At 37.8% G+C, this 144,179-nt stretch overlaps 1 pseudogene; it reads left to right on the top strand.

Annotated features, from left to right (window-relative positions):
* The first annotated feature begins 125,686 nt into the window (after positions 1–125,686).
* Positions 125,687–125,781, top strand: LOC111894076 (U6 spliceosomal RNA; annotated as a pseudogene).
* The last annotated feature ends 18,398 nt before the right edge of the window (positions 125,782–144,179 follow it).

The following is a 144,179-nucleotide window of genomic DNA, read 5'->3' as shown; positions in this document are numbered from 1 at the left end:
AGGCCCAACTTACTTCAAGGCCCATGATTGGCCCAATTTTCCAAATTAGGCCCAAACCCCTTATTGGGTCTCATCTAAAGGTCTAATCCTCTGAGTAGCCCAAAACACACTTATTCAGATGGTCCATTAGGGCCTAAGTATAAAAGCCCAAAAGATGGCCCAATACCCGAAGCCCAAAGTCTGAAACCCACATAAAAAGGCATACGCGGGGCGTACCCCTTCGGTACGCTAGGCGTACTTCGCCTCGTATTGACCACCATCGGGGTGGTTGACTAAGGGCGTACATAACTTACATGAGGCGTACCCTCGCAAGTCGTAAAATCCTTATAAGTGCTTAATGGATTAAGCACCTAAGCTCAAACTTCAGATCCATGACTCAAAAGTACTCTAGAACCATAAAGTTTCAAACTTTAAGACTTTGTTCGTCCAAAAAGGGCTTAATGCATTGTATTAATCCGTTAAGACTTCCTTCAAGAACAAGGGACCAAACTATCTCAAGGGACCTCATGTTATGCCTTAGGACCCATCCTAGGGTCTAAAAGGACAGCCCAACACGACCAAAATAAAGCATGCATAATCTTGGGACTCTTGGGACAAGAAGGATACCAAAAAATAACCAAAGCAAGATCTAAACAATCCAAGCATAAAGGTAGAATCTCTATACCTTTTGAAGCTTCCCAAGAAGTTGATAATCCCATATCTACAAGCTTGCTTCCTTCCGTGGCTCCTTTGATGCACTATCTTCTCCTTTTGGCACACAAAAAATCACACTATAAGCTCAAGATGCTCACTATGGGGGTTAGGGTTCTCTCAAAATGGCTAAGGGACTTGGAGGCTGAAAGAGTGAGTTAAAATGACCTATACTGGTGCTTAAATACTCCAGAAACCCTAAAAATTAGGGTTTCACCCGGACATGCGTATGCTAGGCGTACATATGTGTACACCCAACGTACTATGACATGCCCTAGTACGCTTAGCGTACCCACATGTACGCCCAACGTACAACTTAAGCTCCTAAGAATTACCAATTTTCTACTAGGGCTTCTTATGGCTAAATCCATCCAACATCAAGGACCAAAAATGACATATTAAAATACCAAGGGAAGGATTTGAAGATACCTGAAAATTCGGGATGTTACATAGAAATTATTAGAATGGTAAGACATATGGTGAGCTTAAATTCGTACATAATGTGATAGATTCAATACAAGCAATGTTGATGGATCGATAAGAAGAGAAAACGACATAGAGGTTTCAAGAGATGGTTAAAGGGCAAGAGATTAGCATAAAAATGAACTAAGAAAATGATCAATGAGAATCCTACTGCAACCATTATTTTCTAGAATGGATTAGTAGGTGACATAAAGGAGTCAAAAATATGGTTTTGGGGGAAAACCATAAGCCATGACGCGGTAGGCTGGTGACTACCACATGGCATGAGACTTAGTTGATTGCGTGTCTTGATGAATGCCACGACATGGCAAGTATTTTGTGAAATCTATGTAGCATAGTTTTGAATGTTAACTGTGTCATTATGTTTTGTTGTTGGTCATAGCCAATGCAAACCCAATAAGTAAACAAGACCTAAATGTGCCTATTACTTTGGTGTTGATAATCGACTTAGATATTAATACTTGATAGGATTTATTGTTATCCTTTAATTACTAATTAGCGCATATAGATACCTCTACTAAATTTCTCATTTCAGGGTCTACCTTACTCTTATTATTATGGGGTTGAAACACCTACAAGAACTAATTTCTCGACATGGAAATAGTTTATTAAACTAAGATTATACATGATAGACCTCTATTTTTCACTTAGACTCGATGCAATGGCTCCTAAAAAGATTAAACTAAGATTATAACGATAACACCATGAAGCATAAACGACTCTATGACAAAGGGTACACCATGAAGCATAAACGACTCTATGATAATAAATAATTAGCGATTCATGATGTTCTTCTTCATTATTATTATGTAAAGACCCACCTAAGCTATGTCGAATAGTAGTTTAAAAGTACTTATAAGTAGGGATGTAAATACGTCAAGTCGAGCTTGATACTAATCAAAACATGGTCCTTTAAAGTTATAGAAGCTTGAGATCAAGCTCATTAAAAGTATGTAGCCTTGATCTTGAGCTCACCTCGTGAAACATCTATGAAGCTTAGGATTGGTTCGTTATTGATCATTTGTCCATGAAGCTAGTTAAAGATCGGAATTGGCTCATTATTTTTTCACATTTAATTAATATATAAGTAATAAAGAATAATATATAAAATAAAATATATTATACAAATGCTTTTTTAAGATACGAGCTTCAACAAGCCTACATGTAAATTAGAGATCAGGGTTGTTTATTAAATGTGCTTTATTCTAGGGTTAAGTTTGGGCTCGATCTCGTTAAGGCTTGAATGATTTGAGTTTTTACCGATCCTAGCTTGCGTTAATTGCGGGTATCTCAGCTCATTTACGTTTATCAAATAAATATGACAGAATAAGCGGTGTCCGCATGCATATCATGATGATATCTTATATGTCAAATAATCTCAGAGGACTGGACATGGAAACAAAAGAAGGATTTCTCATGTATTTCATTATGATTTATCTACTTGCATATTATGGTCCCTTCAAAATTGATTACAACACATATAAAGAGAAGTGGACAATAAGTGAGTGATTGTAATGTGTGTTGTAACATTCGCAAAATGGGCCTATAAGTTTTTGTCTTTTGTATCAAACAAAATAATAATAAAATTAAAAAATTTGGGAAAATAAATAAATATAATATAAAAATAAATATATGAAATTTAATAAAAAGAACTTTGTATGATAAAAATAAACTAGTAGTTAAATATACTAAAATAGAAGAAGTTATGTTATAGGGACCAAAGTTGCCAATTAGTGAAACTTTAGATTTGAATCTTGTTGATCATATAAAACTTAAATGTCATAAATTATAGTAGGAAGGGATATTTGAGAAAATGTAAAAGTACTAATTAGTTTCCAAGTCAAATGGTGGTCAAAAGAAGAAAACTAAGTGTAGAGGGAACATTCTTGCCATTTCCGAGAGCTCTAGCTTAAGATGAGAGACTTTTATCCCCTTCTTCATTCATGATGTTTTTTAATCCATGGGAGTCCTAGGGTATATTTTCCTATAAATATCCATTATATTTAAAGGTTTCACATTAATTTGTTGACCCCATGGTCAAATCCCTTCGTATCCTAACTTAAAGGTAGTTTTTCATTCCATTATCTTCTCAATTTCGATTCTAGGGTTTGTAGGGTATCAATTTTGAGTTTCATGTTATTCTTGTGACTTCAATCTTAATGTTATTCTTTTGATTTTATTTCTAGTTCTAAATTCTATTTCAATTACACTTCATGAATTAACCAACAACGTCCATTATAATTGCGAGACTTGAGATTTCATAGAGGTTTGAGGAAGATATCCAACCCTAGTTTTATGGATTTTTAATCTAATGGTTATATTTGTTAATCTATGATATTTTTATGATCATTTCATGTATCTATATCATCATCCAAGGTTAGGTTTGCAAATCATGCTTCCATTTGTGTCTAATTAAGCTGTGGTGATATTTTTAGGGGTTTCCTTAATCCTAGCTTGTCAATTTCGGGATTCACGATCCTTGTGGAGTTATGAATTTGTTTCCAAGTTAAATTCATGTATTCTAGTCCAAATCTAAGGTCTTATTAGTAGACAATTTGTATCTAATCTCATATTAAGTTGTAGATTGGCAATGATGAGTTGTGGTCTAGCATCTAGTTATGGAATTAGATTCTAATACATATTAAAGTTAGAGTCTTTGATTTAATTATTCATTTACGAGGTAAATTATGATGATTCCATTGTCCAATGCATGATTTTTGAAGTAATTAGTGGTTTTAATGGTGATCTACCATTTGGAATGGAATAAAAATGTTTTCTACGATCAATATTAACCTCAAAAACCTTGTTTCACATTTGAAAGTGATAAATAATTTCAAAACATGAAGTATTTAAAGTGATAAAAGTTTTTTATAAGATATAATAAATTCATATTTTATAAGAAATGAAGCCTCATAACTTCACAATTGGAATCAAAATCATGTATGGAGGATGGAATCATGAACTGAATGGTTTAATAAGAAATCTAGGAGCTTATTAACATGTATAAAAGTCTATTAAAAGTTTATTAAGCGATTTGGATGATGGCTGATGAATTTTAGTATCCATTAAGAGCATTATGGACCATTATTAATGGTCGAATATCTACATGAGCTTCCCTTAAGCTCTTGTGATGTCTGAATGTCTTAACCATTAATTGAAGGGTAAAATAGGACTTAAAAGAGATGAAATATTGCTATTACAATGTTTTCGGTCATTAAGAATCATTGGTAAAGTTTGGGAGAATTGGAGCCAAAGTACAATGTCTATAGTGACGAAAAATCTCAAAAATGATGGTACTGAACAAAACACGTTCGTTCTTTTTGCAAAACGCGGTTGTGTAATAGTCTGTCTCACACGGAAACTTAAAAATGTCATAACTTTTGCATATAGACTCCATATTAGTACATGTTTCGCATATGTTCATATTTTAACATGAAGACCACACTGAAATAATAAAAATTTAAATTTAGTCTTAATATATATTAGTAAGTGACTTGATGGATCACTTAATAGGATTTATATACATCTTTTGGTCCTTATAGTGACATTTAAGCTCCTAAATTGTAACATCCATAAAATTTTAGCCAATTTAAAACATTTTAATCCATTCAAAAACCATTAAGTTAATACAACTTGTTTTCAATACAGTTTCAAACATTAGAGTATCCCCATGACCAAATCACAAAAATCATGAAATATGAGGAGCGGTACGATCACGCCTTTGCCTTGCCACGATCAGCTGATGTACCTGAAACAATAAACTGAAACTGTAAGCTTGAAAGCTTAGTGAGTTCCCCCAAAATACCCATAGACACATAACCATACACATACAACAATAAACAACATACAATGGGTCCGGTCAACCATCAGGTTGGAATACCCCTGGACCTCAACCGTCAGGTAAGAATACCAACATACCACGAGTCCAATCATCCTACCAGGATGGAATACTCTCGGCCCACAACCATCGGGCTGGAATGCCCATGCTCCTACACCTACAACAACCACTACTATAGGTCCAATCATCCCTTAGGATGGAATACCCCGGGCCCTGAACCGTCGGGTTAGAATGCCAACCTACTACGAGTCCAATCATCCTACTAGGATGGAATACTCCCGGACCACAACCATCGGGGTGGAATGACAACATACTATGAGTCCAATCATCCTACCTGGATGGAATACTCCTGGCTGACAACCATCGGGTTGGAATGACAACATACGAACTAACAGGTGCACTTAGCAGATAGTCACATAATAGTCCACATAAACTACGTACTAGGGCCCTATCATCCTACCGGGATGGAATACCCTCTACAACTGCTCAAACATGCGCACATATCACAGGTAATCTCCTACCAGCATACAGACAGTCTGACCAACTACAGGTCACTAAGCATAGCCACATCCAGTCTACAAGGATGCCGATCTAACCAGCCATAATAGCATATAATCATCCATTCTAGCAGAATACCAAACTAACATATCACAACATCCATTACTCAAATAACAATTCAAAGGGCCGGCCTTGGTGCCATAGACCCTTGGTATAGTGAGGATAACTCACCTTGCAACTGCCGAAATCCTGCGAATCACTGACCGCTGACCCTCGGAAATCCCAACTATCATATGATAATCACCAAGTTAGAATCCAACATGACTTTCTAGGCCAAGTGCCCACACCACTCCTTAAATCATTTTCCTTTTATTGAGCCAAGTCCCAAAACCAAGTCCTTATGCAAATCCTAATTTACTAAATTGGGCCCATCCTTCTAATCGGGCCTAGATCCAAGGTCCATAATAATTATTGGGCCCAAATTACTCCATTTATACTGTTCAGTCATGGCCTAAGCCCAGCTAGCCCATAAACAGCCCAATACTTCACGACCCAAATTCGAAAAACCAAAAGAGGGCGTACGTGGGCGTACGCATGTCTATACCAAAAATCCTTCCATGTGCTTAATGGCTTAAGAACTTAAGTCCATATGCCAGATCTAGTGACAAAAAGGGCCTAGGACTCATAAAGTCTCAAACTTTATCGTGTTTGACGTCCATAAAGCTCTTAACTCAAGGTCTTAATGTAACACCGTAAATTCTCAAAATAATTTTTCGTTATCAAAAAACACATAATGTATCACATCACAATTCCAAATCCATAATCAATAGTGTTTTCAAAACAAATCCCAAGATCTCTACACATAATAAACTCCATCGGTGTGTGTACGAGTCAAGCCGTCGCCTTCCCACGGTCCTCGCTGGTACCTGAGACATCAAACACAACAACTGTAAGCATAATTGCTTAGTGAGTTCCCCAAAATACCACATACCACAAATATGCAACTCGAGGCTAAACCCGACCCTCCAGTCAAGATGTCTCAGCGGGACCCTCCAGTCCCGCAGCTCGTCGGACCCTCCGGTCCAGTCATAGCTCATTGGGCCCTCTGGCCCGGTCTGAATCGTTGGACCCTCCGGTCCGGTCTATGTAGTCATACAACATACAAATAACACATAGCATGAAATCTCTAATATAACACATAATCTCATACATGACACATAAGACCCTCTGGTCAACTCATAATACCACTCAAGGTAACGTATAGTGAGAAGACTCACCTGGCGCGAAGAATCAACCTCCAATCATTTTGGTTGCCAAACACCGACCTCTAACTCTGTGTCAAATCCCACAATTAACCCAATCAGGAACTAAGTCAAATTTCTCAATTACCAGGTCTAAAGATAGACCATCTACCAGTCCACTACGGTCCTAACCCATTGGGCCCACTAAGGCCCAATGATAAATGGACTTTCCCCAAGGCCCAACCTCACCCTACAATACAAGCCCAACATGAGGCCCAAGACATCAATTTAATTCTCTATTCACAGGGTCCACTAAGCAGGCCCAAGGATTCCGGCCCAATACTTAAAGCCCAGAAGATCACCTAGCCCAAAAACCCACAGAGGGGTTACGCGGGGCGTACCTCTCTTGGTACGCGGGGCGTACTAGGATTATGCTGGGCGTACTCTTAGTTTTGCTTAAATCAATTTCTGGGTCTTAACCCGTTAAGACCTTAACTTATCTCTTGGATCTGGACTTCCTAACATCTCTTACTCCAAAAAGTTATCGACTTTAAGCCTTTGCATGGATGATGAGGTCACAACACATAAAAACTCTTACTTTCTTAACCCAAAATGCTCATAACTCATGCATGGGTAGATTCACACGATCAAGATCTCATTTTTATGGTTCTTCATCACTAGATACACTTAAAAGGACAGGTTATTAAGCTTTGGAGTGCATCAACTCATAAAGTATCAAGCTTGGGACCAAAAACCCTAAAATAAACCCTAAAATGCACAAAACACAAAAAGAGAGGGAAAGCTTGGAGCTTTATACCTTCAAATGGTGCTCTAGCCCCAAGGAAGCTCAGATCCACAACTTGCTCTTCGACTTCACTCCCTTCCATGCTCCTTCTTAACTCTCAAAAGTCCACAAGAACACCAACAAGCTCATCATGGCCACCACAAGCTTCAAGAACGGATATTAGGGCTTGAGAGGGTTTAATAACTAAGGAAGGTGGCCAGAAATGAGACCATCTCTTTCTTTTTATAGGGACACTTCACATAATTAGGGTTTTCCTTCTGTTCCTAGTACGCCCAGCGTACCCCCTGGTACGACCAGCGTACTAGGTGGAACTTGCTTAAGAAACACGCGCATCTGTACGCTAAGCGAACGCATACGTACGCCCAGCGTACTTCACTGCCAACTTCTTGACTTTAAGGACTTAACTTGTCAACCCTCCAAACTTTCATAGCTTCAAGGATAAAACTTTGATTCCACAATCCTCATACATATCAAAAGGTAATGAGATCCGTTACGTTTCTAGCAACTCGCCCCAACCCGAAACCTTCTCGCGCCTGACTCGTGGCCCACCAACTCTAATCACGGACAATCTGAAACAGGATGTTACCATTCTCCCCCACTTGAATTAGATTTTGCCCCCGAAATCGCCCCTTAGCCATATATGAATTTACACTATCTCTGAAGGGTACCACCGAATGATTTTCATACCATACCGAAATCTTCTTCCATGGACAACTGAACGCACACAGAACTCCCAAAATCAAAACTATTCCAACCACTCTGACGCTGATACGCTTAATCCCAAAATCTGGAAACTCTAGTGGCCTGACCCGCCGCCAGACTGCCTACTTAAAGATCACCATGATATTCGCTCCTCGAATGACAAACCCCGATAACTCACTGATCCTCTGATCCACCATTGCGAATGGTCTTTTGACACAATACAGACTCACATCCACTTGGATATCCTCCATTGGAACCATTGCCGACTCATCGGCTATACACTCTCTCAGCTGTGACGCGTGGAAGGTATCATGAATCAGATCCAACTCTGCAGGTAGCTCCAAGCGATATGCTACTCTGCCCACCCTCGCGATCACTCTAAACGGTCTGATATACAGGGGCCCCAACTTGCCCCTCTTCCTGAATCGAATCACTCCTTTCCAAGGAGATACCTTCAGGAATACAAAATCACCGACTTGGAATTCGAGCTCAGATCGTCTCCTATCCGCATAACTCTTCTGGCGACTATGAACGGTCAACAACCTCTGTCTGACCTGTTGAATCTGCTCTGTTGTCTGAAGCACTATCTCCGCACTACCCATCAACCAGTGCCTACCTCTCCCCAACGAATGGGGGTACGACACTTCCTTCTGCACAACAGCTCAAAGGGTGGCATACCAATGCTCGAGTGATGGCTGTTGTTGTAAGAAAACTCACTCAAGGGCACAAACGTGTCCCAACTCCTCATGAAATCTCTTCCAGAACCTGGAAGAGAAACACACATCTCGATCTGAAACAATCGGATCTGGTACTCCATGCCACGATACCACCTCTCTCTCGCACAATTCCGCCAGTCTCTCAGCAGAAAAACTCTCCCTGAATTCCCTCTCGTATCAGCTCTCTTTGCCCAGGGATACATAATTCTCAAGGTTCTCTTTACTCCAACCGGATACTATACTCCCGATAAAATCGTCTCATGTTCCCCATGGCATTTCCCGTACCCGCGGACCGACCCTACCTAGGTCTAAGATATCGGGTGATAGCAATAATCCATCCTCTTAGCACGAGATTCGTCTTAGAATTCTAGAATCTCACTTCGTGTACCCACACACCATTAATGCCAAACTCAACTCAAGAGTTTGGTCCGTACCAATGTTGGAACCTCATGTCCCAATGAAACGTTTATCCCATGACTCAACCTGCGCACAGCGCAAATACCACCTTTCCAATTCCCTTATGATGTGACAATCACCACTCAACTCAAATATAGTGATTCTCGTCAAGGACGGAGACCCCAGTCTCGCCCCTGTTTTAACCACCAGACTCCCAAAAACTCAATACTAGAGCTACTCAAGCCTAAAATCCTCATGTATCGTGCTCTAATAAAAGAGTATTCCCTCATAACCACCTCTCGCTGACTAGAGAGTACTACGGCTCCTCGTAGCATCACAACATCCTCTGACTAGTGAGTACTACGGCTCCCCGTAGCATCATAACATCCTCTGACTAGTGAGTACCACGGCTCCCCGTAGCATCACCACAACCTCCTCTGAATAATGAGTACTACGGCTCCCCGTAGCATCATAACATCCTATGACTAGTGAGTACCACGGCTCCCCGTAGCATCACCACACCCTCCTCTGAATAATGAGTACTATGGCTCCCCGTAGCATCATAACATCCCCTCTTCTAAATAATCCCTCTTGATGACACTACCCGAAGGCTCTCAATGGAGTCATAGATACTCGATACACCACCTGCCGTCACAAACCCAAGACTTCTTAAAATTAATTCGGAAATCAAGGCATTATACTCAAATCCCTGGAAACACCATTAAAAAACAAAGTCCTGCCTCAACCACTGTCTCCGATTTTCAGCATCCTATAGGTACAATAATACATTCTCTCCGAATCTCGCAAATAATCCTTCATTTTACCCAACGCGCATCCTCGGTGTATCCATACACTCCAATGGAACACGAAGGAATCGCTAACGCTTCAGAACGCGTTGATGACCATCCGAAGTTCTTTCCTTTACTGCTCAAAACCCATACAAGAATTCACATACCGACCTGGGAGTTGGCCGCCCGATTATCTCCTAAATACCTTAAAAAGACATATAACAATCCATACATCGAACCATAAGTCCTCAGTTGCCAATATCCTCCCTACGAGGTTACCACCTTTAACATCCCTAACCACCACCAGATTCCTGACCAATGGCCACCTGCCGTGCAGACACACGTCCGTTCTCATAACGTACCTCATGCATAATCTCGCTCTGCACTTCGCCTTGACCACTAATATGATGGGTTTTGAGCATTCTAACACTTCCTAAGTGTACATGCAACCCTAATAAACCTTGGATCTATGTTTGTCTAAGATACATGCAAATAATTATTTTTCCAAGGCTTATATCCTAACTAGCATGGCATGGGGAACTTGAATCAAATAAAGCTAGTAGAAACACTTACCTTGTAGTTGTAGTTGATTCCTTGAAGTTTTAGAGCCTAGCACCAATAATGTGGATGCCTCAAATGAAAGTCACAAATCACCACAAACTTGGAACTTTGAGAGAATAGTCTCACTTCTCTTGAAATCGGCCCTCACCTCAACATGTGTCAACTAGTGTGATTTCAAGAGCCAAAGCCTCCTTTATATAGTGTGGTGGATTAGGGTTACATCCATGTAAACCCTAATACCCATGTCTCTTCATTTCCATGAGATCCATGGGTTAAAGTTCCATGGAGTATCCATGGACTTCTCCATCCAAGCCTAGTCCATTCCAAATAAGCATAAGCCCACACTATATAAATATAGAAGCCCATATTTAATTAGTAATATCTTTGATCACTAAATTAATCCTAGATTAATTATAGATCACTACTAATTAAATAATATGATCTTATATTAATATATTAGAACTTATAATATATTAATAAATCATAACTTGTACTATTCTCAAATATTATCCATAAATTGTTCGGGTGAAGTGCAACCCAAATGGACCATGCCGGGTCGGGTCAAGTACATACCAAATATAGTTATGGACTTAGACACTATATCCAATAGTCTCCCACTTGGATAAGTCTAGTAACTATATTTGCAAGTATAACTTCAGGAACCGATCAGCAATCGTAGCTCTTTAAACTCTGTTGAACTAGAACGCGCCATTTAGATAAGTGATCATATAATCCTCTGTTCTAGATATCAGCCGGACAAATACATGGAACATTGTCTTGCTTATTGTCCAACATTTGTTTCCCGATTTCCGATTTGTTTGACATAGAACTCAACTGAACACATCAATTTAGTTCTGACCGGGCCCGGTACATAGGTCAAAACAAAATCATCGAGGGGCCCAGATATCAGCTTCTAATCCAAGAAGGAACAGATAAACTTAGACTCATATGTTTGTTCTACCACTCATTGAATTACACACAAAAGCACGTTTTATAACATCGAGTTACCAATGTGTTTACGTACAATCAATGCATAACCAACTCGTAAGTAACAAATCATATCTCTAGGTTTGAAGACTTATATGATATTACCGTCTCACGATCACTCGAGATAAAATTCCATGAAGTGATTCCAGTGAGCGTGGGTTGAGTCCAATGCTCAGAACTTATGATCACTCATGATTGTTGTAGCCATGTCCAACGCCTTAGACCTCTGCAACCAATCATGACAGTCTTGATTCATACCTACTTCCGACATATGACCGACTGTGGAGGTTTGAATAATATGATATACCAAACATAATTATTCTGGAAGTCAAAACATGCAAAAGAAATATAGTAAAAGATCGACAAGAGATAGCAACACTTTACTCATAAATAAAACACCTTTTATTCATCATCAATTGTCAATTACACTTTACAAATTTCTTGGTTATCTAACTACTAAAACTTATATCATCCTTCAGCCCTATGCTCCGAGCATGCTGGAGATGCTTAACCCTACTCAGTCCCTTCGTGAGGGGATCTGCCGGGTTCTCATCCGATGATACCCTCTTCGCCATGAGGAGTCCTTCTTCAATTCGATGTCTGATAAAATGGTATTTTCTGTCGATGTGTCTGGATCTCCCGTGATCCCTTGGTTCCTTGGCTAAGGAAACCGCACTATTGCTGTCATAGAAAATCTCCATTGGCTCTTTTATAGCTGGTACAACTCCAAGGTCTCCGATGAAGTTCTTTAGCCATATCGCCTCCTTTGCTGCCTCGCTCGCTGCTATATACTCTGATTCATAAGTGGAATCAGCCACTGTCTCCTGCTTGGAACTCTTCCAAGAAATTGCTCCTCCGTTTAGGGTAAAGACCCAGCCTGACTGAGAGCGGAAATTATCCCTATCAGTCTGGAAGCTAGCATCACTATACCCTACAACTCTCAAGTCATCACTCCCACCGAAGGTAAGGACCCAGTCCTTAGTCCTTCGCAGGTACTTGAGGATATTCTTTACTGCGGTCCAGTGTTCCTTGCCAGGGTTCGCCTAATACCTGCTAACCATGCTTAAAGCAAAGGCTACATCAGGTCGAGTACACGTCATGGCATACATGATCGATCCTACAGCTGAAGCATAAGGAAATCGACTCATTTCTGCTATCTCAGCCTCACTACTAGGGCTTTGTGTCTTACTCAATCTGGCGTTACACTGAATGGGTAACTCACCTTTCTTGGAGTTATGCATGTTGAATCTTTTCAACACTTTGTCCAAGTAGGTACTTTGACTAAGTCCAATTAGTCTTTTACTCCTGTTTCTCAAAATCTTTATCCCTAGGATATAGGCAGCTTCACCAAGGTCCTTCATAGCGAAACACTTCCCAAGCCAGGACTTTACTTCCTGCAGGGTTGGGATGTCATTTCCTATGAGTAGTATGTCATCCACATACAGTACCAAAAAACTGACTATGCTCCCACTAGCCTTGATATAGACGCAAGATTCATCTTCACTCCTCGAAAAGCCAAATTCCTTGACTTTCTCATCAAAGCAAAGATTCCACCTGCAAGGTGCCTGTTTCAATCCATAAATGGATTTCTCGAGCTTACACACTCTATTAGGGTACTTGTTGCTGACAAAACCCTCTGGCTGACTCATGTAAACATCTTCAGCCAACTTTCCATTAAGGAAAGCGGTTTTGACATCCATTTGCCATATTTCATAGTCATGAAATGCAGCTATGGCTAACAGAACCCGAATAGACTTAATCTTGGCTACTGGAGAAAAGGTCTCATCATAGTCCACTCCAGGAATTTGAGAGAAGCCCTTTGCAACTAGTCTAGCCTTATAAGTGTGTACTTTACCATCCATGTCAGTCTTCTTCTTGAAGACCCATTTGCACCCTACAGTCTTACGACCAGGTACATTCTCAACCAAGTTCCAAACTTGATTGTCATACATGGATTGTATCTCGCTATCCATGGCCTCTTTCCATTTAGCAGCCTCAGGGCCTGCCATGGCTTCCATGTAGCTGTTAGGTTCATCCAGACCTACTAGTGTCTCATCACTAATAAGTGTCTCACCTTCCGTAGTAATATGGAAACCATAGTAATGCTCAGGTGCATTCCTAACTCTCGTGGAACGCCTCAGAGGTACAAGCTCATCAACTGGCTCAACAGGAGTTTCCTCCTCAAGTTGAGGGCTAGTGTTTGAAGTTCCTTCACCGCTTGATTCTTGAATTTCTTCAAGATCAATTTGCCTCCCACTGTCTCCTTGGCTTATAAATTCTCTCTCTCGAAAGACTCCTCTTCTTGCTACAAAGACCATATTGTCACTAGGTCTGTAGAAGAGGTAACCAAAGGATTGCTGTGGGTAGCCGATGAAAATACACCTCTCGCTTCGAGGTTCGAGCTTATCATGAGTCTCGCGTCTCACGAAAGCCTCACAACCCCAAATCTTGATGTGGTCTAGCTTAGGTACTTTGCCAGTCCACATCTCGTGAGGAGTTTTGGCAACTTTCTTTGTAGGGACAAGATTAAGAATATGGGCGACAGTCTCTAAGGCATACCCCCAGAATGAGATTGGTAGCGTAGCTCGACTCATCATGGAACGAACCATATCCAACAAGGTTCGATTACGCCTCTCAGCCACACCATTCAACTGTGGTGTCCTGGGAGGTGTCAATTGTGAGACAATCCCACATTCCCTAAGATAGTCGAGGAACTCTGAACTAAGATACTCACCTCCTCGATCGGATCGAAGCATCTTAATGTTCTTGCCCAATTGATTCTCGACTTCCTGTTTAAATTCCTTAAACCTCTCGAAAGTCTCTGACTTATGCTTGATTAAGTAGACATATCCATATCTACTGTAATCATCAGTAAAAGTCAAATAATAACGATTAGCATCCCTTGTGGCATGTTTGAATGGTCCACACACATCCGTGTGTATAAGGTCCAACAAACCTTCACCCCTCTCACACGAGCCTGTGAAGGGTGACTTTGTCATTTTTCCAAGTAAGCATGATTCGCAACTATCATCTGACTTTAGGTCAAACGACTCCAAGACTCCATCCTTTTGGAGTTGGCCTATGCGTTTCTTGCTTATATGTCCAAGACGACAACGCCATAATGATGCTTTATCCAAGTTATTATTATTAGTAGAATCAATACACAAAACATTATTTCCTAAGTTATCTACAACAGATACAGCTTCATACACACCATCACAAGGTAATGCTTTAAAATAAAAAACATTATTATAGAAAACATCTATAGAACCAACTTCATTATTAAATGAAAAGGTAAACCCTTGTTTGTACAAAGCATGAAAGGAAATAATATTTCTTGCCATTCATGGCGAATAACAACATTTATTCAAATCTATATTAAACCCACTGCTTAGCGATAAAGTATAAACTCCAATCTTGGTAACAGGTAAAGCTTTCCTATTCCCCATGATCAAGTTTATTCTTCCTTGCTCCACATTCTCACTTCTTCTTAGTCCCTGCAAGTCACAACAAATATGAATACCACAACCGGTATCAAGGACCCAAGATTTAGAATGGGGTGAGTTATTAGAAATGATAGTGTAAGTACCTGCATGGTTGGGTTTGATTTTCCCATCCTTCACATCCTGCTGGTACTTTGGGCAGTTCCGCTTCCAATGAGATTTTTCATGACAATAGAAGCATTCAGCCTCTTTTGGGTCAGAAGAAGGAGTGACGAAACCTTTCTTGGTTCCACTTGAAGAAGAGCCATCAAGGGTCCGAGCCTTGGTACCCTTCGAGGATCTCTTTCTCTTCCTCCATCGACTTTTCCCAATTGCCAAAACCGGAGTTGAGTTTGGAGTAGGAGTAATAGCAACCGACTTCCCCTTAAGACCTAATTCTGCGGTCTTGAGAAGTCCCTGAAGTTTGCTGAGTGTGACCTCTTCCTTATTCATGTGATATGTCATGCGGAATTGATCATAGCATGATGGTAAGGAGTGCAAAATGATATCTATTGCAAGATCCTCAGGGAAGTTCACATTAAGCTTCAGCAAACGATCCACATACCTTTGAATTTTCTGCATGTGGCTCGTGACGGATTCCCCGTCCTTCATCATGGTTGTTATCATGGAGCAGATGATTTCATACCTCTCTTGTCTTGCACTCTGATGGTATCTTTCCATCAAATCTTGGTGCATTTCATAAGGGTAGAAATCCTCATAAGACTTTTGGAGTTCCGCTGTCATCGTGGCCATCATGATGCAAGCCACTTTCGTAGCATCCCTTTCATGTGCCCGAAATTCAGCGATCTCCTGAGGAGTTGTAGTGGTCTCATCAATCTCCTTAAGCTCCTTGTCAAGGACATATTCTTTGTCCTCGTAGAGGGTAATCATCCTGATGTTTCTGATCCACTCATTGAAGTTGGATCCATCAAAGGTGACTTTCCCACACAAGTTCATAAGGGTAATGGAGCCATTAGGATTAGAGCCAGAAGCAGCATTATTTGAAGACATCTAAAAAGAAGAGAACAAGATTAGTTTAGATATAAGAGAGTCCTTAATAAAACACCCAAATGTAATATTAAGGCTAGGATCCAATCACAATATAATATAACTTAGAAGAGGTATGCCGTAATCTAAGCTATACCATATTTGAAAGGTAGGTGAATGACGATTCACCAATTTCCACCACGAAAACCGAAATATTTAAGTATTAGGTTTTTGATTGGTTCTTAGAAATTCCTAGATTCTTTGAGATTCAATGAACTTTTCAAAGGCATGTTTCAATCTCGAGTGTGCCCTCCAAGTTTTGTGACTGGGATGCCGAGGATCACAAAACGAGGTGTGAAGTAACCATGCAAATCACTTGGTACCCTTTAAAGTTTATCACTCAATCGATGTGCCGGTAAACCACACACGCTCCATCGATACTATAATAAACCTTTAAGTCACCCTTTACCTACCTTGTTAAGTCCAAGTTAGTGTGCCGGTTAACCACACATGCTCCACCAACGACTTAAACAAAGTGTAAAGTGTAATTTCATGGATTAGCACCTTATTCACATTTTTCCTAAAGTAACTAAGATTGGGAATTTAATAAAACATTTAGTTACTTTATAATATTCATCATACTTTGAATGAGAATTTATAAGTCCTTGTCTTACCCGTTCGGCTAACGACCCTCCACCAGTCAAGCAAGCGGTGGGTGAGAGTGGACACCCATTAAGTCACCATTTTATAGGCAACAACCTTATACCCACCTTATAGACCGGCTTCGTGAATGAGGCGTACTAGCGGTAAGACGACTTTGTTCTTATACATATATATATATATATATATATATATATATATATATATATATATATATATATATATATATATATAATTATTAAATCATAATAATATAAGTATAAGAGTTGAATTTTAACTTTTAAAATTCTAAGGGTTGGAACTAAAGTTTTAACTTGACTTTACTTGTTCCAAAACTTGAGGGCAAGTTTTGTAAACTTTCAAAACTTTTCATATCTTGTAACTTATGAGTTTAATAGAGTAATAAAATGAAGACTCTTCACTTTTCTAACTCTTGTGTTCTTTTAATGGTTTTCAATCCAAGAGACTTTTGGTTTTCCATAACTTGAGGACAAGTTATGGACTTCATTAAATAACATTATGATCAAGAATTAATCTACCACATAGGTTACAAATAATTCCTATGATCATCTAAACATCATAAGAACAAGATCATGAACACTTTCATATATCAAAATCACACTTTAATCTTTGTAATTTTGATAACTAGTTGTTGTAAATGAATTAGAAAAGACATTACACCATCTAAAACAAGTTTTCAAGTACCAAACAGTTAAGGGTAATGTTTCTAATCCATTTCCAGCAACTAAAGTCGAAAAACTGCACTCTGTCGACCCTACTCGTCGAGTGCATGAACCTACTCGGCGAGTAGGTTGAAGATACAAGTGGACTCGACGAGTCCCCCCTTGGACTCGGCGAGTCCATCAGTCAGACAACAAGATTTCGACTTTTTCAAGCATATTGCAACAAGTATCAAACAAACAAGCCTAGGCTCTGATACGACTGATGGGTTTTGAGCATTCTAACACTTCCTAAGTGTACATGCAACCCTAATAAACCTTGGATCTATGTTTGTCTAAGATACATGCAAATAATTATTTTTCCAAGGCTTATATCCTAACTAGAATGGCAAGGGGAACTTGAATCAAATAAAGCTAGTAGAAACACTTACCTTGTAGTTGTAGTTGATTCCTTGAAGTTTTAGAGCCTAGCACCAATAATGTGGATGCCTCAAATGAAAGTCACAAATCACCACAAACTTGGAACTTTGAGAGAATAGTCTCACTTCTCTTGAAATCGGCCCTCACCTCAACATGTGTCAACTAGTGTGATTTCAAGAGCCAAAGCCTCCTTTATATAGTGTGGTGGATTAGGGTTACATCCATGTAAACCCTAATACCCATGTCTCTTCATTTCCATGAGATCCATGGGTTAAAGTTCCATGAAGTATCCATGGACTTCTCCATCCAAGCCTAGCCCATTCCAAATAAGCATAAGCCCACACTATATAAATATAGAAGCCCATATTTAATTAGTAATATCTTTGATCACTAAATTAATCCTAGATTAATTATAGATCACTACTAATTAAATAATATGATCTTATATTAATATATTAGAACTTATAATATATTAATAAATCATAACTTGTACTATTCTCAAATATTATCCATAAATTGTTCGGGTGAAGTGCAACCCAAATGGACCATGCCGGGTCGGGTCAAGTACATACCAAATATAGTTATGGACTTAGACACTATATCCAACATAATAACCCTGGTCCCATGATTCCGAACCGTAGGTATCTATATCCAGATTTCTAACCGCCCTTGAGCAAATCTCTGATCCCCTCCAAAAATTCCGGTTCTCCCCCACTTAGGATTCGAACCATCACCAATTGACACACTAACAACTATTCCACAGACAGTTTCTACAAGAACATTGCACCTACTCTTGGAAGGCACTACATGACGCCCCATGATCTCCCCACATAGAGATCAAGCAACCCCAAAATTCCCTGAATCTCCAATGAAGTCCTCAAGAACTTCTCTTCACGACGGACTCTAGTCCCTCCAAAATCTCATACCATCCACTACCGAACATCTCAATTGTCCAGTAATAATCCTGACTATCAAACTGGAAATTCTGAATCATCATACTCCTCATCCTCGTATTCCCAACCAACGTGTGAATCATCACAGGAACAGGGACTCCACTCCCATACTCAATACCCAACATAGACATAAGGGTCACCGCCCCGATATACTCTTCTGGATCACCCATTGCTACAGTTAGCATACGTCCTACTATACTCAAGTAGGGTTCATCCTGGTCCCTGACCATCTCAGTCCCAACTAACAACCTACTCATGGTATATCATTTCTCGCGGCAGACACGCTGCCAAAAACTCTGGTGGAAGATCGCCATCAATGTCAACCTGCAGGGTTTACTCCTAACCCCAAAACCGAAGTCTCACACCTCTTATGTTTCCCATAGGAAGCGGAAATAGCACTACTCAGGTCACAAAAAGTTTCCCCTTTCTCTCGGCTGATTGCTCCTCTCAAGTCATAATCCTCCATAAAACCATCTCTGCTCATCCTTGAGTCTTGCGACTACATCTGACATCTTACCAAAAATATTTGAAATGCTCTCGACCTCCCTCTCAAGGGATGCCTCTTCTAACTCAATCATGGCCCTCAGTCCTAAAACCTCATCTCACCTAATCTCCGCATACTCAATCATGACTGGATAACCGGAGAACCACAAGCGTCATTCCCTACGAACCATGGTACTCAGCCCATGACGTCTATTCTCAATCTGCTACGACGCATGGTATTTGAACCATGACATCCCCCTCAATCTGCTGCGATGCATGGTACCTAAACCATGACATCACTCCTCAATCTGCTCCGATGTATGGTACCCGAACCATGACATCACTTCTCAATCTACTCCTGTTGGATAAGGTGTCTAAGTCCATAACTATTTCGGGCTTGTACTTGACCCGACCCGGCATGGTCCATTTGGGTTGCATGGCACCATGTAATTGGATAGACTAAATGAGAGAAATAACACTTGGAGATTATTAATATATTATAAGTTCTAATATATTAATAATATTATTTGATTAGTTTGATCAAAGAATTAATTTGGAATTAATTAAGTGATCAAAGGATAACTAATTAAATATATGGGTTGATTATGTAAATCATTCATATCTTGTATAGTGGGATAAGAGGCTCCATGGATTATCAAGTTGGGTTCTACCCATAGGATACTCCATGGATGCTCCATGGGAGTTACAAACCCATGGGTCATGGAAATGAAGAGTCATGACACATTAGGGTTTACATGGTGTAACCCTAGATGTGTCAACACTATATAAGAGTCCCATTCTCCACAAAATTGGCTACACAAGTTACACACTTAGAAACAAGAGGGCTTGGCTGATTTTGAGAAGTGAGTGTTATCTCAAGAGTCTTTCCAAGAGCATTTGGTGTTGTGTGAAGCATTTGAGGCATCACACTTGGGGTGCTAGGCTCACAAGGTTTCAAGGAACACAAGCAACAACAAGGTAAGTTATTCTATCTATGATTCAAGTTAAAATTGTTCCCCATGTATGCTAGATAGGAATATAACCTTGGAATTCAACTTTGCATGATAATTAGACAAACATAGATCCAAGGTTATTAGGGTTGCATGTACACTTAGGAAGTGTTAGAATGCTCAAAACCCATCAGTGGTATCAGAGACTAGGCTTGTTTGTTGTTATTTGTGCTTAAGAGTTGAAGAAAGTCGAAAATTCTGCTGTCTGACTGATGGACTCGGCGAGTCCATGGGGAGGACTCGTCGAGTTCATGTGTATCCTCAACCTACTCGGCGAGTAGGTTTATGCACTCGGCGAGTAGGGTCGACAGAGTGCAGAATTTCGACTTGAGTTGCTGGAAATGGATTAGAATCATTACCCTAAAATGTTTTGGTACTTGAAAACTTATTTTAGAAGGTGTAATGTCTTTTCTAACTCATTTACAACAACAAGTTATCAAAATTACAAAGATTAAATGTGATTTTGATTCTTGAAAGTGTTCATATTCGTATTCTTGTTCTTATGATGTTTAGATGATCATAGGAATTATTTGTAACCTATGTGGTAGATTAATTCATGATCATAATGTGTTTTAATGGAGTCCATAACTTGTCATCAAGTTATGGAAAACCAAAAGTCTCTTGGATTAAAAACCATTAAAAGAACACAAGAGTTAGGAAAAATGAAAAGTCCTCATTTTATTACTCTTCTAAACTCATAAGTTACAATAAATGAAAAGTTTTGAAAGTTTACAAAACTTGCCCTCAAGTTTTGGAACAAGTAAAGTTAAGTTAAAACTTTAGTTCCAACCCCTAGAATTTTAAAAGTTAAAATTCAACCCTTATACTTATATTATTATGATTTAATAATTATATATATATGTATAAGAACAAAGTCGTCTTACCGCTAGTACGCCTCATTCACGAAGCCGGTCTATAAGGTGGGTATAAGGTTGTTGCCTATAAAATGGTGACTTAATGGGTGTCCACTCTCACCCACCGCTTGCTTGATCGGTGGAGGGTCGTTAGCCGAACGGGTAAGACAAGGACTTATTAATTCTCATTCAAAGTATGATGAATATTATAAAGTAACTAAATGTTTTATTAAATTCCCAATCTTAGTTACTTTAGGAAAAATGTGAATAAGGTGCTATTCCATGAAATTACACTTTACACTTTGATTAAGTCGTTGGTGGAGCGTGTGTGGTTAACCGGCACACTAACTTGGACTTAACAAGGTAGGTAAAGGGTGACTTAGGGTTTATTATAGTATCGAAGGAGCGTGTGTGGTTAACCGGCACATCGATTGAGTGATAAACTTTAAGGGTACCAAGTGATTTGCATGGTTACTTCACACCTCGTTTTGTGATCCTCGGTATCCCAGTCGCAAAACCTGGAGGGCACACTCGAGATTGAAACATGCCTTTGAAAAGTTCATTGAATCTCAAAGAATCTAGGAATTTCTAAGAACCATTCAAAAACCTAATACTAAAATATTGCGGTTTTCGTGGTGGAAATTGGTGAATCGTCATTCACCTACCTTTCAAATATGATATAGCTTAGATTACGGCATACCTCTTCTAAGTTATATTATATTGTGATTGGATCCTAGCCTTAATATTACATTTGGGTGTTTTATTAAGGACTCTCTTATCTAAACTAATCTTGTCCTCTTTTCTTCAGATGTCTTTCAACAATGCTTCTGGCTCTAATCCTAATGGCTCCTTTTCCCTTATGAACTTGTGTGGGAAAGTCACCTTTGATGGATCCAACTTCAATGAGTGTATCAGAAACATCAGGATGATTACCCGCTACGAGGACAAAGAATATGTCCTTGACAAGGAGCTTAAGGAGATTGATGAGTCCACTGCAACTCCTCAGGAGATCGCTGAATTTCGGGCACATGAAAGGGATGCTACGAAAGTGGCTTGCATCATGATGGCCACGATGACAGCGGAACTCCAAAAGTCTTATGAGGATTTCTACCCTTATGACATGCACCAAGATTTGATGGAAAGATACCATCAAAGTGCACGACAAGAGAGGTATGAAATCATCTGCTCCATGATAACAACCATGATGAAGGACGGAGAATCCGTCACGAGCCACATGCAGAAAATGCAAAGGTATGTGGATCGTTTGCTGAAGCTTAATGTGAACTTCCCGGAGGATCTTGCAATAGATATTACTTTGCATTCCTTACCATCGTGCTATGATCAATTCCGCATGACATATCACATGAACAAGGAAGAAGTCACCCTCAGCAAACTTCAGGGACTTCTCAAGACCGCAGAATCAGGTCTTAAGGGGAAGTCGGTTGCTATCACTCCTACTCAAAACTCTACTCCGGTTTTGGCAATCGGGAAAAGTCGAGGGAGGAAGAGAAAGAGCTCTTCTAAGGGTACCAAGGTTCGGACCCTTGATGGCTCTTCTTCAAGTGGAACCAAGAAAGGTTTCATTACTCCTTCTTCTGACCCAAAAGAGGCTGAATGCTTCTATTGCCATGAAAAGGCTCATTGGAAGCAGAACTGCCCAAAATACCAGCAAGATGTAAAGGATGGGAAAGTTAAACCCAACCATGCAGGTATTTACACTATCATTTCTAATAACTCACCCCATTCTAATTCTTGCGTCCTTGATACCGGGTGTGGTATTCATATTTGTTGTGACTTGCAGGGACTAAGAAGAAGTGAGGATGTGGAGCAAGGAAGGATGAACTTGATCATGGGGAATAGGAAAGCTATACCTGTTACCAAGATTGGAGTTTATACTTTATCGCTAAGTAGTGGGTTTAGTTTAGATTTGAATAAGTGTTGTTATTCGCCAGGAATGGCAAGAAATATTATTTCCTTTCATGCTTTGTACAAACAAGGGTTTACCTTTTCATTTAATAATGAAGTTGGTTCTATTGATGCTTTCTTTAATAATGTTCTTTATTTTAAAGCATTACCTTGTGATGGTGTGTATGAAGCTGTATCTGTTGTAGATAACTTAGGAAATAATGTTTTGTGTATTGATTCTACTAATAATAACTTGGATAAAGCATCTTTATGGCATTGTCGTCTTGGACATATAAGCAAGAAACGCATAGGCCAACTCCAAAAGGATGGAGTCTTGGAGTCGTTTGACCTAAAGTCAGATGATAGTTGCGAATCATGCTGACTTGGAAAAATGACAAAGTCACCCTTCACAGGTTCGTGTGAGAGGGGTGAAGGTTTGCTGGACCTTATACACACGGATGTGTGTGGACCATTCAAACATGCCACAAGGGATGCTAATCGTTATTATTTGACTTTTACTGATGATTATAGTAGATATGGATATGTCTACTTGATCAAGCACAAGTCAGAGACTTTCGAGAGGTTTAAGGAATTTAAACAGGAAGTCGAGAATCAATTGGGCAGGAACATTAAGATGCTTCGATCCGATCGTGGTGGTGAGTATCTTAGTTCAGAGTTCCTCGACTATCTAAGGGAATGTGGGATAGTCTCACAATTGACACCTCCCAGGACACCACAGTTGAATGGTGTGGCTGAGAGGCGTAATCGAACCTTGTTGGATATGGTTCGTTCCATGATGAGTCGAGCTACGCTACCAATCTCATTCTGGGGGTATGCCTTAGAGACTGCCGCCCATATTCTTAATCTAGTCCCTACAAAGAAAGTTGCCAAAACTCCTCACGAGATGTGGACTGGTAAAGTACCTAAACTAGACCACATCAAGATTTGGGGTTGCGAGGCTTTCGTGAGACGCGAGACTCATGATAAGCTCGAACCTCGAAGCGAGAGGTGTATTTTCATCGGTTACCCACAGCGATCCTTTGGTTACCTCTTCTACAGACCTAGTGACAATGTGGTCTTTGTAGCAAGGAGAGGAGTCTTTCGAGAAAGAGAGTTTATAAGCCAAGGAGACAGTGGGAGGCAAATTGATCTTGAAGAAATTCAAGAATCAAGCGGTGAAGGAACTTCAAACTCTAGCCCTCAACTTGAGGAGGAAACTCATGTTGAGCAAATTGACAAATCTGTACCTCTGAGACGTTCCACGAGAGTTAGGAGTGCACCTGAGCATTACTATGGATTCCATATTACTGCAGAAGGTGAGACACTTATTAGTGATGGGACACTAGTAAGTCAAGATGGCCCTAACAGCTACGAGGAAGCCATGGCAGGCCCCGAGTCTGCTAAATGGAAAGAGGCTATGGATAGCGAGATACAATCCATGTATGACAATCAAGTTTGGAACTTGGTTGAGAATGTACCAGGTCGTAAGACAGTAGGGTGCAAATGGGTCTTCAAGAAGAAGACCGACATGGATGGTAAAGTACACACTTATAAGGCTAGACTGGTTGCAAAGGGCTTCTCTCAAATTCCTGGAGTGGACTATGATGAGACCTTTTCTCCGGCAGCCAAGATTAAGTCTATTCAGGTTCTGTTAGCCATAGCTGCATTTCATGATTATGAAATATGGCAGATGGATGTCAAAACCGCTTTCCTTAATGGAAAGTTGGCTGAAGATGTTTACATGAGTCAGCCAGAGGGTTTTGTCAGCAACGAGTACCCTAATAGAGTGTGTAAGCTTGAGAAATCCATTTATGGATTGAAGCAAGCACCTCGTAGATGGAATCTTTGCTTTGATGAAAAGGTCAAGGAATTTGGCTTTTCTAGGAGTGAAGATGAATCTTGTGTGTATGTCAAGGCTAGTGGGAGTATAGTTAGCTTTTTGGTATTGTATGTGGATGACATACTACTCATAGGAAACGACATTCCAACCCTGCAGGAAGTAAAGTCCTGGCTTGGGAAGTGTTTCGCTATGAAGGACCTTGGTGAAGCTGCCTATATTTTAGGGATAAGGATCTTGAGAAACAGGAGTAAAAGACTGATTGGACTTAGTCAGAGTACCTACTTGGATAAGGTGCTGAAGAGATTCATCATGCAGGATTCCAAGAAAGGAGAGTTACCCATCCAGAGTAACACCAGATTGAGTAAGACACAAAGCCCTAGCACTGAGGCTGAGATAGCAGAAATGAGTCGAACACCTTACGCTTCGGCTGTAGGATCGATCATGTATGCTATGACGTGTACTCGACCCGATGTAGCTTTTGCCTTGAGCATGGTTAGCAGGTATCAGGCGAACCCTGGCAAGGCACACTGGACTGCGGTAAAGAATATCCTCAAGTATCTACGGAGGACTAAGGACTGGGTTCTTACCCTCGGTGGGAGTGATGACTTGAGAGTTGTAGGGTATAGTGATGCTAGCTTCCAGACTGATAGGGATAATTTTCGCTCTCAGTCGGGCTGGGTCTTTACCCTAAACGGAGGAGCAATTTCTTGGAAGAGTTCCAAGCAAGAGACAGTGGCAGATTCTACTTGTGAATCAGAGTATATTGCAGCTAGCGAGGCAGCAAAGGAGGCGATATGGCTGAAGAACTTCATTGGAGACCTTGGAGTTGTACCAGCTATTAAAAAGCCAATGGAAATTTTCTGTGATAGTGAAAGTGCTGTTGCCTTAGCCAAGGAACCAAGGGATCATGGGAGATCCAGACACATCGACAGAAAATACCATTTCATTAGACATCGGATCGAAGAAGGACACCTCGTAGCAAAGAGGGTATCATCAGATGAGAATCCGGCAGATCCCCTCACAAAGGGACTGACTCGGGTTAAGCATCTTCAGCATGCTCGGAGCATAGGGTTGAAGGATGATATTAGATTTAGTAGTTAGATAATCTCGAAATTTGTAAAGTGTAATTGACAATTGATGATGAATAAAAAGTGTTTTATTTATGAGTAAAGTGTTGCTACCTCTTGTCGATCGTTTACTATATTTCTTTTGCATGTTTTGACTTCCAGAATAATTTTGTTTGGTATAACATATTATTCAAACCTCCACAGTCGGTCATATGTTGGAAGTATATATGAATCAAGACTGTCATGTTTGGTTGTAGAGGTCTTGGACAAGGCTACAGCAATCATGAGTGCTCATAAGTTCTGAGCATTGGACTCAACCCACGCTCACTGGAATCACTTCATGGAATTCTATCTCGAGTGATCGTGAGACGGTAATATCATATAAGTCTTCAAACCTAGAGATATGATTTGTTACTTACAAGTTGGTTATGCATTGACTGTACGAAACCACATTGGTAACTCGATGTTATAAAACGTACTTTTGTGTGTAATTCAATGAGTGGTAGAACAAACATATGAGTCGAAGTTTATCTGTTCCTTCTTGGATTAGAAGCTGATATCTGGGCCCCTCGATGATTTTGTTTTGACCCATGTACCGGGCCCGGTCAGAACTAAGTTGATGTGTTCAATTAAGTCCTATGTCAAACAAATCGGAAATCGGGAAACAAATGCTGGACAATAAGCAAGATAATGTTCCATGTATTTGTCCGGCTGATATCTAGAACGGATGATTATATGATCACTTATCTTAAATGGCGTATCATCATCTTCTCAGTTCCGAGAGACCTTGGAAGAGCTACGATTGCCGGCCGGTTCCTGAAGTACTAGAGATATAGTTATTAGACTTATCCAAGTGGGAGACTGTTGGATAAGGTGTCTAAGTCCATAACTATTTCGGGCTTGTACTTGACCCGACCCGGCATGGTCCATTTGGGTTGCATGGCACCATGTAATTGGATAGACTAAATGAGAGAAATAACACTTGGAGATTATTAATATATTATAAGTTCTAATATATTAATAATATTATTTGATTAGTTTGATCAAAGAATTAATTTGGAATTAATTAAGTGATCAAAGGATAACTAATTAAATATATGGGTTGATTATGTAAATCATTCATATCTTGTATAGTGGGCTAAGAGGCTCCATGGATTATCAAGTTGGGTTCTACCCATAGGATACTCCATGGATGCTCCATGGGAGTTACAAGCCCATGGGTCATGGAAATGAAGAGTCATGACACATTAGGGTTTACATGGTGTAACCCTAGATGTGTCAACACTATATAAGAGTCTCATTCTCCACAAAATTGGCTACACAAGTTACACACTTAGAAACAAGAGGGCTTGGCCGATTTTGAGAAGTGAGTGTTATCTCAAGAGTCTTTCCAAGAGCATTTGGTGTTGTGTGAAGCATTTGAGGCATCACACTTGGGGTGCTAGGCTCACAAGGTTTCAAGGAACACAAGCAACAACAAGGTAAGTTATTCTATCTATGATTCAAGTTAAAATTGTTCCCCATGTATGCTAGATAGGAATATAACCTTGGAATTCAACTTTGCATGATAATTAGACAAACATAGATCCAAGGTTATTAGGGTTGCATGTACACTTAGGAAGTGTTAGAATGCTCAAAACCCATCAACTCCGATGTATGGTACCCGAACCATGACATCACTCCTCAATCTGCTCCGATGTATGGTACTCGAACCACAACATCACTCCTCCATCTGCTACGGCGCATGGTACTCGAACCATGACACCACTCCTTGATCTCTCGTCCCCACTTGTTTCCCTAGTACCCTAAGGATTCTTACTTGGACTGCTCACTGATCCGGTGTCTTCGGTAGTACGGGACCTATACTACCGCTCACACCGCATCAGTATTCACCTCAAGTCCTCCTCCTAGGATCCCAGATCACAAGCACTCTGATCTCGCTATACATAGTCTAATTTCCCGCAGACCTCTCGTATGCTCCTCACTGCTACCTACTCACTCTCAAGCATCTCATAGCAGCAGAAATCTCCTAGGCTAAGGCATCACAAATCAGGCCACTCTAGACCTAATATGATTACCTAGCCTACGCTAACATGCATTTTATATCATATCATAACTCATAACACATAATGTAAGAGTATTTTGGGGATTCACCGTTCAGGTGCTGGCTGACCGTACACACCTTCCACTCTGTTTGCTTCCAAAAACTCTTTTTCTTTTTAGAAAATTTTAGTTTTATTTGAAAATTTCTCAAATCCTCGGTTTGAGTTCAAATACGCCCGAAGGTGCATCCGAATCCCTCAAACCAAGGCTCTGATACCAACTTGTAACACCGTAAATTCTCAAAATAATTTTTCGTTATCAAAAAACACATAATGTATCACATCACAATTCCAAATCCATAATCAATAGTGTTTTCAAAACAAATCCCAAGATCTCTACACATAATAAACTCCATCGGTGTGTGTACGAGTCAAGCCGTCGCCTTCCCATGGTCCTCGCTGGTACCTGAGACATCAAACACAACAACTGTAAGCATAATTGCTTAGTGAGTTCCCCAAAATACCACATACCACAAATATGCCACTCGAGGCTAAACCCGACCCTCCGGTCAAGATGTCTCAGCGGGACCCTCCAGTCCCGCAGCTCGTCGGACCCTCCGGTCCAGTCATAGCTCATTGGGCCCTCTGGCCCGGTCTGAATCGTTGGACCCTCCGGTCCGGTCTATGTAGTCATACAACATACAAATAACACATAGCATGAAATCTCTAATATAACACATAATCTCATACATGACACATAAGACCCTCAGGTCAACTCATAATACCACTCAAGGTAACGTATAGTGAGAAGACTCACCTGGCGCGAAGAATCAACCTCCAATCATGTTGGTTGCCAAACACCGACCTCTAACTCTGTGTCAAATCCCACAATTAACCCAATCAGGAACTAAGTCCAATTTCTCAATTACCAGGTCTAAAGATAGACCATCTACCAGTCCACTACGGTCCTAACCCATTGGGCCCACCAAGGCCCAATAATAAATGGGCTTTCCCCAAGGCCCAACCTCACCCTACAATACAAGCCCAACATGAGGCCCAAGACATCAATTTAATTCTCTGTTCACAGGCTCCACTAAGCAGGCCCAAGGATTCCGGCCCAATACTTAAAGCCCAGAAGATCACCTAGCCCAAAAACCCATAGAGGGGTTACGCGGGGCGTACCTCTCTTGGTACGCTCAGCGTACTCAAGCATGCACAAATCTGATCGGGGACCTCAGCCCAGTACGCGGGGCGTACTAGGATTACGCTGGGCGTACTCTCAGTTTTGCTTAAATCAATTTCTGGGTCTTAACCCGTTAAGACCTTAACTTATCTCTTGGATCTGGACTTCCTAACATCTCTTACTCCATAAAGTTATCGACTTTAAGCCTTTACATGGATGATGAGGTCACAACACATAAAAACTCTTACTTTCTTAACCCAAAATGCTCATAACTCATGCATGGGTAGATTCACACGATCAAGATCTCATTTTTATGGTTCTTCATCACTAGATACACTTAAAAGGACAGGTTATTAAGCTTTGGAGTGCATCAACTCATAAAGTCTCAAGCTTGGGACCAAAATCCCTAAAATAGACCCTAAAATGCACAAAACACAAAAAGAGAGGGAAAGCTTGGAGCTTTATACCTTCAAATGGTGCTCTAGCCCCAAGGAAGCTCAGATCCACAACTTGCTCTTCGACTTCACTCCCTTCCATGCTCCTTCTTAACTCTCAAAAGTCCACAAGAACACCAACAAGCTCATCATGGCCACCATAAGCTTCAAGAACGGATATTAGGGCTTGAGAGGGTTTAATAACTAAGGAAGGTGGCCAGAAATGAGACCATCTCTTTCTTTTTATAGGGACACTTCACATAATTAGGGTTTTCCTTCTGTGCCTAGTACGCCCAGTGTACCCCCTGGTACGCCCAACGTACTTGGTGGCACTTGCTTAAGAAACACGTGCATCTGTACGCTAAGCGTACGCATACGTATGCCCAGCGTACTTCGCTGCCAACTTCTTGACTTTAAGGACTTAACTTGTCAACCCTCCAAACTTTCATAGCTTCAAGGATAAAACTTTGATTCCACAATCCTTATACATATCAAAAGGTAATGAGATCCCTTACGTTTCTAGCAACTCGCCCCAACCCGAAACCTTCTCGCGCCCGACTCGTGGCCCACCAACTCTAATCACGGACAATCTGAAATAGGATGTTACTCTTAACCCATTAAGGCCTTCCTACTTCACACATGGGACAAACAAAGCCATTGGGACCTCATTTTTCTCACTCAAGACCTCTCCTATGGTCTGAAAGGATAACTTTTCTTAACCAAAATACATCGTGCATCATATTGGGAGTTTTCAGGACAAGAATGGCGTCAAAACTTCACAACACTTAGATCTACACAAAATAGATGTCAAGCAAGAAGCTTTATACCTTTTAATAGTTGCAAAAGGTGATGCTATCTCAAATCTACAAGCTCCAGCCACCAAGGTTCCTTCTTTGCCAACCTCTTCTTTCTTCTTCTAATCTTTTCTTTGCCAAACTAAGCTCCACAAGATCAAACACACCCAACAATGGAGATGGAATGGCTACTAGGGTTTTTCTGACGATAAGGGAGCAGATAAGGAGGCTAGGGTTGATCCCTTATGTTCTTTATATTGTGGTTGGCCCTAAAATTTAGGGTTTAATGACTCTGAGTGTACTGCTGGGCGTACACGTCCTTGCACTTGTGACCATTTACACTGTTACGTTGGGCGTAACCCAGCCTACGCTGGGTGTACCCACGCGTGTCTCAAATTGCATGCATGGCCTTCCTCGACAACTTTTTCCATTAAGGGCCATAAATGTCAATATCTTCAAAGTCTCATAACTCCTTTATTCTAAGTCCGTTCCCGACGAACCTTATATCCATGCAAAGGTGGCGAGAAACCCGACGCTTCTAGCAACACACACCGGTCCGAAACCTTCTCGAATGAAACCCATTGCCCTTAAAAGACCGAAACGCCCTTACTCTTGATCTCGGGAATCCATAAATAAATACTTTTAGAACGGGGCGTTACATAACTCATCCTTGAAGAGGAAGGGTGGTGTTAGAAGCTTTTACATACCTTGTAGGTTAAGAAGTATGGCTTTAGGTTGAGGTGAGCTCACTAGGAGTACAAGTCCCTATCTTATTTTTGCATTTGATGTTCAATTCTATAATTGAGTTATGTTTATATATATATATATATATATATATATATATATATATATATATATATATATATATATATATATTGGATTAGTGTCTAAGCTCGTTACCATATTTGGTAAGTACTTAACCAGGTTGTGCATGGTCCTTTTGGGTTGTCTTCACCAGAGCAACTTGACTGGAGAAATAATAGAGAAAGAGGTTATTGTGATTTATTAATATAGTATAAGAATAATATATTAAAGGAGAAATCATATTTGTTTAATTAATATTGGTCAATAATTAATTAAGAATTAATTTTGTGATCAAATGTAGTTAATTAAACTAGAGGGGCTGAATTGTAATTATGTGATAGTTGCAAATTAGGGCATTGGTTGCCCCAAGGAAGTGGTGGAAGAATTCAAGGTGATAAGGCCTTAGAATTCATTTATGATAAGGATTCAAGGGTTATCTTGTGGGTTGGTTAGTGGGCAAGCCACCAAATAAGGATAAGGACTGAAACCCTAATCTCTACCCTATATAAAGACCCCTTAGGCCTTAGGAAATCGGCCACTTGATCCCAAGAAGACCTAGAGCCGATTTTTTCCTCTCCCCCCTCCCTCTCTTGCCTCTCCAATTGCTTGTGGTGTTTGTGAGCCATTAGAGGTACTACACTTGTGGTACTTGCTTTCAAGACTAAGAGATTGAAGATTTGTGTTGTTATTACAATATAACAACTAGAGGTATGTAATCCCTTCTACTACATAGATTTCAAAATACCTAGGTGTATACTAGGGTTCTTCTTGTGTTCATAAAGTTATATATCTAATAGAGAAAACATAGATCCAAAATCTAGGGTTGCATGCACACATAGGAATGTTTGTATAAAACCCATCAGTGGTATCAAAGCTTATGGTTAAATTGTTTTCAATTAGAATTATTCAATTGTATGAATTTGACACTTTAGGGTTTATGGCCAATAAACCCTAGGAGGCAAGATTTCGAAATTAGGGTTCTTGAAACCCTGTTTTCGAAAATTTATAGGGTTTTTTAAAACCCTTTCCTTAGTGCCCAAGATTTCGAAATCTAGGGTTTGCAAACCCTAGGGTTTTCGAAATATGCCTCCTCCCCAAGATAAGATCCTAAATTTTAGGGATTTGGATAATCCCATATCTTGTGATTATCTTTTAATGGTTAAATATGGTAATTAAAGATTTTGAATTATCCCATCCCATGTTTTTTGAAATCTAGAGGGATTTAAGGGATTAGGATAAAATTAATTGTTTAATTTAAGATAATCCTTTATGATTTAGTAACTCAAATTAATTTTTTAATTTAGATAATTATTAAATTAAGAGTTTTAATATTGAAAATTTTAATTTAAAGGTTATAAATTTCGAAAATTATAAATTGAAATTAAAACCCTAGTATTTTAAAATGTTTAAAATACACCCTATACTATTATATTATTACAAGATATATATATATATATATATATATATATATATATATATATATATATATATATATATATATATATATATATATATATATATATATATATTATGTATGTATAACTAAAATGCCAGTCTTACCGTTAGTAGGCCTCATTCACGAAACCAATCTATAAGGGGGTATAAGGTTATGGCCTATAAAATGGTCATTTAATGGGTATCCACTCTTACCCACCGCTTCCTTGATTGGTGGAGGGTCGTTAGCCGAACGGGTAGGATAGGGCAATCCTCTCTTCATTAATACGTATAATGAATCTATATAAAGTAACTAAATGTTTTTTTTCAAAATTCCCAATCCTAGTTACTTTAGGCAAAAGTGAATTGATGCAATCCCATGAAATTACACTTTGCACCCTTGCTAAGAAGTGAGTGGAGCATGTGTGGTTAACCGGCACACTAATTGGTTCTAAGCAAAGGTGGCAAAGGGTGACTCATTGTTTGTCATAGTTCGATGGAGTGTGTGTGGTTAACCGGGACATCGAATTGGTGACTGTAACAATGAGGGCACCATGTACATTTTCATGGTTATTCACACCCGCTTTGTGATCCTCGGCATCCCAGTCACAAACGAGAGGGGCATATCGAGATTTAAACATGCCATTGAAATGTTCAATGAATCTCAAAAGGAATCTAGGAATTCTCAATACATTTAAAACCTAAACCTTTTATGTTTTTCATGGTGAAGAATTAGTGAATCGTCGTTCACTTACCTACAAAATTATTTGCATGTTGGATTACGACATCCCTTTTCTAATGTGTAAATAATGTTGTTGGATCCTTGCCCTAATTTCTCATTTTGGGTGTTTAATTAGGGATTCAATTATAATCAAACTTCTTTCCTTTCTATTTGCATATGTGTAACACAAACGCAAACAACGCTGCTGCTGGTTCATTCTCGCTAATGAGCCTATGTGAAAATGTGACATTTGACGGATCGAATTTCAACGAATGGATAAGATACATTCACATGATTGCTTGCTAGTAGGATAGAGAATATGTCCTCAACGAGAAGCTTGAAAAGATCATTCCGTAAATCGCTACTCCCGAAGAAATGGCCGTCTTTGAGACCCATGAGCGTGATGCATCGAAAGTTCATTGCATTATGCTAGCCAGAATGAACCTTGAACTCTAAAAGTCCTATGAGGGCATGTATCCGTACGAAATGCACCAAGATTTGTTGGAGAGGTACCACCAAAGCGTAAGGCAAGAGCGCTAAGAGATCATCACCAACATGATCACCACTAAGATGGGAAGTGGAGAATCCCTAACCTTGCATTTGTAAAAGATGCAAAGGTATGTTGATCGTCTTCACAATTTAAATGTTAACTTTGGGGAAAATTTGGCAATCAACATCATTCTTCACTCCTTGCCCTTGTGCTACAACCAATTTAGGATGACCTACCACATGAACAAAGAAGAGGTCACCTTAAGCAAAATCCAAGGGTTCCTAAGGACTGCTGAGAGCAACCTCAAGGACAAGTCTGTTGCATTAAATCCCACTCCACCCGTTGCTCCTGTTTTGGCCATTAAGCAAGGGAAGGGCAAGAAGAGGAAGTCTCCTTCAAAGAGTCACCACAAGGGAAAGCCCCAAGATGGTACCTCTTCTAGTGGAACCAAAGTTGGTTCTGCTAAGCCCAACTCAAACCCAAAGGAGGCAGAGTGCCACTACTGCCACAAAATAGGGCATTGGAAGAGAAGTTGCCCGGAATATCTACAATCCATCAAGGATGGGAAGATCAAGCCATCCTTCGCAGGGACTAAGAAGATATAGGGATGTGGAGCGTGGAAGAATAAATATAATCATGGGGAACAGAAGATCGTCGCATGTCACCAAGATTGGAGTGTATTCTCTAGCGCTTAGTAATGGATTAGGTTTAGATTTAAATAATTGTTGCTATTCGCCAGATATGGCAAGAAACATCATTTCATTTCATGGTTTGTTTAGACAAGGATTTAGATATTCGTTTGATAATGAGAAAGGTTCAATTTATGCTTATCTAAATGGTGTTTTATATTTTGAAGCATTGCCTTGTAATGGAATTTATGAAACTGTTATGGTTGTAGATAACCTAGGAAATGATGTACTGTGTGTGGATTCTTCCAATAGTATGGATAAAGCATGCTTGTGGCATTGTCGTCTTGGACATGTTAACAAGAAACGTATAGCCCAACTCCAAAAAGATGGAGTGTTGGAGTCATTCGACCTTGGGGACGATGACGTGCGCGAGTCTTGTTTACTTGGAAAGATGACCAAGTCACCCTTCACCGACACTTGTGAGAGGGGTGAGGGTTTATTGGATCTCATACACACCGATGTGTGTGGGCCCTTTATATCCACCACAAGGGACATGAACCGCTTCTATGTGACTTTCACTGATGATTATAGTAGATATGAGTATATTTACTTAATCAAGCACAAGTCATAAACCTTTGAAAAGTTCAAAGAGTTTAAACAAGAAGTGGAGAATCAATTGGGCAGGAAAATCAAGATGCTTCGATCCGATCAAGGAGGAGAGTACTTAAGTCTTGAATTCCACGACTATCTTAAGGAATGCAGAATAGTTTTGCAATTGACGCCACCTAGGACACCACAATTTAATGGTGTAGCTAAGAGGCATAATCGAACCCTGTTGGACATGGTTCGTTCCATGATGAGTCGTGCTTCACTACCTATCTCATTTTGGGGGTATTCCTTAGAGACCGCCGCCCATATCCTTAACTTAGTCCCTACAAAGAAGGTTGCCAAAACACCTCACGAGATGTGTATAGGGAAAGCTCCCTCGTTTGCACATATCAAGGTTTGGGGTTGCGAGGCTTTCGTAAGACGAGAGGCTCATGACAAGCTCGAACCTTGTAGTGAGTGATGTATTTTCATCGGCTACCCACATAAATTCTTTGGATATCTCTTCTATAGACCGAGTGACAATGTTGTTTTTGTTATGAGGAGAGGGGTTTTCCGAGAGTGAGAACTCATAAGCCAAGGGGGACAGTGGGAGGCAAATCGATCTTGAAGAGATTCAAGAGTCGAGTGATGAAGGAACCTCTAACGCTGGCGCTCAACCCTAGGCGGAAACTCCGGTTAAACCGATTGACGAATCCTTACCTCTTAGACGTTTCGGAAGAGTTAGAGTTCAACCCCAGTTGTATGGTTTTCATATTACTACCGAAGGGGACATGTATATTAGTGATAGTACACTAGTAAATCTAGATGAACCTAACTGCTATAAGGAAGCCATGTTAGGCCCGGAGTCTGCGAAGTGGAAAGAGGCGACGGACAACGAGATTCAGTCCATGTATGACAACCAAGTTTGGAATTTGGTTGACCATGTGCCCGGACGTAAGACGGTTGGGTGCAAGTGGATCTTCAAGAAGAAGACCGACATGGATGGGAATGTGCACACGTATAAGGCGCGATTGGTTGCAAAGGGCTTTAGTCAAACTCTCGAAGTTTACTATGATGAGACCTTCTCACCAGTTGCTAAAATAAAGTCTATTAGGGTGATGCTAGCCATTGCTGCATTTCATGATTATTAAATATGGCAAATAGATGTCAAAACTGCTTTCCTTAATGGGATGTTGCCTGAGGAAGTTTACATGGCTCATCCAGAGGGTTTTGTCGATACGAAGCATCCTAATAGGGTGTGCAAGCTTGAAAAGTCCATTTATAGACTTAAGCAAGCATCTCGCAGATGGAATCTTTGCTTCGATGAGAAAGTCAAAGAATTTGGATTTGTACGAAGCGAATATGAATCATGTGTGTATGTCAAGGCCAGTGGGAGTATAGTTAGCTTCCTCGTTTTGTATGTCGATGACATACTACTCATAGGAAACAACATCCCGACTCTGTAGGAAGTTAAGTCCTGGCTTGGGAAGTGCTTCGCTATGAAGGACCTCGGAGAGGCTTCCTATATTTTGGGAATAAGGATAGTGAGAGAGAGAAGTAAGAGACTAATAGGACTTAGTTAGAATACTTACTTGGACAAGGTGCTAAAACGTTTTAGTATGGAAAACTCAAAGAAGGGAGAATTAACGATACAAAGTAATGCCAAGTTGAGTAAGACTCAAAGTCCAAGTACCGAAGCCGAGATACCAGAGATGAGCTAAGTACCTTATGCTTCTGCAGTTGGCTCAATCATGTATGCTATGACTTGTACTTCCCTGATGTGGCCTTCACTTTGAGCATGGTCAGTAGATATCAAGGGAACCCTAGAAGAGCACATTAGACCGCAATCAAGAATATCCTTAAGTACCTTCGGAGGACCAAGAAATGGTTTCTAGTCCTCGGAGGGAATGATGACTTAAAGGTGCAAGGGTATAGTGATGCCAGTTTACAGACCGACAGGGACAACTACCTTTCACAGTCGGGCTGGGTCTTTACCCTTAATGGAGGAGCAGTGACATGGAAAAGTTCCAAGCAAGAAACCGTAGCTGATTCAACGTGCAAATCAAAATACATTGCAGCGAGCGAAATCTATATGTAAAATCAAGTTTTCTCCAAATCTTATAGACCAAGGTCTTTAAAGCTGCAACCTACATGTTGAATAAGATAACTTTAAAATCTATATGTAAAATTATATGGGGTTGTCCTACTTAGGAAAAAGTTTATAATCCTCATATTAAGAAACCTGAGTTGAGGACAATTAGTTGTTTCATTACAAGATATCTTGAAATGTCTATGCGTTGTTGCTTTTATTACTCATCTCACTCTACTTGAATTGTCGAGACTAGAAATGTGAATTTCTTGAAATCACTAATACAAGTGGGAGTGGTGGTGGTTCTTTTAGCTGTAATGATCTTTTAAGAAGGCCGAGAAGGGGAATTAGTAATTCTTTTGCCTATTATACATAATGACTTGCTTAAAAGTCCTTATTAAACCTAAACTTCTCTTAATAATGACGCAATGAATTGAGAGATGAATGAGTCACCATCTAGTATTAAACCACCCCTAACAAGTTGGTAATAAGACTCAAGAAGTCTACATATGGGTTCAAATAAGCTTGTTGTAAATGGTACCTTGAATTTGATGAAGCTGAGAAGTTGAACGACTCTAACAAGATTCAACTAAACTAAATATACCTTAAAATGAGTGGGATCAAGTTTAATACACTGGTATTATATGTCAATGACATCCAATTAGCAAGTAGTGACTTAGACTTATTGCATGAATCAAGATGCTTACTTTTGACCATTTTGACATAAAAGTTATAAGCTAACAAAACTTGTATCAAACATTTTAGCACACATGATTTGCTTGCTTATTATCTCACCACAGGTTTTCATCCTAATGTTTTTAATGACGTGTCCCTAATATGGGCTTAACTCAAGACTTATTGTAAGTTATTTATAGCATAGCGCCTTACTTTCTTATTACTACTATTGATATAATTTCAAGTATTCGACCTAATATTCCTCCATATGTTTGTTTGTCTAATCTTATTTGTGCACACTAACTTATCTCATTAACAAACATAAAACCCTAATCTAAATGGCATATTGACTTATTTTAATCCTTATACCCTTTAAAAATATCAAATTATACTTGATGAGGGTCTTGGGTTAAAAATAAATAATGACTCGTGAGGTGTATTTCTTTGTTTTGATATCATTAAAGAGTAAGATGAAATTATTTGACCAAATTACTAATTAAACTTACATAAATAATCTCAAGGAAAAGCGGGATAATGTTAGAATATAATTAGTGCTTTAATTTCCTTGGACCACTTATATAATGTTTTGGTAGTCATGTATACTTATAGTTTATACCATAATGTTGCCATTATGACATATTTGTTCCCTATACTTATGTAGCATTGACATGTAATGGTCTAATGTATGTGGATGACATAACAATTACATAAGGGGATGGACAGTTAGTTTTGATACACCAATAAATCATGAGAATCATAAACAAACTAAACGCTCTCTCTATGTCTCACACATCTTACTTCTCAAGACATCAACAGCACAATATTAATCGATTTAACTGATTGGTCTCTCCATCATATGAAGTGGGTATCCTTAAAGAATTGGTCAAGATATCAGAGTAACATCATCATCTTCTATTCCCTCAAAAAATGAATTCGCACCAAGTAACTACCATGTGTTCTTTTCAAGTTTGATATGGAATTATATTGAATTGAATGAGAAATCAATCTAAATGGAGTTAATTTATCAACACTTAATGGACAAATTCTTGAGATTATTTTTGTTGGAAACAACATTATACTATTTTATAAATGATCGTTGGCTCGGAAATGGGTGGATTGGGTGATTGTTATACCCATGAATGGGGATGCCACTCAATTCGCATGGATGTTGCATTTAATCTCGTCTTTTGTTCCCTTCGGTTTGGTGGATAAATAGTTTTTGGAATTATTTCAAAAGATTTTCAAGTTGGTTTGGATAGAGCATATATTGATGAGTTGGTGTTGAACAATGAAGATAATGTAACTATATGGAGTGCTTATATAATAAAAAGTTACCATCCTTCTTTGGGATTATATATCGTCTAGATTAATTTAGCGAATCAGGAAGTTGGTATGTATTTATCTTTTTACCTTGTTGTGGTGTTGGCACCGAAGATACCCGCCATATGTTCTTGACTTGTGATGTGGCTAAGAAAGTTTGGGACCGAGATGGTCGTTGGCTAGACATTACTATTTCTATTTTTTGTCGAATTAGTGAAATATGTTTTTATGTATGTTTGATCAATGTTTCGGTTAAAGCGTTCAATCCTCGAGGCAATGTGAATGACCACTATTTGGATTATTTGGCATTATATGAATTATGTGGTGTTCGGCTCAAAAGATTTTCGTAAAACTTATAATTTTTAAAAACTTGTTTTGGTCACTTTTAATAAAACCGTTCATAGAAACCATAAATTGCATGTTAAATGGATTGTTTAATTACATAACCCTTTCTTGCATGTTCTTCTGTAATAGATTTGAGTCCTTGTTAGCTTTTTCCTACTGTCGTTTTATAATATTCATTCGTTCAAAAAAATAAAAATAAAATAAACATGTGCAAAATTTCATAAAGGATGTTCATGTTTCAAACCGTGACAAGTGACACACCCAAAAATATTGACACCGATATGCTATTTTTACTTCACATATAGATCATGAGACAAGTTCGACGTGGGTTTTTCAAATGATGGGGACCATGTGATTTATCATTTCAAGTAGATTATGTAAGGAAGCTACCAAAAAATCTTCTGAATACATCAACTCCAATGCGCACTTATCATCGACCATATAAGCGACAAAGCCAATAAGTAAATTAGGTAAATTAACATTTTCGTAGCATCATAAATTGTACTTAAGGAACAACACAATGCCCAAACCCATTGACCTAAAATAAAATAATATGAAACCTTACAACTTATAATTGTATCAAGAGCTTCAAGTCTAGGAAACATCACATAGAAAAAGGTTTATCGCCTGCTAGAGTCACAACCCTATACATTTACAACGAAGTATTAGTTATTTGGTTAATGTTTTGTAATTTTATAAACTTATTACATCTCTAATTTTTATGGTTACATACTATGTGACATATATTTTGTCCATTAGCGAAGACTACTCCAGTAATTAAGGAAATATGTTGGGTGTCGGTTGTGGACATAAGGCTAACTAGAGTGGAGTCGTTATCAACAACATTATGTGTGTTCTCAGCGTGAACACCACCCCAAGGGTGACATGGTAGGCATGGTTGATTGTGGTTCTGTTTGTTTATCTCTATCTACTTTTCCTCCCCCTCTCTCTCTCTCTCTCTCTCTCTCTCTCTCTCTCTCTCTCTCATTTCTATAACCTATACTACATAAGGTACGAGTATAGTAAGGTGATATGGAATGGTGGTCATTTTCTAGGTGTTTAGTAGTGATGTGGTGATAATATGGAGTGATCAGGTGGTGACCACTCAAAAACATAAAATGATGTATATGACTAAAAATGGATAATGCTTTTAAAATGGTAACATAGTTTAGATTGTATACAAATTTAGCCACTTATGTTTATTTTGGAACATATTTAGTCATTTATGTTTTTTGTACAGATTTTGTCACTTATGTTTTTTTTTTTTACTTTATACACATATGACCATTAAATGTAATGGTAATGGTCATATGTGTAAAAAATAAAAAAACATAAGTGATCATATATGTCCAAAAAAAACATAAATGACTAAATATGTATATAATCTAAACTATGTTAACCTTTTAAGTCATTATCCCGACAAAAAGATATGATGTACGGGTTAGTTCCTTTTGAGAAAGACATCATTTTGACAGACATTTATGTATGTTGGGAGATTATACTTTGTATATATTTATATTTATGGTTGTAATTTATATAAAGAACATCATATAGAGATACAATCAATTATAAGCAAAAACACGAGAATATAAAATTATATATATATATATATATATATATATATATATATATATATATATATATATATATATATATATATATATAATTAAGTTCAATAGTGAACTCTTTAAGAGGTAACGAACCAACGAACTATGCATCAATAAAATGCATAAGTTGTTTTTTTTAAACAAATAGAACATTTCCCAAAAGGAATATTTAGGGGTGTTTGGCTTATCTTTTTGAGAGGCAAAAGTCATTTTTGGAAAATATAAAATGTAAAAGATGTTTGGTAAAAGGATTTTAAAAGCTACTTTTGGATTTTTGATATAAGAAAAACTGACTTTTTGTAAAAGTTAGGAAAACATACTTTTTTGTAACTTTTCCAAAAATGACTTTTGTCTCTAAAAAAGATAAGTCAAAAACCCCTTTAATATACAAACTTGCATCAGTCTTGCAATCTTGTTAACCCCCAATCCTGATACTCAAGTCATTCAACAAGGCCAACAACTTCATGCTCAAATACTCGTTAACGACATCAACCATGTGGGTCTTTTAGGTTCAAGATTACTTGAAAAGTATATACTTTGTTGGAAATTCAATGATGCAAAGACAATTTTGGCACCGGAAGGTCTAGGCGACTTGTTCACTTGTGAGATAAAGAGTTGGTAACCTTCAACATCCCATTTGACACCAACTTTCTGCTCTGGTAAATTTAACTCCAAACCATTAATATAATTAGTTTGACAAACTTGTTCCTTTTTTAATCAAATCCAGTTTGGTGTCTCCATTCTTTCAAATAATTTTTAGTAACTCTTGATTTCTATACGTGATAAAGGCATGTGGTCATTTGAGAAAGATGTTTACGTATGTAGTTCCTTGATCAAAATATGTAGAAAATGGTTGCATTAAAGACGCACGCCACCTGTTTGATAAATTGCCTCAAGGAGATGGGATGAAATGAGATTGAAATAGTATATGAATTTTAAGAAGATAGGTTTGAGACTTCAAATTTCAAGTAAACCTTTCAAAAAAATCTTATGCATTATATTTTTTTTAGCATTTATAAACATTTTATTTAAATTTGAACATACATAACTTCTTCATATAACCTCAGAACAATGTCATTTTTTTATCAATTGTAGTACTCTGTGTGAGTTTCATTTTAAGCTCAAACATCTTAATATGTTAAGAATTTACAAACTTATATAGCTCTAAACATGTGATTTTTGGTTTTTGGTTTTTGGTTTTTGTTTCAGCATTTTATAACTTTTTTACTCAACATTGAACATACATGACATCCTCATATGAGTTTGGAACAAGCTCATTTTTTTTCTAGATTATAGTACTCTGTATGGGTTTCATTTTAAGTTAAAAAGCATCTTAATATGTTAAGAATTCATAAACTTATATAGTTCTAAACACATGTTAGGTTTTTTGGTTTATGTTTCATCATTTTATAATTTTTTTACTCAACTTTGAACATACATAACTTCTTCATATGACCTCAGAACAAGGTTAATTTTTTCTAGATAGTAGTACTCTATGTGGGCTTCATTTTAAGCTCAGAAAACATCTTAAACAGTTAAGAATTCACATATTTATAAAGCTTTAAACATGGGTTGTTGAGTTTTTTTTTCAACATTAAATAAAACTGTTATTCAACTTTGAACATACATAAGTTTCTCATATGACCTCGGAACAATGTCATTTTTTTTCTAGACAGTAGTACTATATGTGGGCTCCATTTTAAGCTCAAAAAGCATCCTAATCAGTTAAAAATTCATAGACTTATAAAGCTCTAAACATGGGCTGTTGAGTTTTGTGGTTTTCGTTTCAGCAATTTATAATTTTTTTATTAACTTTAAACGTACATAGCTTCCTCATATGACCTAGAACAAGGTTTTTTTTTCTAGACTGTAGTACTCTGTGTGGGCTTCATTTTAAGCTCAAAAAACATCTTAATTAGTTAAGAATTCACAAACTTATAAAGCTCTAAACATGGGCTGTTGAGTTTTTTCTATTTTCGTTTCAACATTTTATAATTTTTTACTCAACTTTAAACGTATATAAGTTCTTCATATGACCTCGAAACAATGTCATTTTTTTCAAGATTGTAGTATTTTGTGTAGGCTTCATATTAAGCTAAAAAAACATCTTAATCGGTTAAAAATTCACAGACTTATAAAGTGTTAAACAGGGGCTGTTGAGTTTTTTGGGTTTTATTACAACATTTTATAAATTTTTTACTCAACTTCGAACATATAAAATTTCCTCATATGACCTCAGAACAAGGTCTTTTTTCTAGATTAAATTACTATGTGTGGGATCCATTTTAATGTGACAACCCTATATTTTTCAAAAGCAATGTAACACTCAAAAGTCAAATACAACGAAAACTATTTGGAATCAACGAAATTAACCTAAAAAAAATAAAGTGTTCAAATATCTAAATTGGGATGCATCAAATGTTAGATATCGTGTCAAGGTTTCCAAAAACATAAAGAACATTCGAAACCGGGTTATATTGAAGAAACTATAATCACTCAAATATTTACGACACACCCGGTAAAACACTATTTAACATAAAAAGTGAAATTACAATAAAATGCATTCTAGCCTTAAGTATCTAAACAAAAGTTGTAGAGTTCGTTAAATTGTAAACGTACATAATAAGATCGCCCAAATTGGACCTCGTATGAAGAAGTTACGAATTTTCTAAGTTTCGTAACAGTAGTAGAGGGCTAAAAACTCGAATTGAAAATCAAGCGATATTTAGCTAACGCAACATAAACGAAAGTTGTAGGTCTCCACAATAGGAGTAAAATGATAAAAAGACAAGCGAAAACCAACGTCGGATAAAGAAACTATGAATTTTTAACAGACTTTAGCAGTCCCGACCTATTAAAAACATAGCATTAAAAATAAAGTCAAAACTAGCCGACGGAGTCTAAATGAAAGTTGTAGAGCATAATCTCAACTACGCGTGGATATAAGGAACGCGAAAAACGGAGCCCGTACGCGAAAGTTACGGAATTCAGAAGATGGAAGCCAGGATTACGCCCCACGTAATGTAGGAGTACGCCTAATGTACTCAGGTGCAGGGTCGAGTCCCATCGGCTGCAGCTCTACGCCTAGCTAGACTCGAGTCGTAAACCATGACGCAAAGTTACGCCCAGCGTACTCGCCTTTCCAGCCCTATAAATAGAAGGCATAAGCTCCGGATTTTTGGCACACATTCTCAAACTCACACTCACTCTCACACACTTGCAAGCACCAGAATCCGTCCCGACACCCTCGATTTCTGCACCCGAGCCCCGACGAAGGTTCTACGCCACCGAGATCCCCGAGAAGCTCGGAGACGCAGCTTTCCAAGGTTGAAGTTCTGCTCGACTCTAGACCCTCTCTCTCTCTCCAAACCAAACAGGTGAGTTCATACCCCTACTTTTCAATTCTTTCATGTTTTAGGGGGGGGGGGAATACAAGTACAATACAAGACAACGTATCGTTTTATATAAACTTAAATGCAGCAACTATCTTTACGTATAAAATTTAGTATATCACCAAGTTATTTTCACCAAATGGAACATACTTTCTGAAAAACTATAATGGGTATAATTTGCGAGTTATTTGTACATTCTTACGTATACATTTTGAAAAACTAAATACTTTTATCTAAAGTGAAATAAAGACTTTCTTATAGTAAATCTATTTATACTAAGTAATGTGAGATATTCAAACTTCAACGTACTCTTATGTATGCATTTCAAGTTCTGTATTATAAGCCATAATCTCTTGGAGGGAGAGCGTGATACTTGTGTATAGATCTATACGAGATTGACAACCCCGCATCTAAACTGTTAGCTATAGTTAAACCGGCAGGTCTGGGGTGACAAATGTCATAACACTACAACACCTGAAGAATGTTGTTACAGGCAGTCTGAGTCAATAGTATGGTTATAAAACTCACATGAAAGTATAAAAACAAGATGGATTTACGAGACTCATATATGCATTCAGTATTTACATTATTTTGAGCACAAAGTTTATCTTTATCATTCAAGTATGAAAAATACTAACGCAGTCCAACTTTGGGAACTTTTCAAACTATATATAGTAAATATTGGATTTTCTGAAAACCACGTTCATCGATTTTCTACCAAAAAGATACACTTTTCAATACAAAACACTTATGAACTCACCAACTTTATTGTTGACACTTTTTCGAAACCACTTGTATTTCTCAGGGAATCAGTAATACAGGTAACTGCCAGCTTTTGAAGAAGGGACGCTAATGGCGTTTATTATTAAACATTTTATATCATCATATTGTAATATTTTTTGGAAATATATATAACGCAACAATGTACGTTTTTTTATTATATATATGATGGATGTGTTACTTTCTTTACAATATTCAATTGTTATGATACTACGTGAAGTCATCCACCCCCGAATGTTTCCGCCATTCTGGTTTGGGGGTGTGACAGATTGGTATCAGAGCATTGTTTATAGTGAACTAAGTATATCGAACCACATAGGATATACAAACTATAAATGCAAAGGGGACCAAAAACCCTCTGACAAAACGTTTTCATAAACAATATATTTTCTTTTAAAAACATACATTTTTACTCGCATGTATCAGTCTCGTATCATGACAAAGTTTTCTAAAAAGTATTAAGACAAGTTGCGACAGTACAATTGGGCCTCGAGGTATGTAATCAAATCGAGAATAAATATAGCCTGATCAACTATATTTATCCTGGATTGGACCAACGTACGTCGACGAATGGTCGTAGTGGACAACAAGTCAAAAACTTACCAGATAAAAATTTTCTTTTAAACTCGCAAATTTGAAATACTATAGGAGAATTGTTATAAAATAATAGGACAATGAAAAACCTACACACCATAAGATGTAGTTAAGCTTAGGATGCCGTGAAATAGAAAATTTCTTTTCTTATGAAAATCTCATACCTTTATCCTAGTACAGACAAATGGCCAGATTCCATTTACCGGGAGATCCCTACTACCCAAACCAAGGCAATGGCGGATGGATAGAAGAAGACCCGGAGGAAATCGAAGAGGAAGTCGAAGAAGAATTCGAAGTCGAAGTCAGAGAGGAATTCAAAGTCGACGAGGAGGTCGAGGAGGAAGAAGAAGCTACTGATGGGACAGACTTCGAGCTGGAAGTAATCGACCCTCCCGCTCCTCATCCTCCCGATGTTCGAAGGGCTTGCCAAACTTCCATTCCCATTTGGGGAAGCCATCTCTACTACTGGAGCCGCCAACTAGGTGTACGCCCTCCTTTCGGCATGTGTCAAGATTTTTACAATGTCAGTGGGGGAGGCTCAGCTGATCGAGCGCTTCCCGTTATTGTGGGCACTATAGCCACCCAGAACTACCATGCAGACATGCAAGCGGCCAGAGTTCGTGAGATCAATGCTGCTACATAGGGTAACGCCGCAGACATCCGCCGTCTGGAAGGACTACACGAAAGTACCCAACTCCACACAGGGATGCTTCAGAACCAAATGGTGACAGCACTGGCAGAAATAAGAGAGATGAAGGAACAACAAGTAGTTCTCGAAAGGCGCCTAATGGGAGTCAAGCAGTTGGATGCCGAGTCTAGCTCCAAACACACAACACGCCGCAAGTAGAACTTGCTCAACTCTAACAATTTTGATATAGAATAGGACCTCAGATAAAGTTTTTCTTATTTCCTTTGTACTTGTAATCGGAGACCTCTAGATAGGTCAAATTTTCCTAAACATGAAGCATAATGTAATGCACCGTATGTGTGACATATATATAAATATGAAGTACTTCTTTACATACCTCTCAAAACTTATGGAATTATCTAAATTGTTATATCTACTTTGAAACCATAAACTAAAGTCAAAACAAATTACAAGATACAACTAACCCTCTAGTACCCGATTGTCAAATCATTAGAAACTTATAGTGTTCATTATTATTTCTCTACTAGAACATGCCTCCTCGTAGATCAACACACAGAAACTCAGCTCCAACACCACCTTCACCGCCCCCTCCAACTATGCATGCAGCTATGTTCCAAACTGCTGTAACAGCCGTTGCAACCGCAGCAATGGCTCAAATGAGCAACAACGGGTCAGGAGGAGGAATAAACAGCTTTACAAATGGCCAAAGCCAAGGTCGTTCTGGGGTATGTACTTACAAAGACTTCACCAACGGAAAACCTATTCTCTTTTATGGGACTGGGGGAGTGATGGCTATATCCCAATGGATAGAGAAAACGGAAGCTGTATTCGAAATTTGCACATGCCCTGAAGAAAGCAAAGTAAAATTTGCTGCCTTTACTTTCTCTGAACGAGCCCTGACATGGTGGAACGGCCACGTCAAGGCACTCACCCTAGTGGTGGCGAACTCCATGGGTTGGGAAAACCTGAAACAAATGCTCCTACGAGAGTACTGCCCAAGAGGCGAGATTTAGAAGCTCGAACAGGAACTGTGGGGCCTTACGATGGTAGGCTCGAACATCGCAGGCTATACCAACAGATTCAGTGACTTGATAATACTTTGCCCAGGGATGTTGATCCTGGAAAGCCAAAAGGTGGAGAGGTACATCTGGGGACTATCACCCCAACTTCGAGGGAGTGTGTTAGCTTCCAAACCCATGACCTTCGACAGCGCCAAGGAACTGGCGCAATCTCTCGTTGATCATGGTGTCTTTCAAGGCGTCACGGATATCATCGCCGAACCAACCAAAGTGAACAACAACAACGAGAGCAATGCCAACAACAACAGCAAGAAGAAATTCTGGAACAAGAGAAAGGGGCAAACTTCGCAAGAACCTTCAAAGAAACAAATGGTGATGGTTCATGCCGCTACTGCTCCCGCTACTGCTCCCACTACAACTCCTGCTATCCCTGCGCCAACAAAACAATATGCTGGGAACCTGCCAAAGTGCAGCAAATGCAACTACCATCACCACGGTAATTGCCGCGAAATGCACTGTAAAAACTGCGACAGGAAAGGGCAGACTGCCCATTTCTGTAAGACACCGGCGCGACCAATCACTCAAGTTCCTGGTACTGGGATAAGCTAGGCATGTTATGGGTGTGGAGAAACTAGACACTTGAAGAGGGATTGCCCCAAGGAAAAGAATGTTGGCGGTGTTGGGAGAGTGCTGGAGATAGGTCAAAAGGAAGCAATAGCTAACCCCACGGTGGTTACGGGTACGTTTCTCCTCAACAACATTTATGCATGCATACTCTTTGACTGCGGTGTGGAGAGAAGTTTTGTGAGTCATAAATTCAAACACCTACTTAATCAAAAAACCCAACCACTCAATAAAATATTCACTGTAGAAATGGCAAACGGTAAAACAGAAAACACAAGTGATATGTACGTAGGGTGCACATTAAATTTAAACGAGCACTTATTTCAAATCGACCTTATGCCCATTTTGATAAGAAGTTTTGATGTCATCATCGGTATGGACAGGTTAAGTCTTCACCATGCCGATATACTTTGTCACGAAAGGGCCGTTCGCCTCAATCTGCCAAACGGCGAAACTCTTGTCATTTATGGTGACAAACCTAATACGAATTTACAAATCATCTCCTGTGTTAAAGCACAAAAATATCTTCGCAAGGAGTATCATGCCTTTCTAGCCCACGAGTAGACCAGAAACAAGAACCGAAGGACATTAAAGACATTCCGGAAGTCTGCAACTTCCCAGACATTTTCCCAGAAGATCTTCCAGGGATCCCACCAGAACGCCAAGTCGAGTTTAGAATCGACTTAATCCCCGGAGCTACTCCAGTAGCAAAGTCGCCTTACCGTCTAGCCCTCGCCGAGATGTAGGAACTGTCCAATCAATTAAACGAGCTGCTGAGCAAGGGCTTCATCAGACTGAGCTTCTCACCATGGGGAGCACCGGTCCTATTCGTGAAGAAGAAGGACGGATCTTTTCGCATGTGCATCGATTACCGGGAGCTGAACAAACTCACGATCAAGAACCGATATCCCCTATCGCGCATAGACGATCTGTTCGACCAACTACAGGGAGCAAGCTACTTTTCAAAGATCGATCTAAGATCTGGTTATCACCAACTGCGAGTGTTGGAAGGAGACATCCCCAAAACGGCATTCCGAACACGCTATGGTCACTACAAGTTTGTAGTGATGCCCTTTGGATTGACAAATGCACCAATGGTGTTCATGGACTTGATGAACCGAGTAAGTCATCCCATCCTGGATAAATTCGTGATCGTGTTCATAAATGATATACTCATCTATTCAAGAAGCCAGGAAGAACACAGCCAACTCCTCAGCCATGTTTTGGAAACATTGAGGACAGAGAAGCTATACGCAAAATTTTCAAAATGCGAGTTTTGGATTCGGGAAGTAGATTTCCTAGGGCACGTTGTAAGCAAAGAAGGAATACACATGGATCCTTCCAAGATCAAGGAAATAGAGAGTTGGACAACTCTAAGAACCCCTACAGAAATCCGGCAATTTTTGGGACTCGCTGGGTATTACCGAAGGTTCATACGAAACTTTTCAAAGATTGCCAAGCGACTCACCACCCTAACTTAGAAGAGTGTGACCTTCAACTGGGGAGAAAATCAAGACATTGCGTTTCAGACACTAAAGCAAGCCTTATGTAGTGCGCCCATCCTAACCTTGCCAGAAGGAACAGAGGACTCGTGGTCTATTGCGATGCATCAAACCAAGGACTTGGGTGTGTCCTGATGCAACGAAGGAAGGTCATCGCCTACGCCTCAAGGCAACTAAAGACGCACGAAGTAAACTACACGACGCACGATCTTGAGCAAGGAGTAGTCGTCTTCGCTCTAAAGATACGGAGGCACTATCTCTACGGCACGAAATGTACAATCTTCACCGATCATAAAAGCCTCCAACATATACTCAACCAGAAAGAACTTAACATGAGACAGAGACGATGGGTAGAATTACTAAGTGATTACGAAACTGAAATCCGACATCATCCCGGGAAGGCTAATGTAGTGGCTGATGCACTCAGTCGGAAGGAATACTCGGGCCGCCGAGTGAAGTCTCTAACTATGACAATCCATTCACACCTATCCACGCAAATCAAGGAAGCCCAAATAGAAGCCTTGAAATCTGAAAATGTGACAAAAGAAGCCCTAAGGGGAATGGATAAGAATCTCGAAGCCAAGAGCGATGGAGTTCTTTATTTCATGGATCGGATCTGGACACCGAAGTTTGGTGGATTCAGAGAAGTCGTCATGAACGAAGCCCATAAGACACGATACTCCATACATCCCGACTCCGATAAGATGTATTTGGACCTCAAGAAGTTGTACTGGTGGCCGAACATGAAAGCCGAAATTTCTACTTACGTGAGCAAATGTTTGACGTTTGCCAAAGTCAAGGTAGAATACCAAAAGCCCTCAGGATTGTTGCAACAACCAGAAATACCCGAATGGAAGTGGGAACGGATAACCATGGATTTCATAACCAAATTACCCAAGACGGCAAGCGGACTCGACACCATCTGGGTGATCTTCGACAGGTTAACTAAATCAGCGCACTTCCTATCGATCAAAGAAACGGATAAATTGGAGAAACTAACTAGAACATACCTTAGAGAGATTATACGACTGCATGGTGTGCCCATATCCATTATCTCGGACCGAGATAGTAGATTCACCTCAAGGTTCTGGCAGTCGCTACAAAAATCTCTAGGAACAAGACTAGACATGAGTACTGCTTATCACCCACAAACTGACGGCCAGAGTGAGAGAATCATACAAACCCTAGAGGATATGTTGAGATCTTGCGTAATCGATTTTGGCAAAGCATGGGACACCCATATACCCTTGGTCGAGTTCTTGTACAACAATAGCTACCACACTAGTATCAAGGTTGCCCCGATCGAAGCCCTCTACAGCCGTAAATGCAGATCACCTCTATGCTGGGCTGAAGTGGGGGACACACAACTAGCAAAAGGACAAGCAACAGACAACACGCTCACTGGGCCAGAAATCATAAGGGAAACTACGGAGAAGATTGTTTAGATTCGGGAGCGAGTGAAAGCATCAAGGGACAGACAAAAGAGTTACGCGGATAAAAGACGGAAACCCTTGGAATTCTAGGTTGGAGACCGAGTCCTACTAAAAGTCTCGCCCTGGAAAGGATTAATACATTTTGGAAAGCATGGGAAACTGAACCCAAGATACATCGGACCATTCGAGATCCTTTCCAGGATCGGGCCGGTGGCTTACAAACTTCGATTACCTCAGGAACTCCACAACGTACACCCTACCTTTCACGTATCAAACCTAAAGAAGTGCTTGTCCAATGAGACCCTTGTCATCCCTCTAGACGAAATTGCAATAAACGAGAATATCCAATTCGTAGAAGAACCAGTAGAGATCATGGATAGGGAAATAAAAAGGACTAAACAAAGCCGCATACCTATTGTAAAGGTCCACTGGAACGCCAAGCGAGGACCTGAATACACCTGGGAACGCGAGGATCAAATGAAACAAAAGTACCCGTATCTCTTCCGTAACCCGTAAACGCAATCTTAGATTAAATTTCGGGACGAAATTCCCCTAACGGGGGGATGATGTGACGACCTTATATTTCTCAAAAGCAATGTAACACTCAAAAGTCAAATACAACGAAAACTATTTGGAATCAACGAAATTATCCTAAAAAAAATAAATTGTTCAAATATCTAAATTGGGATGCATCAAATGTTAGATATCGTGCCAAGGTTTCCAAAAACATAAAGAACATTCGAAACCGGGTTATATTGAAGAAACTATAATCACTCAAATATTTACGACACACTCGGTAAAACACTATTTAACGTAAAAAGTGAAATTACAATAAAATGCATTCTAGACTTAAGTATCTAAACAAAAGTTGTAGTGTTCGTTAAATTGTAAACGTAGATAATAAGATCGCCCAAATTGGACCTTGTATGAAGAAGTTACGAATTTTCTAAGTTTCATAACAGTAGTAGAGGGCTAAAATTTAGTATATCACCAAGGAGTAAAATGATAAAAAGACAAACGAAAACCGACGTCAGATAAAGAAACTATGAATTTTTAACGGACTTTAGTAGTCCCGGCCTATTAAAAACATAGCATTAAAAATAAAGTCAAAACTAGCCGACGGAGTCTAAATGAAAGTTGTAGAGCATAAACTCACCTACGCGTGGATATAAAGAATGCCAAAAACGGAGCCCATACGCGAAAGTTACGGGATTTAAAAGATGGAAGCCAGGATTACGCCTAACGTAATGTAGGAGTACGCCCAGCATACTCAGGTGCAGGGTCGAGTCCCATTGGCTGCAGCTCTACGCCTAGCTAGACTCGAGTCGTAAGCCATGACGCAAAGATACGCCCAGCGTAACCGAAGTACGCCCAGCGTACTCTAGTGGTACGCCCAACGTACTCCGGTGGTACGCCCAGCGTACTCGCCTTTCCAGCCCTATAAATAGAAGGCATAAGCTCCGGATTTTTGGCACACATTCTCAAACTCACACTCACTCTCACACACTTGCAAGCAACAGAAGCCGTCCCGACACCCTCGATTTCCGCACCCGAGCCCCGACGAAGGTTCTACGCCACCGAGATCCCCGAGAAGCTCAGAGACGCAGCTTTCCACGGTTGAAGTTCTGCTCGACTCTAGACCCTCTCTCTCTGTCTCCAAACCAAACAGGTGAGTTCATACCCCTACTTTTCAAGTCTTTTCATGTTTTGGGGGGGGGGGGGGAATACAAGTACAATACAAGAAAACGTATCGTTTTATATAAACTTAAATGCAACAACTATCTTTACGTATAAAATTTAGTATATCACCAAGTTATTTTCACCAAATGGAACATACTTTCTGAAAAACTATACAGGGTATAGTTTGCGAGTTATTTGTACATTCTTACGTATACATTTTGAAAAACGAAATACTTTTATCTAAAGTGAAATAAAGACTTTCTTATCGTAAATCTATTTATACTAAGTAATGTGAGATATTCAAACTTCAACGTACTCTTATGTATGCATTTCAAGTCCTGTATTATAAGCCATAATCTCTTGGAGGGAGAGCGTGATACTTGTGTATAGATCTATACGGGATTGACAACCCCGCACCTAAATTGTTAGCTACAGTTAGACCGGCAGGTCTGGGGTGACAAATGTCATAACACTACAACACCTAAAGAATGTTGTTACAGACAGTCTGAGTCAATAGTATGGTTATAAAACTCACACGAATGTATAAAAACAAGATGGATTTACGAGACTCATATATGCATTCAGTATTTACATTATTTTGAGCACAAAGTTTATCTTTATCATTCAAGTACGAAAAATACTAATGCACTCCAACTTTGGGAACTTTTCAAACTATATATAGAAAATATTGGATTTTCTAAAAACCACGTTCATCGATTTTCTACCAAAAAGACACACTTTTCAATACAAAACACTTATTAACTCACCAACTTTATTGTTGACACTTTTTCGAAACCACTTGTATTTCTCAGGGAATCAGTAATACAGGTAACTGCCAGCTTTTGAAGAAGGGACGCTAAAGGCGTTTATTATTAAACATTTTATATCATCATATTGTAATATTTTGTTGGAAATATGTATAACGCAACAATGTACCTTTTTTATTATATATACGATGGATGTGTTACTTTCTTTACAATATTCGATTGTTATGATACTACGTGAAGTCATCCACCCCCGAATGTTTCCGCCATTCTGGTTTAGGGGTGTGACATTTAAGCTCAAAAACATCTTAATCGGTTAAGAGCTCATAGACTTATAAAGCTCTAAACATGGGCTATTAAACAAGTTGATGGTTACAAACTCTATCTCACAAGTGAACAAGCCGCCTAGACCTTCTGGTGCCAAAATTGTCTTTGCATCAATGAATTTTTCAACAAAGGATATACCTTTCAAGTAATCTTGAACCCAAAAGACCGACATGGTTGATCTCGTTGACGATTATTTGAGCATGAAGTTGTTGGCATGGTTGAATGATGTTAAGTGCATTTTGTGCACCTTTTTGCACACCTTTTAGTCCCATTTTATGCATCTATTTAGCATAATTATTCTTCATTTGTCTTGCATTTCATCATTTTTCATGTTAGTCTCTAGAACAACCTTATTTGCACATTTTCATGTCTTTTTCAGTTAAACCAGAGGTTGGAACGCACTTTAGGAAGTGTCGGGATGCATTGGTGAAGATTTTGGGATGATCGGGCAAAGAACAAAAAAGTTGAAAAAATCAAGTTTGGATTTGGAGTAAGAGGGGTACACGGGTCGTGTTGGATTTACACTGCAAAACCAACACGGGCCGTGTTGACCAAAAAGAGGAGCTGTTGACCATGCTGAACACGGGCTGTGTTAGATTTACTCTATGTTCAACACGGGCCGTGTTCGACCCAGAAACCAACTTTTGACAGTTTTTCCTATCTTTCATATTATGGGTTAAGGGCCATTTTTTTGACACACACAACATATCAGTGCACATTTGTAGGAGGATTTTCAAAGGTTTTTTGCAAGGGTTTGATTAGCAATCATTTGGAAACATTATTTCTAGTATTTGTAAGTTGTAATTGCACTTTAATTCCATCTTTTATTCTTGTGATCTTGTTCTAGCCATGTGTGGCTAGAACCCTAGTTTCTCCAATTTCATGTTTTGACTTCTTGGTAGTGACTTCAATCATATGACATGATGTTTGTTCTTAATTTCTATCTAATGAATTTGATTTTGCTTCAATCGAATGTTTGATTCTAATTGTGATTCTTATTGGCCATTCGAATTAGGGTTAGGTCATTCAAGTTATCTCTTTTACAAAATCCGTAATTGTTTTGTGAAATTGAACAAGTAACAAACATTAAATTGACCTCTATTGAATGAATTTAGTGTAAATCTTATTCATACACTTTTACACTCCCGAGCTTATGAGGAGTATTGGGTGTTGTTGGGAACATTCACATAAAGCTTCATGCAATCTTATAACCTAATTCTAAGAGATTGTTTAGATTAGGTTAATAAGGTTAGGGTTAATCAATGAGCTTGTTTTGGTTAATTAATATAGTGAATGGGAAGTGTTAGAGCTTATTAGCACTTTCGAGTACCAACTTAGATAGAATTGAACGAATATTGTGTCATCTTTGAGTCACATTGCTAAGTCGTAATACATGAAGTTGGAGTCCTTACAAAATCTGAATCTAATTCACTCATTTAGCTGATTGCGTGTGTTTTTAATTTGTTTGTTTAGCCATTGCACTCTAACCCCCCCCCCCCCCCCCCCCCCTTTTTACTGTTGGTGACTATAGTACATTGTGCAAAGAGGTATAGACTAATTATCCCGTGTTTCTATGGATCGACCCTGCTTGCCTTGTACTACATTTTGGTGCAATATAGTGAAATTATTTTGGAATATATCGTACCCCTTTATTTGTTGGGTTTTACACGCCTAACAAATGACTTGAGGATCACGATTAGGCGGTGAACAAGATTGCAAGACTGATGCAAGTTTGGATATTAAATCTTCCTTTGGGAGATGCCCTAGTAGTTTTAAAAACAAAAAAAAAACCTTATGCATTTTATTGATGTATAGTTTGTTGCCTTGTTTCCTCATAAGGAGTTCGTTATTGAACTTAACACTCACTCTCTCTCTCTCTCTCTCTCTCTCTCTTTATATATATATATATATATATATATATATATATATATATATATATATATATATATATATATATATATATATATATATATATATATATATATATATATATATATATATATATATATATATATATATATCAAAAGCTATGTGTAAACTTACTATTTTTTAGTATGTTTGCAGACTGTAGTAGTAGTGATCTTTCAAAGCTAAAATCAAATATGACAAGTCTTAGTTTTTGTCGTGTTGGGTTTTATTATAATGTATGTTTGGATTTGGTGATTCTTATATAATATTAAAAATCTATATTTAGAAAAATATAAAATATGAAGATTTAACGTTTGTTTATATTATATTAGATTAGATGTTTAATCTAAGGGATTAGGTGGACTCCATATATGATCCCACCACCAACCACTTGTTTATAAATTTAAGGAAGAAAAAAAGACATGGAAAGTGCCATGCCAACTCGTTGATACCAACAAATATCGAATTGCATTTAATTTCTCCATATGAAAAGGTTAAGTGTATATAATAACAGCATATTCCAGATTCCATAATTTTAAGTAAAATATCAATATTTTATTTTGTTTCGCGTATGTATATATATATATATATATATATATATATATATATATATATATATATATATATATATATATATATATATATATATATATATATATATATATATATAAAAGGCTAGGTTAAAGTGTTTTTCATATTTATTGTGTGCCAGAATGCTCTAATAGGAATTTAGTAAAATTATATTTTTATTTAAATAAATAATTGTATGTATATTAAATGATATCCATAATTATAATTTTCTCTTTATGGAAATTAATTAAATTCGTCATTAATGTCAGCAATAACAATCTTTCAGAATGAATTCGTATCTAGGTTTTTATGTCAGCAATAACATTATTTCAGGACTCACTCACTTAAAATACAATAAAGTTGTATGGATTATGAAGAGTGACGGTGTATTCTACTAGAATATACTTTCGTTCTCCTAGAATACACTCTTATTATTTTATATATGAATTCATTCTGAAAAAATATTATTATTGACATTAATGACGAATTAAATTAGTTTTCATAAAAAAGAATTATAAATATTGATATCATTTAATATACATTTAATGTTTACTCAATTCTTATTGGTGCATTCTAGCACACAATAGATGTGAAAAATATTTGAACCTCTCTCTCTCTCTCTCTCTCTCTATATATATATATATATATATATATATATATATATATATATATATATATATGAGATGGTTCCCTTGAGATTAATAAAAAATTAGAGATTGTGAGATTAAACATCATCCAATGGAACTTAACCTCAACTTACGTCAACTGTTAAATGATGCAAGGGTATAACAGTAAATTTCAACTTAATATTTAGAAACCAGACACATTTTTTCTCTAAAAATCGTCTTATCGCTAAATCATCGATTCTCAGTATCAATCACGTAAGCATATCATTCAATCTTGAAAAATCATTCAATATCATCATAATGTTCCTATATTTACTGAATTTGTTATCAAATTAATTGCAATCTTCAAATCGAAAAAAACGATCGAGACAGAGCATCAGTTCATATCTTTATAAATACGAGACATAATCCTCAAATCGAAAAAACAAACACATCGCATTAATCAACGGAATTCAGGAGATCAATAGATCATTTGAAAATTGAATCAAAATCAATTTTCATAAATGATGTCGAATTCAAACGAAGTTGACGAGTCGATCACAACTGATATTATTATAGCTGAAATCAATTCACATCATAACGACGAAAAAATCGATTCAATTTCTTTGACTTCCGAAGAACTTCAAAATGCGACTCGTACTGAAGGTACACATAATTGGTTTTAATACTACATATTACATTACAATTTCTACATTTCATTCTAACTTTTTTTATTATATAGTATAAATTATGATTAATTATAAGTTACGGTGTATAATCATATACGATTATACATAATCACATTTGATTAATCCTATATAACAATTTACAAAAATATATCATTTATCATATGTTTTTATAGATCGAAATATATGATTAATTATATATTAAATAATATAATCATATATAATTATAGAGTATAATATGTGATTAATCATATAAGATAATGTACAAACACATATGATTTAACATCTAATAATATATTAATATCTATAATCATATATGATTTTTCATACTAAAATATAATTAATAATATATTACACTATATAAATACATATCTTTAATCACATATGATTATTACATCATGAAATTATATAATAAGATTTTTGTCATTCCCTTCTTTTATCAGGTGAAAGTTCCAATTCAACAATTGAATCCTATTGCAATAACATAATCGAAGAATCTAAATATAAACCAGATGTCCCTACAGAATTTGCACCAGATGTAAGCAACGTTTTCAAATCACTAAATTTGGCAGTAAAAATATATACTGATTATGCAGAAATGGCATGTTTTCATACAATACTTTGTAGCCTATCAAAATACAATAGCCAAATAATAAAAAAATATGTTATATGCAATAGGGGTGGCAAGGATAAACCAAAACCTTGTGATACATTGGCTACAAGTTCTATCAAGAGGAAACCAAATTCGAACAACATAATTACATAATTACTGGGTATACAACAAAGATTATATTTGAAAATGTTTAATCATATATGATTACACATATATGATTAATCCTACATTATTGTATATAATCATATATGATTACACATATATGGTATATCCAAATAAGTATACAATTTATACTTACATAAACAAAATTGTTCATTCATAGGTTACTGCGATTTATTAAAAAACAAAAACTTCAACAAGAGATTGAACAAGCTTGTATGGAACATGCATATCAAACCTGATGAATTTGAGAAGAAGTGGGAGTTGATTATTAATGAATTCAACCTGGAAGATAAAAGATGGTTCAATGATATGTTTGAATTATGTGAAAAATGGATACCTGCATACTTCAGTGATACTCGAATGTCTGGATTAATGAAAACCACTTCAAGATCAGAAAGCATGAATTCCTTCTTCAACACTTAGTCGCAATCTGGAAATTTACTTTTACATTTCATGATGAACTATGACATAACAATTCAAAAACAAACAAACGCACAAAATGAGCTTGATCATCAAACAAAGAAGGCAGTATATAAAATTATTTCACCGCAACCAACAAAAAAACATGTTGCAAAAGCTTTTATAAGTACATAAATAAATCTACAAAGGTTTCTGGTACTGCCAATACAAGCATGTTGGAACAAAAAACAGATGGGAGTTATACAAATTGGAACAACTGAACAAAAACAGTGATCTAAAAATAGAATTTGAGGTAATATATTCTTATTTTAAATTTTGATGAATCAAAACATAATATACAAAAAATTTCAGTTATGATTATAAAACACTTAACGCTTTAATTTTATTTTAAACAAGTAGAAATACAACTTCTAATAAATGATGTAAAACGTACTTGTGAACACTTTAACCGCTTTGGCACTTTGTGCAGACATGCATTCAACCTACTCTTGAAACATGGAATTAAGCAAATCCCTGAACAGTACATTAAGAATTGTTGGGGAAAGGACGTGATATCAAGGCATTATCACCTTGGTAGGCATGTATATGATACAGGAGACAGTGAAATTAATAGATCTATCAATCAAGCATACTACAACTTTGAAGCATGTTTGGATTACGTAAGAAAAAATAAAGACAAAATGGATTTGTTTGTTAAGAAAACAGAAAGCATGTTGAAGGAATACGAGAATGATCCTACTATTGAATTGCAAAAAAAATAGGACATATGTTGAAGAGGTAGGAAAGCTTATTGGAATTTCTATTCCAAAAGACATTGACATCAATGTTATAAATGTTCAAAGCAATAAAGGAAGTGGAAAGAAAAATACAATTCAAAGTGCAGCAGAAATAGAATATAAAAATTCAAACTAGCAGACAAGAAGATGCTCAGGATGTGGAGAAAGGGCTACTCATAACTTGCATACTTGCCCAATAAAACTTGCAGCAGAACAATCATCAAAAGCTACATAGATAATTACTAGTTTAATTAGTAATGAATAATTCATGACTTTTTTTCTAAATAATATACTTTTTGTTTGATGCACTTTACTCTTTTTATAAAATAGAATTTACTTTGATAATTCTTTCTTTGATTTTATTAGTAGTACGAAAAATCAGTTTTCTTGAGTTTTTTCTATCTTAAACCTTCTTCTATCTAACTTAATGTCTTTTATGATTACAAAAGTATATAATCACTTGTGATTAAATAAAACATATAAAGTGGTATTACATAATCATTTATGATTATACTAATAAAAATAATTATGTAATCTATTAACTGTTTATTCAATACATGCAATCATTTATGTAACACCCTAAATCTGGTATGTCTTGAAACCCTCAAGAAATTTGCATTTTTCCAAAATTGGTCCTTTAAGTACGTTGGGCGTACTTAAGTGTACGCTTAGTGTACTATGTATGGATGGACGTGGAGGAGCTGGGCATACACTAGGTGTACCAACATGTACGTCGAGCGTACATGCCAGGGGTCCAAAACCCTAATTTTCGGACATGAGACCTATTTAAGCAACATTAAGTCCATTGGACTTAACCCTAGAGAGCCTCCACTGCCTTAGAAAGTTCTTACACTCTAGAGAATCTTGTGAGACCATTTTTGAGATTTAAAGAGTGCATTGTGGCCTTTTTAGTGTTCTTTCCAAGAAGAAGAGGTGGATAAACAAGCTAGGAACGATTTGGATAAACATACATTCTTAATAATATCCATAACATACGCAACATAAACAAACTTGTTCTTATAACATCATCCATTTACTTCTAAAATAAGAAAATATTCAAACAAAAAAAATCCGACAACCTTCTTTCAATATTCCATTGAGCATCATATGCATGCTTACCACAAATCTTTTGATCAAATATTTGATACTCATAGGCAGCTTTCAACACATCATCACGCTTTGTATTAATTTTAGAAGTTAAAACTACTGATGCATATTTCATTCTCAACTTTTCCATATTTTTTTCTTGAGAAGCACCTTCTTATGGAAGACCACATTTCCATTTAGAACATTTTTCTCCAAAATAACTCTCCATATGTCTCATAGCAAAAATATCACAATCCACTTTGTTATAAACTGTCATCCATGGCATTATCAATCTTACCGGTGTAAGATTTTTATCAGGCATTTCATTTGCTTTAACATGATTGATCTCTTTTAGATACTTTAAAAATACTTTTTCTAAAATCATATATGATTTGACATCAGAAAAATATAAGTATAATAATTATAAAACATATCATATATGATTTCAAATCTAAATTATAAATATCATTTGAAACTTATAAGAAGTTTAAAAACTACACCATACTTATCATCAAAATCAACATCATTTACACCATTATCAATAACCTCAAAAGCACGTTTCTTCAGATTGATAACAACAAGATATATGTGCTTTTGCCTCAAAACATGGAAAAATACCTAACATCAACATGTTGGATTAGTGTCTAAGTCCATAACTATTTTGGTATGTACTTGACCCGATGGTGCATGGTCCTTTTGGGTTGCCTTCACCAAAGCAACTTGATAGGATGAATTATGAAGAGAAATGATTAAATATGATTTATTAATATATTATGGGAATAATATATTAAAGGAGAAATCATATTGTTTAATTAATATTAGTCAATAATTAATTGGTAATTAATTTTGTGACTAAAAGAGATTAATTAAACTTAAGGGACTGGAATTGTAATTATAAGATAATTGCAATTTGGGCTATGGATTGTCTTATATTAAGGAGTGGACGAATTCTATGGGGAAACCCATAAGAAATCATCCAAGGCCTTAAGGAAAGGGGTCCATGGGTTGCTTAGGGCTTAAGCATCCAAATTAGGGTTTCCTTGTTAGATAACCCTAATAGCCTCACTATATATAGAACCCTTAAGGCTCAAAAACGTGGGGAACTTCTCTTCTAGGGTTAGAACATGTTTTGGGCAGCCTCCATCCTCTCTCCTCTTCATCCTCTTTCTTATTATGGTGTTTGTGAACCATTAGAGGAGTGACATTTGTGACTCTAAGCTTTCTAAAGTCATTACAAGGAGGAATTGTGATTGTTATTGTTACATAACAATCAAGGTAATATCTTAAACCCATTCTTATGTTAATATGATTACTTGTATGCTAGAATTAGGGTTTATAGTCTTGGATGAATTGCATGTACAATAGAGAAACCTAGATCCAAGCATTAGGGTTTGTGTGAGCACATAGGATGTTCTTATGACCAAAACCCATCAGTGGTATCGGAGACTTGATTGGTTTTTATTGTATTGATGCCTTGTTAATTTGTTCACGCTTGAAAAAAAATTGTTTTTTTGCCTCCTGCCTGATCTACTCAGCGAGTCCCATTGTGGACTTGGTGAGTAGGCCCCTACTCGGCGAGTCCATAATGGGACTCGACGAGTTTAGCTGTCAAACAGGCGGTTTTTCGGGATTTTTACCTATTTTGACTTAGGATAATTGCAATAATTGTTTAAACTTAATAAAATTCGAATTTTGTTAATCCCTTATGATTATCCTTGTCAAAATAAAAGATTTTGGTCATCTAATTAGATAATTGTTACCTTATTTGATATATGTTAAGTTATGGAAATTATTTGATCATCATCTTGCAAGAATTTGAACTAGATCTAATTAGATAACCACCAATTATAGTTAATTGCCTTATTTGAATTATGTGATCTAGAATATTCTTGACAAACTTTGTAATAGTTTCAAATTAATCCCTTTAGGTTTTATAGTTTAAATTTAAACCCAAAAGTTTTGTTGTTTTGAAATTTAAATAGTTAAAACCCTAATGTTTTGAAAAAGGTTTCAAAACTTGCCCTCAAGTTTTGGAATTTAAATTTTGATTAATAGTTTAATTTTGGTGTATATTTAAATTCTAAACCCTAATGTTTTGAAATGTTTCAAAACTTGCCCTCAAGTTTTGGAATATAAAAGTTGATTAAAAGTTTAATTAGGAATGTTAAATTCTAAAACCCTAGCATTGTTTTGAAAAGGTTCAAATCACACCCTTATGGTTTTATTTATTAATTAAGGTGTATAATTAAAAGAGGTTTAATAAATCCATAAAAGTTTAGGTTTACAATTTAATTGAATTAAAAGTATAATTGTTAATTAGACCACCTAGTATTTTAAAAGTTGTAAAATACACCCTATACTATATATAACATTAAAAGTCTAACATTATATATATGTATGAGTAAAAGTCAGTCTTACCGTTAGTAGGCCTCATTCACGAAGCTGGTCTATAAGGGGTGTTTAAGGAAATTGCCTATAAAATGGCGATTGAATGGGTATCTACTCTTACCCACCGCACTCTTGACTAGTGGAGGGTCGTTAGACGAACGGGTAGGATAGGACAAAACCTTCCATTATAAGTATAATGAATTACAAAAGTAACTAAATGTTTTACAAATTCCCAATCTTAGTTACTTAGGCAAAAGTGAATTGATGCAATTCCATTAAATTACACTTTGTGCCCTTGCGAAGACGTTAGTGGAGCGTGTGTGGTTTACCGGCACACTTAATGGTTCTAAGCAAAGGTAGCAAAGGGTGGCTCAATGTTTGTCATAGTTCGGTGGAGCGTGTGTGGTTTACCGGCACATCGAATAGGTGAATGTAACATGTGGGGGCACCATGTAAGTTTGCATGGTTATTCACACCCGCTTTGTAATCCTCGGCATCCCAGTCACAAACTAGAGGGGCATATCGAGATTTAAACATGCCATTGAAAGTTCAATGAATCTCAAAGGATCTAGGAGTTTTCATAGATTTAAAACATAAATTTCTTTTTCGTTTTTCGTGGTGGAAATTAGTGAATCGTCATTCACTTACCTTCAAATATTCTGCAATTAGGGTTAAGGCATCCCTCTCCCAAGTTGTGGAATTTTGTGTTGGGTCCTAGCCTTAGTATCTCATTTGGGTGATTTACTAAGGACTCAATCGATCAACTAACTTGAATTCGTTTTTCTCCCATTTTGTAGATGTCAAAGTTTGACAACTATGGTATTCTTAAATCCTGTGGAGCAAGTATTCCACATGAAGATGGTATTCCACGATTCGATCGAGGAACAAGAAATCATGCTTCACTTCCTCCACCTCCTCCAATTATTCTCCCTAACCCACAAGTTCGAAGGCTTGAAAAGTTCAAGATCACTCAAGCCCTTTTGGCAAGTAAACATGAAGAAGGAAAGTCAGTGTGTGCACACGTCCTAGGGATGAAGTCACACATTGATAGGTTAAGAATGTTGGGATCCGTTGTCTGTGAGGAGATGGCTGTTGATTGGGTTCTTCAGTCACTTCGTAACTCATATAGTGAGTTCGAAAGAGAGTATTATATGATGAACTGCGACGCGACCCTTATAGATCTCACCTATATGCTTATTGCTGCTGAATCAGCAATGGTTTGGCGCAACAGAAAAGCAAAGTTGATTGGTGAATCTGCCTTCAAGACCTCTATGGATATAGACAATGGCAATGATAGACATGCTATGATCAAAAAGTTTGATCATAAGAGAAAGGCAATGTCTGAAGTAGTTCCATGTCCTGTTCCATAAGAGTCAGTTTGCTTTTATTGCCAAGAGAAGGGGCATTGGAAACGAAGCTGCGCTATTTACCTAAGAGATCTAAGAGATGGGAGAGTCAAAACGTATGACTTTGTTTTAGGTAAAAATTCATTGACTAACTTTCTTTAAGCTCATATTCTAGATTCTTAATACATAATGTGATAAGATTACAATTGATGTTTTGTAGGATCGAAGAAAAGAGAGGAAGCTTAAGGGAAGAAGTGAGCAGAATCTAACCATGAAGAAATGGATTTCGATCGCATTACTTGAAGATTAGATTCTTGAGCTACCACTTAGAGTTAGAATTAGATTGCTAAGAAAGATGTATTAGCATAGTTTTTCAATGAATTGCATTGTGAGGACAAATTTTTCCACAATAAAAGTAAATTTTGATTTTATATTACTTATTTATCCTTGCAATGGCGTGTATGAAAAATTGATGTTTGAATATTTCTAATATTAGCAATAATGGATTTGATTCTTAGTTATGTTGTTTATGGAAATGTCGAAAATTTACCAAATAGGGAGAGTTTCTCATCGCCCAAGTTTCAATTGGACAGAAACTTGGAATCATGCAACTTGGTTGCACGATGAATGAGAAATTTTATATTTGGAAATTTGACTAATTCATTGACAAAGTGTCAAGTGAAGGACTCGGAGATCAAGTACACAAAGTTGCGTATTGATCAAGTCCACCATAAGAGTAACCAAGATATTCGTCATGATTTACTAAAGGTTTAGTAAATATGATTATACTTATAAGATTAAGTGTAATTCTGAATTGATTGAAAATGTTTAAATCAATAGCAGAACGAATAAGAAGAATCAAGCAGGTAGAAAGATAAAAGTTTCTCCATTCTAAGAAGAAGGGAGAGTACCTTTTATGCTTTATGATAGGTCTTAATGATTAAGAACCATGTCTGAATTGATCCTTTAAGTGAGTATTAGTACAATTGTATGTCTAAGAAGAGGAATCAAGAATTGAAGAAATGGTTAAATCAAGAAGTCAATCATACTTCGTTCCAAAACAAGTCTTAGAGTTAAGATTGTGAAATTGAGTGATAAGTATTAAGAAGGTTTATAACATTCATCAAATTTGGAAACTTGTGATGTCTTGGATAAGACAAAGACCAACTAGGACCAATTTATGAAGTGTTTTGATAAAAACTACACTAACTCTTGAATATTTGTTTGTCAAGAAATGTTTATTGACAAGAGAATCTTATATGTCAAGGAGTCAGTGGGAGTCTTATTGGTCTTGAAAAGTTTCAAGAACAAATCAAATAAACCTTATCGATCATCATTAGCACACGTGTTGAGGTTTACAACCTATCGTGTTGACATTATTTTGTTTCTGTGCCAATCCAATCGAGTTAATTATGCATGTGAGTCCTATGAGTTCTCATTTGAATGCTTAAAAGGCAAGGACCTTGATCAATGGAAAGTACATTGATAAGAAAAGGTGAGCTGCTTAACTACTTGGAAGACATGGTGGGCAGCTGTGCTACCAAAAGGCAAGAAATCGAGATTAAGAAAGTTCGATCCATATGAGTTTGAATTTGTCGTAAACTTTGGTTTTAACAAATTCACATGGATAGGAACACATACACCGTTTAAATCTAAGTGTCATAAGATTTCCTCCTTCATGAAAATGATTGTGAGGAAATGCTTTCACTAAGAAAGATTTTAAGAAGATAGTGATTGTAAAATTGCATTCTCGAATTCAATTATGGTTACGGTATCTCTTTCCATAATTTGAATTGTGAGGTTTGGCAATTAGTCTTAATTGTTTTAGACACACATATGAACTATCTAAGGCAAAAGTGTATAAGAAGCATTGATAAAAGATTATCAAAGCATTAAGTATTAGAAACATGGACTTAAAAAATTTAATAGGTATTGTTTTTCTGGAAGTTAAGATGTTTATGAATACATGTCGAAGCTAGTGGGAGCATAAGTGTTATGTTTTATAATAATAATCATGATAGTGGGAGCATAAATGTTATGATTGTATGATTATTAAGGCACGTATTGCAAGTTGGCAATATTAATTATAGGAAACAAGAGTTATACCTTGCAAAGTCGTAAGGGTTGTAAAGTTGTTTTGCTATAATTAAGGGAGAGAATATTATGCTTCATTTCAAATCTAAAGTCTTAGGTTGTGGAATGTTAATAAATTTAGTCAAAGGTACATAGTGTGTTCTTAAAATTTCGATTATGATTACGGCATTCCTCTTCACAATTCGAATTTTGAGAACATAGCAAATAAAATATTATGGCAGAAGATTGATAAAGTATCAAATCTTTATGTAAAACATTATGCATCGTGTCCCATACGCTTCGGGTATAGGATCGATTGCAAATGCTTTAATATTTGACCATTCTAAAATTTTCCAAATGTCTAGCGCATTTAGAGGGAAAAGGGACTAGAATCGGTTTTGACTAAAATAAATAAACAACTATCAAAGGACAATCCAAAGTTCGACGAGGATTGGTTGCTTGTGAGTAGTTGGAAGCATGGTATTGGATGGACCATATCAACATTATTATGAATAGATAAGATTCTATTAAGAATGAGTTGTCATATGGAAAATATGGAAATGTGTCCATGTTGGGAATTGAATATTGAAAATCTATATCTAGATTAGAAGCTTTTATGCAAAAGGATGTTCAAAGGAATGTTCTTTGAGTGAGAGACATCATATCTAAGGAATTGTATTGTAACAATTTCCGATAGAGGACTTTGTAATTTCATTGGCAATAGTCTTTATGACATTGGTGCAGTGATGTTACAAATGGATCGTTGCATAAAATGTTAGAATCAAGCATATTCTATAAGTAGCAAGAATTTGATATTCTTTCACTTATGAAAAAGGATTTGGAGTTATGAAATGAGAATGATTGGAAATGTGTTCAATTTGATCTATTTCACAAAGTAAGAACCATATGTAAACATTATGTGCATGCTAAGAGCATGGGACAAGTATAGTAATAATTCAAGTAAGAAGTTGATTACCCGAAACAACAAATAATGAGTAATCGATATGGTGATAAATAAAAGGTGTTTTATTTATACTCAAAGGATTGAGGCCATATGGGATTAGTATTATTCTTGTGTTTCACTTTGCATGTTTTGACTTCCTGAATAATTTAATTGGTTTAGAGAAGTCAAATTATTCGAACAGGCCACAGTCGTTCATATGTTGGAAGTAGGTATGAATGAAGACTGTCTTGAATTGGTGTGTGGATTGTCTAAAGAGCATTAGACATAAGCAAATGTTTGCTGCAACGTTCATGAGTGCTTATGAATATGATTTGAGCATTGGATTAAACCCACGCTCAATTGGATCACTCCATGAATTGTATCACGAGTGATTGGCGAGACGATAACATCTTATATTCTTGAAACCAAGATGTGTGAGTTGTATCTTGAAAATCGGTTGCACATTGATAATATGTAAACGCACCAGTAACTTGGTGTTATAAAACATATTGTTGTGTGTGATTCGGTGATTAAGTACAAGCGAGCATTGAATCAAAGTTTATCCATTCCTTTTATTCAAAGTAGAATAAAAGCGATATCTTTAGGCCCCTCGATGATTTAGTGATGAAAAACGTAAATGCTCGGCCCGACTAGGGCTAATTTGATTTGTTCAATTAGTCAGTCGTCATAAATCGGAATTCGAGAAATAGTACAAAAAGAACGATTTGAAATCATGTCTAATACGATATCTAGAATAGAGGAATATATGATCCCTTATCTAAAGGACACGCGTATCTGATAGGATCAGAGTTGACAGCGGCTTTGGAAAGCTACGATTGCAGATCAGGATATGAAGTCATACGCATAATAGTTATTAGACTTATCCAAGTGGGATACTGTTGGATTAGTGTCTAATTCCATAACTATTTTGGTATGTACTTGACCCGATGGTGCATGGTCCTTTTGGGTTGCCTTCACCAAAGCAACTTGATAGGATGAATTATGGAGAGAAAGGATTAAATATGATTTATTAATATATTATGGGAATAATATATTAAAGGAGAAATCATATTGTTTAATTAATATTAGTCAAGAATTAATTGGTAATTAGTTTTGTGACTAAAAGAGATTAATTAAACTTAAGGGACTGGAATTGTAATTATAAGATAATTGCAATTTGGGATATGGATTGTCTTATATTAAGGAGTGGACGAATTCTATGGGGAAACCCATAAGAAATCGTCCAAGGCCTTAAGGAAAGAGGTCCATGGGTTGCTTAGGGCTTAAGCATCCAAATTAGGGTTTCCTTGTTAGATAACCCTAATAGCCTGTGACAACCCGAAATTTCCATTCTGAACAAACCATATCAAGCCAATAGAAGTAGAACAATTACAGTGAAAATTCAAACTCCGAGTATAAGTTTGGCAGTTTTCAGGATTTTCACTTAAGGAGATATTAGGAGAGTGGATGCACTAGGGTTTTGTGCAACACTATTATTCCAATATCTAGGATATTGGAGTTCATTTCGGGAATAAAAAAAATATTTTCTGCCAAAAATCCCAGGACTATATATAGAAAACTGAACCAAATAAATCATTAGTTACATTTCCAATTAGAGAAAAGCCAAAATTCTCTCTCACGAATCTTCGGGTTTTTATCCCAAATTGTGAGTACTTCGATCTAGTTATGTTATATAGCTTAGATTGTGTTTAGAAACATCAATTACATATCAAATCTGTGAGATTCGGGAGTTTACCGCCTAAGAAAGTTCTTGGAGAGTAAACTCCGATATGTGGCTTAAATGCTACCTAGTCCTTTCCCCGTGAATTGTAACTACCTTAGACTTGTATGCTAGTGTGTATGTGACTAGAAAACATCAAAATCGGAACAAGACACCAAGATTTGGGAGTTTACCGCCCAAGAACACTTGGGGAGTAAACTCCATTTTAAGGGCCAAAGTGTCCCAATGACCCTCAAAGCCTTATAACTCAAACTAGAAGCCTTCATTACATAATTAGGACACCAAAATCAATTAGAAACAAGGATGAAAAGTGATTTCACGGCCAAGGGTGTTCTTGGGCCGTGAACTCCATGTTTAAGTGCCAAAATGCCGTTAAAACCTTCCTTAAGCCAAGAGACTAATTTGGGCATATACCTAAATGAGTTTTGGACTAGCTAACACACTTAGAACACCAAGAGTAAGGTGTTCACGACCCAAAAGGTTCTAGGGCCGTGAACTCCATAAAATGGTGCCAAATGGTGCCATAAACTCTTCTAAAGCCAAGTACAAAAGCCAAGTTTAGTTCCTAATTAAGTTAGAGACTTGAAAACACCATAAACACCCTCCTAAGGGAGTTTACGGCCGTAAACTCCAAGGGAATATGGTCCCAGGGCCGTGAACTCCTCAAAGGAGTTAATAGGAAGCCCAAACACTTGTTTAAGCCTCGAAGCATATCACCACATGAGTTGTATAATTGTTAGACTTCATTTAGGGACTTTGTTGAGAGTTTACGGCCAGGAGTTTACTCCCCTGGGCCGTAAACTCCAAAACATATGGTCATTTGACCATAAACTCCCATTAGAGGCATTGCACTCCTTTGTTGCGACCCATTTGCCTCCTAGAACTTGACCAAAAGTATTTTCCTTGCGTTAAAATGTTTATACTTGTATAATTAGTGTTTTAATCACTAATTATTTATATACACATGTCTTCATATGAAATTAGGATCATTGTGTGTGTCGAAAGTCTTCACTTGACACCAAGCACTTGTCCGATCCTTCCTTACGATAACAGTCCGTTCAATTCCAGTCACTTACAACAGGTGAGTTCATACCCCTTAAATAATGTTTTAAACTATTTTTAAATGTTTTATGGGGGGGATACAAGTAGAATCATGCTAGTTATTATATCAATCACATGTGATTAATAAGTAGAATTATGCTCGTTATTATATCAATCACATGTGATTAATATGCAGCATTCGAATGATTTACTACACATTAGCCGTTTTACCAAACAGTTTCCTTCAAATGATTTTTATAAACATTTTATATGTTTTAAAATCCTTATTACACTGTATATCTTACTCTGTATATTACATTTCAAACTTATTTACAATTGTGTTTCAAAAAAATGTTTCTTTATACTAAATTGTTTTATCAAACCCATGCCTTCAAATTGTTTTATAGATTGACATCAAGTCGATCTTTTCTTAAAATAATAATTATGTTCAAATGTTTTACAAAACTTATTTATGCTTTCATATTATAAATTGCATGCCTCTATATGTATAGTTATATAAGAAATGTTTAAAAGACTTTGGAAGGCTATCCACCCTATTTCCTTTTCGCGCTTGAGATATGGTCTGGTGGGATATCGGGTACTCGTCCGAAAGTCGTTTAAATATTAGTTATATATCATGTGTACATATATAGTCATAAAAGGGTCCTTCCAGTTCATCAAATGCCTTGGGTAGTAAGGGTATACATCCATGTTCATACTTACCAGTTAGATTACTAGTAAACTACCATAGGGGTAGTTTAGGAAGATACTAGAACTAATACTAGAACGCAGTATCATACAATGAGTCAGTTCATTCATGAGTCAATACTTTCTAGATCATTACTGTACATTACTATACTTGCTAGGTAGAGAGCACGTACATTACAGCTAGAACAGTTCATTACATTACACTTACATTAATACGTTAATAAAATTGTGATCCACTGTATCGGAGCATGCCTTAAATGTCATGGCCCGAGTTGTAGCCAGAATTCTCTTGGAGGGAGAGCGTGAGTTTGCGTATAGATCTATACTGGATTGACTATCCTACACCTTGCTGCTAGCTACAGCCGGACCTGCAGGTCTGCGGGTGCCAAACGTCATTCCGTTATTACGACCATTCGTATGTCGTTGTTACCAGTCGATAGTATGGTGCAATTTATCACATGATGCCTTAATATAAATCCGGTTTAAGGTAGTTAGTACAGCAGTAGTTCCTATAATACAACACTACAGTACTACATTTATTTTTCCTTTTACATATATTTAGTGATCTTTTCACTTAACCATTTAATGTAAAAACTATATTTTGATAATGATAGTTACACTTGGGAAAATTACACACTTTTACAAGAAACGAACATTTAGAACAGTTAAGTCTTAGTAGAAGACTACATTGAGAACAGTTAAGTCTTGGTAGAAGACACCTTTATATAAAGTAGGAATCATAGGGATTTCTAGGTTTTTCAAACATTTACAGTTTATTTACAAACATTTTCACATTTACAGTTCATTTACAAACATTTTCATACTTACAGTTCATTTACAAACATTTTCATACTTACAGTTCCTTTATAAACAATTTCTTACATACAAATTAAGACACTAAAATACTTATGATCTAACCAGCTTCAAAGCTGACACTCGCTTTCAAAATTACTTGTATCCTCAGGTCATCATAGACAGGTACCGATGCAAGGAGAAAGGAAGATGGAGCTTGTTCAAGACTCATCTTTCATTTTGATTTATGCTTTAGTGTTTATCAAAATTTGACAGAACACTTGTATAATAATTATATTATTAATGCAATGGATGATGTTGTTGCTTGTTTACTACTTTTCATTGTTGTGATACTGTACATGACGTCCTCCGCCCCAAAACGTTTCCGCCATTCTTGGTTTTGGGGTGTTACATAGCCTCACTATATATAGAACCCTTAAGGCTCAAAAACATGGGGAACTTCTCTTCTACGGTTAGAACATGTTTTGGGCAGCCTCCATCCTCTCTCCTCTTCATCCTCTTGCTTATGGTGTTTGTGAACCATTAGAGGAGTGACATTTGTGACTCTAAGCTTTCTAAAGTCATTACAAGGAGGAATTGTGATTGTTATTGTTACATAACAATAAAGGTAATATCTTAAACCCATTCTTATGTTAGTATGATTACTTGTATGCTAGAATTAGAGTTTATAGTCTTGGATGAATTGCATGTACAATAGAGAAACCTAGATCCAAGCATTAGGGTTTGTATGAGCACATAGGATGTTCTTATGACCAAAACTCATCACAACATGTATAATATTAGAAAGAAAACATTAATGTGTATATATATATATATATATATATATATATATATATATATATATATATATATATACCATATCAACATCCTTCAAAAACTTCAAGTCTCTATCACTAGAAACACTGCGAGAGAAGTTCTCCTTGAAAACGTTATATTTTCCAGTTTCATTCAAACGAGTATATTCAAATGACAAAGGATGTAATATTAAAAATCAAAAATGATTATATAATAAAATGTAAAATATTTAATAAAAAAATTATTAATAATTATAAAAATATAAAAAGAAAAGAATAAAATAAAAACTTTGTAACACCCAGAATCAGGAAGAGTAGGAAAGGAAAGAAAAGCCCTAAGTCAAAGGAGTCAACTCGTCGAGTCCAGGGAAAACTTGACAAGTCGGAGTGTGGCCAGTGTCGCGGATTAAGTGACCGACTCAGCGAGTCGGGGAGACTGACTCGGAGAGTCTGGTCTGGGTTGGGAAACCCTAATTTCCGTACATGGTACCCTATTTAAGCATCAATTCAGGCCTCCATCCCAGCCTCCATCATTCCCTTTACCTACTCTCGAAACCCTAAGCCTTAATTGTAGTGCTCTCAAGCTTTCTTTTCCATTTTTTGGGTGCTTTGAAGATGGAATGAAGAAAGGATCCTTTGGTGATTCAAGAATTGGCAGTGGATTCTGAGTGGGTGTTATATTTAGAACATTTGAAGGTATGAAGCTCATACCTTGGATGTTATTCATTTAGATTCCCTTTCCTAGTAAGATTTTATCATTTTGGGGCCATTTCCAAGGCCAATTCGTGTATTGTACCTTGGTGAGCAAAGAGAACTTCATTTCTAGGTTTGTCTTGGCCCAGAAACCCATAAAGTATCAGTCTTTGGTGCATTGGTGAAGCATGTTTGTCTCAAACCCTAGCCCTATAGTGTTTTAAGCCTATAACTCCTTGGTTTCACGTAAAGTTTGCAACTTTACGTGAAGGGTGGGCCTTAGATGTGTGGATCTACAGTTTGGAGCCCATGCATGGCTCAAAAAGTCACTATATGGATTAAGAACTAAAGCGACTCGGTGAGTCACTTGGGTGGAGTCGGCGAGTTGTATGAAGATGGGCAGGAACTCGACGAGTTGGAAGAACAACTCGGCGAGTCTATTGAAGATTTCCTTGTACTTGACAAGTCTGTTCTTGAACTCGGCGAGTCTGGTCGCGGAACCCCAATCTTCTCTGGTTAAGACGCAAATCAGCGAGTTGAGTGGTGACTCGGTGGGTTTGGTCCGGATGGGACTTGGAGATCGTTGAACTCGACGAGTATTAGGGTCACTCGGTGATTTGAGTGGTATTTTGAAGGATTATGAGTTTAAGAACTCGATGAGTTTATGGGTTGAATCACCGAGTAGAGTCAACTGGAAGGTTGACTTTGACCAGAGTTGACTTAGTTTGACTTCTAGATTTCAGCTTAGGCTAAGTGTTATTGTTGGTATTGAAGCTCAGGGAGCTAGAGGAGCAGCATTTCAGAGAATCATCTGATAGCAGCCAGAGGGCTATCGGCCGAGTTCAACTGTCCAGGTGAGTTTCCTTCCAGTAGGAACGAGTCTACGGCCACAATGCCGACCCGTCTAGTTAGCAGTAGATCCGGATTCCGGTCCGATGGAGTAGTTTAGTGTGCTTGATATATTTATGATTCAAGGATGTCTTTGTGCTATGTGTTTCGTACTTCGGTCCGATGCGGTATGCAGTATATGTGCTTATGCTAGTTGATATGTTATGCTCAGTCAGTTTCCGGACTTCGGTCCGATGCAGGGGACAAGGCCCTGGTTAGTCCGGACATCGATGCAGTTAGACGGACTTCGGTCCGATGCATGGGGCAAGGCCCCGGTTAGTCCGGACTTCGGTCTAATGCACTTAGCCAAACTTCGGTCCAATGCAGGGGGCAAGGCCCCAGTTAGTCGAGGCTTCGGCGTGATGTAGTTTCCGGACTTCGATCCGATGCAGGGGGCAAGGCCCCTACGTGATGGTATGTTGCCGAGTATAGTGACGCTACGTGGTATACCGAAAGGTAGTTCTGGTGTCGACGAGGGATTAGGCTCGGACTCTGGAGCCGGGCAGATTGATGATCAGAAGAGGGAGTTCATTCCATCTGAGAATTACGAGCAGTATCATTGACCAGACTCCTGTGATTCTCAGTGTAATCAAGGAGGGCATTATAGAGTTTTGTGATGAGAGGTCGAGTGCATTATGCACAAAGATAGCAGTCATGATAAAGACCCGTACGTTGATGTTTTAGGAATTCAGAGTTTATGAGGCTTCAGATTGTTATGGGGGTTAGGGACCCCATTGTTAGCAGCAGATGGTGCACATATGTCACCGACACTTTTCATACCATACGTTGTCTCGAAAGGAGACAAGATCTAACTTACTCCCTGTCTATTGAGGGATAGAGCACAAGATTGATAGGAAAAGGTTGGTAGTGAGTTGAGTAATGATGTGATTGATGTTATGTCATGGGATGAATTTTAGACCAGATTCTAGGCAGAGTGTGACCAGGAGATTGAGGCGTAGCAGTTGGCGCAAGAGTTATTAGATCTCCACCAGACGACTGAGACTGTGGCAAAAATCACTACCAAGTCTCGACAAAGAGATTATATGGTACCGCAGTAGGCAACAGATAAGGAAAGGAAGAAGGTAAGTTATCAGAACATACTGTAAATGATAGCAGGGAGATCATGAGTATCTCGGGATGCAAGACCCCGAATGATATGACTTCTTGAGCTTGAGAACTAGATATGGACTTGGAGCACATTGGTAAAAGGAAACTAGATAAGTTTCTTATAATGAGGTGTCTCGGGAGAAGACCCTAGATTTCAGATCAACTTTTGGGGGACCAACAGGGTAGATTCAGTATAGCACATGCGGGAAACTACACGATGGAGTCATTCGTTTCAAGGGTTTGAGTAAGTGTAGCCTTGAGTTATCCTCGGTTTGTGTCTGAATTATATTATCAAGTGATTTCATATGCCAATTGCATACCGAGAAGCATTAGCGAATAGTGATAGAGCATTTCCCAAATTACGGGATTGGGAGAGTACAACGTCATCTTGTTTTATTGCAAGACTGAGGAGCAGCACAAGAAGCACCGGAGGGAGGTGCTAGAGACTTTGAGGATGGAGAGAATTTTCGCAAGGTTCTTCGATTGAGAGTTCTGGTTGCGCGAGGTGCAATTTCTTGGGCACATTGTCAATCAGAAGGATATTCTAGTCGGTTCGACCAATATAGAGGCCGTGACACAGTAGGAGATTCCGAGGTCTCCAATTGGGACTCGGAGCTTCTTGGGTCTAAGTGGGGGAGAACCCTTCATGGATTCATGGTCAGTAGTAAGCTAAACTTGGAAAGGGTTGGTAATCGTGCGTAGGAAAGGAAAGCAGCCGGGTGGGTCTAGTGGGTCCAAGAGTTCAGGAGTTGCGAGTTTGGAAAACTTCCCAATGTCGGTTTCATGAATTAGGGAGTAGTAGACGATTGGTTTGGGAAACCAAGTTGAAGAATATCTCGACAGAAAGCAAATGTAGCAAGGATGTAAAACTACTAGACAGCTGTAGCATTAGATAACTGAGGGCTGGTTATGGAAATCAGGTCGGGGGATCGCTAGCAGGACTCGGGTGAGTTAGGGTGCCCTCGGGATAGTAGTTAGTGGTAGAGTCAGTAAGGAGAATGTTGTAAGTCTGCGGGTGTAGCTGTAGCATTCACTAGCAGCCAAATAGTATTAGAGTGTTGTAAGTCTACGGGTGTAGCCGTAGCATTCACTAGCAGCTAGACAGTATTAGAGTGTTGTAAGTCTGCGGGTGCAGCCGTAGCATTCACTAGCAGCCATATAGTATTAGAGTGTTGTAAGTCTACGGGTGTAGCCGTAGCATTCACTAGCAGCCAGATGGTATTAGAGTGCTGTAAGTCTGTCGGTGTGGCCGTAGCATTCACTAGCAGCTAGATAGTGATAGAGTGTTGTAAGTATACGAGTGTAGCCGCAACATCCACCAGGTTGGTAGATAGCATGAGCACGTTTTTAGGACGTGGGAGAAACATTAGCTCCCAGATCGGGCGTTGCAGTAAGAATGCGGAAGACCACGAATTGGATTTCAGGATTATCTGGATGGATTAGACCTAGTTAAGCCAGAGATAAGACTGTAAGCATGTCACTGCAGATTTGAGATCGGGGAAGCAATGGATTGCTTCAGGTTACTTGTTATATAAGGCTACAATTGGTCTTGTAGCAATCACGTTTAGCCGCGATTTGGTGACATCAGGATTCGACGCTTGGACCCGATCGATTGGATCAGGAGGATGTTAGAGCCTCAGTAACATGATAACTAGTGGTAACTAGTTCCAGAGAAGGATTTTGTTCGGAAGTCGTGTGAGGCGACAAAATAGGGAGTGCTTTGGCTCTGCAACTGGGTTGGAACCCGATATTTCAGATGACTGTTGAGGGAATTGAGACCAGGAGGGTCTCGAGAGATATAGGAAAACACCCATGTAGCATCATGCTGTTTCAGGCAGTTCAATGTTCAGGTAGTTCAGTGTTTCAGTGTGACAACTCGAAATTTCTGTTATGTACAACATATCAAGTCAATAGAAGTCAGAACAGTTACTGTTAATTTTCATACTTTTTAGAATAAGTTTGAGTATTTTAGGATTAATACTTTAGGAGATATCAGGAGAGAGGGTGCACTAGGGTTTATTGTGCAACAATAAAGTCCCGACACATCGAAATATTGGATTTTACGGCCTAAACAATGGTGTTTATGGCCGTAAACCCCAAGTAAGGGGGTATATAAGTGACACTTAGTCATTTATATCATTTTCCACCTTTTTCAAAAGCAAATCTCAAACTCTCTCAAGTATCATCGAAGTTTTCTTCAAGATCTTCAATCTAGTAAGTGTTTCTAGCCCTTTCAAGTTAGTATATCTCTTAATCTAGTGATTTAACACACTTCCATCCGTGAAATTGTTCAAAAGGTTGATGCTTCAAGTTTCACCAAGACCACCAAGAACACACACTAGTGTTCTTGGACTTTTAGCTCATTTCAAGTTTCTATATTGTAAGTACTTCTATCCTAGAGTATCATAGAGTTTGCTATACCTCTTTACATCAAGAAAACACAAGGAAACACAAAGATCAAAGGTGCTTACGGTCCAAGAACACCTTGGACTGTAAACCCTTCTTTAGGGCCAAAGTGACCCTAGTCCTTTCCTTCCCTTTGGAAACTAGTCTAGACTCACTCCTTAATGTGTATAGGACTTGAAAACATCCAAATACCATGATCCATGAGGGTTTACGACCTTAAACCCAAAGGGAAATGGTCTTAGGGCCGTAAACTCCTCAAAGGAGGGAAATGGTGCCCTAACTTCCTCCTTAAGCTTATACATCAAGTAGAAATGCTTCTAGGGACTTATAAGACTTCAAATCATCAAATGATCAAAAAGTATGAGCTTACGACCGTAAAATCCGTGAGTTATGGTCAAGAAAGCATAAAGTCAAGTAAGGGGTTCCCTTGAACCGTAAAGCCAATAGCTTTGTCCTACAACACTTCGATGCACTCCTTGGGGCTTAAAACACTTATATAAAGTGTTTAACTTGTCTTAGGATGTCTTAGCTTTGTTCATTAGTTGTTTAAAGACTAATTGGACACATATATGTGTATTTATATGTTAACTAGGATCATTGTGTGTGTACAAGTCTTCACTTGACACCTAGCAATCCTATTTCTTCAGTTCATCCATACCAATCACTACAGGTGAGTTCATACCCCTTAATTAACCTTTTAAATGCTTTTATGGGGGGGGGGGTAATACATGTTGAAAAATTCTAGTTATTATATCAATCACATGTGATTAATAACTACCAAACTAGTGGATTCTTACTTTTCAAACTGTGTTACCAAACTGCTTTACTTTAAACCGTTTTACAAACTCTTTTAGTTGTCAAATACTTTTACTTAAGCCCTTTTAAACTTATATATTTTCAAATGCATGTCTATGTATGTATAATTGTATAAGTAATGTTTAAAAGACTTAGGAAGGCCAACTCGCTTTAAATTCCTTTTCCTTGTTTGGATGTGGCTTTAGGGCATCGGTTATCCGTCCGAAGGTCGTTTAAATATTAGTTGTATATCATGTATACATACATAGTCATACAAGTTCCTTCAATCATTTCCATACCTTTGAGTAGTAAGGGTATACAGACATGTTCATACATTACTAGTAAACAAGCATTGGGGTCAGTTCATTCATGAGTCAGTTCATTCATGAGTCAATACTTGCTAGATAGAGAGAGAGAGCACACAATACAGCTAGGACACACAGTACATTACTATACATGCTAGATAGAGAGAGAACATACATTACAGCTAGCACACACAGAACATTACAGTATATACAGGCTAGAAAGAGAAAGAACACACAATACAGCTAGCACATTTATTACATATACATTCATGCAGTTATTTGAACCATTGAACAGGGCATGACACTACCTGCCATGACCGTCTTTGTATCCAGAATCGCCTTAATTAGGGAGCGTATGAGTTTACATATATATCTATACTGGATTGACTATCCTACACCTTGTTGCTCGCTACAGTGGGAGTTACAAGTCTACGGGTGCCAAATGTCATTTCTTACGGCGTCTTACATCGTCGTTTTACTAGAGTTGGTAGTAGGATACAACCGATCACATGTTACTTTAAATTCAATTGGTTTAAGGTAGTTAGTACATCAGTAGTTACTTATTACAATACTATAGTTCTAAGATATTTTCCCATTACATTCTCTTCGTGAATATTCACACAATGCACGGTAATGTAAAAACTATATTTTTGGTTAGATAGTCGGATTTGGGAAAATGCACACTCTTACAAGAAACACACACATATACTAGATGCCTTGGTAGAAGGCTACTTTTAGTAGGAAACATAGGGTTTTCTAGGAGAGTTCAAACATCTTACAAAACATTTTACAAATACTTTCATACAAATAGAGACACTAATATACTTATGATCTCACCAGCTTTAAAGCTGATACTCACCTTCAAAATAGCTTGTATTTTCAGGTCACCAGTAGACATGTACAGGTGCCAGGTTTTGAGAAGATGGAGTTCGTTTAAGACTTGTCTTTTATTTTGATATGTATTTTTGGTGTCTATATAACTTGATAGAACACACTTGTATAAAATTTTATTATTAATGCAATGGATGATGTTGTTGCTTGTTTACTACTATTCATTGTGGTGATACTGTACATGACGTCCTCTGCCCCAGAACGTTTCCGCCGTTCTTGGTTTTGGGGTGTGACAGATTGGTATCAGAGCATTGTTTATAGTGAATTGAGTATATCAACCCATAAAGGATATACTAACTATAAATACAATAGGATAAAAATACTCTGACCAAGAGTTTATACTTTAAATTTTAAAATATTTAATTAAGTATACATGCCTGCATTCATACTAAAATCAGTGTCACTAAGACAGTACAAAAGTATTACGATTGTTGGGCAGCACAAGTAGACTTAGAGACATATAGTCAAGACTTGGAAGATATAGCCTGATCAACTATATTATCCGAGGGTTGACTAACATGTGCCTAAGTGTGGTTGTGAGGTTGCAACAAGTCTAAAAACTTACCCACAATACCACAATGAGAACAATAGAACTTAAACCTAAAATACTATAGGAGTATTTTGCATTACTATAAGTTACTTATGTTCTAGATTCTTATACCTCTCTTCTCGCGTAGATTTAATGGCTGGATTCCACCTTCCTGGAGACCTATACTACCCCAACCATGGCAATGCAGGATGGCTGGAAGAAGAACTAGATGATGATTACCCAATCCTTTTAGATGATCATGAAGCTGAAGGCTTTTCTGATGCTTCTGACTCAGAGCCAGAAGTCAACAACCTACCTCCAGCCGATCAAAACCCAAACCCTCGCCCAACAATTTAAGGACCCATACCTCTGTGGGCCACAAACTTGAATAGATGGAGTCAGGAACAGGGTCAACCCATTTCCTACAATGGAGACAGAAGTTTCTACAACCTCACTGAGGGAGGTTCTGCTGACAGAGTCCTACCAATCATAGTGCGTAGGATTGCTCGGAACACCGAGCAGGGTCGAGCAGCTATCAACCGAGTCATGGAGATTGACGCTAACTCTGGCGTTAACACTATCCACATTCGCCAGCTAGAGTCTGCTCATGAAAGGACTCTGGTCCACAATGCAGCTCTTCGGAGGGAACTCGCTGAAATCCGAGCTGAAGTCAGAGAACTTAGAGCTGAGCAAGCAAGAGCTGATAGGCGCATGAGGGACATAGAACGACTCCTGTCGGGATCAAGAACTCACTGTGGTAGTTCTCTTCGCTGATAGATTGTCATCAACTTCTCTCTTTTGGATATAACCTAGTTATGTAAAACTCTTGTCTAATTCCCTATCCTTGTAAATCATAGGCCTGTTAGGCCTTGGTTAGGTTGTAATTCTGTCAAAATTTTCCCATTTTGGTTGATGTAAGGCCTCCTTATGTTGGCCGTTTTTCCCAAACTTATTACATATGTAATTCCAGTAATATTGACAGGTACCTAACCTTAAGGGAATTATTATCCAAATGTGATCATCTATTAGTTCTAGATCTACATTCAATCGTATTGTTGGGCTATGAAGAGTTAGTCCATGAGTCATTCTCATCAATTCTTCCATTAAATTCTTATCAATGTTTTCATCTTCATAAACTTTTAGATCAAAGATGCTGCCTCGCAGAAATCCAAGGCGTACCCCTAATAACGAAACACTGACACCACCACCTCAACAACCTATTCCTCACTTCGACATGACAACCTTAAATGTTGCTGTAGCTGCAGCTGTGGCTACAGCCATGGCTCAATATCATTCATCAGGTTCCACTGGAGGAGGAACCCTTGTCCTGTCTACTCATGGTGAAATCCCTATGCGCTTGAAAGAGTGCTCCTACAAGGACTTCACCAACTACAAGCCAAGGTCCTTCAAAGGGACTGGCGGAGTCATTGCCCTCTTGCACTAGTTCGAGAAAACTTAATCGGTTTTCAAAATCTGCTCCTGCCCGGAGGAGAGCAAGTTCAAGTTTGTTGCTTGCACCTTTGAAACAAAAGCCCTAACATGGTGGAATAGCCATGTTAAGTCACTATCTCTCATAGTGGCAAATTCTATGGGCTGGGAAACCTTGAAAGACCTCATGATTGAGGAGTACTGCCCGAGGGGCGAGATCTAGAAACTAGAGGAAGAATTGTGGAGCCTAACCATGAAGGGCTCCAACATAGTCGCCTACACTGCCAGGTTCTGTGAACTGGTGGTCCTCTGTCCCAACATGGTTCATACAGAGGGAAAGAAGATCGAGAGGTACATATGGAAGCTAGTGCCACCATACCAAGGAAATGTATTGGCATCACACCCCACTACATTTGATAGTGCCAAACGATTGGCACAGCGGCTCATAGACCATGGGTTTCGTACCCCGGCTGCAACAACTACCCTGGCCATCTCAGAACCCGCAAGAACCGTTGATTCCAAGCGCAAGTTTTAGGATGACAAAAAGAAGGCTAAGGCTACCAAAAAGTAGTAGGTCGTGGCAGTACATGCTGCGATAGCACCTGCCGCTTCTGCTCTGGTAAATCAGTACGCTGGAAGTTTACCCAAGTGCAACAAATGCAACTTCCGTCACGTTGGTGCCTGCCGGGAAATGCAGTGTTTGAACTGCAATGGGAAGGGGCACACAACCCGTTTCTATAAAGCTCCGGCAAAGCCAATAAACCAAGTCCCCGATGTTGTAGTGGGCCAAACTTTCTATGGATGTGGCGAGGTAGGCCACTTCAAAAGGAACTGGCCGAAGGCAGGGTTTGCCGGTGGAGCGGCAAGAGTTCTGGCCATAGGCCATAAGGAAGCGGTTGTCGCTCCCATAGTGGTCACTGGTACGTTCCTCCTCGATAACTCTTATGCACGCATTATATTTGATAGTGGAGCGGAGAGGAGTTTCGTGAACCAAAAATTTGCTCATTTACTTAAGCAAAAATCACGAGCACTTAAAGAATCGTTCACTGTAGAAATGGCTAATGGAAAGACAGAGAGCACTTGTAGTATATTGATAAGGTGTAACCTAACTTTAGATAGCCATTCATTTTCGATTGATCTCATGCCGGTCTCAATTAAAATTTTTGACGTCATTATCGGCATGGATTGGTTGAGTTTACATCGTGCCGATATCATGTGTTACGAAAAGGCTGTTCGCCTTAATCTGCTGTCTGGCAAAACCCTAGTAGTTTATGGCGACAAACCCGACACGAACCTTCGTATCATTTCGAGCATTCAAGCTCAGAAATTCTTGCGAAAGGAATGCCGAGCATTCCTTGCTCATGTGGTCATTGTGAGCGAAGAAACGAAGGACATTCATAACATTCCAGTAGTACGCCACTTTCCCAACATCTTTCCAGAAGAACTCCTAGGATTACCTCCGCAACGTCAAGTCGAGTTCCGAATCGACTTAGTTCCAGGGGCTACCCCCGTAGCCAAATCGCCCTATCGTCTAACACCTGCAGAGATGCAAGAACTGTCCGGTCAACTTAACAAACTGCTCAGTAAGGGCTTTATAAGACCAAGCTTCTCTGGGAGCCCCAGTCTTGTTCGTCAAGAAGAAAGACGGGTCTTTTCGTATGTGCATCGACTACAGGGAGCTCAACAAACTGACCGTTAAAAATCGTTATCCATTGCCTCGTATCGACGATTTATTTGACCAACTTCAAGGGGCGAACTTCTTTTCTAAAATCGACTTGAGATCCGGATCTCACCAGCTATGAGTGCTAAGGGAGGATGTTTCGAAGACAGCCTTCCGGACTCGTTATGGGCACTACGAATTCGTAGTGATGTCGTTCGGATTAAAAAACGTGCCTGTTGTATTCATGGACTTAATGAATAGGGTGTGTCGTACTTACTTGGATCAGTTCGTCATCGTCTTCATTGATGACATACTTATCTACTCTCATAGTAAGGAAGAGCATAGTCAACATCTGCGTCAGGTCTTAGAGACATTACATTCGGAGAAGCTCTACGCAAAGTTCTCGAAATGCGAATTTTGGATTTGACGAGTCGAATTCTTAGGGCATGTGGTTAGCGAAGAGGGAATACACGTGGACCCTTCCAAAATCAAAGCCATTGAGAACTAGTCAGCACCGAAGACGCCTACATAAATTCGTCAATTTCTAGGCCTCGCTGGCTACTATCGCAGGTTCACTCACAACTTCTCCCGTATTGCGAAACCTTTTACAACACTGACCCAGAAGGGCATGGCCTTTGACTGGGAAGCGAAGCAGGAAAGAGCGTTTCAAACACTCAAACGAGCCTTGTGCACTGCACCAATACTATCCCTTCCCGAGGGAATAGAAGACTTCGTTGTCTATTGCGATGCCTCAAATCAAGGGCTCGGATGTGTTCTGATGCAGCGAGGTAAAGTTATCGCCTATGCCTCGAGACAGTTGAAGACACATGAGGTCAACTACACGACCCACGATCTTGAACTAGGAGCAGTTGTGTTTGCTCTAAAGATCTGGAGACACTACCTGTACGGTACGAAAAGCACTATCTTTGCAGACCACAAAAGCCTACAACACATATTCGAAAAGAAGGAGCTCAACATGAGACAACGACGGTGGGTCGAGCTACTCAGTGATTACGAATGTGAAATTCGTTATCATCCGGGTAAAGCCAATGTAGTAGCTGACACCCTAAGTCGGAAGGAATATTCTAGTCGTAGAGTCAAATCATTGACTATGACTATCCATTCACACTTGTCCACACAAATTAAGGCGGCTCAGCTCGACGCTTTGAAGCCTGAAAATGTAGTGGGTGAATCCCTGAGAGGGATGGATAAGAACTTGGAGGTTAAGGGTGGCGGAGCTTATTATTTCATGGACTGGATCTGGACCCCGAAACTCGGTGGTTTTAGGGACTTGGTCATGAACGAGGCGCACAACTTGGGTTCAGATAAGATGTATCTGGATCTTAAAAAGTTTTACTGGTGGCCTAACATGAAAGCAGAGATTGCTACCTTCGTGAGTAAATGCCTTACTTGCGCAAAGGTCAAGGTCGAATACCAGAAACCCTCCTGTTTACTACAACAGCCTGAGATACCGGAATGGAAGTGGGTGCGGATCACTATGGATTTCATAACCAAGTTGTCGAAGACAACGGGTGGAATTGATACCATATGGGTCATCGTCGACAGATTGACCAAGTCTGCACACTTCCTGCCTATCAAGGAAATAGACAAGATGGAGAAACTTACAAGAACTTACATTAGAGAGATTGTACGACTGCACGATGTTCCCTTATCCATTATATCGGACAGAGATAGTAGATTCAATTTGAGGTTCTGGCAGTCGTTACAAAGTTCCTTAGGAACTAGGCTACACATGAGTACAGCCTACCATCCACAAACCGATGGGCAAAGTGAGAGAACTATCCAAACCTTGGAAGATATGTTGCGAGCCTATGTGATCGACTTTGGGAAAGCATGGGATACTCATTTACCCCTTGTCGAATTTTCCTACAACAACAATTATTACACGAGCATTAAGGTTGCTCCATTCGAGGCCCTCTGTGGCCAAAAGTGCAGATCCCCTCTATGCTGGGCTGAGGTGGGTGATACCCAATTGGCTAAAGGAAGAGTTCCTGACAGCACTCTCACCGGTCCGAAGATCATACGGGAAATGACAGAGAAGATCATTCAGATTCGAGAACGATTGAAATCCTCTAGGGACTGACAGAAAAGCTACACTGATAAGCGAAGGAAACCATTGGAATTCCAGGTGGGCGGCCGCGTTCTATTGAAGGTCTCACCTTGGAAGGGCTTGATACGCTTCGGAAAGCGTGGAAAGCTGAATCCAAGGTACATAGGGCCTTTCGAAATTCTCGTAAGAATCAGCCCTGTAGCTTACAAACTTAACTTACCTCACGAACTCAGTAATGTACATTCTACCTTCCACGTATCAAACATGAAAAAGTGTCTGTCCGACGAGACTCTTGTTATCTCACTTGACGAGATCGAGATTAATGAGAGCCTCAACTTCGTGGAAGAACCAACAGAGATCCTTGACCGAGAGGTCAAGCAAACGAAGCAAAGCCGTATCCCGATAGTGAAGGTTCATTGGAATGCCAAGCGAGGACCGGAATTCACTTTGGAGCGTGAGGATCAGATGAAACTGAAATATCCTCGTCTTTTTACTAAATTATTGTAACTACTTATTTGCTTAAACTCTAATTTTGGGATGAAATTCCTTCTAAGGAGGGGATGATGTGACAACCTGAAATTTCTATTATGTACAACATATCAAGTCAATAGAAGTCAGAACAGTTACTGTTAATTTTCAAACTTTTTAGAATAAGTTTGAGTATATTAGGATTAATACTTTAGGAGATATCAGGAGAGAGGATGCACTAGGGTTTATTGTGCAACAATAAAGTCCCGACAGATCAAAATATTGGAGTTTATGGCCTAAACAATGGTGTTTACGGCCGTAAACCCCAAGGAAGGGGGTATATAAGTGACACTTAGTCATTTATATCATTTTCCACCTTTTTCAAAAGCAAATCTCAAACTCTCTCAAGTATCATCCAAGTTTTCTTCAAGATCTTCAATCTAGTAAGTGTTTCTAGCCCTTTCAAGTTAGTATATCACCTAATGTAGTGATTTAACACACTTCCATCTGTGAAATTGTTCAAAAGGTTGATGCTTCAAGTTTCACCAAGAACACACACTAGTGTTCTTGGACTTTTAGCTCATTTCAAGCTTCTATATTGTAAGTACTTCTATCCTAGAGTATCATAGAGTTTGCTATACCTCTTTACATCAAGGAGACACATGAAAAATCCAAGATCAAAGGTGTTTACGGTACAAGAACACCTTGGACCGTAAAGCCTTCTTTAGGGGCCAATGTGACCCTAGTCCCTTCCTTCCCTTTGGAAACTAGTCTAGACTCACTCCTTAATGTGTATAGGACTTGAAAACATCTAAATACCATGATCGATGAGGGTTTACAACCTTAAACCCAAAGGGAAATGGTCTTAGGGCCATAAACTCCTCAAAGGAGGGAAATGGTGCCCTAACTTCCTCCTTAAGCTTATACATCAAGTAAAAATGCTTCTAGAGACTTATAAGCCTTCAAATCATCAAATGGTCAAAAGAGTATGAGCTTACGGCCGTAAACTCGAGGGTTTACGATCGTAAACTCAATGAGTTATGGTCAAGAAAGCGTAAACTCAAGTAAGGGGTTTCCTTGAACCCTAAACCCAATAGCTTTGTCCTACAACACTTAGATGCACTCCTTGGGGCTTAAAACATTTATATAATGTGTTTAACTTGTCCTAGGATGTCTTAACTTTGTTAATTAGTTGTTTAAGGACTAATTGGACACATATATGTGAATTTATATGGTAACTAGGATCATTGTGTGTGTACAAGTCTTCACTTGACACTTAGCAATCCTATTTCTTCAGTTCATCCATACCACTCACTACAGGTGAGTTCATACCCCTTAATTAACCTTTTAAATGTTTTTAAAAGCTTTTATGAGGGGGGGGTGAATACAAGTTGAACAATTCTAGTTATTATATCAATCACATGTGATTAATAACTACCAAACTAGTGGATTCTTACTTTTCAAATTGTGTTACCAAACTGCTTTACTTTAAACCGTTTTACAAACTCTTTTAGTTGTCAAATACTTTTACTTAAACCCTTTTAAACTTATATATTTTCAAATGCATGTCTATGTATGTATAGTTGTATAAGTAATGTTTAAAAGACTTAGGAAGTCCAACTCGCTTTAAATTCCTTTTCCTTGTTTGGATGTGGCTTTAGGGCATCGGTTATCCGTCCGAAGGTCGTTTAAATATTAGTTGTATATCATGTATACATACATAGTCATAAAAGTTCCTTCAATCATTTCCATACCTTTGAGTAGTAAGGGTATACAGACATGTTCATACATTACTAGTAAACAAGCATAGGGGTAGTTTAGGAAGATACTAAAACTATTACTAGAACAATGAGACATACAAGGAGTCAGTTCATTCATGAGTCAATACTTGCTAGATATAGAGAGAGAGCACACAATACAACTAGTACACACAGTACATTACTATACATGCTAGATAGAGAGAGAACATACATTACAGCTAGCATACACAGAACATTACAGTACATACAGGCTAGACAGAGAAAGAACACACAATACAGCTAGCACATTCATTACATATACATTCATGCAGTTATTTGAACCATTGAACAGGGCATGACACTACCTGCCATGACCGTCTTTGTATCCAGAATCTCCTTAATTAGGGAGCGTATGAGTTTACGTATATATCTATACTGGATTGACTATCCTACACTGTGACATCCGCATTTTCACGGCCAAAAAAGACCGATTTTGTTTATGCTTTACAAAAATCAGAGTTCTTCTTTTAATAAAAATGTTGCGGAATTTGTTCCTAGAAAAACACGATAAATACGTTATTAAAATATTTTCGAAGAAGCGTATTTTATTCATTTTAAAACATTTGGGATGTCATCATTAATACAGAAACATAAGCTTAAACAGAACTTACATTTTTTTACACTAGTGATCTACATCTCTTTAAATCTCTCAGTGTAATGTAACTTCATATCAACACCTATGATATATATAAACTGAGTGGGTCAGGTTGGGTAACCTGGTGAGTACATAGGGTTTTCATATCCCCATTATCTTCTTTAATCTTAAGGATCTACCCTAAGAATCAGCTATTTCTCGTTCATTTATTCCTAAGGAATAGGTACAAGTCCATCGTTGTCAATGACACAGCTGTCAAGCACAGCTGCTAGTTCTATCACTTAGGCGCACCTGCCATAGTTGTGACGTTCTATATGAGGTGCTTTTGCCGGTATTGATCTTTAAACGCTACTGTCATGGTCATAAGGCTCCCTGTTAGGCGCAACTGCCGATACTGTCCTTAGAGCGCAGCTGCTAGGACGTTTACCGTAGATCTAAAACATCTACGGGTTATGGCGCAGCTGCCAGTGCTCATCTATAGGGTACTAGGTCCACTGCCGCCAGTGTAGACCTATAGGGCACTAGGTCCATGCTACTAATGTTCCTCTATTTCAGCTTTTATCCCTCATCATTCAGCTACCCATGTTTTACCCAACATAATTTGCATATATAAAATACTTTATACAGTTTATATCATTTAAAACATGTATAAAAATCTTTCACCAGCATAGACAGCAAGTATTCAGACAATATGCACACATAGCACGTAAGTTATAATAAAATATTTCATATCTATGTGTAAGATGAAAGGAACCATGCACTCACTTGATAAGGTGGTGATTCGGCACTCGGACAACACTTCGTTACTCTTAAAACAATTTTCCTTCGATAAAACCTAATACTAATACCACTAGGGTTTAGTCTAACGATAACCGCGACAAATTAATAGTCTAGCTATTATTATTATATAAGCGTTAAATAACACTCAATATAACTCATAATAATAGCCCAAATACTCATTATAAGTTCCTAATAACGTTACTATATTAAAACAAAAGCTATACTAAAGATAGGGTAGGCATAGCTCACTTACAGCGGGTTTTCTCGAAAACTGGGCTTCGCTGGAGCAGCGTTCCCCAGACGAAAGGATCTTTTCTTGGGACTCCGGAAGCCTCGGGGCTTCCTTCGGGTGCTAGGGGGTTTATCTAGGCTTTTTGGGGGGTTAGGGAAGCTAGAGTGAGAAAGTGTGTTTGGGAGGTGTGAAGAGAAGGCTAGACCCGGCACCTCTATTTATAGTGAAAATATCTGATGGACTCACCGAGTAGGGGGACCTACTCGCCGAGTTGGTCCATGTGGTGGCCATCTGGTGGTGCCACGTGTCCAATTTTGGTGGTGCCACGTCACCCCCTATCGTGTATCAGCCTTCGAACCTAGAAAAATCATAACTCTCGCATACGATCTCCGTTTTCGAAGTTCTTTATATCCATGCGTAGTTAAAATCAAAATCTACAACTTTCGTTTAGACTCCGTCGGCTAACTCTCGACCGATCTCAAATTTAATAGTAGGAGGCGTTTAGACTGTTAAATGACCGTGAATAATTCGTAACTCCTTCATACGAACTCCGTTTTCGTCTATCATTTTACTGTTGAGTTCCTGTTAATGAGATCTTCAACTCTCATTTAGGTCACGTAAGCCAAAAACCGCTCGAACTAAAATTCGAGTTTCGGGCCGTGCACTGCTAAGCCGAAACTTAGAAACATTATAACTTCTTCATACGAATTCAGATTTGGGCATTCTTCTTATCGATGTTCTTACTTTAACATATTCTAAGACTTTCGTTTAGAGCGCTAAGGCTAAATCTCGCTCTAACGTAAATTCACTATTTACGCTTCCTGGTGCCGTGCCGGTTTTGCCGTAAAACTTCGACGGGTCATAACTTTTTCGTTATAACTCGGATTTCGGCGTTCTTTATATAAACGGAAATCTCATGACATATACTACAACTTGGTTAAGATTATTTATTCTAAATAATCTTTTGTCGAAAAGTCGTTTTCGACCCCTATTGCCTCTAAATTGACTAGCCCGGATTTGCGGGCGTTACAATTATCTCTCCCTTAGGATGATTATGTCCCGGAATCATCAACAAAACAGGGTCGTATAATGACTCCATACGTAATCTCTTCATCCTAGGTAATAATTATAACTTCTACATTCCTTCAAGTCTATCTCTCAGACTTATTGACTATTTGCAGTACTCGATCGTGCACCTGCTCTCTACCTCAGGCTAGACTCCCAATTATGACCTTCAAGTCACATTATCGATCCTTACTGGATACGAACTTGAGATGATTTCTTTTATTACTACTACGGATCGATTTTCATATTCTAATGACCTATCATCGTATGTTGCAACACTTAGACTTAGGTCTCTTAGAGTTAAACTCTAAAACAGACTATGCCTTCCTTCATGTTCTAATGTGATATAATCACACTTTAACATTAGGCATTTCTAGCTATCAACTTCTTTAACAACGAGCGCGATATTTCTATTGATCGCTTTGATTTCCAATCGTTTGGTTTAAGTCGGACGCTACATCGATCTTGATTTTCTAAACCACATAGCATACTTAGCGTAGTCGGACTCAATTCGATATGACCACTAGGGTTGGAATACCAACAATCTTCTTAGTCATTACCGAAACGATGGTAACGACACACTTGAATAAAACGAAATCAATTACTAGCTTCTTGGTAACCTTGTGACTTTCCCTGATCCAAGTATGAGTCCTGTGCTTCCGGTAGTATAGGCCTTTACTACCATTCACACCTACTCATACTCGTCCCAAGTATTGTCCCACAGTTTTTCTTTTCAAGTCACCATACAAGAAAATCACATAACAGCTTAACACATCAAATATTAAAACGAAGGTTTTTATTATTCCTTGAAACGATTACATAGGTGTTCAAGTTCACCCTAGAATATGCCTGTAATAGGCTACATCATATGACACTATCTATATGGCTTCTTCATAACTCGATCTCTATATATCCATCCTTACTCCTGATTCCTTGCATCGTCAGCTGCTTCATCAAGGATCATTTGAAATGCTCTTGCCTTTGGTTTTGGCGGCACATTTGGCTTTGTAGCCCCTTCTCTCTTTGGGCAATCTTGCTTGAAGTGCCCTTCCTCGTTATATTCGTAACACACCCTTTTGTTGAATTTACACTCGTTGGTATAATGCCCATGCTTCCCACACTTGAAACAGTCACCTCCTCACCGCATTTTCCAGAGTGTTTCTTTTTGCACTTCTCGCACCATCTTTCTTCACTCCCTCCTCCTCTAAACTTCCTTGTACTGGACTTGCTTCTCTCATCGGGCTTTGCAGACCCCTCAAACTTCCTCTTTTCGCCAACCTCGGTCTTGTTGGCGGCTCTTCCCTTGATCATTTCCTCAACTGACTTGGCAGCCCAGATAGCTGCCTCCAAAGTAGGTGCTTGACGCACTGGCACCGCATACTCCCATGGAAGTCCTTTTGCATACTTGTCAACTTTCGTTAGCTCATCCGGAACAAGGCGTAAGGCAAACTCCATTTTTTCTGTGAAGTTGTTGGTGTATTCATCAACATACATGCCTCCTTTCTTCAAGGTAAGGAATTGGTTTTCTAGTTCGAGCAGATTTTGGGCTGAGCAGTACCTACGTTTGAATTGCACCAAAAATTCTGCCCATGTCAGTTGCAGGGGCTCATTAGGGCTCAGAGTCTTCCCCAAGGTATTCCACGAACGTACAGCGCCTCCTCGAAACTGACGCACTGCAAATGTGGTTTGTTGTTTTCCCTTGCAACCGCACATCATGAAAGCTAATATTCCAGGACCCCGATCGGATCCTCCTTTCCAGTGAAAGTCGATGGCTTGAAAGTTAGAAAATCCTTGTACTTGAATCCGTTCCTCTCGACTTCGTCATCGTTGTTGTTTTGTCGAACTATTTGTGGGTTGACTTGACCAACAGTCCCACTGTAGTTTCCTTCCTCAGTCTGCCCTTCGTTCAACTCGGGCTGTTCGATCTGAATGGTCGCTTCCTCTCGATTTTGCTGGAGCAAACGTCTGGTTTCCTCCATTTGACAATCCAACATCGCCTGGATCATTGCTTGCACTCCGGCCATTGTTATTGGCTCAGCAGCGGCTACCACAACCGGTATTTGCTCAATTACTTGGGGTTGGTTTCGGTTCCCATTTGCATTCACGTTTCCGCTATGGGTTCTTGCCATCTTGATCTATACACCGAATAACATGAATCTAGACCTTTACATAGGATTGACGGTTAAATCATCCTTATCACTCCGAAACGTTTATATGCTAGTTCTAATATCGTAGTTAAACGCTTAGAGTCCTAAACACATAAGGTTTCAAGATTCGGTCGGCAACAGACCATAGATCCGAACAAATAACAGCATATCAGGCAGAAGTATTTAGCACATAAATGCATTTTAGGCACAATTCCTAAAATAATCTAGTGCTCACGTCTCACAATCATCGTTTAGCATTCTAAGTTTAAATCTAGAAATAAATCCATATTCCTAGTTCGCTTAAACTAATGCTCTGATGCCAACTGTGACATCCCCATTTTCACGGCCAGAAAAGACCGATTTTGTTTATCTTTACAAAAATCAGAGTTCTTCTTTTAATAAAAATGTTGCGGAATTTGTTCCCAGAAAAACACGATAAATACGTTATTAAAACATTTTCGAAGAAACGTATTTTATTCATTTTAAAATATTTGGGATGTCATCGTTAATACAAAAACATAAGCATAAACAGAACTTACATTTTTTTACACTAGTGATCTACATCTCTTTAAATCTCTCAGTGTAATGTGACTTCATATCAACACCTGTGATATAAATAAACTGAGTGGTCAGGTTGGGAAACCTGGTAAGTACATAGGGTTTTTAACCCACAATAATATAATTATTATGTTTAATCATCAAACAGTTAACCCAATTACCCATCCCCATTATCTTCTTTAATCTTAAGGATCTACCCTAAGAATCAGCTATTTCTCGTTCATTCATTCCTAAGAAATAGGTACAAGTCCATCGTTGTCAATGACACAGCTGTCAAGCACAACTGCTAGTTCTATCACTTAGGCGTACCAGCCATAGGTGTGACGTTCTATATGAGGCGCTTCTGCTTGTATTGACATTTAAACGCTACTGTCATGATCATAAGGCTCCCTATTAGGCGCAGATGCCGATACTGTCCTTAGAGCGCAGCTGCTAGGACGTTTACCGTAGATCTAAAACATCTACGGGTTGTGGCGCAGCTCCAAGTGCTCATCTATAAGGTACTAGGTCCACTGCTGCCAGTGTATACCTATAGGGCACTAGGTCCATGCTACTAATGTTCCTCTATTTCAGCTTTTATCCCTCATCATTCATCTACCCTTATTTTACCCGACATATTTTGTAGATATAAAATACTTTGTACAGTTTATATCATTTAAAACATGTATAAAAATCTTTCACCAGCATAGACAGCAAGTATTCAGACAATATGCACACATAGCACGTAATTTATAATAAAATACTTCATATCTATGTGTAAGATGAAAGGGACCATGCACTCACTTGATAAGGTGGTGAGTTGGCACTAGGACAGCACTTCGTTACTCTTAAAACAATTTTCCTTCGATAAAACCTAATACCAATACCACTAGGGTTTAGTCTAACGATAACCGCGACAAATTAATAGTCTAGCTATTATTATTATTATATAAGCGTTAAATAACACTCAATATAACTCATAATAATAGCTCAAATACTCATTATAAGTTCCTAATAATGTTACTATATTAAAACATAAGCTATACTAAAGATAGGGTAGGCATAGCTCACTTACAGCGGGTTTTCTCGAAAACCGGGCTTCGCTGGAGTAGCGTTCCCGAGCCGAAAGGCTCTTTTCTCAGGACTCCGGAAGCCTCGAGGCTTCCTTCGGGTGCTAGGGGGTTTACCTAGGGTTTTAGTGGGGTTAGGGAAGCTAGAGAGAGAAACTAGAGAGAGAAAGTGAGTTTGGGAGGTGTGAAGAGAAGGCTAGACCTGGCACCTCTATTTATAGTGAAAATATCTGATGGACTCACCGAGTAGGGGGACCTACTTGCCGAGTTGGTCCATGTGGTGGCCTTCTGGTGGTGCCACGTGTCCAATTTTGGTGGTGCCACGTCACCCCCTATCGCATATCAGCCTTCGAACTTAGAAAAATCATAACTCTCGCATACGAGCTTCATTTTTGACGTTCTTTATATCCACGCGTAGGTAAAATCAAGATCTACAACTTTCGTTTAGACTCTGTCGGCTAACTCTCGACCGATCTCCAATTTAACAGTAGGAGGCGTTTAGACTGTTAAATGACCGCGAAGAATTCATAACTCCTTCATACGTACTCCGTTTTCATCCATCTTTTTACTGTTGACTTCCTATTAATGAGATCTTCAACTCTCATTTAGGTCGCGTAAGCCAAAAACCGCTCGAACTAAAATTCGAGTTTTGGGTCGTGCACTGCTAAGCCGAAACTTAGAAAAATCATAACTTCTTCATATGAAGTCAGATTTGGGCGTTCTTTTTATCGATGTTCTTAGTATAACATATTCTACGACTTTCGTTTAGAGTGCTAAGGCTAAATCTCGTTCTGACGTAAATTCACTATTTACGTTTCCTGGTGCTGTGCCGGTTTTGCCGTAAAACTTCGACGGGTCATAACTTCTTCGTTATAACTCGGATTTCGGCGTTCGTTATATGTACGGAAACCTCATGACATATACTACAATTTGGTTAAGATTATTTATTCTAAATAATCTTTTGTCTAAAAGTCATTTTCGACCCCTATTGCCTCTAAATTGACTAGCCCAGATTTGCGGGCGTTACAATTATCTCCCCCTTAGGATGATTACGTCCCGGAATCATCAACAAAACAGGGTCGTATAATGACTCCATACGTCATCTCTTCATCCTAGGTAATAATTATAACTTCTACATTCCTTCAAGTCTATCTCTCAGACTTATTGACTGTATGTAGTACTCAATCGTGCACCTGCTCTCTACCTCAGGCTAGACTCCCAATTATGACCTTCAAGTTACAATATCGATCCTTACTGGATACGTACTTGAGATGATTTCTTTTATTACTACTACAGATCGATTTTCATATTCTAATGACCTATCATCGTATGTTGCAACACTTAGACTTAGGTCTCTTAGAGTTAAACTCTAAAACAGACTATGCCTTCCTTCATGTTCTAATGCGATATAATCACACTTTAACATTAGGCATTTCTAGCTATCAACTTCTTTCAAAACGAGCACAATATTTCTATTGATCGCTTTGATTTCCAATCGTTTGGTTTAAGTCGGACGCTACATCGATCTTGATTTTCTAAACCACATAGCATACTTAGCGTAGACGGACTCAATTCGATATGACCACTAGGGTTGGAATACCAACAATCTTCTTAGTCATTACCGAAACGATGGTAACGACACACTTGAATAAAACGAAATCAATTACTAGCTTCTTGGTAACCTTGTGACTTTCCCTGATCCAAGTATGAGTCCTGTGCTTCCGGTAGTATAGGCCTTTACTACCATTCACACCTACTCATACTCGTCCCAAGTATTGTCCCACAGTTTTTTTTTTCAAGTCACCATACAAGAAAATCACATAACAACTTAACACATCAAATATTAAAACGAAGGTTTTTATTATTCGTGGAAACGATTACATAGGTGTTCAAGTTCACCCTAGATTATGCCTCTAATAGGATACATCATATGACACTATCTATATGGCTTCTTCATAACTCGATCTCTATATATCCATCCTTACTCCTAATTCCTTGCATCGTCACCTGCTTCATCAAGGATCATTTGAAATGCTATTGCCTTTGGTTTTGGCAGCACATTTTGCTTTGTAGCCCCTTCTCTCTTTGGGCAATCTTTCTTGAAGTGCCCTTCCTCGTTACATTCGTAACACACCCTTTTGTTGAATTTACACTCGTTGGCATAATGCCCATGCTTCCCACACTTGAAACAAGTCACCTCCTCACCGCATTTTCCAGAGTGTTTCTTTTTGCACTTCTCGCACCATCTTTCTTCACTCCCTCCTCTTCTAAACTTCCTTGTACTGGACTTGCTTCTCTCATCAGGCTTCGCAGACCCCTCAAACTTCCTCTTTTCGCCAACCTTAGTCTTGTTGGTGGCTCTTCCCTTGATCATTTCCTCAACCGACTTGGCAGCCCAGATAGCTGCCTCCAAAGTAGGTGCTTGACGCACTGGCACCGCGTACTCCCATGGAAGTCCTTTTGCATACTTGTCAACTTTCGTCAGCTAATCCGGAACAAGACGTAAGGCAAACTCCATCTTTTATGTGAAGTTGTTGGTGTATTCATCAATAGACATGCTTCCTTTCTTCAAGGTAAGGAATTCGTTTGCTAGCTCGAGCAGATTTTGGGCTGAGCAGTACCTACGTTTGAATTGCACCAGAAATTCTGCCCATGTCAGTTGCAGGGGCTCATTGGGGCTCAGAGTCTTCCCCAAGGTATTCCACCAACGTACAACGCCTCCTCGAAACTGACGCACTGCAAATGTGGTTTGTTGTTTTCCCTTGCAACCGCACGTCATGAAAGCTAATTCCGTCTCCGAGATCCAATCCATGACACTGATCGGATCCTCCTTTCCAGTGAAAGTCGATGGCTTGCAAGTCAGAAAATCCTTGTACTTGCATCTATTCCTCTTGACTTCGTCATCATGGTTGTTTTTTCAAACTATTGGTGGGTTGACTTGACCAAAAGTCCCACTGTAGTTTCCTTCCTCAGTCTGCCCTTCATTCAACTCGGGCTGTTCGATCTGAATGGTCGCTTCCTCTCGATTTTGCTGGAGCAAACGTCTGGTTTCCTCCATTTGACGATCCAACATCGCCTGGATCATTGCTTGCACTCCTGCCATTGTTATTGGCTCAGCTGCGACTACCACAACCGGTATTTGCTCAATTACTGGGGGTGGGATTCGGTTCCCATTTGCATTCACATTTCTGCTACGGGTTCTTGCCATCTTGATCTATACACCGAATAACGTGAATCTAGATCTTTACATAGGATTGACGGTTAAATCATCCTTATCACTCCGAAACGTTTATATGCTAGTTCTAATATCGTAGTTAAACGCTTAGAATCCTAAACACATAAGGTTTCCAGATCCGTTCGGCAACAGAACATAGATCCGAACAAATAACAGCATATCAGGTAGAAGTATTTAGCACATAAAAGCATTTTAGGCACAATTCCTAAAATAATCTAGTGCTCACATCTCACATTCATCGTTTAGTATTCTAAGTTTAAGTCTAGAAATAAATCCATATTCCTAGTTCGCTTAAACTAATGCTTTGATACCAACTGTGACATCCCCATTTTCACGGCCAGAAAAGACCGATTTTGTTTATGCTTTACAAAAATCAGAGTTCTTCTTTTAATAAAAATGTTGCGGAATTTGTTCTCAGAAAAACACGATAAATACGTTATTAAAACATTTTCGAAGAAACGTATTTTATTTATTTTAAAACATTTGGGATGTCATCGTTAATACAAAAACATAAGTATAAACAGAACTTACATTTTTTTACACTAGTGATCTACATCTCTTTAAATCTCTCAGTGTAATGTGACTTCATATCAACACCTGTGATATAAATAAACTGAGTGGGTCAGGTTAGGAAACCTGGTGTGTACATTGGGGTTTCAACCCACAATAATATATTTATTATGTTTAATCATCAAACAGTTAACCCAATTACCCATCCCCATTATCTTCTTTAATTTTAAGGATCTACCTTAAGAATCAGCTATTTCTCGTTCATTCATTCCTAAGGAATAGGTACAAGTCCATCGTTGTCAATGACACAGCTGTCAAGCACAACTGCTAGTTCTATCACTTAGGCGCACCTGCCATAGTTGTGACATTCTATATGAGGCGCTTCTGCCGGTATTGACCTTTAAACGCTACTATCATGGTCATAAGGCTCCCTATTAGGCGAAGCTGCCGATACTGTCCTTAGATCGCAGCTGCTAGGACATTTACCGTAGATCTAAATCATCTACGGGTTGTGGCGCAGCTGCTAGTGCTCATCTATAGGGTACTAGGTCCACTGCTGCCAGTGTATACATATAGGGCACTAGGTCCATGCTACTAATGTTCCTCTATTTCAGCTTTTATCCCTCATCATTCATCTACCCTTATTTTACCAAACATATTTTGTAGATATAAAATACTTTGTACAGTTTATATCATTTAAAACATGTATAAAAATCTTTCACCAGCATAGACAGCAAGTATTCAGACAATATGCACACATAGCACGTAATTTATAATAAAATACTTCATATCTATGTGTAAGATGAAAGGGACCATGCACTCACTTGATAAGGTGGTGAGTCGGCACTCGGACAGCACTTCGTTACTCTTAAAACAATTTTCCTTCGATAAAACCTAATACCAATACCACTAGGGTTTAGTTTAACGATAACCACGACAAATTAATAGTCTAGCTATTATTATTATTATATAAGCGTTAAATAACACTCAATATAACTCATAATAATAGCCCAATTACTTATTATAAGTTCCTAATAACGTTACTATATTAAAACATAAGCTATACTAAAGATAGGGTAGGCATAGCTCACTTACAGCGGGTTTTCTCGAAAACCGGGTTCACTGGAGCAGCGTTCCCGAGCCGAAAGGCTCTTTTCTCGGGACTCCGGAAGCCTCGAGGCTTCCTTCGGGTGCTAGGGGGTTTACCTAGGCTTTTAAGGGGGGGGGGGTTAGGGAAGCTAGAGAGAGAAACTAGAGAGAGAAAGTGAGTTTGGGAGGTGTGAAGAGAAGGCTAGACCTGGCACCTCTATTTATAGTGAAAATATCTGATGGAGTCGCCAAGTAGGGGGACCTACTCGCCGAGTTGGTCCATGTGGTGGCCTTCTGGTGGTGCCACGTGTCCAATTTTGGTGGTGCCACGTCAACTCCTATCGCGTATCAGCCTTCGAACTTAGAAAAATCATAACTCTCGCATACGATATTCGTTTTCGACGTTCTTTATATCCACGCGTAGGTAAAATCAAGATCTACAACTTTCGTTTAGACTCCGTCGGCTAACTCTCGACCGATCTCAAATTTAATAGTAGGAGGCGTTTAGACTGTTAAATGACTGCGAAGAATTCGTAACTCCTTCATACGAACTCCGTTTTCGTCCATTTTTTACCGTTGAGTTCCTATTAATGAGATCTTCAACTCTCATTTAGGTCGCGTAAGCCAAAAACCGCTAGAACTAAAATTCGAGTTTCGGGTCGTGCACTGCTTAGCCGAAACTTAGAAAAATCATAACTTCTTCATACGAAGTCAGATTTGGGCGTTCTTTTTATCGATGTTTTTAGTTTAACATATTCTACGACTTTCGTTTAGAGCGCTAAGGCTAAATCTCACTCTAACGTAAATTCACTATTTACGCTTCCGGGTGCCGTGCCGGTTTTGCCGTAAAACTTCGACGGGTCATAACTTCTTCGTTATAACTTGGATTTCGGCGTTCGTTATATGTACGGAAACCTCATGACATATACTACAACTTGGTTAAGATTATTTATTCTAAATAATCTTTTGTTGAAAAGTCGTTTTCGACCCCTATTGCCTGTAAATTGACTAGCCCGGATTTGCGGGCGTTACATACACCTTGCTGCTCGCTATAGTGGGAGTTGCAAGTCTACGGGTGCCAAATATCATTTCTTACGGCGTCTTACATCGTCGTTTTACTAGAGTCGATAGCAGGATACAGGCCGATCACATGTTACTTTAAATTCAATTGGTTTAAGGTAGTTAGTACATCAGTAGTTACTTATTACAATACTATAGTTCTAAGATATTTTCCCATTACATTCACTTCGTGAATATTCACATGATGCACGGTAATGTAAAAACTATATTTTTGGTTAATGATAGTCGGATTTGGGAAAATGCACACTCTTACAAGAAACACACACAGATACTAGATGCCTTGATAGAATGCTACTTTTAGTAGGAAACATAGGGTTTTCTAGGAGAGTTCAAACATCTTACAAGACATTTTACGAATACTTTCATACAAATAGAGACACTAATATACTTATGATCTCACCAGCTTTAAAGCTGATACACGCCTTCAAAATAACTTGTATTCTCAGGTCACCAGTAGATTGGTACAAGTGGCAGGTTTTGAGAAGATGGAGTTCGTTCAAGACTCGTCTTTTATTTTGATATCTATTTTTGGTGTCTATATAACTTGACAGAACACACTTGTATAAAATTTTATTATTAATGCAATGGATGATGTTGTTGCTTGTTTACTACTATTCATTGTGGTGATACTGTACATGACGTCCTCCGTCCTAGAACGTTTCCGTCGTTCATGATTTTGGGGTGTGACATTCAGGCAGTTCAGTTTTTCAGACAGTTCAGTGTTCAGGCAGTTCAGTGTTTCAGGCAGTTCAGTCTTCAAGCAGTTCAATGTTTTAGGCAGTCAGTGTTTCAGGCAGTTCAGTGTTCAGGCAGTTCAGTGTTTCAGGGAGTTCAGTGTTCAGGCAGTTCAGTGTTTCAGGCAGTTCAATGTTCAGGCAGTTCAGTGTTTCATGCAGTTCAGTGTTTAGGTTGTTCAGTGTTTCAGGCAGTTCAGTGTTTCAGGCAGTTCAGTGTTCAGGCAGTTCCGTGTTTGAGGCGGTCAGTGTTTCAGGCAGTTCAGTGTTTCAGGCAGTCAGTGGTTCAATGTTCAGGCAGTTTAGAGTCTCAGGCAGTCAGTGTTCCAGACAGTTCAGCGTTTTCAGGAAGTTCACTATTTTCAGGAAGTTTTGGGTCTTCAGCGGTAATGGTATTTTGGATTTTTAATGGATAACTTGTGGAGTGGCACGTCACTTATAGCACGATTATCTGATTGATGGCCAAGTATAAGTGAATCACTAGGATAAGTGGATCTGTGGATTCTGTTGCTCTAGCAGGAACCTGGGTAGTTAGTATGAAAGGAACGACTTCAAGAAGAGGGCATAATGAGTTCCAACTGTGCGAGTTGCTCGGGTTAGTGTCATATACGGAAAAGGGAGGATAGTTTAGCACTGAGAGAGGACCCAGTGAATTTTGTAGTATGTAACTTTCATAAGTCGTGAAAGCGTGTTCCTGCCAGGAAGGGGACAGTATCACCGGGTGATACTTGGTTGTTATGTGTTGACATTGACATCGGTGGTCGTCCGGAGGTATATTCATCAGGCGAGGGTGATGCGGACGGATTACAAGACAGTTGGCCGTAGCGGACTTCGAGGACGAAGTCTAGTTTAAGTGGGGGAGAGTTGTAACACCCAAAATCAGGAAAACAAGGAAAGGAAAGAAAAACCCTATGTAAAAGGAGTCAAATCGTCGAGTCCAAGGAGGAACTCGACGAGTCGGGGCGTGGCCAGTGTCGCGGATTAAGTGACCGACTCGGCGAGTCTGGTCTGGGTTGGGAAACCCTGATTTCCAGACTTGGTACCCTATTTAAGCATCATTTCAGGCCTCCATCTCAGCCTCCATCACTCCCTTTACCTATCTCTCGAAACCCTAAGCCTCCATTGTAGTGCTCTAAAGCTTTCTTTGCCATTTTTTTGGGTGCTTTGAAGCTAGAATGAAGGAAGGATCCTTTGGTCATTCAAGAATTGGCAATAGATTCTGAGTTGTTGTGATATTTCAGATCATTTGAAGGTATGAAGCTCATACCTTGGTTGTTATTCATTTAGATCCCCTTTCCTAGTTAGATTTTATCATTTTGGGGCAATTTCCAAGGCCAATTCGTGCATTGTGCCTTGGTGAGCAAAGAGAACTTGATATCTAGGTTTGTCTTGGCCTACAAACCCATAAAGTATATGTCTTTGGTGCATTGGTGAAGCATGTTTGTCTCAAACCCTAGCCCTAGAGTGTTTCAAGCCTATAACTCATTGGTTTCATGTAAAGTTTGCAACTTTACGTGAAGGGTGGGCCTTATAAGTGTGGATCTACAGTTTGGACCCCCTGCATGGCTCAAAAAGTCACTATATGGATTAAGAACTAAAGCGACTAGGCAAGTCACATGGGTGGACTCGGCGAGTTGTATGAAGATGGGCAGGAACTCGACGAGTTGGAAGAACAACTCGGCGAGTCTGTTAAAATATTGCCTTGGACTCAACGAGTCTGTTCTTGAACTCGGTGAGTCTGGTCGCAGAACCCCAATCTTCTCTGGTTAAGATGCAGATCAGGGAGTTGAGTGGTGACTCGGTGGGTTTGGTCCGGATGGGACTCGGAGATCGTTGAACTCGACGAGTCTTGGGGTGACTCGGCGAGTTGAGTGATATTTTGAAGGATTATGAGTTTAAGAACTCGACGAGTTTACGGGTTGACTTAACGAGTAGAGTCAACTGGAAGGTTGACTTTGACCAGAATTGACTTAGTTTGACTTCTAGAGTTCATCTTAGGCTAAGTGTTATTGTTGGTATTGAAGCTCAGGGAGCTAGAGGAGCAGCATTTTGGAGAGTCGTCGGATAGCAGCCAAAGGGTTATCGATTGAGTTCACCAGTCCAGGTGAGTTTCCTTCCAGTAGGAACGGGTCTACGACCACAATGCCGACCCGTCTAGTTAGTAGTAGATCCAGACTTCGGTCCGATGCAGTAGTTTAGTGTGCTTGATGTCTTTGTGATTCAAGCATGTCTTTGTGCAATGTGTTCCGGACTACGGTCCGATGCAGTATGCAGTATATGTGCTTATGCTAGTTGATATGTTATGCTCAATCAGTTTTCGGACTTCGGTCCGATTCACGGGGCAAGGCCCCGGTTAGTCTGGACTTCGGTCCGATGCAGTTAGCCGGACTTTGGTCCAATGTAGGGGGCAAGGCCCCAGTTAGTCCGGGCTTCGGCCCGATGCAGTTTCCGGACTTCGGTCCGATGCAGGGGGCAAGGCCCCCGTTAGTCCAGACTTTGGTCTGATGCAGTGGGCAAGGTCCAGTATGTGTTTTATATGTTATTGTATGGTATGTGGTAGTTGGGGGAGACTCACTAAGCTTCGTGCTTACAGTTTTCAGTTTTGGTTTCAGGTACTTAGTTTTTAGAAGAGGAGCTTAGGAAGATTGCAGTGCACACACCATTTGTTCATCCTGGGATGTTAATACTCTGATATACTTGACAGTTGTTATAATATTTTGAGATACATTGCTTATGATGTATATGAGGTTTATCGACTATGGTTTTTATTAATAGATTAAATGAAATTTTCAAACTATGTTTTTGGGTTGTTACAAACTTACAATGTCAACATTCATGAACAATCTGAGTGGAGAATTAACATCTCTAAATTTCTCTTCATGTTTAGTATACGAGACCATGAATCAAGAACACTTACATGCAAGTAGTTTTTTTGTATAAAGACATTCATAATTAGCTCTAAAACCCATAATATTTGTTTCCTTAAGCAAGACAATATCCCTATAGATATTTGTTTAAATGTCATTAAAAATAAAAACTTATAATTATCATAAGAAAAAATTATATTTAAATAAATCACCCTAGATTTCCTTGAAGACTGAAAAGCCATTCACAAACAACATTTTCTACTTGTGTCAAATTTGGTTTAAAATCAATTAACCTTTCCTTAAAATTAGACTTATAAACATAAGAAAACTTCATTTCTCATTTTCCTTTGACATCTACTACTGATGTTCCTTCTTCATTTATATCTTTAGGTTTGACAGAAATTGGTTTTGATGGTCCTTCTAATGTACCCAAAGGGGGTACAAAAAAAAATGGACTAGCATCAATAACATCAACATTTGGAATAACACACTTTGGACCAACGCTTGGTTTCTTTAAATAAACTCTATCTTTAATCTTTTTCTTTGTCATCCATTCAGAAGAACTTTGACTTTGAGATGACTTCTTGGAACCTTCAAAATCTTGACTAAATCCAAGACTAAAACTTGGAACATAAAACTTCTCAACTTTCCCTTCCACTTTGTCCTTTTTCAATGATTGAGTCTCCTTTGATTCCTTCCATTGTATAATTTCTAAGCCATCTTCAGCAGTTTCTACCCAATAAAATTAAAAAAATTTAATATCAATAAAAAAATAATTATAAACACAATCATATATTAATAAACAGTAATTTTAAACTAATTACCTCCATATTTATTTTTATTTGAACAATCTTCTATTGCTTTCCCTAAATCCAAATCAACTTCAACATCTTCATCTTCTCCATCCTTCTTTGCTACAATAACTTTATCATCCTCACCTAAATTTACAGTCCCTAAATTATCATAAGTGAATCATCTATATAACATATTCATATATAATTTATGTATAAAAAATACATAAATTAATATTATCATCATCAAATTCATTTTTCTCAAAACTAGTCAAACTGTTATTCACATCATCTTCAACTCGTTTCTGATTTATACAAACATCAACCAAGTTTTCAGTACCTATACAATTCAAATATAAAAAATTAAAATTATATATGAATAAACTATATATAATAATAAAATATGCTTACCTTCATCCAAAGAAAACTTTCAACAATTTATCCCAAATGAATTGACTAAAAGATACACCTTCCTGGCTATCAATTAGACCCACACTCTTAGTAACATTTTCGACAACATAATTTAAATTCATGGCCTCTTCTTCATTGCATCCACTTCCATTTCCTTGTTCATCATCTTCATCATCTTTCTCATTCAACAAATGATTATTTTTACCAAGATCATCCTCATGTGCATGATCGTTAACATCACCTTTACCTTCAACATGATTTTTACCAATATTGCCCTCATGTGGACCACTTCCATCCCCCCGAGCACTAGAACATTTCCCTTGATCATAATCTTCAACATTTTCATCATCATTAAGAAAATCATTGCCATAATCTTCATCATTAACATGAACAAAAGCAGGTGTCAATATTGGTTCTTTACTTTGTTGTGAAACTTACTGGAAATCAAAACTTTATGTGCTTAAATCTTCAACATGAAATAATAATTTCCAATCTTTCAACTTTTGACTTTGAAGAAATTTAAACACCGCCTCATATATCTTTACAACAAGATCCTTTTTCAAATCCACCATCTTCTGATACATATATGAAATTTTATTTTCATACACCTACATAAGAAGAAAGATACTCACAAATAAAATACTTAAACATATAAAGTCATAAATGAATACACTAATAAAATAATAAATGAATAAAACTATAAAATTACCTCCACAACACTAACATTATTAACATCAAAGTCTTCTTCATCCTCATCACATAAATCCTCATCACCATTAGATTCATTCTCATCACCACCAGATTCCTCCTCATTATACTCGGATTCTTGACATTCTTCTTCAACATATGGTTCATTAACATCTCCACATCTAAATCCTCTATTCTCTTGTAAAATATCCTCAAGAAACCTTATCTTCACCGACGTCCAATAAAAAATAGTTGGACGTTTATGTGTGACTTGCAAATGATCAAACTTGAAACTATCCACATAAAACAACTACAAAAAACATATATAACAAATAAGTTAACTTTTTAAAAAGATTTACTTATACAGTTTAACATATCATTTATCATAATATATATGACTAATCATATATGATTATGATCTGAAATATACAATTAAACAAAAATTAGACTATATAATCATATATGATTAATACGAATAAAATATATCATTAATTTTAATAAATATGAATAATCATATATGATTATGCTGTCTCATATATAATAAATCATATATGATTACAAAATCATATATGATTTTACAGCTAAAAAGAATATTTAATATAAAAAATTAGCTCACGTACCATAAGGTATGCTGCTGGTCCATAAAAGAAATAAGATTCTTTCTGTGGGTTGTAAACCTTCTTCGTCCTTACCAAACAATCAACAAAGAAATCGCACTGGTCAATGCTAATTAAATCAATATCTATGCTTATTAAATATAATGGATTCAGATTACATTTACCCATGCTTGTAGACTCACATAATGTATTAATAAAAAGAACCAAAAAACTGATTCTAAAGTTATCATCTGTTGCAGTAGTTCGAACAAGTTCATTCTTTAGCTGTTTCAACCTCAATTTATCAATATTTTCATACTGTTTCTTCCACTCATACATACAACTCTATTCATTATTCTCGGAAATGTAATCCATGTTTGAAAGTAATGAGCCACCAGATGGTAATCCTAACATCTCATGAACAGAATTACTATCAACACTAACTTGACAATTTTCAAACTCCACCTTCAAAGTTTCAAAATTAAAATGATCAAGAACATAATAAACAATCTTCAACGGTACATCAATCATCTTCATCCATAACAAACTCCCAAATCCCATATCCCTAATACAATCCTTTTGTTCTGTACTTAAACCTTGAATAACACCCAACAATGAACCGGGTGAACATCTGTTCTTCAATGAAGGAAATTATTTTATAACAACAAATTTTTTCTCTTTCTTCAAAACTTTAGTTTCTCTCTTTGGTTTCTTTGAAGATCCAGGACAACTCTGAAAATCATAATCATATTCATCAGATAGTTCACATTTCTTGATTACAGTTTTGACCTTAACCCTCAAGTTCACTTTTGAGTTTTCAATAACTGTTTTTTTAATCTCTTTGACCGTGTTAGCAACACCTCCTTGATCTTTTCTTTTTTGGAAGATGATCGTGTCTTCCTTGAGCTCTCTAAAGTATCCTTTAACTACAATTTTCACTAGAACATAGTGTTAGTAAAAAATTAAACATAATACATATAGTCAATTGCAAATGAAGAAATATAATCACTTATGATTGAAAAAACATACCTTTATCATTTTTAACCATCAAATTTTTCTCTAAAATATCTTCTATTTCCTTCTCATCAAATTCACTACAAAAAAATTAGCATAATTAGTAATTAGTAGCAAACAAAAATGCATATGACTAATAAACTATGATTTCAAATCACAAAATCACTAATAATTATAAAGACGTACATTTATCGTTACAATTTACTAATTATTATAAAGAAACATATATAATAATTTATGATTAGAACCAAAAACAAACATACAACTAAATGTTATGTTCAATAAACTGAAAAAATCACAAAATCAGTTTTGATTACAAAAAATACTGTAACAACCCGATATTTTTCAAGTCAATGTAACTATCTAAAGTCAAGTATTGTAACCTATTTTTGAAATAATAAAGGTAGTGTCAAAAATGAAATGTTCAAAAATCTCAATTGAGATATATAAAGTGATAAATATCATAAAAAGGTTTTCAGAAATATAAAGAATACTAAAATCCGAGTTATAATGAAGAAGTTATGACCAATCAAAGATCCGCAACAAAACTGGTAAACACTGTTAAACATAAAACGCGAAATTCCAATAAAATACTCTTTAGCCTTAGTTATCTAAATGGAAGTCGTAGATATCATTAAACCATAAATGTATATAAAAAGAATACCTGACTTCGTATGAGGAAGTAATGATTTTTCTAAGTTTAGAATATAGCAGTAGACAGCTAAAAAACTCGAAATAGAGATCGAACGACTTTTAGCCGGTACAACCTAAAGGAGAATCGAACATCTCGACAATAGTAGTAGAATGGTAAAAAGACAGATGAAATCGGACGTCGGATAAAGAACTTATGAATTTTTAACGGACATTTCTAGTACCGACCTGTTTAAAATTTAATATTAAAAAGAAAACTGAAAATTAGCCGACAGAGTCTAAACGAAAATTGTAGAACATAATATCACCTACGCGTGGATACAAACAACGTCAAAATTGGAAGTCGTATGCTAGAGATATGAATTTCCAAAGTTCGGGACAAAAATTCCCACCCTGTCAGAGCACTCACGACGTGAGCCAAGGATGGATAGGGTCCAGTGTCGGGCTGTCAGAAGTCGAGTCAGCAGAAGGATATGATCGACCTCATAACATGAGCCACTCCATGCTCACAACGTGAACTCCAAAATCACTCCCTATAAATAGAAACCGAAGGTGTCGTGTTTAGGCTGCTCAACTCTACTACCCTTTCAACTTTTACTCTATGTTAAGCATCCCGAGACTACCCCGATGCCCTGGTTACGTGTCGAAGCCTTGACGGAAGCCCGAAGTCCCGAAGTTCCTGAGATTTCCAAGAAATCAACTTCTTTCCGGACGAAGTGCTGCCCGAGCAAAGTATCGTTTTCATCTAATCGTCAGTTCTACCAAGTGAGTTCATACCCCTAACTTATCTTTTAAAGGACTTTAAACGCTTTTACCGGGGGGGGGGGGATACAAGTAGAAAACCATATATTTGTATAATTAATCACATGTGATTTATAACTATCAAAACAAGTGGATCTCTTATACTTCAATCTGTGTTATCAAATAAACTATTTCAAAACGATTTATAAACTAACATCAAGTCATCTATAACCAGTCAAATGTTTAAAACTCTTTTGCATGCTAAACTCTTTATCAAACTCTTTTAAGCTTGTATATTGTCAAAATCATGTCTATATAGATATAGTTATAAGAATGAGGTTGAAAGGGATTAGGACTGATAACTCACTTTATTTCCTGTTCCTTGTTTGGTTGTGGACTTAGTGTATCGGTTGTTTGTCTGAGGGTCGTTTGAATCTTAGTTATATATTAATTATATATATGTGTGTGTGTATATATATATATATATATATATATATATATATATATATATATATAAGTTCTCACATCAAATCAACACCTTTGGTTAGCAAAAGTGTACAAACATACTAAGTCATTCAAACAACATTACTAGTAAACTATAATAGGTATAGCTTAAAGGACTACTACTCACTATTTCTAGTACAATGAAACATACAATAGTCAGTTCATACATGAGTTAGTTGAAATATATTATAATGAGAAATAGGGAGGAACATTATATACAAAGAGAACATACAATACACTAGAACTGATAGAACATACTATACAAATACAAGAATACTATAACATTAATGTGAGCCACTACATCATGGCATGACAATATACTACTGTGTAGCGTTCTGTGACCAGAATCTCTTGGAGGGAGAGCGTGATTTTGTGTATAGTTCTATATGGGATTGACCATCCTATACCTTGCTGCTAGCTACAGTGGGACTTGCAGGTCTACGGGTGAAGAATGTCATACCATTTCGACGTCTTTGTACGTCGTGTTTTACTAGTCAATCAAGTATGGTTATAATCTCATCACATTTTACCTTAATTAAACAAACTGGTTTAAGGTAGTTAGTACATTGGTAGTTACTTATATACAATACTACAGTACATCTTTATTTTCCCATTGCATTCACATTGTGAACCTCTCACATAAACGGTAATGTAAAACTATATTTTGGTAATGATAGTCATACTTGGGAAAAGCACGCACTTTTAAAAAAGAACAAACATATAAAACAGTTGGGTCTTGGTAGAAGGCTACATTTCATAATAAAGTAGAAAATATAGGATTTTCTAGGAGATACACAATTACATCGAACTCTTACAAATATTTACAACAAACATTTACAAACTCTTTCATCCAAACAATGACACTAAATACTTATGAACTCACCAACTTTAATGTTGATCTACTCTTTCAAAATTACTTGTATTCTCAGGTCACCCATAGACATGTATGTTGGACCAGGTTTTGAGAAGACGGAGCTCATACTAGACTCGTCTTTATTTTGATTATTCATTTTTGGTGTCTTATAACTATATATTGAACACACTTGTATTAAATTATATCATTAATGCAATGGATGATGTTGTTGATTGTTTACTATTATGCACTGATATGATACTGTACTTGACGTCCTCCGCCACTAAACGTTTCTGTCGTTCTGGTTTGGGGGCATGACAAATTTGTATTAGAGCTTTGTTTATAGTGAATTGAGTATATCAACCCATAAAAGATATACAACTATAAACACATCGGGATTAAAATACTCTGAACAAGAATTTATACTTTTAAATAATAAAATATTTAACCAAAGTATACATACCTGCATTCATACAAAAATCAGTGTCATACTAGGACAGAACAAAAGTATTGCGGTTGTTGGACAGGACAAGCAGGCTTGGGGACATATAATCAGATCTGGGAGTGATATGGCCTAATCAACTATATTTTTCCGAGAAGTGATTAGCATGTGCCTAGGAATGGTTGTGGTGTTGTAGCAAGTCTAAAAACTTACCAACACTACTACAATGAAAACTTTAGAAAAGAACATAAACCTAAAATACTATAGGAGTATTTTGTGTTACTATAATTACTTATTTGAGAACTAAAGGTCTTTACTAGTAGATCAATAGTTGCTGAGTGGATACGCTAAGGTTATATGTGACTAAGGTGTCATAGACTTAGAATCTGTGATCATTACTTTATTTCTTGTTCCTTATTTGGTTGTGGATTTGGAGTTATGGTCACTTATTCGATGGTCTATCCGGTTTTGATTACGTATGACTGGTATGCACTATGCAAGTATTAAAGTAACTGGTAAGGATCATCCTATAATTACCTGAAGTAGTATGTCTATTAATTATTTCTTTTACCCATATTCTCGCGTAGATAATATGACTGGATTTAATCTCCCTACTGACCCGTACTTTCCCAACCAAGAAAATGATGGATGGCTCGATGCAGAGCCAGAAGAGAATCATCCAATCCCTTTCGATGATGACTTCGCAGAGAACTTTCCGGAGGATTCTGACTCCGAGCGAGATGTCAATGACCTACCTCTGGTAGCTCCAATCCCAAATCCTAACCCTCATTCGACTTTTAAAGGTCTGACACCTCCATGGGCAGAAAACTTAGGTAGATAGAGGCAAGAATAAGGTCAACCTATGCCATACAACGGAGACATAAGCTTCTACAACCTGAGCGAGGGAGGCTCAGCAGACAGAGTCCTGCCTATTCTGGTCCTCAGGGTTGCTCGTAATGAAGAGCAGGGTAGGACACCCATCAACCGAATCATGGAGGTTGATGAAAATGCAGGAGTTAATACAGTTCGCATTCGTCATCTCGAAGATGCTCATGAGAGTTCTATGAGAGATAATAAGGCTCTGCAACAAGAACTAGCTTCAACTCGAGCTGAAGTCATAGAGCTTCGATCACGCCAAAGGGTCTATGAACGACACCTTCTCGATGTAGAGCGTCTGCTGGCAGGTTTGAGGGTTTACCAAAGGGGTACCCGTCGCCGGTAGAATATGCTTTACTCGTCCTTTCTTTTGGTTTAAGGAATAGCCTTCGTGTCTATGCTCTATGTAGCACTTTTCCCTGTAAAGACTCCTATATTTCTAGTACTGTTGCTAGGTCTCTATGCTGTCAAAATTTTCTCAATATTATTCCCGCACTTATTACATCACTAATGCCAATATTATTGACAGACATCTACTCTCATGGGAAATCGTTATCCAACTGCTTTCATACTTCTATTGTTAGAGCTTCATCACTATCATACTCTCATCTGTTTTGTTGGGCTATGGCGACGTAGTCCATGCAACACTATCATTGTACTCTAAATTGAATTCTTACCAATATCTTTATCTTTGAAACCTTTCAGTTGAAAGATGCCTCCATGTCGATCAACGAGACGCAATCCTCCAATAACTCCAACTCAACCACCATTACCTCCTCCACAATACAATCCAACAGGTATCCAACCTACAGTGGCAGCCGCTGTTTCGGCAGCCTTAGCTGAATTCAATGCTAGTGGTACTAGCGGGAGTAGAACAATTGTACATTCCACTCAAGGTGATGCTCCAGTGCACTCTAGAGAGTGCTCGTATAAGGACTTCATGAACTGCAAGCCCAGGTCCTTTAACGGGACTGGTGGAATCATTGCCCTCTCATAATGGTTTGAGAAAACGTAATTGATCTTCGAGATCTGTTCCTGTCCAGAAGGGAGCAATGTTAAATTTGCTGCTTGCACCTTCGCGGACCGAACCTTGACATGGTGGAATAGCCATGTCAAGTCACTAACTCGAATAGTGGCTAATGCTATGGGCTGGGAAGCTCTGAAGGAGCTCATGATCGAGGAGTAGTGCCCGAGGGGCGAGGTTTAGAAGCTTGAACAGGAACTCTAGAGCCTAACCATGAAGGGCTCCGAAATAGTGGCCTACACTACCAGGTTCATCGATCTGGTGACACTATGTCCGAGAATGGTCCCTACTAAGGGAAAGAAGGTCGAGAGGTATATTTGGGGGCTGGTGCCTCCATTTCAGGGGAATGTCTTAGCTTCAAAACCCACTACCTTCGACAGTGCCAAGCGATTGCCACAGCGGCTCATTGATCATGGAGTCTGCACCCCGACAACAACAACCCTAGCCATCCCAGAACCATCAAAAGCCGCTGACAACAAGCGGTAGTTTTGGGATAACAAGAAAGCAGGGCAAAACCCTGCCAAAATGCAGCAAGTCGTGGCTGTTCATGCTACGATAACACCTAATGCTACTGCACCAATTAAGCAGTATGTTGGAAGCTTGCCCAAGTGCCACAAGTGTAGATTCCACCACAACGGACGCTGCCGGGAAATGCAGTGCGCTAACTGCAACAGGAAAGGGGACACTGCCCGTTTCTTCAAGGCTCTGGCAAGGCAAATCACCAAAGTCCCCGACGTTGGTGTGGGTCAGGCTTGCTTCGGATGTGGCGAGGTGGGTCACTACAAGAGGAACTACCCGAAGGCAGGAAACACTAGCGGAGTGGGAAGAGTTTTGTGTATAGGCCACCAGGAAGCGGTTGCAGACCCCATAGTGGTCACTGGTACGTTTCTCCTCGATAACTCATATGCATGCATACTGTTTGATAGTGGAGCAGAGAGGAGTTTCATGAACTAGAAATTTGCTCACTTACTTAAACAACAATCACGTGCACTTAAAGAACCGTTCACCGTAGAAATGGCTAACGGAATGACTGAGAGCACTAGCAGTATATACATAGGATGTACTCTAACTCTAGATAGCCATTCATTTCCAAATGACCTCATGCCAGTCTCAATTAAAAGTTTTGACGTCATTATCGGCATGGATTGGTTGAGTCTTCATCGTGCCGACATCATGTATTATGAAAAGGCTGTTTGACTTAATCTGCCGTCTAGGGAAACCTTAATGATCTATGGCGACAAACCCAACACGAACCTTCATATCATCTCGAGTATACAAGCCAAGAAGTACTTACGAAAGTATGTCACACATTCCTTGATCATGTGGTTGATATGAGCCAAGAGATGAAAGATATAAAGAATATCCTAGAAGTACGCGACTTTCCTGACATCTTTCAAGAAGAACTCCCACGATTACCTCCACAACGTCAAGTAGAGTTCAGAATCGAATTAGTTCCAGGGGCTACCCCAATAGCCAAATCTCCCTATCGTCTAGCACCAGGTGAGATGCAGGAGCTATCTGGTCAAATTAACGAACTACTCAGCAAAGGCTTTATTAGACCGAGCTTCTCACAATGGGGAGCCCCAGTCTTATTCGTAAAGAAGAAAGATGGATCGTTCCGTATGTGTATCGAGTACAGAGAACTAAACAAGCTAACCGTCAAGAATCGTTACCCTCTGCCTCGCATAGACGATTTGTTCGGCCAAATGCTAGGGGAGAATTACTTTTCAAAGATTGATCTGAGATCCGTGTATCACCAGTTACGAGTGCTAGAGGAGGATGTTCCTAAGACAGCCTTCCGAACTTGTTATGGACACTACGAGTTTGTAGTGATGCCATTCGGATTGACTAATGCGCCCGCTGTATTCATGGACTTAATGAATAGGGTATGCCATCCTTACTTGGATCAGTTCGTCATTGTGTTCATTGATGACATACTTATCTACTCTCGTAGTAAGGAAGAGCATAGTAAGCATCTACGTCAGATCTTGGAAACTTTACGATCAGAGAAGCTCTACGCGAAGTTCTCCAATTGCGAATTTTGGATTCGAAGAGTCGAATTCTTGGGTCATGTTGTTAGTAAAGAGGGAATTCATGTGGACCCTTCAAAAATAAAGGCCATTGAGAACTGGTCAGCACCGAAGACGCTTACAGAAATTCGTCAATTTCTAGGCCTCGCTGGCTACCATCGTAGCTTCATTCATAACTTCTCTAGGATCGCGAAACCGCTTACAACATTAAACCAGAAGGGCGTGGCCTTTGAACGGGGGGTGAAACAATAGAAGGCGTTCCAAACACTGAAGCGAGCCTTATGCAGAGCACCAATACTATCCCTCCCAGAAGGGATAAAAGACTTTGTGGTTTTTGCGATGCATCCAACCAAGGACTTGGCTGTGTTCTTATGCAACGAGGTAAGGTCATCGCCTATGCCTCAAGACAGCTAAAGACACATGAAGTCAACTACACCACACATGATCTTGAGTTAGGAGTAGTAATATTTGATCTGAAGATCTAGAGACACTACCTGTATGGTACAAAAGGCACTATCTTTACAGACGACAAGATCGTTCAACATATATTCGACCAGAAGGAGCTCAATATGAGACAACGACGGTGGGTCGAGCTACTCAATGACTACGAATGTGAAATTCGTTATCATCCCGATAAAGCCAACGTAGTAGCTGACGCCCTAAGTCAAAAAGAATACTCTGGTCATAGATTCAAATCATTGACTATAACTATCCATTCACATCTGTCCACACAAATTAAGGAGGCCCAACTAGAAGCCTTAAAACCAGAAAACGTGGTAGGTGAATCCTTGAGTGGGATGGATAAGAACCTACAAGTCAAGGGTGGTAGAGCCTTATATCTCATGGATCGGATCTGGATACCGAGGCACGGTGGTTTCAGAGACTTGGTCATGAAGAAAGTGCATAACACTCGATATTCCGTCCACCTAGTTTCGGGTAAGATGTATCTTGGCCTCAAAAAGTTATACTGGTGGCCTAAAATGAAAGCAGAGATTGCTACCTTCGTAAGTAAGTGTCTTACTTGCGTCAAGGTTAAAGTCGAATACCAGAAACCCTCATGTTACTACAACAACTGAAGATACCTGAATGGAAGTGGGAGCGGATCACCATGGACTTCATAACCAAGTTGCCCAAGACAACGGGTTGTCTCGATACCATTTGCGTGATCGTATATAGGTTAACAAAGTCAGCATACTTCCTGCCTATCAAAGAAACTGATAAGATGGAGAAACTAACTAGAACCTACATTAGGGAGATCGTACGACTGCATGGTGTTCCCATATCCATTATCTCTGATAGAGATAGTAGATTCACTTCAAGGTTCTGGCAGTCGCTGCAAAGTTCCCTAGGAACTAGGTTGGACATGAGTACAACCTACCATCCGCAAACCGACGAACAAAGTGAGAGGACTATTCAAACTTTGGAAGATATGTTGCGAGCCTGTGTGATTAACTTTAGAAAGGCATGGGATACTCATTTGCCCCTTGTCGAGTTTTCCTACAATAACAATTATCACACGAGCATAAAGGTGCTCCATTTGAATCCCTCTATGGCCATAACTACAGATCCCCTCTGTGTTAGGCTGAGGTGGGTGACACACAATTAACGAAAGGACGAGTTCTTGACAACACTCTCATAGGTTCGAAAATCATTTGGGAAATGACAGAGAAGATCGTTCAAATTGATGAATGATTGAAAGCCTCTAGAGACTGACAGAAAAGCTACGTAAACAAGAGAAGGAAACCTTTGGAATTCCAAGTTGGTAACCGAGTTCTTTTGTAGGTCTCAACTTGGAAGGGCTTGATACACTTCAGAAAGCGTGGAAAGCTAAATCCAAGATACGTAGGGCCTTTCGAGATTATCGCTAGAATCGGCCCTGTAGCTTACAAACTACAACTACCTCACAAACTTAGTAACGTACACCCTACTTTCCATGTATCAACTTGAAAAAGTGTCTGTCCGATGAGACTCTTGTAATCCCACTTGACAACATCGAGATCAACGAGAGCCTCAACTTCATGGAAGAACCAGTAGAGATCATGGACCGAGAGGTCAAACAAATAAAGCAAAGTCGTATCCCGATAGTGAAGGTTCGTTGGAATGCCAAACGGGGACCTGAATTCACATGGGAGCGCAAGGATCAAATGAAACTTAAATATCCTCATCTTTTTACTTAGTTATTTGTACTAGATTAAACTCAAATTTCAGGACGAAATTCCATTTAATGGGGGGATGATGTAACAACCTGATATTTTTCATGTCAATGTAACGATCTAAAGTCAAGTATTATAACTTATTTTTGAAATAATAAAGATAGTGTCAAAAATGAAATGTTCAAAAATCTCAATTGGGATATATAAAGTGATAGATATCATAACAAGGTTTTCAGAAATATAAAGAACATTAAAATCTGAGTTATAATGAAGAAGTTATGACCGACCAAATATCCGCAACAAAACCGGTAAAACACTGTTAAATATAAAACGCGAAATTTCAATAAAATACTCTTTAGCCTTAGGTATCTAATAGAAAGTCGTAGATATCATTAAAATGTAAACGTTTATAAAAAGAATGTCCAAATCTGACATCGTATGAGGAAGTTATGATTTTTCTAAGTTTTGAATATAGCAGTAGACAGCTAAAAAAATTCGAAATAGAGATCGAGAGACTTTTAGCTGGCACAACCTAAACGAGAATCGAACATCTCGACAATAGTAGTAGAATGGTAAAAAGACAGATGAAATCGGACGTCGGATAAAGAACTTATGAATTTTTAACGGACTTTTCCATTCAAGGCTTGTTAAAAATTTAATATTAAAAAGAAAAGTGAAAATTAGCTGACGGAGTCTAAACGAAAGTTGTAGAGCATATATCACCTACGCGTGGATATAAAGAACGTCAAAATTGGAACTCATATGCTATAGATATGAATTTCCGAAGTTCGGGACACAAATTCCCACCTTGTCAGAGGACTCACGACGTGAGCCATGGATGCATAGGGTCCAACATTGGGCTGTCAGAAGTCAAGTCAGCAGATGGATAGGATCGACCTCATGACGTGAGCCACTCCATGCTCACGACGTGAGCTCCAAAATCACTCCCTATAAATAGAAACCGAAGATCTCAGGTTTAGGCTGCTCAACTCTATTTCCCTTTCTACTTTTACTCTGTGTTAAGCATCCCAGGACTACCCCGACGCCCCAGTTACGTGTCGAAGCCCTGACGGAAGCCCGAAGTCCTGAAATCCCCTAGATTTCAGAGAAATCGACTTCTTTCCGGTTGAAGTGCTGCCCGAGCAAAGTATTGTTTTCATCAAATCGTCAATTCTACCAAGTGAGTTCATACCCTTAACTTATCTTTTAAAGGACTTTAAATACTTTTACCGGGGGGGAGGGGGGAATACAAGTAGAAAACCATATAGTTGTATAATCAATCACATGTGATTTATAACTATCAAAACAAGTGGATCTCTTATACTTCAATCTGTGTTATCAAACAAACTATTTCAAAACGATTTAAAAACTAACATCAAGTCATCTATAGCCAGTCAAATGGTTAAAACTCTTTTACATGCTAAACTCTTTTATCAAACTCTTTTAAGCTTTTATATTGTCAAAATCATGTCTATATAGATATAGTTATATAAATGAGGTTGAAAGGGCTTAGGACTGATAACTCAATTTATTTCTTGTTCCTTGTTTTGTTGTGGACTTAGGGTATCGGTTATTTGTCCGAGGGTCGTTTGAATCTTATTTATATATTAATTATATATATATATATATATATGTGTGTGTGTGTGTGTGTGTGTATATATATATATATATATATATATATATATATATATATATATATATATATATATATATATATATATATATATATATATATATATATATATATAAGTTCTCACATCAGTTCAACACCTTTGATTAGCAAAAGTGTACAAACATACTCAGTCATTCAAACAACGTTACTAGTAAACTATAATAGGTATAGTTTAGAGGAATACTACTCACTATTTCTAGTACAATGAAACATACAAGAGTCAGTTCAAATATACTATAATGAGAAACATGGAGGAACATTCTGTAAAAAGAGAACATACAATACGCTAGAACAAATAGAACATACTATACAAATATAAGAATAATATAACATTAATGTGAGACGCTACATCATGGCATGGCAATATACTGTTGTGTCACGTTTTGTAACCAGAGTCTCTTGGAGGGAGAGTGTGAGTTTGTGTATAGATCTATACGGATTGACCATCCTCCACCTTGTTGCTAGCTACAGTGGGACCTGCAGGTCTACGAGTGACGAATGTCATATCATTTCGACGTGTTTGAACGTCATGTTTTACTAGTTAATAATGTATGGTTATAATATCATCACATTCTACCTTAATTAAACAAACTGGTTTAAGGTAGTTAGTACATTGGTAGTTACTCATGTTTATTTTACCATTTCATTCACATTGTGATCTTCTCACATAAACGGAAATGTAAAACTATATTTTGGTAATGATAGTCATATTTGGGAAAAGCACTCACTTTTACAAAAGAACAAACATATAGAACAGTCGGGTCTTGGTAGAAGGCTACATTTCATAATAAAGTAGAAAATATAGGATTTTCTAGGAGATACAACAATTACATCGAACTCTAACAAATATTTACAACAAACATTTACAAACTCTTTCATACAAATAATGACACTAAATACTTATGAACTCACCAGCTTTAATGCTGATCTACTCTTTCAAAATAACTTGTATTCTTAGGTCACCCGTAGACTGGTACGCTGGACCATGTTTTGAGAAGACGAAGCTCATACAAGACTCGTCTTTATTTTGATTATTCATTTTTGGTGTCTTATAACTATATACAGACAACACTTGTATTAAATTATATAATTAATGCAATGGATGATGTTGTTGCTTGTTTTACTATTATGCATTGATATGATACTGTACATGACGTCCTCCGCCCCTGAACGTTTACGCCGTTCTGGTTTGGAGGTGTGACAAATACCTTTAAAATTTCTTCTCTTCGAAATTTTCTCTTTATTTCTCCAGAACGATCTTCATATTTACGTTTGATACATAGAAATACATAAACACAAAATATGATAATCAATTATGAACATAAAAACTAAACTATGATTTTAAATCACACAATCACTAATGATTATAAAAAACGTATAAAATCATTTATGATTAGAATATTAAATAAACATATAACTAAATGTTATGTTCAATCAACTAAAAAAATAACAAAATCAGTTATGATTACAACAAATACCTTTAAGATTAAGTTATATGTTTATTTAGTTCTAATCATAGAAGATTTTATATATTTTTTTAACATCGATTTTTTGAACTGTATCTTCGGAAATAACAACACTTCTACAGCCTTCGATATTTTTTGATTTTTGAATTTTTTTTGAACATAGTTTCTTTTGAAATCCCCATCTGTGAAAATATAAACAACAACTTACATCAAAAACTAACAAAAACAAACATAATAAAAAAACAGATCAACTCTAAACGAGAAAATCATCAAAATCAAGTAAAAATGATGAAAAACTACTGAATCAAAACAAAAAACATCATTATCAACATAAAAATGTAGTTAAGTAATTAATACAAACAAGCATTATCAATAAAATGAAAAATCACTCACATTCTAACCTTTCATTTCCATTAATGAAGATGCGACTTCGTTTATATTTTCTCCTGAAGACATTTGCGATTTTCCAAACTTAATTTGAACAGATAATAAACGAAAACTAGGGCAAAATGTGATAAAGAAAGAAAAAGAGGGTTTTCGTGAGAGTTCCAGTTGAGATTTTGATCGAGAAAGAAAAAAATGGTATATGCGGTTATAGTATTGTAGCTTTCAAAACTTATATGAATCATTGTAAAATTACAACAATAGCCCTACAATCCTTATTAACGCAGTTAATTTAATAAGTTACCAACGTATTTACAATTATGCCACTGCCACATTTTAGAAACAAAAAGCATAACATCAAAAGGGTTATCCACCACTCTCACAAACTCTAATTTTTTATTTATCTCAAAGCAACCAACATCTATATATATATATATATATATATATATATATATATATATATATATATATATATATATATATATATATATATATATATATATATATATATATATATATATATATATATATATATATAACTTAGTTTAGCAAGTCCATCTTATTATAATTATATTAAATATTATAATTATATTAAATGTGAGATCCGTATACTATACAAGTTGATTGAAAACCAAATTAAATATTAAGATATAAACATTAAACATTTCTTAAACTAAAAGGTTAAAATAAATAAAAATGAAATAATTAATAAGTTATTCATCTATGTTAATATAAAAACTATGGACATATTTTAAATTATTATATTGAATATCAAGATATAAATGTTAAATATTTTTTAATATAAACTTTAGATATAATAGAAATAAAATGATGATAAGTAGGTAATTGAATCTATATTAATAAAAAAAAGAAAATTTATATAAAAGTCCCAATATTTTGATAAAAGTTTTAATAAAGTCCTGAAAAAAATTAGAACAGAAAAGTCCCGATTAGTTAACGTTTTGAATAAAAAGGCCCAAGAAACCAACTAATTTATTCACTTTAGCTCTTTTTGACCTGTTCAACAGGTCATGAGACCAAATCATTAATTTTTGCGAAATAATGACTTTTTTTTTTTTTTTGCAAATTTTGTCAAAACTTATATATAATTTATAAACATATTTTTTACGTATTTATATCTATTCACAAACAGGTCATGAGACCAAATCATTAATTTTTGCAAAATAATGACTTTTTTTTTGCAAATTTCGTCAAAACTTGTATATAATTTATAAACATATTTTTTACGTATTTATATCTATTCATAAATTTCCAAAGATTTCTTTAAATGCAATCATATTGTCAAGTTTACAGTCATTTTCTAAAATTAATATGTTTAATCTATATTTTCTCTTAATTTTGGATAATGCAACATGCAACCCCACCTTCGATAGCGACTGTCATTCACTATTGCCTATTGTCATCGCAAAACATATAACTAATTGAAATTGTCGTCTTTGAAATGAAAATGAACCCTTTTATCTAAAAGCGTCAAAGACATTCTTGGAATAAACGTACAGTTTCCTATATTACTTCTTGAAATTGTCCTTGCTTCTATAACACGCTTACCCAATGTTATAACACAAATCGTTCGACTACACAAACCACATTTCTAATCAATATTCCTTAATAACATAACTGAAAAACCGAATTTTAATACCAACTTATGAATTAGCAAACCTGGCGGTTTAAGAATATTTAGAACATTAGACAAGTATAAACTTTTATCCAAGTCATCATGATCAAAATCTGATTGCCAAAGACTATCTGAACTTAAGTATTTTTTTCAACTCCTAGAAATAATGACACCAAACGATCGTTTATTTCTTGAATAACTTCATTTTTCAGTGCAAAGATTGCTATTTCTTGAAAAAAAAAATCAGATTCTTGACATTTTGAAGAATAGAAGGATAGACAAATTCAATTAATGAACATATATGATGAAATAAATCAATAATGAGAAGATCATCCACGATATCAATAATTGTCTCACCATCATTTAAAGTCCCGACCTTTTCTTTTCCTGTATCCAAAGGCCATTTTGCTGATATCCACATGATATATTCGGGTTGATATTGTCGTTATCATTGACAATATATGTCGAATTATTTGAAGATTTTAAATGTTGCTCCGACAACCTACATATGCTATATAATAATAACAATGATTAATAAAAAAATATGTTTATGATGTGACATATAAATTGGGAAGATATAAAACAATATTTGTGTAAAATATGCTGCATAAAAAAAAATAAACGACAATCAAATTAAACTGAATTTAAGATAAATAATTACCAATTGTGATGGTAGACATAACATTGAGTTTTTTTAACCGAAAGCAATTTTCTATGTTTTCTTCTGGCTTTAGGGATGGTAGAATCCATTTCCTCTTTAAAGCGATAAAACAATCATAATTTCTGTAATAAAACCATAGTGAACACGGTGTTAGATTGTTTAGCAAGTCAATTAGTAAAATGTTGATATTAATCAATTCAATGTAGGTTGATATATAAAATTAATGTTAAAGACTAAAAAAATTTGCAATTTGTATGACAAGGATAGAATACAATTTTGCATCTTTTTTTATGTAGTTGTATTACAAAGATAATATATATAATACGTAATTTTCATATAACATACAATTAAAGATATTATAGTTATAGATAGATACACTTTTTTTTTTTTTATAAAATATATAGGTAAATATATGAAAACATTGTGAATTCACAAATAGAAGGTTACTATCTATATTATATCTATGTTATGATACATCAATTGATATATTAATAAAACTAATTAATATGAGGTGGATATAAATTCATAAATGGAATGTTACCATCTAAATTAATATGTATTAATTAATATATTAATAAAATTAATTAATAAGAGGTGACATTTAGTAGGTGAAATTTGAATAAAAAGGAAAAAAAAAAACCCACAAATGAAAAGTGGATATCAAATAATTCAAAAAAATAAAATAATAATAATAATAAGAAAATGACATGTGTATAATTAAATAAGAGAATGACATGTAGCGAAATGTATATTTATTTATCTATCATAATAAATGAAAATTATTTTTGCCAAATGTCGTATTCTCATTGCATTTGACACATGTCATTTTCTAAGATTTTTTGATTTATTGTTTTTCCACTTGTCATTTTTTGATTTTTTTTTCATTTTATTAAATTCTACATAATAATTAAATGTAATAATTGTAATAAATATAATAATAAATGCATATCAATTTAATTAATGTAATTTCCTTTTAATTTCTAAGTTTAAAATTAAATCCAATAATTTTATTTGTTTACTTACTTCAAATTATTTGTTTAAATTTAAAAGAGAAATGAAAAAAAAATTCAAAATAACAAATTAAATATTACATTTTAATAATTTAATATTTTTCTTTTTGCTTTATAAGGTCAAATTTCTTAAATTTGTAGATTTTCATATTTTCTTTAATAAACCCGTGTAATACACGGGTCTGACAACTAGTTAGTAAATATTTATATTTTGTTGTACATTGTATTCTAATTAAGTAATGATAAGAATATTATGGTATCAAAGCTAATCCCTTAAAGGCGTCCTTATCTCCACCTTTTACCTTCTTATCGTCCGCAACACCCTATTACCACCACCAAACCCTAACCATCTTCTCCAAGTCTCTTGTCATTTGCCATGTATAGAGGTTCTACACCTCCCCCCCCCCCCCCCCCTCACAAAGTCTTATGTGTAACAAACATAAAATCTCACATCCCGCTGATTCTTGATCTTGAAAGACTCAATAACGACACTTTGAGAGAGTTGTTTGTTACCCGTTGTGAAGCCTATGATGCGGTTGACCATATTGATGCAACATATAATGAATCAAATCCTAAACCCACTAATCTCGAATGGAATAACATCAATTTTGTGTTGAAAGGTTGGATTTATTTCACCATCTCTCAAAACCTCCTCAACAACATCATTAAGAGAGATTATAATGCTCGTGATGTTTGGCATGCAATTGAATGTTTGTTTCTTGACAACAAAGACTCCCTAGCGATCCAACAAGACAGCAGACTCCAAAACATCACTATGGGCGATCTCAATGTCACCTCCTACTGCACAAAAATAAAGTCCCTAGTCAATCTCCTTGAAGAATCTTGATCCCGATAACAAAGTACATGATAAAAATCTTGTCATCTACACAATAAATGGCTTGTCTCCATGTATTGACAATGCTGCTAGCATTATACGCTACCGCTCTCTGTTTCCAACCTTCGATGAAGCCTGCTCCATCCTCTTATCGGAGGAGCAAGGTCTCTTATTCCATGGGGGTTGTCCTCACAGGCTTACATCGATCACCTGCCATCAACGGCCTTGCTTCATACCTCATCCAATGACACATATCGAGGGGGAACAACGGTCGATCTGACTGTCTCAAACAACCCAACCAACATCATTAGCAGTCTACTGGAAACAATGAGGGCATTAACTCCTCTTTGATACACCCACCCCAAAAATATGGGTGGGTCTTTATTCCTTCACCGATCCAATAACATCAATAGTGGAGCCCAAGAAACTACAACTCGTTCTATTGGTTAGGCCCCTAAAAACCTTGACAAATCCCCAACCATCTTCCGGTATCCTAGGCCTTTGCCTTGTCGCTAGCCTGCCACCTCGCAAGACTATTTCGCTGCCCAACAGCACACCACAACAACGACAACCTCTGGATAGCCCACTGTTGCCCCTTTATGGGCTTTGTTCAGGTTCGAGCAACAACCCGTGACTCTTTCACAGATTTTCAACACAATGTGTCTTACTCAACCTGGAAAATGAATGATGGACATGAGGCTACAGATCATGTTCATGCAAAAGAAGGTATACTCTAATTCCATCTTCATAATATCCCTCATCATATACTAGTTGGGGACATGTCCAAAATACTTGTAGTTGCGATCAGACGTTATATTTTTTCCCTTACTCTTCATCATCCTATATATCTTAATAATATTCTCATTATACATTCAATTATAAAAAAAAATTAACTTATGTTTGTAAATTTACTCGTCAAAATAAATGCTCTATTGAATTTGACGAATTTAGTTTTACTATCAAGGATTACAGGACCCACCAACCCCTAATCTAATGTGACAGAGATGGTCCTCTCTACCCGGTTATTCATCCATCTCATCATGCTTTACTCTCTACAAGCTCTTCGTTTTAGCATCAACGTCTTGGCCACCCCGATAATCACATTTTTCAATCTTTAGCTACCAAAAATTTGATTCCTTGTAATAAAATTGTTTCTGATATTTTGTGTCAAGCATGCCAACTTGGCAAACATGTCAAACTTACTTTTGGTAGTTTTGATTCCATTGTTTCCAATGATGCGTTTCCTACATTATAAAAATTACATATGAGCGGAAAAACACTTAAACACTTAAGTTCAATGGCAACCTAGAAAGGATCTATGTTTTCTCTATTGATAACAATAAACTATGAATCTCAAGAAACCCTATATGTAGAGAGTGAGAATCATAATTTACATAGGGTTAGGGTTTACATACCTTTTGATTATTATAACAAATAATCAAATAAAATCTTCTTGGAGTTCCTTGGAAATCAATCACCAAAAACTTGAATGCCTCTAATGGCTTGTACCCAAAACCCTAATAACTATCAGACTTGAGGATAAATAATGAAAGAGAAAATTTTGGCTCTATGGAAAGAAGAATAGTGCATGAAATTATGAAACGCTAGGGGTCCTATTTATAGTTGATACGGAAACCTTAGATAACCCTAATTTGAATATTATAATAATACCATGGCCCCTGCACAAGGATGACACGCACAAATCAAGAAATGGTCCAAATTTTTTGGACAGTGGCATATGTGGTATGGACTCGGATTACCTATGTGCTATGACCCGTCTCCGTGATATGATTCCAGGATTTGACTGTAGCGGTTTCACTAATAAGGACACCTCCCCTAAATCCCAAAAAGCTTTGGCGTGTGCCCTTTTTAGCAAAATCGTCCAAGATATGGAAGTCAACTTCGACATGACTGTCAGACAGAAAGCAGTCTTTGAGTGTCTGCGGGCGCCTCATGCTCAGGATTTTCTACTAACTATCCCTATTGATGGTCTTGGCCGGCATATGTCTCCTGTGGAGTACCGAACTATCCTTCGTTACCGCCTCATGATTCCCATATTCCCAATTGACGAGATATGCCCAGTTTGTCGTAAGGCATGTTTGGATACCTTTGGGGAACATGCGGTTCATTGTAGAGAGCTCCCTGGTTTCAAGTATAGACATGATGTGGTCCGAGATTTTCTCTTTGATGCTTGTCGGCGTGCTGGTATTTCTGTGAAGAAAGAAGTGCCAGTGAACTTTTTGACGAACCCGCAGGATGGCAGGTCCACACTTAGACCGGCTGACATTTTGGTCTTTGGATGGATATGAGGGAAGTATGCGTGTGTGGATCTTACTGGTGTCTCTCCTCTTGTTGGTTTGGGGAGCGGAGGTTTCACAGCTGGGCATGCCGCTTTGAAAGCCGTTGCGTCCAAAGTGGTAAAGCACGAGAATGCATGTAGAGAAAATCAACATGTGTTTGTTCCTTTTGCATTCGATACTTTTGGTTTTCTCGCACCAGAGGTGGTGGAGCTCCTTAATAGAGTCCAACGGGTCATGCATTCTAATGTCATGTCTCCTAGATCCACAAATGTTGTTTTCAAAAGAATTGGTTTTACCATCCAGAAAGGGCTAGCGGCGCAGTTTGTTGCCCGTTTGCCTTCAATCAAAATGTATTGAACTTTCATATTTATATTAAAACAATATATGGATTTATTAGAAAAAATAATACCATAAATTGTGTAATTATCCAACTCCTTATTTATCTATAAGAAACTAGTTTATAACCTATGGGAACCACAATTACAATATTAATTAAATTTTTATAGTAAAAACTCAAATCTATTAATTAAATATTTTAAATAAATTATTAATTAAGAGATAGTTTTTTAGTTATACAAAATTATAATTGGTGATTTAACTAAATATATAACCTTATAATTGGTATTAATTTTATTTTAATTTTTATTCTAATGTTATTAATATATTAAATAAAGAAGAAAGTTTTAATTAGAGTAAAAATTTAAAATTTGAAATTTGAAATAGAGAATAAATAGGTTCACAAGTGGCATAATATTAATTAGGAGACCTAATTGTCACAACTAGGAAATTCGATGCCTTGTAAACGTTTAACAATGATAACAAATGTGAACCAACAATGTGAAAGCATGTAGGATTCTTATTCAATAACAACATAATTTCAATCAAACGCTTCATACAAGCACTACAAATAGTCAACAAATAATTTGAAACCCTAGAAATCCTTGTTTAAGTCCATTTTGGACTAGGATCTCCTTATTGGGCCCAATGGGCCAATAAGCTTCCAATTTGACTATCTTGGGCTTAGAACTCTTAAATGGGCTCTAATTGGACCCACTTCCATTTATTTTCAAATTTGTGGCCATATTGGGCCTAGAATGAAATAAAATACCCTAAATGGACCTTATTGGACCATAACTAACCTATTTTAGCCCTAATAGGTTATAAAAATCATTTCTTGATTTACTTTGGGCCAAAAGTTATCTAAATTATCTATAATTTGGGCTTAAGCATTTAAGGGCCCAAATTCTTTCCTTTTCCCCCTCCATTCGCGGCCCAAGCCCAAAAGAAGGGAAGAGTTGACTTTTTGCATGCCACATCATTTTTGTATGTGGGATAACTAAGCATTACACTTCAAACATCCATGCACTTCTCATATTTCCATGCAATCTCACTCTCTCCTCTCCTCTGTCTTTTTCTCTCGGCTGAAGACACAAAGAAACACACACACCTCAAAAAAATTCTCTCTAAATCACTTAAGACCCATCTCTTCCCCTTCATCCAAAAATCTCGAGTTTTGCTTGTGATTCAAGAGATTTTCATCAAGTAGTTCACATCTTTGGTAAGTTATCTCTTTGATTCATAACATATCTTCTTCATTTTACCAACAATCTTCCTTATCTCATACAACACTTGTGATCTTGCACCTTAGAAACATCTAAGTTCGAGATCCTCCAAGAAAGGTTGCTAGGATCGAATTCTTCTTCATCTTTTCCTTCAAAAACCGAAACCACACTCAAGGTGAGCTCCATACCCCTTTCTTTTTGGTTTTTATGAGTTTTATGGGGGAGAATACAATAAAAATGTGTAGATCTATGTGTATATGTATGCTCTGTGTCATTTGATGCATGTATGTGTGTAGTTTCATGTGTATTGTGATGAATATGTTACCAAAAAGGGTGTAAACCCGAGATCTAAGACATAAGAAAGGAAACAAAGGGTCAAAAAAGTATCTATAAATATTTTTCTGAACATTAGAAATTTTAAGGGACTAAAAATGTAAATTTTTAGCCTAATGGGCTAATTATGGGCTTCTCGGCCCAATAAGCCTCAAAATGCGAAAAGTATAAGTTTGAGGGGCTGGAAATGTAATTTTCTGTAAAACAGGGGATAATTAGCATAACAAAATGTTTATAAGGGTCAAAAATGCCTTTCACTATCAAAAAGGACCAAAAATGTAAACTTTTTAGATTTTGGGTCAAAAATGTAAAAGTTGTGAAAATGAGTTCCTAACCGACAATCACTATTCTAGAGGAGATAAAGCTATCAACAAAGTAAACTTTGGGTTAAAATCGTGTTTTCATCAAATAAATAATACAAAAGTGTCAAGAAAAGTTTTTTAAGGACTAAAAATGAAATTCTTTTATATAAAAAGGACCTAAAGTGTTATTTTTACAAAAGGGTAGTGAAAAGGGTCAAATTCCACTTTCAAACAAATTAATTCATTAATACAAAATACAAGATCCACGACTACCGACGAAACGGAAAACAAATACACTCCCAACAATAAATATCGTTACAAAACGAATTGATTCGGTCTCGAATCAATAACAAAACAAAATCGTTAAATCAAAGTATATAAATAAACACGCGATAACTATGATGAGCTAACTTACAAACTTTGGGCTTGAAAGTTTCAAATCATGCTTGTTGGGCCTTGCTAGCCCATTAACATGATCTTTGGGCCTAAAGGGAATATGCTTACGTGTTATTGGGCCTTCTATGACCCAATTCCATGTAAAAGGACTTTCAATAGCTCTAATGTGCTATTGGGCCCTAGTGGCCCATTAGTACTGCTAGTGAGGTCGAGAAGTCAAATGCAAGTGGGGCCAAGTGTCTTTCGCATTCCCGATAGCCTTGAATAACTCATGGAAATAAAGGGACTTCGTACTCTCCTATCTCCTCGGTTGTTGGGCTTATGAGAAATCAAAGTAAACAGATTCAGGACAATAAACAAGAGTAATCATGGTGGGTGGATTAAGTGAGTAGTAATGGCCGACGCCTTTAAGGATCATTCGTAAACTGTAGTTATAAACTAGTCATTTTCTTTAATGTGTGATTATAACAACTCACAACCCCAATTAATCCAACGCCACTCGGGTAATCAAAATCATTCGACGTATCGGTATAACAATAGAGAAGTCATTGTATTTTATGTATTGGGAAAACATCGGGTTTTCCTGGGAAGTTCAACATTTTCACTTGCGTGATTTATACAAAAGTTCAACAATTATACATGTTTTGAAAATCAACAAGCATATATTCACGGATCTTCATACTTTTTATATACAATGATCTTTTCAGAAAATATCGGATTTTCTGGGTTTTACAAGCTACACCAAATCATTTTACCACAACATTAATTATGAACTCACCAACATTACATACGTCGACGCTTTTCAAAATAACTTGTATTCTCAGGTAATAGGTAAGCCGAAGAATAAGTACCAAGTAATGTCATGGTGTTTTGCTTAGATTATCTATCAGACAGTTATGCTATGAAATTGTAATGTTTAAAAACACTGTACTGGATGTAAACAATATCAGTTGTAATATTTCAATGCATGGTGATGAATTATGTTATGATTCATGTATATTCATTGTGATGGTATTCAATTTAAGTCACAAGAGCCCTCGGATGTTTCCACCGTCTGGTTCGGGGGTGTGACACTAATTGAGTGACACATGGAAAAAGGAGAATAAACCTATTCTTCTATTAGAATAGAAAGAAAATATATTCTAGAAACCCTAATTATCATCTCAAAACCGTCCATGGTTAGGAAGGTTCTGGAATTCCCTCTTGTTCAACTATTAAACAATTACAACTTAAGTCTTTATACTTCCAGTTGTTTCTAATAAACTTGAAATTAATTCCAATTAATTTCTGATTAATTTGTATTTAATTATTACTATTTCAAATTAATATATCAATCATATAATATATTAATAAATCATTTATTTCAATTTCTAATTAATTTATTAATCATATTATAAATTAACAAATCAACCTCTCTCTCTCTCTCTCTCTCTCTCTCTCTCCCCAAAAGTCATTCTATTCAGTTACCGATTATGTGGGCAACCCAAAAAAGACTTTGCTTCTAATTCAAGAATATACCAATTTAGTTATTGGCATAGAAACCTTAACCCAATACCCAATGCATATGATATTTCACTATGATGTTTGGACCTTACCAATTACTAGTGTCAGTGGTTTGAAGTACTTTGTTATTTTTCTTGACCATTACACTCATTACCTTTAGGTTTACCCATTAAAACAAAAAGCGGACGTGTCCTCAAAATTTGTAGAAATTTCCACTTATATACAAAATCAGTTCAAAACAACCATAAGATATTTTCAATGCGACAATGGTGGTGAATAGAACAACCAACAATTTCATGACTATTTTCCCGCTTATCGCATTTAATTCCGATTCTCTTTCCCTTAGAAATCCAAAATACATGGGAAATTCGAATGCGTATTGTGCTTAATCAGTAGTATCATATGAACCCTCCTATTTCATGCTCATATTCCACCCACATATTAGGTAGAAGCCTTACACATGGATACCCGCCCCCTCAGCATCCTTCCTCAACCTCTATTCAAAATGACACACCAATATTTCGTCTTTTGAAAAATCATCTGACGCATGATCACTTGCGCATTTTTGGTTACCTTTGCTTCCCACATCTGACAAATCCTCATAAACTCTCACCCCATACCTCTCCTTGCATTTTCCTCGATTCACCCGCTCATCACTGAGGCTTTTGATGTCTAGACTTATATACCCATAAAATAACTAACTCTATACACATCACCTTTGATGAGAACACATCCCCTTTCCAAACCGTCGCTCCTAATGACCCTATATTGCACTCTTTCTTAATGGCACCCCCACTTCTCTTCGCTTCCACATACATCAACAACCACTAATACCATCCCATCAGACACCACTACTCCAACAATTCCAAATGAACCACTCACCATCTCTCCTATCCTAAATCAGATCAAACTGAGACATCTATCCTACCCCTACTCCTTTCTCATAAACCTCTATCTCTTTTTCCACTTCCTTGGTTCAAACCGACCCTCTCCCACTCCTCCTGTTATTTACCCCATGACTACTGGCTTAAAAAGCGAGATTATATAACCCATTTCAAAACTCAATCTCCATGTCTCTTTCGTCTTGCCTATTCAATAGTCCGACGTAAATGCTATTATGGACCCTAATTGGCTTCAGGCCATGCACGATGAGTACGATGCACTTATCTTGAATGGGACTTAGACTTTTGTTCCTTGACCCCTAGGGGTTTAAATTGTTCGGTTCATGTGGCTTTTTCTTCATAAGTATAATGTAGATGATACTTTATCTCACTACAAGGGAAGACTTGTTGTGAATGGACACGGTCAACAGTAGGACATAGATTGCGAATGGTCATAGTAAATAATTCAACCCCTCTCTTCAAAATTCATTCTATTTGGTTACTGGTTATGAGGGTTACCCAAAAAGGACTTTGCTTCTAATTCAAGAATATACCAATTTAGTTATTGGCTTACACACCTTCATCCAACAGTTTCCCACTTGGATAAGTCTGTAACTTCAATTGCAAGTATAGACCTTGAATTAGACAACAAAGTGTGCTTTCCGAAGCCACTACAGAACTCTGATTCAAATCAAATGTTGTCCCTAAGATAAGTGATCAAATATTCCTATGTTCTACATGATATCGTATGACCAGAGTCATGGATTAATCGATCAACCTCATGTTTATTTATTTTGTTTCCCTATTTCCCAATTTGTGATCAATTTAGACTACAAAATTGAACACATATATATCTAGTTTGGACCAGGCACCTAGTTTTTTGTAGATCAACTCAAATCATCGAGAGGCTCATAGATATCGCTTTTCCTGTTAAGGGAAAAGGAATGAATAAACTTTGACTACATAACTATAACATTTACTCACTCAATCATACATGACACTACGTTTTATAACATCATGACACCGATGCATTTTCGCAATACCAATACACAAATGACTTGTAAATTACACCTTATGTATCTTTGTTTTAAGAATAGAAAATATTATCGTCTTAAAATTACTCATGATTAAATCCATGAAGTTATATCTAAGCATGGGTTTATCCAATACTTAAAATCTCTATTTTAAAAGTACTCATGATGTAACATCCCAAAAATCAAGGATACAAATTTTATTTTTATTATAATCAAAACATAGATGTAACTTGATCCAAAACTTTAAAAACATTTCTAAGTAAAACAATTATCAGAGTTAAATCCCAAAACCACATATTGCGGAAAATACGGGTGTATGCGCTACGATCAAGTCGGGCCCCTTGCTTTTGAACGGAAAGTGCCTGAAACCAAAACTACAAACTGTAAGCACAAAGCTTAGCGAGTTCCGCAAATACCACATACCATACTCATCAAAACGAACCATACATGACAAACATAATCATGAGCCATACATATACCACAATCAATAGGAGTGCTATGTGCCAACAAATTATGGGACGAGCTGCCTCATGGTCTTCCTTGCTAGGACGGGGGCCAAAACCCTGGGTCTTACAGACAAGTGCCAGGAGCCACCTCCTGGTCTTCCACGTAAGCATCATAAAGACATCTAGCATACAATATACCATTACTAACTAATTAACTGCCAGAGTTCAGACTGTGGTCTTGCATATAAATTGCCATGAGACGCCTCCTGGTCTTTCAGACAAAATGCTAAGAGTCACCCCTGGGTCTTCGTACAATACATAAACCAAATAGGCTGGCATTGGTGCCTTCAACCCATAGAACAATGAGGAGACTCACCTCGATTGCAGAAGCTCACCGAAAGAAATCCTTAGCTGTTTCCCTGATGACTTCCTGAGCTATTAATGCCAAAATAACACCCAATTAGAAATTGGGTCCCAAACTATGCTCCATAATCCATACTTGGGGTAAAATGACCATTTTACCCCTAGCCTAAATAGGCTCACAACTAAGGCCCATGCCCAAAACCAAACAAACCCAAAACTACAAGATCTGTAAAAGCCCACTAATGGCCCAATTTTCTAAATTGGGCCCAATCCCCATATAGGCCTTATCCTAAAGCCCAATAATTCCTTGTACGATAATAAATCTCAGATGGCCCAAAGGCCTAAACACCAAGTCCAATAAAGTGGCCCAAAGGAAAGCAAAGACAAAACGCAACAACCCAAAATCCATAAGATCGATGAATGCAGGGCATACGCTCAGCTACGCTGGGCGTACTCGAGGAGTTCCAGATCGCGACCAAAAGGAGGTACGACGGGCGTACCTTTAGTTATGCGGGGCGTAACAACAATTTCTCTAAAATTCAATTTTGTGACTTAATCCTTTAAGTCCTTTTTACTCAAACCTCAAAAAACCTTCCAACTATGCTCTTAATGCATAAAATCGACACCTTTATGCATTTGCATGACTTAATGGGACCCCACAACCAACTTAATCCATTAAGACCCGAGATAATCAATCTAAACCATGCATGGATGATTTGTAACATTAAAGGTGGCAACTTTAAGAACTTATAACCTCATAAGTGCTAAGAGTAGCAACTCAAAGCTCCTATAGTGGTGTCCAACCACCAGATCTCACCCATGAGGTCAAAATGGGACCAAAACCCACATAATCTTAGATCTTAACTTCTAATGAGCAAGGTTAGAAATTTTTACCTTTTATGAGCTGGAAATGGAGCAAAGAGTGAAGATCCATAAGCCTTCCCCTTGATTCACCACCTTGCACAAAGCTTCTACTCTTGAGTATACACTCAAACTCCCCAAAGATGCACATAAAAAGCTCACAAAACTGTTGGATGAGGCTATAGCTTGAGATTAGGGTTTATGACAATGGAGGATGAAAGATAGGCTAACACATGGGACTTAAGGTGTTTAAATAGTGAGCCAACCCTAAAATTTAGGGTTTTGGGATCGAGCTCGTTACGCTGGGCGTACAACTTCAAACACCCACGTCTACTTTCTAATCTTATGCTGGGTGTGCTCGATCAAACATGTGCATACCCTCCTTGCTTGGATGGGACCGATTTGCCAACTATTTCCATTAGGGGCCAAATCTGCCAATATCTTCAAAATTCCATAATTTCCCCATCTTTGATCCGTTTCCAACGAACCTTATATCTGCAAAAAGGTGGAGTGAAACCCTACGCACCTAGCAACACACCCAAACCTTAAAACTTCCCGAAAAAAACCCAAAATCCATAAGAGACCGAGTTATCAAATTACCATCATACCCTTGGCCTCCAAACACACCATTGAAAACTTGGATCACTTAAGCCACAACGCCCACATCCGAAAAGGGCCAAATTCTTTCTTTCTCAAGGCCCTAAGCCTCATGAACACTGAAGATTGGGCCACAGCCCCGAATAAAGCAGCAAAACCGAAACCGAGTGTTACAACTCTCCCGAATTTAAATTAGATTTCGTCCTCGAAAGCGCTCCTTCCTAACACTCGTACCAATAAAAACAACCTGAGGAATGAAATTGATAATTATACGCATAGAATGACCTTCCCAAGACAACCGAAGCTAAACCGAAACTTCCATCCCGAAGAAACACAAACCCTAAGCTCCCGAAGGAAACCACTTCTACCTTTTCTAAAACCTGAAATCCACATTGGTCTGACTCCCTAACAGACCACCCACATTGTAACAGTACCAAACCATGCCTTTATCAAACGATAGACCAAACAAACCCTTCTAACCCTAATCATGTTGATGTTACCAACATAACAAATTCACTGACAATAACTAGATGGATAACACCTATGCTTGACAGAAGGCTAAAATAATCCTTCGAGTAGGACATTCATTCCTACAACGGTTAGACTCAAACGAGAGCTGCAAAGCAGGGTCAAATCAATCACTCTGAGATTATTTAATCCCGCTGCAAGTGACTTATCACTTTTGATCGACAATATACTCCACACATACGAGTCCCCAAATCACTACTATTGCCCAAAGCATCATGCTACCTCCTATCTGCTTTCCAAAAGTAACCGAGACCTCCCTGGTCCCAACTTATTTGCCAACTATCTGGATTACTGGGTTCTTGCCCGGTTGTTGAGCCAAAGAGCGCCCTCACAGTTGCCCCAAGCGACTTCCAAAAGGAAACTTTGACCGACAATAATTACCCGAACCTACTCGACACTAAACCAGATGCTAAGTTGAACGCTACAGGACCAACTGTAGTCTTACCTCATACCCAGTCTCCCACGACCTACCTTTTCCAGATTCGAAACATGTTGTGGCCCTCCTACAGCCTTATGAACGCACTCACCTTGACCTAAACCATCTGAAGAAATCCATGAGCAAGTCACAGATTTGCGACAATATCACCGTTAAACAAGGACCGGTGAATGCTATGGGCCACCCCGTAGTCTTAACATACTCCCACACTAACTGACCACTAGTGAATGCTATAGGCCACCTCACAGTCTTACAACACTTCTACACTAACTGCTAACTAGTGAATGCTGCGAGCCACCCCCAGTCTTACAACACTTCCACACTATATGACCACTAGTAAATGCTACGGGTCACCCCACAGTCTTACAACACTCCCACATTGCCACAACCGCCGCCCAATGCCTTACTGCTAATCTATCTATCCGAACACCATCCAGATTTAAACACACACCTAACCAAACTCCCCTACCGAACTCGAATCACGATTGTAACCTTATCCAGGGTCCCCCAAAGCCTATTATCTGACGCCAAGAAGGAGCGAACCAAATGTTGGAAAGCTTTCCGAACTCTCCGCTCACACAATCCTTAATCTAGACGGCCACTCGGTTGCCTTCCTCCCTGAAGATGATACGAAACTCATCCTAGTTTCAAGCATGCTTCTATTACTGAATACCTGAACGATTCTCCCCCACTTTGGTTCGACTAAGCTCTTACAACACACGAGAATTGAAGGATTCCCAATCCTTCTTACCTTCCAATGATCGATCTGCTGACAACCAACGCCTTGCCAATGCTAGTGCTCCATCACTAGTCAAACCCAAAAGACCACACAACCTCTAAAGACCAGATGAACACTTCTCGAATCCCAGTGAAACTGATAACCCCAAATGATTTGAAATGATACCACACTCAAATATTGATGCTCAAATAACAGATGCTCAGACCAAAACCTAAATAATAGATTACTTCCCTTGGCACCCCAAAAGCAATTACAAGCACAATTGCTAAAACCACTGAATCCTGGGGATGCTGGATAACCAACCTGCTGAACCGTGACCACAAACCTTCCACCCAATGCCCCTGGTCTGATCTCGACGAATATTGGATATAAATACCAAACACTTGGAACCTCTATACAAGATACAATCCCTTACTAACCGACTAACGATTCCTAGCATGCAAATGACATATAACATTTGGTGAAGATATAACCCAAAAATAAGTAGAGAAACAAACCAAAGATACGCTTAACCAAACCGATGTAGGATTCCAAAACAACATAAATAATAATAAAAATAAAAAATAAATCAAAAGATAAATACCAGCAAGATCGCCTGCTGGAGTCCTGACCTCCCCTGTCTGACACTTCAAAGCCTAACTCCTCTCTAGTGGGGCTACTGCCCTACTCTCTCGTCCACCGGAGATCCTCAATGTAGCCTGAGTAGGTGCACTCACTGCTCCACCCAACAACATCATAAAATCAGCCTTCTTTGTGGCCCACCTGATTATAGTGAAAACATAACAAGCTTGCCCCCTGAGAATAATCCCTGATGACATGGCCAACCCTGCCTCACTTGTAGCAGCCCAAACCCATGGAATGACAAAATCCATCGTGCGATTTCCCACACGTTCCACGCTGAGCCTGACCCCGATGACCTCTCCAACGTTGATTAGAAGTCTTAGGTCTCTTTCCGGGATCGTCAATTGTACGCACCTGATTGGATCCCCTCTTCCCGAGGTGCTCCAAATCAATCTCCCGCTATCATTAAGGGTCTCGCACCCTAAAATACTCACAAACTCCCTGATGTCATCCCACAGCATATCATGATACCTCAACTTCTTCATTTCCTCATGTGTTGCATATTACGGTACCAATAAAGCCTTCTCCCGGAACTTAGAAGTGATCTCTCCCACAGTATCATAAGTATGGTGGAGATCCAGAAACTCTTACGTCAACTACTGTACCTCAATCACCGGAGCAAACTCAGCTCGGAACCTGGTCGAGATGTCATCCCATGACATAGCATCAACAACATCATCACCCAACTCACTACCAACATCTTCCCACTAATATCGTGCCCTGTCCTTTAATAGGCAGGATGCATATCTGACCTTTGTCTCCTCGGGGTAGAAACTCGTCCTGAACACGTTATTCATATCCGCTAACCACCTCCTAATAACAATGGGTTCCCTCTCCCCATGGAATGTAAGAGCTCCACAAGCACAAAACTCCTGGAAAGAAAGAGTGCGATCTCCTACAATAGCCATGACCTCAGCATGGAACGCGCCCAAGTGCTCATCCAAGATCTCTGAAATACTGTGAGAAATCTTCGTTGAGATGAACTCCCACTACTGCTCGCTAATCGACTCAGTACCTACACCTGAGTTGGAACCCAAACCAAGACCAGAACCAAAACCAGAACCACCTATTGAGTGCTCATCTCCAAACTGAAATATGACATGCCAAAGATCAAAACATACTCAAGAATCCTCCTCCCATAAGCTTCTTAGATTCTCCAAGAATCTCACCGATTCGAGTATGGATCATGTGCTTTTAGTAGTACGAGTCTAATGCTACCTTCCACACCTATCCATACTCTCATCAACAATCCTACCGAATCCTCTAAGTCACTTCCTCACACTAATGCACCAGAGTTACTAAACCACACCTCTAAACCTACTGAAGCATATAGCCCTCTGCTGCTGAAGGAGTCCTACGAATGTAAACTAGCTTCCTCATGACTATAGTCACATGCAATAGAGATTAGATAATCCTTCGAGTAAAAGACTCAACCTTAGAACGGTTGGACTCAAAAAAGAGCTATGCAATAGGGTCAAATACATCACTCTATGATTATTTAACTTGTGCCACATGTGACTTAGCATAATCATTTAGCAGTCAATTCACATCACTAAGAGTCCCACAAAGCACAAAGCAAGCAACATTCAGGCAACAAAAAATCTAACCAACATACACTAATCAAGCCATTCTATCCACTTATCTTGAATCAATACTAGCATGCAATTCTAAAGCTCATACAATCAGGAACATAAAAAGGCATCTCTCCTATCATATAATACTGAGCAGATCCTTAGCCTTAATCTATCATGTAATTCTCATAATCATATCATATATCATAATAAACATGTATTGGTATTCTGGGAACCACTTACTTGAGCTCAGCTGATTGCACGCATCACACCCCTTTTTTGATTAGATGTTCCTTTTAGTTAAACATTTATTTTTTAAAACATTTCACCAAACCCTTAGTTTGAGTTCAGGTACACCCGAGAGTATGCCCGAATCCCTCAAACCAAGGCTCTGATATCAACTTGTAATATCCCAAAAATCAAGGATAAAAATTTCATTTTTATTATAATCAAAACATAGATGTAACATGAACCAAGCATTTAAAAACATTTCTAAGTAAAACAATTATCATAGTTAAATCCCAAAATCACATATTATGGAAAACACGGGTGTATGCGTTGCTATCAAGCTGGGCCCCTTGCTTTAGAACCGGAAGTGCCGAAAACCAAAACCACAAAATGTAAGCACAAATCTTAGTGGGTTCCCCAAATACCACATACCATACCTATCAAACGAACCATACATGCCATACATAATCATGATCCAAACACATGATACATCTACCACATTCAATAGGAGTGCTATGTGCCAACCATAGTCTTTCCATTATGCTACGAACCGCCTCGTTCTATTCCTTGCCAGGCCAGGGGCCAAAACCCTCGGTCTTACAGATAAGTTCCAAGAGCCACCTCCTGGTCTTCCATGCAAGCATCACAAAGACAACTAGCATACAATCTACTATTACTAACTAATCAACTGCTAGAGTTCAGACTTTGGTCTTGCATACAAATTGCCAAGAGCCGCCTCCTGGTCTTTCATACAAAATGCCAAGAATCACCCCTTAGTATTCCTACAATACATAAACCAAATAGGCTGGCATTGGTGCCTGCGACTCATAGAACAATGAGGGGACTCACCTCGATTGCAGAAGCTCACCGAAAGAAATCCTTAACTGTTTCCCTAACGAATTCCTGAGCTATTAATGCCAAAATAACACCCAATTAGAAATTGGGTCCCAAACTATGCTCCATAATCCATACTTAAGGTAAAATGATCATTTTAACCCTGGCCCAAATAGGCTCACAGCTAAGGCCCATGCCCAAAACCAAACAAACCCAAAACTACAAGATCCATAAAAGCCCACTAATGGCTCAATTTTCTAAATTGGGCACAACCCCCATATAGGACTAATCCTAAAGCCCAATAATTCCTTATACGATAATAAATCTAAGATGGCCCAAAGGCCTAAACACCAAGTCCAATAAAGTAGCCCAAAGGAAAGCAAAGCCAAAATGCAACAATCCAAAATCCATCAGATCGATGAATGTAGGGCATATGCTCAGCTACGTTGGGCGTACTTGAGGAGTTCCAAATCACGACCAAAAGGAGGTACGACGGGCGTACCCTTATTTTTGCGGGGTGTAACCATAATTTCTCTAAAACTCGATTTACGACTTAATACTTTAAGTCCTTTGCACACAAACTTGAGAAAACCTTCCAACTAAGCTCTTAATGCATAAAGTCGACACCTTTATGCATTTGCATGACTCAATGGGACCTAACAACCAACTTAATTTGTGATTTGGTGTCTAAGCCCATAACTATAATTGGGATGTACTTGACCCGATTTTAGCATGGTCCTTTTGGGTTGCCTGCACCAGTGCAATTTGATAGGATGTACTTTTGAGAATAAGGTTATTTATGATTTATTAATATATTACAAGTATAATATATTAATATGAAATCATATTATTTAATTAGCCTCGATCAAGAATTGGTTTGGATTTAATTTTGTGATCAAAAGAGACTAATTAAATATATGCGGATTGATTGTGTAAATCAATGATTCTTGTAGTGTGGGCTAATGATCCATGGTTATTTAGGGTGGGCTAAACCAATGAGATAGTCCATGGAGGTTTAACCCATCGAGCCTAAGTAATATGAAAGGTCATTAGAGTTTACAAGGTGTAACCCTAACATTTGCTACACTATAAAAGCACACCCTCATGACCAAAATCGGTCACACACACATACACACCATCATTGTAAGAAGTTTGATATTGCTTTGTGCTAAGTAACTTATTCTCTCAAGCCTCCTATTGCATATTGGTGTTTGTGAACCATTAGAGGCATCACACTTCAGGTGCTCAAGCTTTCAGAGGTCAAGAACTACAAGTCCTTCTAATAGGTAAGCCATCTAACTAGTTGTATTGCTCAAATGTCAACTTGTATGATAGTTAGGATGTATGCTTTTGAAAATTGAAAATATGCATGTATAATTAGATTAAAAAAATAGATACAAAGCATTTAGGGTTGCATGTGCACCATAGGAGTGTTATAGTGCTCAAAACCCAACAGTTGTATCAGAGCCTAAGATTGTTTTCTATTATACTTGCCGCTTGTTGTGTTTTCAATGTTGAAAAATTGATTTTCTGGTCTCTGACTGATGAACTCGCCGAGTCCACTGGCTGACTCGACAAGTCCACTCAGTAACAGAGCAACTCGACGAGTCAGTTCATGCACTCCACGAGTTGCAGGCTCTGGTTACAGAAATTCGAGGTTTTTGGCCAGAATTCGATTAGGATCATTACCACAAACTGTTTTGAATCATAAAATTTGTTTTTTCTTATATGGTAGTGATCATCCTCATCCAATTTAAAGATAATTGTCAAAATTTGAAGATTTGTATTAGTTTATATGATTAGGCTAATTTCTTGTAAAATTTTTGATGTGAATTACCTTGTGTTATGAGTTTAACTAGATCATAGATAAATTACTTGATAATTTTTATTAGTTAAAATGTTGATCTTAATGCTTTTAATTACCTCCATAACTTGTCCTTAAGTTACGGAAAATGAAAGGTCTCATCTGTTAAATTGCAATTAAAACCATAAGTTATAGAAATGAAGAGTTTTGACAAGTTTCAAAAGTTTCCCTCAAGTTTTGGAATTTGTAAAGTCTCACTAATGAAACTTTAATTCCAAACCCTAGAGTTTTAAAAGTTAAAAGTCAACCCTTATACTTTATAATATTATAAGTTTAATATATATATATATATATATATATATATATATATATATATATATATATATTTATATATATATCAAGGGTGTAGAAATCGCCCGACGTAGGCTAATCAGGGGACTGGGGTCAAGGGATTAATCGGCTAGGCGGGGATTAACCGGGGGATTAATCAGGGACCAATAATTATTAAAAAAATAATAAATATAACATTAATCATAAGGATATAAGTAAATAAGAACAATTCAAATACATGGTTTGACTCTTTTTCTAGTATTCTCTTGAAATAAAGCCAATTCAAATAGATGTTACATCTACATCACTATCTATCTGGCAGAAAAACATCCAACCAACAATGAAGTGAGAAATATCAGTTGAATATTTGCTTCTTTTTTACCGCACATAAAGGACATGTCAATATACCATTTGGTTATTTAACCTCTAAGGTTTCATCTCTAACAACATTAGGCATTTCACCAGGTGAACCTGGAATAAAGAATAACATTTTAACTACATTAGGCATTTCATCGAGCACATAGTATGCCTGTTGTTAAACACCAAATATAACACACAAAAATCAATTTCTTATTTCCATTATACAACAAATTGATTATTTTCCGTATACAACAAAATATAATCAAACCCAAACTTGAAGTTAACAGCATAGGATTTCCACTCCTTCAATTTGTAACCAAGATATTACAGTTGTATCTGTATAGGTGTAAATGTCAAAGCTAGTATCACAATTCACAACTTGTATGCATCATCGAAATCAACAATCAAAATCAAAACTACGCATAATCGAAGAACTAAATGAATTAGTTAAAAAATCTGAAAACTCCAGCATATTTAACCTAACTTTGGGACACAGACCTCACACTTCAGATGAAGAACAAATTGATTAACAAGTGACTAGATAATCGAGACACACACCTCAGACGATGAATCGAAGTTCCAATTACCACCTTCGATCTAGCAAAAAACGGAATCACAGATGGAATGAGTTAGAATTGAAGGTGAATCAGAGTTCCCGTGGAATTTAAGGTGAATCGGAGTTCCCGTGATTTTTTGAATTTACCCCAGACGTCCCAATTTCTGCCTTTGAACTGAAGATTTGAAGGCGAATTAGAATTGTTGTGTCGTCCGTCGGAGAATATGTGTCCACAGCTTGGAGAAGAAACCAATCAACGATTTCACGTTTGGAGTGATTTTAATTCGTAAGAAACACTACTAGAAAAACAGCCTTTTACGACGCTCATTGCGTGTCGTAAAAGGCTCGGACGACGCGCAAATACGCGTCAAGTAAGGCCCTATCATAAAGAGAGAGGACACGCATTTACGACGCTCATTTACGACGCGCGTTTACGACACGCAATGCGTATCAAGGAAGGCCCTGTCATAAAGGAAGGCAATACGCGTTCACGTGTCGTAACCTTACGACGCGCGTGTTAATGACACGCAATACGTATCAAGAAAGCCCTTGTTAACGAAGGCCATGTCATAAATGAAGAATACACACATTTTTGCGTATCATAATTTTAAATGTTTAAAAAAATATTATTTATAGATTTACTAATTTTCAAATTAAATAATACATTAAGAATCTCATAATACAAAATAAAATACCATAAATAACAAAGATAATTCATTTCACTAATATGTCAAATACAAATAATTATTCCAATAGTGAGTAAATGTTATAAAAAAATGAACTCATTTGTATACAATTGCATTATCTAGCTTACTATATGCCAACAACTCTCTATGTGTTTACTTTTGCTTGAGTCTCGTTTCCTCAAAAGCTTCTAAATCACAAACCTTTTTAAACATACTAGAGACAGGATCCAATCCATGGGTATTTTTGTAAAATAGTCTGAACATTCTTGACAAATCATTAACCTGCAAGTGAAGGGTAGAAAGGGAAGAAACAAATGTTCACAACCAGTAAGAAATCTAAACACTAGAAGTTGCACAGTGATTGTTGATTCCTATAAACTCAAATGTAAGATGAGAGGCTTGTTCACAACCAGTAAGAAATACTAAGCAGAAAGAAACAAATTGATGATATTACTTGGTCAAGGAGGAAAACGACAAGAAATGGTACATAGAAAATATATATAAATATGAACTGGGAAGTGAGAGAAAATTATGATTACCAGGGTTTACAGTTCAGGGCTAAAGTTTTAAGCTTCACAGTTCTGTTCCTTCTCAACACATCAAACATGGTTGACATGTTCTTATCAGTGTTTGTTTTCTCTTCTGTAAGCAAGTTACAAAAATCCAATAGAAAGTACACATGTTTATATGATGATGTGAGTGAGGAGAGAAAAAGTGATATACCATTGTTTTTGTTTTCTTTGATTTGTGTGACCCTTGCACTTCAATCAAGAGATGCAAACACCAGGGCTCTGTATTACAAAAAAAAAACAAGCTTTCTTATATAAAAAATACGGGTATGGAAAGGTCAAA

Source organism: Lactuca sativa, chromosome 4 (genome assembly GCF_002870075.4).
Source record: "Lactuca sativa cultivar Salinas chromosome 4, Lsat_Salinas_v11, whole genome shotgun sequence".
NCBI lineage: Eukaryota > Viridiplantae > Streptophyta > Magnoliopsida > Asterales > Asteraceae > Lactuca > Lactuca sativa.
This window is presented reverse-complemented; position numbering and strand designations above follow the sequence as displayed.